Source organism: Ostrinia nubilalis, chromosome 10 (genome assembly GCF_963855985.1).
Source record: "Ostrinia nubilalis chromosome 10, ilOstNubi1.1, whole genome shotgun sequence".
Classification (NCBI taxonomy): Eukaryota; Metazoa; Arthropoda; class Insecta; order Lepidoptera; family Crambidae; genus Ostrinia; species Ostrinia nubilalis.
Genome location: NC_087097.1, coordinates 11608308 through 11728076, shown reverse-complemented (window position 1 = coordinate 11728076; position 119769 = coordinate 11608308). Strand labels below are relative to the sequence as shown.

General features: G+C 36.9%; 5 protein-coding genes and 2 long non-coding RNA genes across 10 annotated transcripts; 3 read left to right on the top strand and 4 right to left on the bottom strand.

Moving 5' to 3' along the window:
- Positions 1 to 15772: 15772 nt before the first annotated feature.
- On the bottom strand, positions 15773 to 17231 carry LOC135075591 (uncharacterized). Its single transcript, XR_010258061.1, has 3 exons — positions 17210 to 17231; positions 16366 to 16678; positions 15773 to 15887 (listed from the first exon to the last, which is right to left on the bottom strand). It is a non-coding gene; the product is annotated as an uncharacterized LOC135075591 (long non-coding RNA).
- Positions 17232 to 38576: 21345 nt separating this feature from the next.
- LOC135075590 (uncharacterized) lies at positions 38577 to 43571 on the bottom strand. The gene is made up of 5 exons (XR_010258060.1): positions 43427 to 43571; positions 43007 to 43182; positions 42550 to 42620; positions 42192 to 42313; positions 38577 to 38737 (listed from the first exon to the last, which is right to left on the bottom strand). It is a non-coding gene; the product is annotated as an uncharacterized LOC135075590 (long non-coding RNA).
- A 473-nt stretch (positions 43572 to 44044) lies between these two features.
- LOC135075589 (uncharacterized) lies at positions 44045 to 46541 on the bottom strand. The gene is made up of 3 exons (XM_063970010.1): positions 46401 to 46541; positions 44814 to 44944; positions 44045 to 44520 (listed from the first exon to the last, which is right to left on the bottom strand). The coding sequence occupies exons 1-3, from the start codon at positions 46448 to 46450 to the stop codon at positions 44123 to 44125; spliced, it is 579 nt and encodes a 192-aa protein (XP_063826080.1). The 5' UTR covers positions 46451 to 46541; the 3' UTR covers positions 44045 to 44122.
- A 390-nt stretch (positions 46542 to 46931) lies between these two features.
- Positions 46932 to 48766, bottom strand: LOC135075588 (uncharacterized). The gene is made up of 3 exons (XM_063970009.1): positions 48578 to 48766; positions 47746 to 48500; positions 46932 to 47201 (listed from the first exon to the last, which is right to left on the bottom strand). The coding sequence occupies exons 1-3, from the start codon at positions 48637 to 48639 to the stop codon at positions 46975 to 46977; spliced, it is 1044 nt and encodes a 347-aa protein (XP_063826079.1). The 5' UTR covers positions 48640 to 48766; the 3' UTR covers positions 46932 to 46974.
- Positions 48767 to 49132: 366 nt separating this feature from the next.
- LOC135075587 (uncharacterized) lies at positions 49133 to 50962 on the top strand. Its single transcript, XM_063970007.1, has 3 exons — positions 49133 to 49300; positions 49523 to 49659; positions 50759 to 50962. Exons 1-3 carry the CDS (start codon positions 49248 to 49250, stop codon positions 50944 to 50946), a joined length of 378 nt encoding a protein of 125 aa, XP_063826077.1. The 5' UTR covers positions 49133 to 49247; the 3' UTR covers positions 50947 to 50962.
- A 7928-nt stretch (positions 50963 to 58890) lies between these two features.
- Positions 58891 to 119348, top strand: LOC135075235 (glutathione hydrolase 1 proenzyme-like). 4 transcript variants are annotated; one of them, XM_063969608.1, is made up of 11 exons: positions 58891 to 59231; positions 63711 to 63782; positions 94361 to 94582; positions 102566 to 102786; positions 108524 to 108713; positions 109432 to 109644; positions 113539 to 113788; positions 114560 to 114750; positions 116384 to 116624; positions 117060 to 117173; positions 117717 to 119348. In XM_063969608.1, exons 2-11 carry the CDS (start codon positions 63718 to 63720, stop codon positions 117864 to 117866), a joined length of 1857 nt encoding a protein of 618 aa, XP_063825678.1. In that variant the 5' UTR covers positions 58891 to 59231; positions 63711 to 63717; the 3' UTR covers positions 117867 to 119348. The 4 variants fall into 4 exon arrangements, with proteins under 4 accessions (XP_063825678.1, XP_063825677.1, XP_063825676.1 ...); XM_063969607.1 differs by lacking the exons at positions 58891 to 59231; positions 63711 to 63782 and adding exons at positions 79948 to 80057; positions 84799 to 85053; XM_063969606.1 differs by lacking the exons at positions 58891 to 59231; positions 63711 to 63782 and adding exons at positions 79948 to 80086; positions 84799 to 85053.
- On the top strand, positions 96939 to 97666 carry LOC135075236 (nuclear protein 1). The gene has a single exon (XM_063969609.1). It carries the CDS (start codon positions 97031 to 97033, stop codon positions 97229 to 97231), a length of 201 nt encoding a protein of 66 aa, XP_063825679.1. The 5' UTR covers positions 96939 to 97030; the 3' UTR covers positions 97232 to 97666.
- Positions 119349 to 119769: the final 421 nt, after the last annotated feature.

The following is a 119769-nucleotide window of genomic DNA, read 5'->3' as shown; positions in this document are numbered from 1 at the left end:
GACTGCATGCTGACCGCACTGCTACCATCGCAGCGCCGCTGCATTATGCTGCTATTGTCTCCGCCAAGAAGGTGGGCCCCCTAGAAATCTTACCAGCGTCATCAGTCCAAGAGCGGCGCGCTACTGCACGCGCTACACCCGCTGCAGTTTTGAACTGTGTGCGGACTGCATGCTAACCACGCTGCTAAGCATCGCAGCGCCGCTGCGTTATGCTGCCACTGTATCTGCCAAGAAGCTGCGTCTTAAGCAACGTTAAATCTGGAGCATATAAGGCGCGCAACTACATGCGCTACACTCACTGCGCCGCTCTGCCAAGAAATATGCTATGGGGTATGGACTATGTGTGCTGTGTTCAGCGCCGAGTAAGTGAAGTAATTTACAATAGATAATTAATACCATTTAGCAATGGTGTGAGAAAGCCACACTGAACTAATGGCGAATTCCGATGCTCAGAAAGAAGTTTGATTTTAAACAGTTCGACAACAAAGTTTAAATGCATTTTAAATATCTCGCGAGGAACGAATAAAAGAAAGCGATGAGCTTTTGAAGTGCATTTAGCCTTTGTGTTTACTTACGCTCCAAATGAAAACATAGCGTCGTGAGCTACAAAGGATCTTGTTGATTAACATAGCGAAATAATGAAAACGGTGCCAACCTACATCTCTAATTCTAGGACTTTGTGAAGAAAATTTATACAGCCCAAGCCTAACAAAGAAGTTCCTTGAATGGCTGCATTGTACTAGCTAAATCATATTTTAATATTTTGTGCCTTTCTCCATAGGTGATGATCTGTGTGGTGAGCGGTTGGGTGGCGACAGCAGCGCTGCTCGCGCCCCTGGCCGCTGCACAGCCACCTCTGGCCTACAGCGTGGGCATCGGCAGCTGCGCCCCCGACTGCGGCGCCGGCCCGGCCGCCCTCGGGTTCTGTCTTCTCTACGCGGTACTCACTCTACTCCTCCCAGTCACCCTCGTCCTCCTCTGCAGCCTCAAAATCCTCCGCATCGCTCGATACCACCGACACCGGATCGCAGCTGCCATATACGAGGTTACCCTATCGGCTCAAGTGACTGTGACACATCAACGTAACCCATTCTCCCCGCCCCCACCACCGAGACGGCGCGCCCTGTCCGCTGTGCTCCAACCCCTCGGCTCTCTGGCAATACTGTACTTTCCTTACTACTGCGTATTAATATGGCCCGCAATCGCCGTCCCTCCACAACCAATAGCTGCCCTCTCAGCGGCATTGCTAGCAGCTGCTCCGCCAGTAAACGGTATTTTGTATGGAATCCGAAGTCGTGCGCTGAAAGATTCACTTCGCAATTACCGAAGGAAACGCATGACTAAGAGTGAGGTCACCCAGGAGATTCAGGCGCGAACTCCGAGCGCTTGCGGGTCACGGCGGCCGTCTCTATCGGCAGGCTCTGGCTGCATTCGTCCACCAACGACAAGAAGACTATCAGACGCAGCAGCCATGGGCTCCCGTGGATCAGAACGGCCAGCGCAAAGAGCCGCGTCGTGTAATATGCTGCAAGATTCTCACGAAGAGGAGCCTCATAGACCTCGGACGTCAGCTATACCGTTGATTCGCGCTCCACCGCATGTGGTATTGGGTAGGGCTCTGGGACTTGAGGAAACTGGTGTTAGGGGACGAAGGCGACAGTCACCTAGGATTACGGTCACTAGGGCCATGTCTGATGAAAGCGAGTCACCGACACGGCGGCCGCTCTGCCGTCAGCACTCGCGCTCCAGCGGCGCTCTCCTCGGGGGGCTGACGTATTCCCCCGCTTTATCAGAGAACGTCCACCTCGACCACCCCGACGAACCGCTCCTCCTCTCGTGGCCGCAGCATCAGATCAAGAGTGAAGTTTTATAAAACGGGTATCTTTAGTGTAGTTCGCTGATAGATGTGCATAAAGACAATAAGTGTGTGTGCGGTTCGAAGTCGAGTCAGCCTCGGTGTTAAGAGAATATTATTTTTTGTCGCTTTGTACCAACCCGTCTACTCGAACTTCCTGACCAAGCCGTGACCAAATATAAAATGTTTCCTACTCTATTTACTACTGTACCTCTTAGTCGTAATAATTTCTCCTACAGGGTTCCTCCATATCGTTAGCTTTACCTACTGAAGAAGTATTACTTTAGTTAGTGTATTTCTGTAAAGATAACTTCTGAAATATTCCATAGGTATTTAGGTATGTTGAGATTATTGACCTTTATTTATTTTACTTAAAACAATAGTCACAAAATCAAAGAAAGTTTTAGCATATTATAGTTTATTTAAATTATGTGCAATATAAATAAAATAAGTCAGTCTAATAGGTGTCCAACGCAGGAATTGCACTTTAGTTTGCAGGATATTCTTTGTACAGAATAGAATACAGGGTGTCAAAACAAATGTTTATGCTCACACAATTTGCAACGCCCTGTATACAAACCTTTAGGAAAGTAATATAACTTATTGCAATGCTTTTAGACATCGCCGCCGTCCAACTTTCGGAAGTCTTTAGAGTTTGAAGAAAACAACACTAGGATTTGCCACACTGTATGCGTTCTGCGGTCTGCGGTCAGGTCAAAGAGAACGCAGATCATGTTTAAACAACTTTGTCATAGATTTTGTTGATGTGATCTGACAGTGCGGGCACGATCAAAGAACAGCTGACAGGTGCGGGCTGCATTCATTTGACCTGACCGCAGACCGCATTCAGTGTGACAGACAAATCCTTCTGTGTAAATAGCTATTGCGGTGCTATTTGGATACCATTCGAAAATAAGGATAAATGGGCTTGTAAAAAAAACAAAAGGATCTCTTCAAATGCTAGATTTCAAGATGGCTTCCTAGTTCAAAATACACAAACGATATGATATTTTTCTGATTATTTCTTGTCTGTATAAAACTGTACTCGTAGCTATTTATAAAATGGTCTATTTTACATTGGATGGTGACATTTAAAATTATTTTGCATCGTTATAAAGATAGTGAAATAAATATAAAGTAGCAGTTAATAGAGTAAACTTGTTTTATGAAATATTTAATGTCGTTAATGAATGATAAATGTTTAAGCAGATAAATACGAATTGTTATTCTAGTCAATGAGCTGTTGTTTTATTGTATCCGTGTTAATTTAATTTAAAAGTATAAGTGAACAATTAAACACATAAAAAGATGCACTTTTTCATTTTCATTTATCGTCCTAGATAGAGATTTCAGCCAAAACAATAAGGTCTTCATTTTTATCAACTAAGATCCAAATCAAGAAACTACATAGCTTTGAACTGCTAATAACAAGATTTCACTTTACTCAACATTTTCATTCTGATTACATTCATATTTTTCTTTTCTATTCCCCTAGGCACTGCCTAGGGGAACAGAAAAGAAAAATATGTAATAATTACTGCTTTGCTTACAAGAAATGCCGCCCCGATCAAGTATGGGTACTGAAATCCTGTAATTTCAACACGAGTTACTAATGTAGGTGATCGAGTAATTTGCAGTCCAAGAATAATTTCTATTTACCACGAATTCCCGTACAAATTATCTCCTCATAAACCCGATAGTTTGCAAAACAATTTATCCCTATTTCTGAGATCTAGTTTAACTTGGCCAAGTTCCTACAATAAGCCCATAAAACCACCGTTTATTACCACCACTACCTGCCTAGATTAGAATATTTGATGCACGATATCAAAGAATTTTCAGTGTTCATTGCTGGTTTACAGCTGCAAGCCCACACGCCGCTTTGTGTGCATCAATCAATGGATGTTGTGAAACAACGATTGTGGTTTGAATGAGAATGTTGCAAAATATAGGAGCATGGCCGATATTTAATGAGGTCCGATGTTTATAAGCCGAAGCGGATCAAAGGCAGCATGCTGTATCAAATTGCAAACAATTTGTTGGGTATTAAGGTCATAGCACACTTATCAACTCGGAAAGGGATCAAAACCGTATCGCCTTTTGCGAGCTGTCATCGCCTTTCGCGTGATTTCAATCGCGAGACGAGACGTTTATATTACGGTGTGGATAAGTGTGCTTTGCATTGCAGTATAGAGTTTCATACAAAGAATACTGACCGCCTTGAGTTGATACGGCTACGATCCCTTTCCGGGTTGATAAGTGTGCTACATCCTTTACCTGGTAGTAACTACCTTACATGGTTCAAAAGAATTTGAAGCTGTCAAACAGGTTGGTGATTGGTGAGTACATAATGTTATTTATTCATGTATTATCATAGGAAGTTGCAGGAAGGCTGCTGGTTGAAATCCGTTTCCAATCAGCCAATCTGAAAGTCACTGAAGAAAGCCTATGTTTAGCGGTGGCGTCTTGTGGCGGTAATGATGATGATGATCTGTCTACAAATTTTGATTTCGTTCAGCATTCTTTTTGTGTTTTTGGAGTTTCTATTACACTGTGATAAAAATAGACAAAAGGTTTTTTTCAATAATTACTTTTTATGAGAGTGAAAAAGTTAAACGACCAAATTGTACTACAATTAACCGTCTCCTGCTCTTTAATTTGACTGAATAAATGTCTTCCCACTCTTCTAAAAATCTCATCAAGCAAGAGCAAATAATTATTATTTTCAGGTGCACTAATTATGTCACCCACACAGGCTCGCCTTACTCAGATTAATTCTGACATTTCGCCAAAGGGTGAAACCTTATTTGCAACTGGTAGAATTTTCGACAAAAAGTAGGTGCTATAAGTACTGCGTGGAAAAGATAAGTGATCTCAGTCGATTATTTCTCAACTATACAAGATATCAAAAAACTTACTTACTGATCATGAAAGTGCTTCACGAGCTCTATCAAACAGTATCAATTAGGTTTACAGAATAAACTGGATCTATAAAAAAGGTTTCCAGCTTGCATACATTTAGTACCATAGTTGATCCACAAGTTTTAGCCATATCTTATATAGTTTAGAAATTATCGTTTCCACCCTGTATAAGTAAGTGTATCTATATTTACAATACAAATCCGTTATTGTCTTTGTAAGAAGTGGTTAGGGGTATATAAGGTGTAAGAAGTGGTAAGAGTAACAAAGGGGGTGCAGAACATAGCGGCCGTATTTCATATTTCACGTAGGTAAGTATGTACTTAGGTATATTATTCTGTTTATCCGACTCGTGCAACAAACCTATACAGTGTAAGCCCAAAAAAATTCATAGTCTTGTAGAAGAAACAAATGAATGTTGTAGATAAGCTCATTTGTTCAGAATAATTTCGATTGGTAGTAAGTATTTACCCTCTATCAGTTTGAAAGTCGCAAGTGTGTAACAGGCCTAAACCAAGTCCTTCCTGTTCAAATTACTTTTAGTCGGAACTCTAATATTAAAGTTTAAAGGCTCGTTAACTCGTTTACGCCACCGATGTATAATCACAGGTTTTAATTTTGGTTAATTAATTCATTGGCTCTGATCTGAAATCTTTGAAATATGACGATTCTTCTTAGAATAGGAAGATTTCTCAGTAATGGTGTACAAAAAAGACCTGAAAGTCAAATAAGTAAGTAGCAGTATAAGTAATGACAGGATTAAATTTTGGTCAATTAATTAATTGACTCTGACTATGGCTCTGATCTGAAATCTTTGAAATATGACGATTCTTCTTAGAATTTTATTTTATTTTATTTTATTTTTCTTGATTCAGAAAACCACAGCTCTTTATAATAATAATACAAACAGGTATTTTTGTTCTTACAGCCAATAATGGATTCTATATATTATTACAATCTCGTAAAAAACAGTCAAAGGGGCAAAAAAATAGAATAAGAATATTTCTTAGTAATGGTGTACAAAGGAGACACCATAGTCAAATAGCAGTGTACAACAACGTGCCATACAAAAAAGTTGAAAGAACTAGTGCCACCTGCATTCACTCGAGGGAATAGAATAAAGTAAAAATTGTTTGATATAAAAAGCTACACCCTGCTTTGCTTACTGACTTGAAATACTTCGTAGCCTGTGAGCATTCGAATCTTAACATAGTCTGCTTTAGTATTTAGGTTTCCTTTCTGTAGGTGCTATGCTATGTTTGGAGGCCATGTTCAGCAGTGGGCGTTCTGTGGCTGACCTACGTTCATTATTATTAGGTATAAATTAATATCACATTTGGTTTTCTTTAGCAGACTTTCGGGTTTTATCTAATTTCCTACAGGACCCTAATATAAATATATCTTTGGACAATTTCACACAGGACCCTAAAAGGTAGACAATATAAGACAACGTTGTAAAAAACAATGGAGGTGCACTCACCTCCTGCAGACGACAAATTTCATGAATTTAACATGAACTCCGCCAAGCTCTTCGTCTGTAACTCGTTTGTAACCAGCAATTTCGGATAGGCAATAATAGACACATAGATACTGGGTGTGATGAAAACGGATATCCTTTGTTTGCTGTCTATTTTTTCGCCGGACCTCTGTCCGATGCATGTGCACACGTTTATTATAAACGCATACACCACCGCTAAATCTTGCAAAAAATCGGGCCGTTGTCCGGTCAAAAAAAATTGGATGTTTACAAGCGGCCTTAAAACATAAGAAAATGAAATGAATTTTAATAATTTGAATTTAATTAGGGACTACGGCTAGGTCAAGTCAAATGTCAGAGGTTTTTCTCCAACTCAAAGTCAATATTGTTTTTAGCCTTGGTCCATTTAGATTAAGCTTTTGTAGGTACTGCTAGTGATTTCATGGAAGTATATTTTGAAATCATGGCCTGTTTAGAGGATGTCTTTTAAACAAATGCAGATGTGCAGAGTTAGCACGAATGCGTGTAACTGTAGAGATCTTTTTAAAAACTATGGCTAACCGATGAAGGATAAGACATCTCAAATATAGACCTAGTGTGACTGAAGAATAGCGATAGTAGCGTATACTTTCCTTAGAATAATAATATCGATCGGTGAAGGTCACGGGAGGAGTTGCCCGAATGCGAGCGCGCAGGACCGGTCTTTTTGAAAATCCTTGGGGGAGGCCTTTGTCCAGCAGTGGATGTCATTCGGCTGAAACGATGACGATGAACAGTATCTTAAGATACCGATAGGGTACGTTTAAGTATATAAAAAAAAAATAGCTTCAAGCAAATTTATGCAGGAACGACTATTTTAGCTACTATAAACCAGGATATTGCAGATAATCTTCTACAACGGGCCTTTATGCATTTCAAGGGATTTTAACGGGCTCTATAAAAATCTATTTCATCGACACTTTATAATTTTATGAATCTTGGTTTGTTTAAATAACGTCAGTTTATGTACTCGTATTCTTTATTCGTCGTTGCATCGGAACATAAAAATCAAACTAAAGGAAAAAGCATAGACCGGGCAATACATAACAGTCAACTTGTGACCACAGCTAGTACCTACATGTACAACTTTTTTTTTATGTGACAGGAGGCAAACGAGCAGACGGATCACCTAATGGTAAGTGATTACCGTCGCCCATAGACACCCGCAGACCCAGGGGCGTTACAGGTGCGTTGCCGGCCTTTAAGGTGAAGATACGCTCTCCTCTTGAAAGCTTGCAGGTCGTATCCGTCCGGAAACACCGCAGACGACAGTCCATTCCACAGTTTGGTTGTACGGGGCAGGAAGTCTCTAGAGAAACGTAGATACTGTTGTGGACAGCCAACCATCTAAGTGATGGGGGTGGAAGTGCTGTCGGGTAGATCGGTGGCGAAAAGTACAACTGGTTGATACATCAGACAAAACCAGGTAATATTTACTTGTACCTGTAAGTTAGGTACAATTTAAATTATGCATCACGAAAGTTTACATAGAACCTCCTCCTTTTTTTTAAGTCGGTAAAAAATAAAGAATAGGTACTCGTACAATCAAGAGCACATCAGACTATCTATTATTTACTCGTTTATTTAATTAGGATACGACAGTGTGGATCTTGATCTGCTGTTGTATTTGTTGTACGTACAGCGTCAAATAGTTGATGACACCCAATGTGGCCAATAATTTAAAACACAACCTTATTCCAACTGTGATAAAGACGTGTTGCGAACTTTTCGGCTACTTTGGATGTCACGAACTATTTGACGCTGACTGTACAACAATGCATTAATTATCTTCAGATAAACATTTACGAACAAATTTTGAATATCCAGTTTGTATCTACACTTTTACCATATACCTTTATAACCCTAACAGGTGGCGGGGCCGTAACTCTTACCTGCTCGTAATCTAATTCGAATGATGCTTTCAGGAAATATATTTGGTTTGGCATAATTGAGAATTCAGTGAGTGAATCGCCGAAAATCAAATAAATTCAGTATTATTGTTTTTGAATTAATCACCTATTAACTTTCTTATGATAAGAGCGTGTTACCCTTCAACTGCCAGCGAATCGAGATAAAGGTAATAGAAATCAATTTTATTGTTATCGCAGTCTCATGCGACCACTTAAGAGTTCCACGAGGGTGAAAGGACCATTTAAGTACGTACCTAAGTACCTGAAATTAAGCACATAAGAGATCTTGATTTGAAAACACTTGTTACTGTAGAAGAATCTCAGCTTCTCAGTCATTCTAAGATGTTGATTCTAATTCCACTGCCGATGAAAGATTAGTAGCTATACATAATTCTAATAAACGTACTAAGTACGAAAATCCTTTCCACACAACTCTACTTGTAGCGTATTTTAATACCAAACATTTTCCATTTGTACTCGTATATGTAGTCAATTTGCTAAAGCAATTTAGACCGCGATGGCTAACGAAATTGAAACTCGCACGATTGAGTTAGAAACACATTGTGTGGGCACAACTGCTCCCAATGTTGACCGTAATATGGTTTTAGTTTTACTTAGAAACTCTTTATTTAGTGGGACTTGGAATTAGTCCTAAATCAAGGTTGAAACGAAACTAATGGGTTTGCTTCTACTTTGCTTGCCCGAGTAATAAGCGAATAAGATATTAAAGTAAAGAGTAATTTGGTTCCAATTGCCATAGCACATGAGTTTTTATCGCAGGTTTGAAGCCCGTCGTAGGTAAATGTTATTTATGACAAGAAGAAGAGTAAAGAAAATCAAATGAAGCACATGAATGCTCGTGGCTAGGGTTACCAGGTCCAAAAACACAATTAGTGAGCTCACGAGTAAGTACTATCATCATCGGTTGCCTAACGTCCTGATGCGTGCGTGCCTTATTCTATGGCTCGACTTTCGCCTGGCGCGGCAGCCAAATAAAAAGCCTAACAAATACCGGACAGGCCGGACATCGGTTATTTTCGCCGGACACGCAATCAAAAAGCCTATGTCCGGCTTTATCCGGACGCCTGGAAACACTATCATGGCTATTATTTCTTCGTCATTACAGTCGGCTGTTCCTTCAATTCCGAAGAAAAAATTTTATAAAGATTTATTCATGAATTGGAATTTAGAATGACTATGGATAAGAAGAGCCTCAGGTATAGTCATTATCTTTGACCAGTGACACTCAAACTGGTCTCCAAGGGGCCAGCAGAGTGGAAAATTAGGGGTCCTTAGGATGAAAAGGGCTTCACGACAGTGAATAAGTGTGCTTTGTCCGCCCTCTCTCAGACCAAATAGTCCTGAACCCAGTGGCATTTCAAATGTAGCAAGAGGTCGATGTGACAAGAGTTTGAGGATCATTGCCTCAAACCATACTCAAATCTAAAGTAAGGTGATAAATCTAACGAGAATCGTCGCTTAAGCACTCCCGGGAATGGCTTTTTGATTTACCGAAGGGTCCGCGTTATGGTTACCTTGGGCCTGGATCATTTGTCTTAAATCGATAATAGACTGCATTGTGTAGAATAGGTAAGTCTTTAAGAGTCCCCACACAAAATATACTGTACCTAGTGGGTACAGTATATTTTGTCGGCTGATTTGGTATCGGTCGATTCTGGGGCTGTAAGTTTTAATAAAAATCATGGAGATGTTGATCTTCAATCAGTCACAGGCTTAGATATTTGCCTCAGTTTGAATCATTCTGAGCTGAATCCCTAAGTAAGATTGGTAATCTGAATGATAAGAAATGGAAAGATGTTTTAATTTCTTCCCTATATTAGGTAACACTATTTCGTGAAAAAGGTTACATTTCTAAGTAGGTATGCCTTTTCACGCTAATATCACCTCTCGTTCCCACCTCTGCAACTCCTATTTAGTCAGGATTTAACGATGCTTTTTCATAATAATAATAATAATGTAAATTGATGTATTTTTTCATAGCTCATATTATATTTTTTATTTCTTGTTAGTTATTTACATTACATTGTTATAATAAACATTAGTATAAACGCAAACTTTTCGCTACCACAGTCATAATAATAGTTGCCTTCAGCTAATACATTTGTCGGAACCGAGCCGTTAACCTGAATACTGCGTGCCTATCAGGAGGGTGGGTGATAAAAATGGCCAAGAGCGAGAGCTATTATTTAGTAAGGGTTCGAAAATAGAAGATATTTTCATAGAGGCCCTCGAAAAAAGAATAAGAAGACTTGGAATGAGGAATCATGAATGAATTATTAACTTGTCAAACAGTAAGGCTGAGTTGCACCACCTAACTTTGACAGTAATTATATCGATAACCGGTGGTTTTTGTATGGAGTTTGACAGATTTTTGACGTTTGTCAAAGTTAAAGTAAGATGGTGCAACCCAGCCTTAATGTATCATGTTAGCTGTATGATGTGTATAATTAGTAGGTAATTTTGTGAAAACTAATGTTTGAGTACCCATTTCAAAGTTATTAAGCAGATATTTTTCTTGCAGATTTTCGACAGAAAAACTAAATAAATATATCTACTTATCAATGCCTTTATTTTTAATTCAGCACGCTTTTTCGGGAAGTAGATACATCGTATATCCTTGTAAATATTTATAAAAGCTCTCTTAACAGAATTTCGTTGATAACGAATCTTAAGGTAGAAGGTTTTCACCTCAATACAGCAGAACCCTAAAAAGATAATGAAAATGAGTTTCTTGAGTCTCATGTGCGTAGTAACTACCCATTAGTTGGGATATAGTGAGGTGTAAAAGTATGTGAAAACGTACAGAAATAGGAGCAACACGTTACTATATAAATTACCAACTAATTAACACACGACACTTACTTAAATAGGTTGCTAAAATAACACGGTTGAATTAAAAAAACATTCAGAAATACCTAGCTAGTCGTATATTACAAGATGAAAAGCTCCAAACAGGGCGATGTGGAAATCATTCGGGGCCATTAATCAGCATTGGACGTCCTGTGACTGAAATGATGAAGGTGAAAAAGTGTGTTTGCTATCAAATGGTGGACGGTGGTAGAAGGTTGTAGGTGAAAAAGTGTGTTTGCTATCAAATGGTGGACGGTGGTAGAAGGTTGTAATATTCGTCATAGAGTAGACCTTTCGTTAGTTTCCAAGTGGTAAAAAAAAAGCGTTGCGGTCATGCAATAAAATCTGCAATAAGTACACGTAGATAAAAGTATTTGTCTAAAAGTTGTGACTTTATTAACCGCGTTCGCAAAGGAAGTAGGCTATTTAGGACACTACATTAATCTCTCAAGTTGTTACAGTCTTCAGTTTCAGGACTTGGAGGTAATATAATAATCTATACTATCTATACTAGGTAATATTATAAATTATGCGAATGTAACTCTGTCTGTCTTGCTTTCACGCCTAAACCAGTGAACCGATTTTGATGAAATTTGGCATAGAGATAGTTTGGGTCCCGGTTTTTGGAACAGGGACGCGCGCGATAAAGTTTTTCTGTGACAGACAAAATTCCACGCGGGCGAAGCCGCGGGCGGAAAGCTAGTATGGAAATATAAATACGAGTGTATGTTCTGGATTTGAACGGCATTGGAAGCAAACTGTATTATAAATTGAATGAAATACTACATCCTAACTACCTCGATCCAATAAATTATCGATAGCCGTCTCTCTGGAGAAATTAGCCCTGTATTTTTGAACTTCTGTACTTCGCGAGTCTCGTCTCTATTTCCTGTAGTGTAAGACCTAAAATTCATGTTAAACGTTCTTTCTGTAGCAAGTAGGTACACCGGCACAATTGATTGGGACTTGTTCAACTCAAAGGCTGCAAATTCAAATGTTTGTATTAGCCGTTTTCGCGAATTGGGCCGCTCATGTGAAACAGCGCTCGGTGCAGTTTGAAACGTAAGTAGTTATTTATTCACGGAATTGAATTACCTACTTACCTATTATGTTAAGTATTGAGAGCATTGTAAAAAACTCATTGCTTTAATGAAATGTTTAATAACCCTTACTATCATTTCCTAGTATCCTAGTACAGATTTTGGTCTAGGAAAGTCGATTTCATTCTCATTATTGCAACTATGCCTTCTGAAATAAGTCTTGTATGCTGAACATTTTCTTCCTGCCTTTTACAGGCGTTGTTCATTTTCTATTCATTTGTTTAAAAATAAATAATAAGTTTGACCGCAGTGCCGTGTCATCATAAAAGGCTGTTGACACCGGTACCTACTTAATCTTCAAAATACTCGCTTTTGCGCACGAGTAGCTAGCTATTATAACTAGCATTATCATAATAGTCCTAGCTGCTCATCCGGGGGCATCCTCGCGTATCAAACGGTCCGAATAGGCAATAGCACTGCGAATGTGCCCGCGGCTCATTGTCGCAGCGTCCGAGCCGTTCGCAACAAGAAAATCCAATTTTCCGCTTTCCTTCCTATCAGGCGGCCCTTACCAAGGGCACTCGAACGAGTGGACTTTCTAGAAGACATGAGATTAACACTACTGGAAGAAAATATACCTACGTTTTTAGAAGTAATGACATTTATTAATGAGATAAGCTTCATTCACAAATATACGGACATCAGGCGGGCTAGGAATTTAAACGACAAATGTATGGGCTTATCGCGTACAATCGATAAAATGGCGTGATAAACGCTTATAGCTGTTTTAAAAGCGCTTTTTAAGCGACAATAGCTGAATAGTGTAATCCGCTCGTAGCACAAGCATAATAAAGCATACCACGAGGGGTTAACGGGACTTCATAAAAAGCGTTCATTAGTTTGTTGAATACGTTTTTGGTTAAGAAATTGAGGAATCTGTACCTAAGGAGTTGCAATGATGAAAACGAAAGGTGGAACAAATTTTTCTATTATTTGTGCCAGGAAATGACGTAGATTCCATAGTAAGGGCTATTATACTACTTACGAGTGACTCTTCGAATGGAACAGCCCAAACCCGCTCAATTGGCCGACAACATTAGTGACCAGATTATCGAAATACCCTCACTAACTCGGGTTTCCGTAATCTATATCTATCTTGGATTTCGTTTCCTACTTTACATTAGATACAAATGATTAAGGAATGGATTAAGAACGCTTTTGGATTACGTATTGTGCTTTAAAAAAAGATAGATTGATAGCATATGCAACTATAACAATCACAGGAAACAACATATCAGATGAATTATGTTTTTTTGTAAAATAGCACCTACACCAAACATAAGATGATATAGTGCTTAATCTTGATACATTTCCTACTTTGCCAAGTGTTTTAATAAAATTACAATTGGCACATGTTCATTCGAACATGTAAATCGGAAAGAATCCTAAAAATGAATTATGCTCGTTTTCACCAACAATCCTAATTTTTAAGTGACCGCTGGAACAGGAATTTTGTTTTCTTATGAAAAATGACCTTAAATGGGTCACTTAAAAATTAGAGATTGATGGTGAAAACGGGCATTAGTCGCCCATAAATAGATGCAAGATGACGTGTATTCCCAGAGTCCCATGGTGGGACTACTCCACTGGGACTATGGGGAATACAAGCAAAATGAAATTTTCCCACTCACACCTACGAGCGCGATACAAAACTTAAAGGGCATATTATTATAGGATCCAATTCAAATTGTCTTCAACGAATAAATCTCCACAGACCAAAAGGTTAATTGAAAAACTTCAAATTTCTTATTCAAGGAAAATAAGTTCAAATACGGCTTTGCGTTATTAGTATTTCCAGATCGGGAGTTTTTAAGGTTTCATCTCATGGGTCTTATGGGTCTAAGGTCGAAATTTAAATGTTAATTAACTTGTCTACCTACAAACAAGATTTAATGGTGTGGAAATCTGACTGAAGTGGGTCAAACAAGATAAATGAATGAATGCCACGTTTTGACTGAAGTATAGAGTTAGACACGGTTAGAGCCAGTGATGATGGTGCGCAAAGCATTTCCTCCGCGACAAAAAAACGGCTTTTACCCCGTGGTCCCCCCAACATGTCCCCCTGGTGGGTCCACGGGTAATTTTTTTTACCCGTTGTCCCACCGTTTGCCATTTAGTGCGGTGGGACCATGGTTAAAATAAATTACCCGTAGACCCACTGGCAAACACTGTTCAGAACGGTGGGACAACGGGTAAAAAAATTACCCGTGGACCCACCAGGGGGACATGTTGGGGGGACCACGGGTAAAAGCCGCAAAACAAAAAAAAGTGTAGAGTTGAGGACCATATAGAATAGAAGCTTGGCTCTACATGAGATCTGATAACTTTTTCACATTTTTTTTTATAATACAATAGCTATTTGAAGCGAGTACACTGCCTGAAATACAGTGTGGTACCTTAAGTTTAGGCTCCAGATCGCACACAATTACTATTTTTATTACTTTATTATGTTTGACCAATACCTTTTTTTTATGTGACAGGAGGCAAACGAGCAGACGGATCACCTGATGGTAAGTGATTACCTGAATGAGTGTCTGATAAATAAACAAATATTTATTATTATTTATTACGGCTCGTCATGGCAACATTTTATATGAAAATATTTTAGGATTATTAACAAAACAATTTTTTTTTCGACTAATCTGATTACGATTAAGTTGTTGTCAACCTGTTTCTTGAACACCTTAATGAATATGAAAAGGTCATAGGAACTTTCCGTTACAATTTCCTGGAAAGTCGTTGGGTGTTTCTTTCCACGAATCTTAGTAATATTATGAGGATCGCGACTAAGAAGATACTACGTAGGTACGTCTGAGCACGTATAACGTAACAATATTAATACGTGCCTTGGTAACTAAGGAGAAGCAAATAAAAAACTATAGTGTGAAAACATGTGAAGTTTGGTGGATAGAAACAACGAAGACAACTATGTATTAGCTATCGTAAATTATCAAATACCTAATATTATATACGTTCTAATAAGTAAGTACTCTCACTCCTTGTGGTGCATTAGCGGGAATGATAAAAAACACAAAATTAAAATTAATAAATTAGTTTAATTAGTATAATAACTACATCAATAAAAATACTTTTACGTTTACAAACAATAAATTAATGCTTCTTTTATCTAAATTGCTTAAATTTACTGAGCGCTATAAAACTCATTGAAATTGCTTTTGTTTTATGGTCCATTTTACCTGAAAGTAAATTTCGCATTAGGATATCAAACCATTACTATAATTATAATATTAAAGATCCCGCGTAGGGGCAGAAAAGTTCTACGGGCCGAAAAACGTAGTGTGGGCAGGCCCCCCACTAAGTGGACCGACGATCTGGTGAAGGTCGCGGGTAGCACCTAGAAGCGGGCAGCGCAGGACCGGTGGTCATGGAAATCCTTGGGAGAGTCCTTTGTCCAGCAGTGGACGTCATTTGGCTGAAATTAACAAGATCCTGCGAAAAAAATTATGAGGAAATCTTTAGAAGTGTGTACGCTAGAGTATTCTAGAGCATAACAGCGTAGACTTTAAATCGGAAGTAAAACACGCAGATTATTTTCCAAAGAAGGACTAAATAATTTCTTACCCACTTTGTATAACCTCTATGGTACTTCAGGAAATTGAGATTTGATGTAATTGTACAGTATCATTCCTAACACCACAGCTGCGACGAGCGGTATCAGGAAACAGAGGTACTTGCTGCAATTGTACCAGCAGATGCTGAAAATTAATGATGCAGTCATTTCGGAAATTGCATAAATATTATCATTTGTATATTATGATTATCTTCTACTATTACTATAATCTACTACTTGTTACAAGTGACTAGTACATGCTACAAAGGTTAGGTACCACATGAGAAAATATATTCTGTTACCAAAATTGAAATCAACTAAAAATGTTCCAGAAAATTTTTAATCACAATGTTTCAATTTCTAAATCAAAGAATTCGAGACAACCAATCTCAGTATACAAAGTTTTTGCATTGTCTGATATGCTACCGACTGTATTGGACTCTACATAAGATATGTGAATAAAAAGTATCATTAGTGTGTGCTCACACCGAGTCCGAATGAAGTACCTACATTAGTAAAAGTTACAGCTGTCATACTTAAAGCTTTTCTTTTCACTCATAATTTGGTGTGAACACGCACTTCGCATCAAAATGGCAAACGCAAAATTCATTTGTATTACGAACCATGACCGTGAAGGAGAGTGTACATTATCTTGGTCCGATGGTTAAGACTTGTAATCATGGTAGCCCAGCCCAACCAAAGCTGCTCATAATTGAGGCATATAAGGAAAAATGCGGCCAAAAGGTGATGATATATCAAACCAACGGGCACTAAAAACCTCGCGTTGTGTAAGTTCTAGTAGAACTTTTATTTTGCGATTCGAAAACTCTTCTCGTGGCAGGGAGATGTGGCTTCAAGTAATGGTACGCTACGAATCCAATAAACACTGCGATCGCCAAAGGTATTATAAGAAGTAGCGCTTTGCTCAAGTTTACACTGAAAAATAGTTGCATTTTAATTACAGAAGTGCGTGTTCACTGTTTAAATTACGACAAGATTGATAGATATATGTAGGTATTTTAAATGCTAAATTATGTAAGATTTGGCGAACACCTAAGGTGAATACATTTTAATGATAAATTACAACCCTTAGATACGCTATCGTGAATGTTTATGTATGAAGTTTGAGCTATATAATGTAACTATTATTGTATTTTGAATGCGAGTAAAAGTATTTACCACATATTATACTAAAAATACACTCCGTAAAAACCTTCATCTAAATAAATCTGACTAAAGGAAAAGCCATTTGACATGCCTCAGTCAAATCTATCAGTGTCAGAACTAATATTTTGTCAAACACCAAGAAGATTTATTCGAAATAAGTATGTATTTAACATTACAAATTCGTTAATACATAAAAAAAACAAAGTACCTACCTATTCATTATTCGGCGCTTTATTAATGGGCATCTATTTAATGAAATGAGATATCTACCTATCTGTATGTATTAAGAATTTGATATACCTTAATTCTTCCTTTTAGAAGTGTACGAAGTACAGTGCATTCAACTCGCCCGTAAGCGCGCGGTCAGCATTTACCAATCTGACCCAATTTCAACCTTTTCATTATTTTAATATCTTTAAGTTAGTTCGCGTTCGGTTACCATCGCCGCGTGTACTCAGCATACCATTTAACCATTTTTAACCATTTTACGAATATACCAAGTTTAACCAATTTTGACGTTTTATATTATTTCATACTTATTAATTTGTTGGATTTACACCCGACAAATTTGGTCCTTCGAGCCTTCGGAAAGGTGGGACCTGCCGCGTTGTGAACTTTGTACGTGACGTGTCAGTGACTATCTTTCTGTGTAACCAGCCCTTTGGGGTACTTTACCATTTATCGAACCATTTGACTACGAACCAATCAGTGCAAACCAATTGTAACCATTTTGTGTGACCTGTGACCAATATTTGGATTCCCGGCCACCAACACCACTACTATCAACGACCAGTAAGCAGAACCACCAAGTAAGATCTTTCCATTTTTATACTAATCAACCACTGCACCAACCAACTACCAAAATGTCGTCTATCGCCGATCTTATTGCCGCACAAAAGGAGATTATGGAGAATATGAACAAACTTTACATGAATTTCAAAAAAGAAGGGAAAGAAAGGAAAACCTCTGATAGCATTAAACGTCGTTTGCAGTCGTTAGAAGCTTTCTGGAGAGAATTTTCGCAAAACCATGAAAAATTAGTTAATATTTGTGATGAAACTGAAGACGATATGTATTTTGAGGATGATTCCTATTTCAAAACCAAGAAATTTTATGACGATGTTAGAGTCCATTTACTCAAAAGTTATGATGAAGTAACCAATCGGTCCCAATCCCCTTCGGGTCCGAAAACCAGTGAAACTCAAAAACCATCAACACCTACCGCACAACCGAGTACGTCAACAGCGGGAACCTCAACATCAGAAACCATGCCTAAAAAAGTTCTACCATTACCAAGATTTGTTTTCCATGACGTTGACAAACCAAGTAAAATCGATGAGATGATGAGAAAACAACAAAGCAATTTCAAAGCACTAGCTCGAACCATTTCTCATATTAATTTGAACGTTTTATCTGAAAAGTGGGAATTTCAAGATGTTTTGAAGATTATTGAATCACGTTGGGCTGCAATAGATTCGTTACATTGGGAAATTGACAGTAACTTAGAATTTGAAGACAAGACATATGATGAACTATTTAATCGCTATGAAAATGAGTATTACGACATTAAGAAGTCTATTAACAACAGGATGTGGGACACCAACCATAGAGAGAAGTCTACACCAAACATAGATATACCAATATTCAGTGGCAACTACCAACAATGGATATCCTTCAAAGATTTATTCATAGAAGCTATTCATAAAAATAAATCTATGTCTAGAGCTCAAAAGATGCAGTTTTTGAAGAGCAAGCTACGTGGAGAGGCTGAAAAGCTCATTCAACATCTTCACATTAGTTCAGAGAATTACCAGACTTGTTGGGACATATTGAACCAGAGATATAATAATAAGAAATTAATTTTCAACTCACATATGAACACGCTCATGTCATTACCAATTATACATCAACAGACCGCATTTAACATAAAAAGGCTCCACGATACAACCAATGAATGCCTCAACGCTATAAAAAACCTAGGTGTAGATATAACGACCTGGGACCCCATGATTGTATACTGCATGGCACAGAAACTTGACGCCGAGACCTACAACGATTATATTGACTCGCTACCAGAACCAAGAGATCTTCCATATTTAAAAGATTTCCTATCATTTTTAGAAGGGAAATTTATTGCACTAGAGACTGCTCGCCGAAAAAGTGAGACAAACAAATACTCACAATCTACATCTAATGAAAGAAACCACTATAACCAAAATAATTATACCAGCAACAATCAATATAGGACACCAAAAGAAGGAATTTATAGACATCCAAATGCTTGGAGACAGATTGACAATAAACCCTTTATTAACCACTCCACCACCAATACATCCCAAAAATGTTTCATCTGTAATGAGGATCATGTATTGTATATGTGTACCAAATTCCGAGAATTAACCAACCAAGAAAAACGGAAAGCGATTTCTCAATTGAATATATGCAAAAATTGCCTAATCAATCATAATGGCAGAGATTGCAATTCACAAAAAACATGTCGCATTTGCAACGAAAAGCATAACACGCTATTGCACAATGCTTACACGTATAATCGTCCAGTTGCCAACCCAAGTTTTAACAATCAGCGTCATCAACCAAATTATGTGTCACACGTGTCGAACGATCACCAGTCAATGACCGACGTTTTATTAGCAACCGCCCAAGTTAATGTCTTAGCAGCTGATGGAACTTACAAGACTATGAGAGCCCTCATTGACCAAGGATCTCAAACATCAATAATATCTGAAAATGCAGCACAACAACTTGGAATACCACGCCAAAGATGTAAAGGCGTTATCTTTGGCATTGGAGCGAAAGAAAACACTTGCAAGGGCGTTATTACCATTACCGTAGCATCATTACATAATGACTTCACCATGAACACTGATGTCTTCATAATGCGAAACCTCATCAAAAAGTTACCAAATCAATCCTTCAACAAGCCCTCATGGCAATATCTCGACAACATACAACTTGCAGACCCCGATTTTAACCGAAGCCGTCCGGTTGACCTATTACTTGGTGCCGATGTATATTCTCAAATTATGTTACACGGGATTATAAGACAAGACCAATCCCAACCTATTGCACAACAAACGCAATTAGGGTGGATACTGTGTGGAAATATCAAATCTTATTACTGTAATGTTATTCTGAACAACTATGACGACATACAAAAATTTTGGGAGATAGAAGATTTGACAGACAAGCAAGATAACCAATCAACTGAAGACTTATATTGCATACAACAATACCAAACAGAAACAAAACGCCAACCAGATGGTCGTTATGTCGTCAGATTACCTATGAAACCAGATGCAGATGAAAAACTAGGAGAATCTAAATCTAAAGCCATCGCTCAATTTTACCAATTAGAAAAGAAATTATGTAAAAATAACCAAATAGCAATTGGATACAAACAGTTCATGAATGAATATTTTAATCTCGGCCACATGAAAATAAGCCATAATAACCAAGAAATAGAATGTTTTTTACCACACCACTGTGTCGTACGTTCTGAGTCAACCACGACTGCAATCCGAGTCGTATTCAACGGATCAGCAAAAACGGCCACTGGACTAAGTGTGAATGACCTTATGTACAGCGGACCGAACTTACAACATGACCTCCTTTCAGTAATAATTAAATGGAGACAATATAAAATAGGATATGTAGCGGACGCAGAAAAAATGTACCGACAAATTCTCATAAATGAAGATGATCAGCGATACCAGAAAATCATATGGAGAGATTCGCCAAATAAACCACTTCAAGAGTTTCAATTAACCACGGTTACCTATGGAACAAAAGCCGCTCCATTTCTAGCCCTCATGACCATGCAACAGTTAGCGAAAGATGAAGCTCAAAGATATCCAGAGGCAGCCAAAGCATTACAGAACAACCTTTATATGGATGACTTATTACACGGTCAACATAACCTTGAAGATGCTGAAAATCTAAAAACCCAATTAATAGAGTTGTGCAAAGCAGGGGGATTCAATTTACGGAAGTGGAAATCAAACGAACCAAAATTAATAGAAAGAGATGTGAATGATAAACAACAACCATTTGAATTTAAACAACAGGAGTCAACCAAAACCTTGGGACTGAAATGGACACCATCAACAGACCAATTTAGTTTCGATATAAAAATCTCATTATTACCAACTTTACAGATAACCAAACGGGAGCTTCTCTCTGAAATATCGAAAGTTTTTGACCCTCTGGGATGGCTGTCCCCTGTGACCACCAAGTTGAAACTGCTATTTCAGTCAATATGGCAATTAGACCTTAACTGGGATGATAACATTTACCAAAGTCTAGCAGAAATGCAAATAGAATGGCATTTTAATACACCATCCTGGCCAAGTGCAGGAGGTATCTGGGAGGCTGCCGTCAAGAGCCTCAAATACCATCTACGTAGAGTACTTGGAGACCAAAAACTTATCTACGAAGAATTTTCAACTCTATTAACACAGTTAGAAGGCTGTTTAAACACACGACCATTATGTACTATTTCAGAAGATCCAGATGATTTGGATTTCTTGACACCATCTCATTTCCTCAGCAGTGGATCAGTATTAACTCTAATCGAAACTGAAAAAGACCAACGTACCAGATGGCAACTAACCCAAAAGATTTACCATGACATTTGGAAAAGGTGGCAATCAGAATATTTGACGCAATTAAATGCAAGATCAAAGTGGCATCATACCCAAAACAATATTAAAGTGAACGATGTTGTAATCATCCAAGATGTACACGTGTTGCCCGGAAAGTGGGCACTCGGACGAGTGTTAGAGACTCACCCTGGTAGTGACGGTCTAGTCAGAGTAGTCACATTGAAAACCAAGGGAGGTATATTGAAAAGACCAATAACCAAATTGTCAATTCTACCAATTAACCCTAAAGAAAACCAAAACGCATCGCAAAAACCACCCCAACCAAAACCAGAGATGACATCAAATGTTAATGAAACCAAACCAAGTAAGCCAACCATGAACCTGAGAAATAAAACAAAGACTGTTAGTTTTCTATCCATGGTACTTATTTTTCTTATGCTATTAGCCACACCAGCACAATGCGAGTCGTACCATACGACCAACCTGAAAGAAAATCAAACCATATATTTTGACAAAATCAGTAATATGAGACAAATAAGAGACGAATGGAAGTTGGTAGTATTTTATGATATGAACGCATACTGGGACGGGACATCTTTAGTCACAAAATACATAGATTATTTAGAAAAACTCTGCCAAAAAATACCATCGCACTGCCAACTAGTATTGCTACATCTTCGCCATAGTTTAGCAGATTTCGAACACTATAATGAGATTTTAATCAACCATGGACAACTGCCAGAAAACCACCACCGTCGTCGCCGTGGCCTCGTGAATGCCATAGGTTCCATCGCCCATACTCTGTTCGGAGTACTCGACGATGACTTCGCACAACAATACCAGAAAGACCTAACCAAGCTTCGACATGACCAAAAATATCTACACCAGCTACTGAAAAACCACACATCGATAATAGAATCTGAATACAACGTTATAAAACGAATGGAGAAAACTATCGACCAGCAACATAAAGCATTTAACCAGCATTTGAACCGCCTAGACCAACTTGCCAACACCATGCAAAAGCAAATACAAGAAAACTCAGATGCCAATGAGTTCGCATTATCATCAATCACAGCAAACGGAATACTTATGAACCTCAAAGATATACAGCAAATGTTATTGACCACCATCACTGATATCTTTCATGGAAAGTTTAATATACATCTGTTACAACCCCAACAACTGACTACAGAACTTCATATGATCTCGGGACAAATTTCCAAAGAACTATCATTACCAATCGACAACATTCAAACCGACCTAATGAAAATCTACCATTTATTAACTGTCAAGGCCCGATTTACACAAGAATTTCTGATCTTCGAGATTAAAATACCATTAGTAGGCAGAGATAACTTTGAAATCTATAAATTAATACCAATTCCTATGAAAAGCGAAAATCAAATGCACAAAGTCATTGCTGGGGCAGACCTGTTAGCAATTAATATACAAAAAGATCTACAAATACCATTTTCCGATTTGCAATTACAACAATGCAGTAACTATGACTCTGAAACATTACTGTGTGCCCATCAAATACCAATAGCTATGACTAAAACCGATCAAAGTTACTGTGTTAAAGTAAATGAGTCACTAAGTTGTAAAACAGAGAGCACAAAATGCAAAAACACTTGGATGCAACTACACAAAGTAAACAATTACTTGTACTCATGTTGCATCGAATGCACCATTCAAATCATATGTGACTATCAAGTTACCATCGAGCGACTCAGCAAGGTCGGGATACTCGCCTTGGAAAGTGGATGCGTCATCAAGGACGACGGGATCACCTTGCTGTCACACAACAAACAATCGACCAATGATATTAAAATGAAACCAGATATTCTTAATATTGAAATTCCATCAATAAATAACATTGTGAACGTTACCATGAATATAACACCTCTAACCAGCACAAACCAAGAAACTGATATTGACAAGGAATTAGAGATTATTGGAAAGAAAATAGAACAAATAAAGAATAATACCAAGGAAGACTTAGACGACACATCCTTCGACAACCATGATTTGCACCACTACATAGCCATCTACATCCTGACGGGTGCCGGCCTCGTGACTGCTGTGGCCTACGGCGTGCGGAGGATCCGCGCGCGCGCCCAGTGGCCGGCAGCTGAGCAGGCGCCGCCGCAGCCGCAGCCCCGCGCCCGCGCTGCTGCCCTGCAGCGCAGTGCTAGTGCAAGTGACCAGTGTGATAGTGCGAGTGTCCAGTGTACTAGTGCAAGTGACCATGTGTATGCTAAAGTGAAAAAAGTGAAACTGCCAAATTCTTTTAATTTTAGTGTTGTTGAATAGAGACTATAAGAATTGAATTTTTAAGTTTACCATGTTATTATTATCACCTTGTAAATTGCACCAATTTATTGTTTTATCATCTTGTATCACCTTGCACCCTCATTTGCTTATTCTTACTCCCTCGGGAATATGTACGAAGTACAGTGCATTCAACTCGCCCGTAAGCGCGCGGTCAGCATTTACCAATCTGACCCAATTTCAACCTTTTCATTATTTTAATATCTTTAAGTTAGTTCGCGTTCGGTTACCATCGCCGCGTGTACTCAGCATACCATTTAACCATTTTTAACCATTTTACGAATATACCAAGTTTAACCAATTTTGACGTTTTATATTATTTCATACTTATTAATTTGTTGGATTTACACCCGACGAGAATTTCTAAATCAAAGAATTCGAGACAACCAATCTCAGTATACAAAGTTTTTGCATTGTCTGATATGCTACCGACTGTATTGGACTCTACATAAGATATGTGAATAAAAAGTATCATTAGTGTGTGCTCACACCGAGTCCGAATGAAGTACCTACATTAGTAAAAGTTACAGCTGTCATACTTAAAGCTTTTCTTTTCACTCATAATTTGGTGTGAACACGCACTTCGCATCAAAATGGCAAACGCAAAATTCATTTGTATTACGAACCATGACCGTGAAGGAGAGTGTACATTATCTTGGTCCGATGGTTAAGACTTGTAATCATGGTAGCCCAGCCCAACCAAAGCTGCTCATAATTGAGGCATATAAGGAAAAATGCGGCCAAAAGGTGATGATATATCAAACCAACGGGCACTAAAAACCTCGCGTTGTGTAAGTTCTAGTAGAACTTTTATTTTGCGATTCGAAAACTCTTCTCGTGGCAGGGAGATGTGGCTTCAAGTAATGGTACGCTACGAATCCAATAAACACTGCGATCGCCAAAGGTATTATAAGAAGTAGCGCTTTGCTCAAGTTTACACTGAAAAATAGTTGCATTTTAATTACAGAAGTGCGTGTTCACTGTTTAAATTACGACAAGATTGATAGATATATGTAGGTATTTTAAATGCTAAATTATGTAAGATTTGGCGAACACCTAAGGTGAATACATTTTAATGATAAATTACAACCCTTAGATACGCTATCGTGAATGTTTATGTATGAAGTTTGAGCTATATAATGTAACTATTATTGTATTTTGAATGCGAGTAAAAGTATTTACCACATATTATACTAAAAATAAATACACTCCGTAAAAACCTTCATCTAAATAAATCTGACTAAAGGAAAAGCCATTTGACATGCCTCAGTCAAATCTATCAGTGTCAGAACTAATATTTTGTCAAACACCAAGAAGATTTATTCGAAATAAGTATGTATTTTAACATTACAAATTCGTTAATACATAAAAAAAACAAAGTACCTACCTATTCATTATTCGGCGCTTTATTAATGGGCATCTATTTAATGAAATGAGATATCTACCTATCTGTATGTATTAAGAATTTGATATACCTTAATTCTTCCTTTTATAAGTATGGAATCCTTTCCTTATAATAAAATTCAAAGCTAGAAGAAGTTTAGTGTTATTAAACATTAGTTCATTTACAAAAAAATACACATATTAAAAAGGGTGGGTGATTAAGATATAGAAACGTTATAAATGACTTTAACGGCCGCCCGCGACTTTGTACGCATGGATCCCGTTTTACCCCCATAAGGGTGGAGTTTCGTAAAATCCGAACTTAGTGAGCACCTACATTATAAAAGGAACCCCATGAAAAATTTGAGACTCCTAGCACATGTAGTTTCTGAGATTTCGTGACGAGTGAGTGAGTCAGTCAGTGACCTTTCGCTTTCATATAGATAGATCTGGTAGAGAGGATTTAAAAATAAACACTTACATGTCCTGCCAGCCATAGGTACAAAAATACGACTGCTACTACCACTATAAATAATGGTAAACATATAATAAGTAGTTTCCAGATATTTAGAAGGCAGCAACTGTAAAAATCATGTAAATAGGTATGTAAAAGAAATCGTCTAAATAACCTACAAAACAAATAATTTTCTCTGAGCTCGTTTAAAAAACTTACCACATGTTAATTAAATAATTTCGTTTAGATTAAAGCCCTACGAACACTTTTTTCTTAAAATTTCATTCATTTCAAGATAATATTTTATCAACCTACGATCTACGATGATGTCTTTCTTGTTGTCAATCAAAGTCAATCATTGATGATGAATGAGGGTTTTGTTTTTAATAAACGGCTTCGGATCTCGTCCATAGAGCCAATCGATGAGACATAGATATTTTTCTACTTTTCCTTTTTAGGACTCCCATGTTTAGCCACGATGTATTGTATAGCCTGACCAGGAACATAAAAACCCTCGCCATGTTGCGCAAAACTAATGGTAGGTACTAATTTCTTTTAATGGCAACAGTAACAGAAAACTTCATTGACATGTCACCTTGCACGTCAGTCTATTGTTGTCAAAGTGTAAACAAACTTTATTTTAAATGTGTGCAATTGATTTTGTGAATTAAATTGCTAAAATATTTTTATAGTCTTGAAAGAAAAGTCGTTCTGTAGTCTGTTTCAACTACCTATTTTAAAGTTTTTTGTCACTTTCTTAGTTTTGAATTTTATGGAATTGGGAAAGAAGTACTGAGTTTGAAGCGTTAATGAGCAGACATTGCAGTTGAATATTCAAGTTCTGAATTTGATTATTGATGAATAATAAAATAAATCCTACTAGCTCGATTGATGGTTTCATTAAATTTATTTAAACCAGGTTACCTTTAATGTGCGTTCCCTTCGAGAGGCCACTGTGGAAAACGAAGGTTTCGTATACATAAATATTTAGCAGAACCTCTAAAACAAATGTAGCCAGAATGATAAATTTGTAGGTGTTGTAAGTTGGACGCTACAACCCGCCGAATGTGGTCCCTCAGATGAACTATGTCAAATACCAAATTACTGAAGCTGACCAAATAAGATGATTTTCATGAATGGTAATATTTAGGAGGTAAATCGTAGGGCTACATACGAAAATAAGAGCTCTGGATAGTTACTGCAAATAAAGAAAATCCAATCAGACGATGGGCCCTCAGTTCACCAGTGCACAAAATTTACTTTAATGCTACAAATTGGAACTTGAGACTAAGTTCCTTTGGTAAGGTTTTAATTTTAGCAGAAGTAGCCACAATGCTACCCTGAGAGTACAGGGTTTATATATTCTACTAGTACAGAATAAAAGCTCTAGTAAAGTGAGCCCTCGGGCCACACGTTTCAGAAAATAGTTATCATATTTAGAGACAAGGTGGAAGGTGTATTAATTTACACATAATAATATAAAAACGTAGTCATTTCGTAGTACAAACTTGAGTATCTGTGTGGTGTGTAAATATTTCCTTTCTTGAAATAAAACGGACTCATTTATGTGTGAACAAAATATTCGTATTAGGGTAACCACACATCAGAAAATTAATGGATAGCTAGAAAAAGTGTCCCTACACAACCTATACCATGATTAAAAAAATTCAAGATAAAGTTGTACTGTTAAACATTTCTATAGATAGAACATAATAAAAAAAAGTATACTGATAACAAAATCACCATGTATACAGGGCGATTTTTACTCAATCGTCGAATTCAACTCGGCTGGGCAGCATCCGCCGGGAAGCTTCGCGATATTCTCACGTCCGAAATACCGCAGTGTCTTAAGAACTGTGCCACAGCGTACTGAAGGAGATAGCCGAAAGTGGGGATTGTCCACTGATCGGCCACATGCTCAGCAGGACGAGGTCGGTTTTAGAAATAAGATACTAACATTAGCCTAATTTTTTACTAACATTTATGGATCTCTGTTATCTGAATTACCTAAATACTTTTATTTTATTTTATTTATTTAAGACTGACCAGTGTGTGTTGCCAGTGATGGTATACGGATCTGAGACGTGGTCGTTTACTATGGGCCTTATGAAGGCTCAAGGTCACCCAAAGGGCCATGGAGCGAGCTATGCTCGGAGTTTCCCTACGTGATCGAATCAGAAATGAGGAGATTCGTAGGAGAACCAAAGTGACTGACATAGCCCGCAGAATAGCTAAAATCAAGTGGCAGCTTGGGCTAGGCACATAGCTCGTAGAGCTGATGGCCGCTGGGGCAGGAAAGTTCTTGAGTGGCGACGACGAGCCGGAAGACGTGGCGTGGACCGACGTTTTGGTGAAGGTCGCGGGAGGTACCTGGATGCGAGCGGCACAGGACCGGCCATTGTGGAAATCTTTGGGGGAGGCCTTTGACCAGCAGTGGACGTCTTTTGGCTGAAACGAACGAACGATTCACTGCTATTGATTAATGAACCGCGGCATTAATCGATTTTGTTGTATCACAGCTCTAAATCTATTCCGTATCTCACAATGCGTAGGTACTTTAAATAAAATTATTGTTACGTCGTACTTACCTATTTAATTAAAATAAAATCAATAGACTCGGATTTATCTCAAAATACCTCTTAGGCAATAGTACAGGATACCTACTTATACTTTAGTTTTGAGTTTCCTAAAAAAATCGACAATGTGGTTAACATACACAAAATCATTACGGAGAATTTAAGAAGCAAGATATTTCTTTAAATACTTTATACAGCAATCATATTTGAATACAATTTTAAACTGCAAATTTTGTACATAAAATGGTGTAAACTATTTTTATCAAACAATGAGTTGGGCGAGATATTTATCATGGAATTGGTTTTTAGCGTGTGTTCCGAGGGCTCACTTTACTAGAGCTTTTATTCTGTACTAGTAGAATATATAAACCCTGTACTCTCAGGGTAGCATTGTGGCTACTTCTGCTAAAATTAAAACCTTACCAAAGGAACTTAGTCTCAAGTTCCAATTTGTAGCATTAAAGTAAATTTTGTGCACTGGTGAACTGAGGGCCCATCGTCTGATTGGATTTTCTTTATTTGCAGTAACTATCCAGAGCTCTTATTTTCGTATGTAGCCCTACGATTTACCTCCTAAATATTACCATTCATGAAAATCATCTTATTTGGTCAGATTCAGTAATTTGGTATTTGACATAGTTCATCTGAGGGACCACATTCGGCGGGTTGTAGCGTCCAACTTACAACACCTACAAATTTATCATTCTGGCTACATTTGTTTTAGAGGTTCTGCTAAATATTTATGTATACGAAACCTTCGTTTTCCACAGTGGCCTCTCGAAGGGAACGCACATTACCTTTAGTATAGGAATAAGTAGCTACTTTAAAGCAAACACGAAACTTTCCGACATAACAAAACTGTGTATTCATTCACTTTTTTATATCTAAAGTCAACAAGACGTATCAAAAACAATAGCAAAAGAAAAAAGTATAAAAAGTAAAAAATACATGTAAAAAAGGTTTGATGTCGCCAACATCGTCCCCCCGGTGTGGCAAGTGTGGCAACACCAAACAAATAATGGCGACAAAATACATTAAGATGGGAGTGAAATCAAGGGAACTACTTTGCGCACCGGCCTACGCAATAAACCACCCCTAATGGCGACCTCTACGACCCTGACAACCCCGTCGTGTCCCGGAAAGGTCCTCGTTACACGGCCTCTGGGCCAGGAACCGCGTGGAAGGTTCCCATCGGCCACAAGAACTGGATCTCCGGGCTTCAGGTTTTTCGCAGGGTGAACCTCGGAGCGAGGTACCAGGTTCGGCAGATACTCGCGGACCCAACGCGTCCAAAAATGGTCCGCGAGCCGCTGTGACTTCTTCCATTGCACTCTGCGCATTAAATCCGCGTCGGTACATTCAGCCAATGGAGTGTGAGGGGAAGACGAGCCGATGAGAAAGTGGAATGGTGTGAGCGCTTCACTAGCATCGGGATCCACGGAGACGTGCGTTAGAGGACGCGAGTTCACTATGCCCTCCGCTTCCGACAGTAGTGTATGGAGAACCTCCTCTCGTGGCGCTCGTTCCTTCAGCGTCGCCTTCAAAGCGGTCTTTATGGACCGCACCATCCGCTCCCAACAGCCACCCATAAACGGCGCAGATGGCGGGATGAATTTCCAGTTTATCCGCTGGTTTAATACGTAGTCCTGCACCGGCGCTGCGTAGAGCGCGGACAGTTCCTTGTTAGCCCCAACAAATGCGGTCCCGTTGTCGGAGATAATAGTTGATGGGCTTCCGCGTCTGGAAATGAAACGACGCAGCGCCATAATAGCCGAATCTGCAGACAAACTCCCGACGACTTCAATGTGGACAGCGCGCACCGTGAGACAAGTGAACAATGCTACCCAACGCTTCTCTGTACGTCTGCCCACCGTTATAGTGACTGGTCCGAAGTAGTCCAAACCGACACAGCTGAAGGGCCTGGTATGGTGAGCCAGTCTTTCGGGCGGCAAGTCTCCGATGGGTGGAATAGTGGGAACAGCTTTCTGGACTCGGCATGTGAGGCAGGACTTCGCAACTTTCTTCACCGCTGGGCGCAGACCGACGACGTAAAATGCCTGGCGAAGTTCATTGATAACCAGCTCGTTGTTCGCATGGGCGGCGCTCTGGTGATAGTGGCCGATGAGAAGCCTAACAATGGGATGTTTCCCATCAAGCACGACAGGGTTGTTAGAAACTTCCGTTCCCTGAGCAGCGCCAATTCTACCCGAGAGGCGGAGCAACCCAAAATCATCTAGCATCAGAGACAAATTGTGTAGACGACTTTGCTTTGGAAGTGGTTTGCAACTGCGTAAACAAGAGCGTTCAAGTTCAAAAGCATCTATTTGTGACTGAAGAAAAAGATGACGCTCAGCAAGACTAAGGTCGTCCACGAGCAACGGCCTCAGACAAAGTGTTGGTTGCTCCGACTCCCTTTGACCCATAGCCTTTGCGCTTTTGGTTCGATCCAAAAGTGAGCGAAAAGCTCTGGCACAACAAACAACGCGAGCAGTAGCGCGCAATAGCCTGAGCCATTTACTAAAGCGCGTGAAATTTGCAACTACCGGAAGAAATGAATCGCGCACGTTGGTTACTGCTACGGTTTCCGAAATAGGCGTCGAGCGTTTCATCTCTTCCGGAGTTGATGACAAATTGACCGGTTCAATCGGCCAATCAGTGGCAGGCAAAGTCAAAAAATGGGGGCCAGAAAACCATCTTGAATTAATTTGGAATTTGTGTTTGACACGCGTAGCATCATCTGCGACGTTCAATTCAGAGGGCACATACCTCCAGTCGGCTACGCTCGTGGTCTCTAAAATCTCACCAACACGATGAGCAACAAAAGTTTTGAAAGAGCGAGCATCGCTTCTCAGCCATTTCAAGACTGTGAGGCTATCTGACCAGTAGCGTACTGAGGAAGGTTTGCGCCGGTGGGCCTGAATAATGTAGGAGGCAAAGCGAGCTGCAATAAGACCCGCCTGTAACTCCAATCTCGGTATGGAGACCGGCTTTAGTGGAGCTAGGCGAGCTTTGCCTCCGATCAAAGCCAGCTGCACAGTTCCGTCGACGCACACGAAACGCCAGTAAGCGACACAGCCGTAGGCGAGTTCGCTCGCGTCTGCAAAAATGTGCAACTGACAATCGATGATTGCGTTATGAGAGAAATAATGTCGTGGAATGGAGCATGACAATAATTTTGAAAGTTCGCCAAACCATGACTCCCATCGGGAAATGAGATGAAGTGGAAGGTTATCGTCCCAGCCAATACCAAGTCTCCAGGTTTGCTGGAAAATAACACGTCCTTGCAACACAATAGGCGTCAAAAACCCCAAAGGGTCATACACCCGCATCAGGTGAGCAAGGACAGTGCGTTTCGTGAGTTTTGTTGGAAACTTGGCAATATCGGGTCGTGAGAAGCAAAGAGTGTCATCGGTGACGTTCCAGGCCAGCCCTAAAATGCGTACACTCACTGCAGTCGCAGGCGTACGAATATCCGCGGGAAGAGCTGATAGGGCTTCCACCGAGTTCGATACCCAGGCTCTCATGTCAAGACCAGCTTGGGCGTGGACGTGCACTATATCGGATGCTAAACGAGCAGCTACCTCCGGAGAGTCCACACTCCCAAGATAATCATCCATGTAATGGTCTTGTAAAATAGCATCAGCGGCAGCTGGATATTGCTCTCGGTGTTCCTCAGCATTACGGTCTTTGAGGTACAAAGCCGTGAATGGACTAGAAGTGGCCCCGAACATCATCGACGACATTCGATATACCCTGAGGGGGTGTGCGGGGCTCTCGCGCCATAAAAACCTTTGAGCGTCGCGATCTTCAAGTCTTATTTTAGTTTGAGGAAACATTTCACGAATATCCGCATTCAAAGCGATACGTCCCTCCCTAAAGCGCATTAGAATTGCGAGCAGCGGTTGCAATATGTCGGGTCCCGATAGCAACAAAGAGTTAAGGCTAACCCCGGAATAAGTAGCTGCTGCATCATGGACGACACGCAGTTTCTTTTTTTGTGGGTGCATCACACCAAAGTGGGGAAGATACCACGTAATTTTGCCCTGAGGTTCCTTATCGCACGGCTCAGCGTAACCCTTCTGAATCATCGCGTTAATATTCGTTCGATAAGCATCTGCATACGACTCATCCTTGAGCATCTTATGCTCCAGAGAAAGAAAGCGTTTACGAGCCAACTGGTAGCTGTCAGGCACGGATTCAATATTTCGTTTCCACAACAAACCGGTTTCAAACCTACCAGACGGTAAACGACATGTGGTTTCCTCTAAAATTTCAAATGCTCTCTCGTCCTCTTTATTCAAATACCTTTTCGCGCTAATTCCGATAGAGTCAATACTGAAATACTCCTTGAGTTGAACGTCAAGCGAGTCTGTAACTTCTGAAACAGCACAGTGGTTCACGAACTCCACAGGCCAGCACGCGTTTTTCATAGAACCAAACAACACCCAGCCAAACGCAGTTAAAGCCGCCACTGGTTGGTTCCGAGCACCTTTCCGAATAGAACGTGGCGTGGACAGCTGCCAGTTGTCTATACCTATGAGCAACGTAGGTTCAGCTTCATCATACGTAAGGATGTCAACTAAATCAGATAAATACTCATAATCTACATCAGTACTTTTGACAGACTGAGAAGCCACAGGAAGTAGGAAAATTACTCCAAAGGAACCTTATAGAGGAATCGTACAGTCCATTTGCAGCACCAGTGACTTTAGCTTTCAAAAAAGAAGACAATAGGAAGACCAGATTGTGTATTGATTTCAGAGATTTAAACAAAATAGTAGTTCCTCAGGCTCAGCCATTTCCGCTAATTGAAGACCTAGTAACAAAGACAAGAAACTGCAAGTATTTTTCATCATTAGATATAAATTCTGCATTCTGGTCTATTCCCCTGCGAATTGAAGATAGAAAAAAGACTGCGTTTGTGACACAAGAAGGTCATTACCAGTGGACATGCTTACCTTTTGGTTTGAAGACATCCTCAGCGATATTTCAAAGGGTATTAAGTAATATACTAAGGAAGTATAAATTGACAGATTTTACTGTCAATTTCATAGATGACATCTTGGTTTATTCAAAATCCTATTCTGAACATATAAAACATTTATCACAGTTGTTAGATGCGATTAAAAAAGAAGGTTTCAGACTTAAATTTACGAAATGTAAGTTTGCTACAAATTCCGTAAAGTATCTGGGGCATATAATACAAAATAACACAGTTCGACCAGTAAGAGACAATCTAGCATCATTAAGGGATTTCCCAACTCCGAAGACCCAGAAAAATGTCAGGCAACTTCTAGGAAAAGTAAATTTTTATCGAGAATATATACCGAACAGCTCGATCATTTTAGAACCACTTCATAATTTACTGAGGAAAAATCAGAAGTTCATCTGGACAGCAGACTGTCAAAGTGCTTTTGAGAAGATAAAAAAATTGTTGTGCTCACAACCAATCTTAGAAATCTATGATAAGGACTTGCCGATAAACATATATACAGATGCATCACTGGAAGGAATCGGAGCGGTGTTAAAGCAAATACAGCCAGACGGGAAAGAAAAGCCTGTTGCATACTTCTCGAAGAAACTAAATGAGGCACAAAAGAAAAAAAAGGCTGTATACTTAGAATGTTTGGCCATTAAAGAAGCAATAAGATACTGGCAGTACTGGCTAATAGGTAAATCGTTCATAGTGTATTCAGATCACAAACCGTTAGAGAATCTGAATATTAAATCCAGAACAGATGAAGAATTGGGGGACTTAGTTTACTATCTGTCACAATATGATTTTAAGATAAGATATGCTCCTGGAAAAGAAAATTTAGAGGCAGATTGTTTAAGCAGAAACCCAGTTTTAGAAGCAAATAAAGATTTAGATGAACAATTAAAAGTCATAAATATAATAACATTAGATGACATAATAATAGATCAAGAAGAGAATGAAGATATACAAAAATATAAGGACTCATTATTACACAAACATAACGTATATTTTAAGAAAGTAAAGAAACAAGAGAAGATTATACTATCAGAAGAATTCAGTATGAAGTTAATAAAACAAATTCATGAAGATATGTGTCATATAGGTATTAAACAAATGCAAAAGAAGATAGGAAAGTTTTATACAGCGAGGAATTTAACAAAGAATATTAGCGATTTATGCAAAAAGTGTGAAATATGTATAAAAAATAAGACAAGAGGACAAGTTAAGTATGGTTTAATGTCGCACTTAGGTCCTGCTTCTAAACCATTTGAAATTGTGTCAATAGACACGATAGGAGGATTTGGAGGGTCTCGATCAACGAAAAGATACTTACACCTGTTAGTGGATCACTTTACTAGATACGCGTATATAGTGACATCAAAGACACAGAGCGCAAGAGACTTTATAAAGCTAATAAATAACGTTCCTTATTGTAATGAAATTGGCATGGTTCTTACAGACCAATATCCTGGAATCAACTCGAAGGAATTTAAGGATTTTTTAAGTGGAAAGTCAATTACGCTGCTTTTCACCGCAGTTAATTCGCCTTTTTCAAATGGACTTAACGAAAGGCTGAACCAAACACTAGTAAATAAAATAAGATGCAAGATTAATGAGAAACCATATACAACAGCATGGACAACAATTGCTCATAACTGTGTGAGTAAATATAATGATACTGAACATACAGTTACTGGCTTTGCGCCGAGATACCTGCTGGATGGTACAAATGTCTCGTTCCTACCAAATGAACTGAAATCAGAAAAAAAGACAGATGATTGGGTAAAGGACAGAAAAATTGCATTTGAAAGATCTATTTTATCACATGAATATAATAAGAGAGTGATGGACAGAGATAGAAAACATTTTAATTTTAATAAAGGTGATATGGTATATGTTGAAAATGGACATAAATTAAACAGGAAAAAATTGGATGAGCTAAGGATTGGACCGTTTAAAATTGAGGAAAAAATATCACAATCAATATACAAGATTAATACAGGTCATAAGAAGTTGGAGTCAAATCTTTTCCATATCACAAAGCTCATTCCTATTGCTACACAGGACGATGATGTGAATTGTTTATCCCTAACGTGAATGTGTGGTTACTTAGTAAAAATTTTCATGGGAAAATTATCCTACCTAGGGGGGGGAGATATAAGAGAATAAATCCTCTTTAGTTGTTTTTTTAATTAGGCAGAGAGCAGAGCTACTTTTCTTTTTCATGTTGACATGTGACATGTGACATCTGACATGGTGTTATTAAAGTGAAAATTTTATTATTTTAGAAGATGAAAATGTATAATAATTTTAAAGGAATCGACAGGCTGATGAATTAACTTTAAATGTCGTTTCTCTGTTGTGATTCGTAAACAATTTCTGTGTGAATAGAGGATAGAATATTGTTGAAAATATCACTACTTTACAAGAGCAACACATTGTTTCATTTTGCCGATCCTAGATAATGAATGAATAGACTAATAGTCTTATATATTTTTTCGTTAATTTATGAAAATATCAAATTAGCCCGTAATCCTGAATCCTGATACATAAATTTAGCCTATTAATTTAACACATGTACGACTGTACTCAGTGTTGCACTATCAAATGCAATTGACGCGCCTCTATGCCAGGGTTTTTATGTTCCTGGTCAGGCTATAAACCACTTATAGCCTGACCAGGAACATAAAAACCCTCGCCATGTTGCGGAAAACTAATGGCCTACTAATTTCTTTTAATGGCAACAGTAACTGAAAACTTCATTCTCATGTCACCTTCCATGTCAGTCTATTGCTGTCAAAGTGTAAACAAACTTTATTTTAAATGTGCGCAATTGAGTTTGTGAATTAAATTGCTAAAATCTTTTTATAGTCGTGAAAGAAAAGTGGTTTACAATGTGTTAAAGTATTTGTCGAAGAGAAATACTAAGGGTTCGGACAATATTTTCATTGAATAATGTTTCCGACAAAGGTTGTCAAATTGACTGACATGTTTATCGCATAGTACAGTCCACTATAAAAATTAGCTGTGGTTTGTTTCAACTACCTATTTTAAAAATTTTTTTCACTTTCTCGGTACTCGGTACTTCTTTTCTAAGTGTTGAATTCAACACTAAGTGTTGAATTTTATGGAATTGGAAAAGAAGTACCGAGTTTGAAGCGTTCATAAGCAAACATTGCAATTGAATATTCAAGTTCTGAATTTGATTATTGATGAATAATAAAATAAATCCTACTAGCTCGATTGATGGTTTCATTTAATTTATTTAAACCAGGTTACCTATAATAATATTTTTTCGTTAATTTATGAAAATATCAAATTAGCCCGTAATCCTGAATCCTGATACATAAAGTTAGCCTATTAATTTAACACAGGTACGACCACAGATATGGATAGATGCAGCATGTGAAAAAAGTTGTATGAAGCCGAGCGTGCCACTTTTTAAACGTCATTAGTGTCATTTTAGCAAATTTTAGTGATTGCCGCAACGTAAAAATAATCGTATCATCGTACTGCATTCGCAAAGTCATCGAAAGATATCGTGTGACTCGATTCGAAAATTAATTAATTCCGATAAAACTGATAATTTGTTAAATACAAAACCAAAAACATCTTTATTTACCTTTTTAAATAAATTAATTCTTACAAATCGTCAAATCTCGTTAATTTTTTTTACCCTACCTGCGTTTCAAGATAAAAATTTGTCAAGTGCATGAATACATGGATCAGTGTGTGTCTTATTGTTATAAGTAAGTACGGTTCCTTGGCATCGGTATGAGTGCTGCACCACATACAGGGACCATGGTTTTAACTCTTAAGAGTACATCGCAGGATATGTATTAAAAACAATGCAACTTTATACTTCTTCTACTGCTACTTTATTCTAATTAATTATTTGTTACTTGTGCTGTTAATTACAATTCTCAATCCGTAAATAATTTCTTCTTTCTACCGTGTTCGTACTACTGTCCTCGTAAAATCATCGTAACCGATTGTTGTAATCGGATTACATGAACATCACTCGACCATGTATGTCCATTTGGACATATCGGAATGGCACGCTTTGACGATCAACTTGCTGTATCTACTCTAATCCATATCTGTGGGTACGACTGTACTCAGTGTTGCACTATCAAATGCAATTGACGCGCCTCTATGCCAGGGTTTTTATGTTCCTGGTCAGGCTATATTCTTTTCAGTAGTTAGTTCAACCACAGAATATTATGTACTGTTCAACCTATGAGTTCATCTCGTCGCGTCCAAGACGCGACGAGGTTATAATAAATGTAGAGTTTCATAATAAATATGTACTAATTTACTATAAAGCATTTCTTTACTGAATTAGTTTCACGAGTATGGGTGCCTATCCTTGTGAGTCGACCACTATCTAGTACTTTTTCGCTTGTGTCGTTATCATCACGAATTACTATTACCACAGAATAATAATAAGTACTACGTACAGAAGTTTTACTTCGCGAAGGTATTTAAAAAAATGTATGCCCAATGTCATTAACAATATGGTGTAATTTAGCCTGTCTCAAGAGTCAAGCACCATTTTGTTGACAAACGTCAGTGATCGGCACTGCGCCGAAGCTATAGGGCTGACTTCGGTAAAATGATGTGACGTGAGGTGCCAAACTGCGGAAAATGGCGGAGGAAATACATGATTTAGCATGAATTATCATGAATAATATTAACTACTTATTTACCTCTCAGTGTCTTGAGGCAACTTAAAAAAGTACATTCTGTGTTTTTATTATTATTTAGGCAGTTAAATACTGCACAGTATTTAGTACACCATTTTCTTTATTTTCTTTCATCATACACAAGAATACGCGTGCGTGAGTCAATGTTCGCTCGTATGTGAGGCCTTGTCGAATAGTATCCTGTAGGTGGGCCATCGTGCGTGTTTTGTTTTCGATGTAAACTCGCGGAGATGAACAGGCCTGCTATTACTATTATTACTTGGAATATGATCATGAAAATTTTCCTCAAAATAATGAAAACGAGTTTGTACGTTTCAACTTTCAACTCAATAATAACTTATCGAAATATATTGCTGGAAGTTTATAATAATATTTTCCCTGGATCATATTAGAATGCTGATAAGTATAATCATTTTCCATCAGGTGACACACAGGCTAAGAGCTTCCCAGATAAGGAAAACATTTATTTTCAATGTAGTCCAAATTCCGAGTTTGGCTAAAACAAGATTCACTGGAAAATAACCCTAAAATACCCAGACGTGTTTTTCGTTGTGTAAAATAAAAAGTGCTTCGTGAACTCTGTTGCAAAATTAATTTTAATAATCCAACTCGGCAGTAGAACGTTATGACAACATTTTGCACGATTTCACAAACATCCCCTAGATAATATATTCCAGTGACGACCCCGCATTGCGAACAAACAGAATTTTTGATCGGCGATTTCCTTTTCACGTCGCCCGTGTGAAGTGTTACCTTGTCCATTGTCGCTTCAATTCTGAAAATAATAAAATATTTAAAGACTTTACTGCATGTGATTTTAACACGCACGGTGTGAACGACGTGAGTGATTAATTTTACATGTCGTCACAGCCCTTTGGGATATGATTGCAGCAAACGGTGTTACGGCACGGTAACTATCTATACAGTATTCCAACTCGGCCATATTTTTTAAATAAATGTCAACAGCCGCGCGGTACGTCACCGCATGACAACATGCGATAGGGCTGCCCACCTGCAGACCCTATTTTCATTACATCTGCCTACTTAGAATTTCTATCTAGTTTGGTGAATGTATTTTGTGATTGTAATTTTTATTTTATTTTGACAAACAAAATACTTTGTGAATGAAATAGGATAAAAATGCATGTTGTTTTGTGATTAGTAGATTTAATCCCACCAAAAACATTCTGTAAAAAACTAGCCAAGTCTCGATGGAGCTGCTTGCTTATCTCTAAAAAGTAATGAAATCTAGACAAAGTCGTGCCAAGTCTATGGTTCCTTACTGCGATTTCTTAATTATTATATTTAATGTTGTGTGACTTGGCCGTTGAAGGGTACAAAACGAGGTGCTCCATGACACCATTGCACCAATCTGTCGCTATAACCGCTACCCATTGACGATGGAAAATGGCCACTTGGAAAACGTTGATTCAACAATAACCAGTCAATTGTAGGTTTAATAAAGCTGCGTATTTCAATAATACTTATGTATGATTATCTTAATAAAGTTTGTTCAACGGCCAAGTCACACAACATTAACTATAATAATAAAGAAATCGCAGTAAGGAACCATAGACTTGGCACGACTTTGTCTAGATTTCATTACTTTTTAGAGATAAGCAAGCAGCTCCATCGAGACTTGGCTAGTTTTTTACAGAATGTTTTTGGTGGGATTTCACTGCTTTTTGTAGAAAGTGGCAAAATTATTTAACGTCGTCGTTTCATTTACGATATTAAACACAAATAAACTCAATGACCTTTAAAATGGACAACGAACAACGAATGAACAATTATTTAAATAACATAACCTTAGCGAACCTTATAATATAATAAACGAAATTAACGAAATGCAAATTACACAACATTCAACTTAATCGACGGGGGACTCTAGAAAGGAAAAAAATCTGGACACCGCTTGCTAGTGCTAGCGCCATCTAGCGGTGAGCGATAGGGGAGCGGAACCGAATATTGGATACGTGCGCAATACTGGATACTCCAATTACTGAAAAAGTAACAACGCTATCTTCATGAAATATTTAAAACCAGTTGGTCAATGCAATGTTAGGGATAGTTTCCTAAACGGCATCGCCATATTTCTCTTCACTTGGCAATCAAATTTTAAAGTCCGTTTTTCGTTCGTCATTTTATTTTTGATATTGACTTCAGGAGGCAATAAAACTATGATAAGTGATGTTTTTATTTATAGTGATAGTACATAATAGCCAGGGATAAAGTTATTAAAGCATATTAAATGCATTTTCTCGATAATTGGAATAGGTTAAAAAATTCATAACGGTTTTCGTAAAAATAGGTTGTTACCTCAATATTGGATACCTAGCTATTCCCAATACTGGGTATCCAGTATAAGGATACCTAAATAAAATGTAGCATTTATTATTCTTCTGACAGTGTGACATGCACACAATGCTATTATTAATAATGAAATGAGATATTTAAAAGCATCCAAAGCTTTTCGCGTGGCTCGATCAACATTGGAAGCTGTGAAAAATCGATCTAAAGCAATAGATCAGTTAATTAAAACGAAGCAAGGACAAAAAGCTACTTTTAATCCCGAAATAGAAAAAGAGCTTATTGACTACTGTTTACTGATGGTCAACAGTTGTTATGGCTTGAGAGCTTTCGACATTCGCAAATTAGCTTTTCAACTAGCAATGAATAACAAAATAGTTCAGTTCCCTAATAACCTAGCTACCGAGACCATTATTATCATCATCATTTATAGCCATAGGACGTCTACTGCTGAACATATAGGCCTCCATATTAAATTGTTATCCTAATATGGGATATCCGATATTAGGAACATACAATATCCAGTATTAGGGTACACAAAATTGCATGGTTGATTTTTGCCATTTTGGATAAATATTTATTTATAAAAATAAATAAAAGAGTTAAGATTTAATTTGGTTCACTAATTTAAAGTTTAATGATACGCAATAATTTTAAGTGCAATTAATGAATATATTTTTGAATTTGTATGAGGTTTTTTACAAGTTTTCAAAAAGTATCCAGTATTTGGTACTTCTCCCCTACATGCGAACACCACGGTGCCGGAGTAGTATTGATTATGAATGTGGTGTTACTCCAGATCTTCGATTTTCCTAGTTTTTATAGTTTTCCCTTTATGTGGCCATTAAACCCTAACTCTGTACCAAATTTCAGCTCTCTGAGTTTATGGGAAGTACTAGTTCTATTTTGATGATCATCAGTGAGTGAGTGAGTGAGTGTCGTAAATGTGAAACTTTGCTTTCGCTTAACTTCGGAACTAAATGACCTACAGACTTGAAATTTTGGATTTTAAGTATGTGATTATAGCTTACTAGATGACGAAAATTTCTGCGTTCTGGTCTTATCCAGAGGTTCTCAAATAGGGGCCTGAAAATGCGGCGAAATGGTTCCAGTAAAGGATGGTACGGCAGTGTTTGCTTCGCGCTCGACTTGGCGGGGGCACTGCCGTGCCCCCAGATTAAAAAAAAACATTTGTGTTAACATTTACCGTAAAATGTAATTTAGTATGCGCCTCGACTGAGGCGTAAAAAATGCTTGATTATTATACAGGGTGTTAGGTAAATGGGTTTATAAGGCGAAACTAGCCCATATTAACATGTGCATAATATAAAATGGTATGGTGAAGTCAGAAAATTGATATCATAATTTTAATAATTTTCATTTTCATACAAATCTGATTTTATAGATTTTATTTTCAATACTCAATTCTTTATTGCATTTTACAGTGTATTTGTATGAAAATTAAAAAATCACTGACTTCACCATACCATTTATATGCTTGTTAACATGGGCTAGTGTCGGCTTATAAACCCATTTACCTAACACCCTGTATAAATAGGTACTTGTAATTATTTTGATATAAAAAAGAGCGCTTACCTACTGTTTAAAAAACAACACATCGTCCGTTTATTACTGTGGCACATTTGCGACACCCCCGACTTTTGCATGTCGAGCGCATACCGAGATTTGAATTTCGAAGGAAAGCTCATGTTTCGTCGGTTTATATGAAGTTACAATACTGTATGATAGTATTACCGTGGTTACGGACTCCAAAAAACCTGAAACCTGATACTAGTCCTAGATCTCTGCATACTTATTACAATCTCAATTTTGTCGAGCAGGATTTAGGCGTTGTAGGTTGGTTTGTGAACCATCAGACTAATGAAGAGATTCTTAACTACAAAATTTTAACAACTTACATATAGTATCAGTTGCTAACAGGAAAATCAGCACAACTACTGTGATAACCAAGAGCAGCACACAACAAATGAGTTGGCAACCGAGATTCAAAGCATCCGAACCTATGTAGATATTTCCCCAACTGAAATCAAATCAAAAATTATAAAACAGGTTCTATGAGAGTTTATGTTAGGCGTATTTCACAACTATGAGTTACTAGTTATGTACGTTTACTTCTTACCACATCACCGCTTTAAATTAGTAATTTTCATTGTTACTATCCTAAAATACTGAAAGAACAATGCAGAGAACAAGACTGATGTCTGACATATTTTGGCATGGAGATGCTATTTTGACACATGTCTGTCACTTACGAACCTTTTCTGAGAATTTATTCAAATTCCTCGACCATAAATCCTATATCACAGAAGTATACAATTTTGTTCAACCTGAAATAAAACATTATTATTAAAATGAAATGTATCGCAAGACCCATCCATAAAGACATTTAGGCTGTATACTGGTTTCCTACTTTACAGAATGAAATCGGATGTTATTTCGATAACGCCTATGATTTTTGGAACTGCAAAAAAGCTTTACGATGTTGATGCCATGCAAGTAAAGCACCAGTAATGCGAAACTAAAGTAAATCACCAAATGAGTGATAGTCTAAAAGAAAATGAAACAAAGCTCGTAAATTAGAAATAAGAAACTTTTGTTAATATAGATGATAGTTAATGTTTTATTGAGTACTTCATTCAATTAAAAATAAACTACTCAAAAAAATCTGAGTACAAAGACGAAGTCCAATAAAAGATACACACAAGTTACTTACAAAGAGCAGCTTCAGCAAGGAAGAACAACCCTCCAATCACAACCGCCACAATGAGCAAGCAGCATATAAGCCTAAAGATGATTTGAGCACAGCACTTGAAGCAGCAAGCACAAGGGTTGGGGATAGGTAAGCAGCAGCATCCATCACCGCCTCCGCCTATGATGACGTTGCGACCACTGCAAAATGTATGCCTGTTTTCACCATCAATCCCAAATTTTTAAGTGACCCATTTGAAAACAAAATTCCTGTTGTGTTACCATAGGAGGTCACTTAGGGGGACAATTAGGGATTGATGGTGACAACGGGCATTAGATTCTCATATCTCCAAAACAGAGGATAATTTTTTTGTGTTGTAGGTATGAGGTCTTCGTGATCTTCATCATAAACAAACTACAAAAGTACTGAATCCTAAGTACTTACCACATAATTTAAAAGCAGACATTGAAACGACAAGCCTGAGTTAACGTTTTTGTTCATCCATTAGGAAACTTAGTTTCAAAAATATCGCAGCATTTTAATTTTACCAAGTTAAAATATAATTCGAATAACTGCAGAGAAATAAATTACAGTTAAGTTACAGACTCGGAAAAGTGAAAATAACAATTGACAGGTGTCAACCATTATGGATACAGATTAGAAAACTTTTTAGCCATAGTCACTATCATCTATCTTCTGTCTGCAGGTCTGGAAGAAAAGGTTTTTATGAGCCAAAAGCTTTTAAAACAGCGTTATATAAAAAGTTAAGTCAAGTTTATTACTTTACAGAAACCAAAGAGTTAAAACTGAAACTAGAGTCAGGTGTCATACTCACATTCACATTCAAACACATCTTTTTTTTTCCTCAAGAAAAATGTAAGAAAGAAAACCGTGACTTTTTAGGAAATAACTGAACTGAAGATGCTATATGGCTAAATATGGCTTGCTTGCGATGTTTTAGTATTGGATTTAATAAGAATAGCATTAAATAAAACTATTCACAATTATTTCAACGATATATTTAAAACTATATAAAATAAGATTACAAAGTAATAAGTCCTTACCAAAATAAAATTATACAAAACTAAATAAACGATAAAAATATTCTAAACTGCTACATTGCTAAAATTGTTAAATTGATTAAGTTGTCACAATTTGTAAGCTGTAATTTCTGTTTTCTGATTTGAGTTTAGACAGCAGAGCGATCAGGTCTAACCCTTGTATTTGAATTACTGTTTTAGTTGTAGTTGAAGGCATTTTATTTGTATTCTCAGATTCATAAGTAGCAGTTTCTGTAACATCAACCGCCATTTCGTTTGTTGTCTCAGTATTGATTTCGGCAGTTGAATTAGTTTCTGTTTGTGTTTCTTTAGACGTTTCATTGGCTATGTGGTCAAATTCAGGTGGTTTGTAGTCAATCAGTTGTTCGCTGGTGTCAGGATCACGCAACGCGTAGCGGCGAGTGGTGAGCCGTCTCCAAGGCGGAGTGCGGCGCATCGTCGTTGCCTCCTTCACTTTGTAACGGTAGTAGCCGGGAACTGTGAATTTTTATACAAAAGTGTATTAGATATACATACCTAGTTAGTATGAAACAAAAGTTGTCAAGCAGAACATCTTAAAAAGGAGCCACTAAAAATTGTCTTGAGGTATCTATATGACTTTTAAACAACCTGATTCTCGGTTATAAAAGATGGTGTTGTTAATTATGACGACATTTTACAGCCACCAACGAAAACAGTAACGACAATTTATTAATACGAAAGCGCAGTAAAAGTTACTTAACTTCAAATGATTTTAAAATGTCTAATACTAAAGACAAAATAATATTTACTGTATCTGTGTTTTGTCTTGATTTCAACAAAGCAGTAGTTGTATCCAAGGCCAACGCCCAAGCCCAGCATCATAACCAAAGTGACCACCAGACAAGACACAACTGTGACTGCTGCCAGACACATTGTGAACCTGGAAATTTAAAGTATGATATTTTTTGGCTAGTAAAAACAAAACAGATTGCTAGAACATTTTTCAATACAAAGATAACAGAGGACAATTAGAGTTAGAGTTAGAATTATACCCAGATAAGTGCCACTTGTGGTCTAAACTGAATAAATATGTTTGATTTTGATTTTAGTGTGGTTCCTGGCCAAATTTATTACTGAGGAGATCTTTCAATTATGAAGATTTAATAAAATAAATTAGGCTGGATGCACTAGCCCTTTCGGACCCGCGCTTAAACTAGAAATAAATTTGTAATTTTGAAGATGAATTTTAGGTAATTTGGTGCCGCAGATTACGAATCTGCTATAATTTTCCAGATTTTCCGCCGCCATCTTGGAAAATTCATATACCAACAATTGTATCAAACTGGGCCCTTCACTTCCCACGTACAATTGTGAGGGTCAAAATTGTAAGGGTTTTGGAAATTTTATCAATGGCATGAATTCCGAAAAACGTATTTATAACCAGTAAGGAATAAAGAGGTTTCATTTTTATACCAGTATTTGCCATTTAATATTGATTTGTGGGCAAAACCATCTGTTCCATGAGCTCAACAGTAAATATAGCGCTCGAAATATTCCTATGAAGTTTTAATATCTCCTGGATCATGAACAGCATCTCCTGGAAGATGTTGACGATTGAAGGGCTTCGTCTGCTATGCCGCTTGCATACTCAGAGGTATGTATCGTCATGAATGTCTGAGCCTTCATCAGAAGAAGAGGAGTAGTTCATCTGAAGTAGCCGAAACTAGCTTTTGTCATTGTCATCGCTCTCATCCCCAAATGTATTGAGCATCTCTGCGATAGTAGCGTCGTTTAAAATCGGAAACATGGTGCGGAAACCATGAAAAATTAATAATATGCGAAACTTAAAATACGCATAAGGTATTGTAGGGCCCACGTCGATACAATTGTGTCAGTAAAGTTCGTTAAGCCATTATGCCAAAGTCTTTGCTAACAATTAGTCACTGTTATCACAAAAAGATGCTATTTTTATCTATTTGTTTAATCAATAACTTGTATATTACTACAATTACAAAATAAAACCATAGTAGGTACTTTCTTTCGCCAAGTCGGGGAGCGCAATCAGTCATGAACTGTACAGGTTGTAACCTGCTCACCAACTGCGCTTCGGACAAAATTTGCACGGGAGGTGAAAGAACGCATCCCGCACAATCGTACGATACTCAGCCCATCCACTTCCGATGTAAAACTAATGAGATAATCTCGATTTTGTAACCCGCACAATTGTATTGGAGCGGTCCGAAAGGGCTAGTGTGAAAAATGTAAGGTAATGTAACGTAGTATATAAAAGAAATTATTCGAGATTTGAACTCAATAACAGGTCTAAATCCAGTAGGGGGGGGACTCGCAATGATGAGGGTAGCTCAAAATTTACAAATCCTGGTAGCTTTACTTACTTTTCGGAGAGATACATTATATTCGAGAGAACACTTAATATAATCCCCATTTTTGTAGTTATTTAAGCAGTCTAGAGTCCAAGAATATCAGATGTGTTTTACAAAAAGCAGTTAGAGGTATTTTGATTTGTAATTGAAAATAAACAGCGATCTTTTTTTGACAAATCAGTTCTTGAGTACAATGTCAATCAATTGTCAAACTATTATTAAAACTTGACACAAAAAGTAGAGCAACTGAAAAGTTTTCATTCTCAAGTTTTACCCGTTGATTTACCCGCGTGAAATTGTATGAGATCGCGATCGTTATAAATTATAGCCTATTTAATTGTTTTTCTGTTGTATAAATTTGAATTAATCAGTTATTTTTATCAAAATCTATTCTGTAGTTTTACGTATAAGTTTTACATTAATTCATATAAACTTTCGCGTTTTTAATAAAGTAGGATAGCAGAATTTCCATAACTTTAGATGTCTTATGATGATCCAGGGTCCAGGAAATATTCCCAGGAATAAAATATCTGAATGCAAGAAGGGTAGTTAGATAAAAACACCTTTTATTTGTTTTATTTATTACTCAAACTGTTATGAACTGCAAAGTAACGTTTTTGTTTTGTGCTAAAATCTTGGATATCAATGGAGACATGTTTGCATGTTTCTTCAACGGTACTACAATCGTGGGCATCCATTTTGTGGTTTCTGTAAGTTTTTTATGTTTTTTCCTGTATAGTATCTTTAGTTTTGGAGTAGTAGTATACTTCACTTCTTTGTATACTTCATCATATTCCGCTTCATCGTTGTGCTCTGAAATTGATGATAATGCAACTTAAAATACAAGAATGAAATCACAACAAAAACGGTTCCTGATATTTTACCAATATCAGGTCAGTTTCACATCTGCTGAAACATTTCCTGATAGCCAGAAATTATCTGTAAGATAATCCAAAATATTGGATGATGTCTCGGATAGAGATATTTATATTTGGTAAATCCTGCTAATATTATAAATGAGAAAGATTGTGTGGATGTTTGTTACTCTTTCACGCAAAAACTACTGAACGGATTTTGATGAAACTTTTCAGTATTATTGTTTATAACCCAGAATAACATAATTAGGCTATAATTTATGACGATCTGTGATAAACTAAATTTCACGCGGGTAAAACTGCGGGCAAAAGCTAGTTATGTATAAATATCTCAATGATGATTACCGATCATCAATCAGCAACTTCATTTGTTAGATAGCTATAAAATTACCAAGAGTCAGTAGAACTCGCCCCTCATAATATGAAAAATAACCCCTTCTATTAAAAATAAAAATAGGTATAGAACTATGGTAGGTATCTACCTTTTTCAAAAGCTGTTTTTTTCCCATGTTTCATTCCGCGAAGATCTTTATCCATGTCTTCTGCATTGGCTTTTATCCCTTCTCTTATTTTATCAAAGTCCTCATTTCTTTCATCTTCAAATAATTTGGATTTCGGACGTTTCTTTTTGCCAACCTGACGTTGTCCAGATTCCACTGGCTTGACTCTACTGTGAATGACTGGGATTCTACGAAGAGATCCAGGGAAATTGGGTGAATGGGGTATGTCAGAAACTAACTCTGGGATAATATTCAAACTAGGGATGTTAGGAAAGGAGGGGATCTCTTGATCATCTGATAATTCTGCCAAATCACTACCAACTGTATTTGAAAGTACTTTTTGGTCTGTGTCGTCTAAAAATTTATTGCCACTGCGTGTAGCACTTCCATTCAAAGCATTAGAAGTTAGTTCTGTACTAGGAGTTAGTCCATTACTTGAGGATTCCATGCTCATTTCTGTTGTTGAAAGCTCTGTAGTTGTTGTGGTAGTAGAAGGAGGATGGGTTATAAGGGTGTCAGTATTAAGAGTAGTTTCAGTCGTTTTTTCATCCCCAGACAAAGCAATAGCACCTGGGCGACCCTCGGTTTTTTGGTATTTGTTGACCGCATCAAGCCTCGTGTGCTTCATATCGACAAAACAATAATTATAGCCAATACCCACTCCCAGACCTATACTGACCAATACAGTGACCACGATGCATGATATAATAGCAGACATAGCACAAAATGCTGCTATCCTGAAATAGTATGAAACATTATTAACTATCAGTACATACCGACTTTAGATTAATTATATTAGTAAAACGATACCCACTTCTCCAATATGTACATAAGATGCCCAAATACAAAGCCATTCCCGCAACAACCGCAAGGCATTTTCAAACTTTAATTATATTCAGCAGAACAATAAAAATAAATAAAGAATATATCAGAAAACAGGTAAATAATAAGAAAAATATGTACAAAATAAAGTATCAAAATCTGAAATCAAACAAACACCTGCATGATGTTGTCAGATGTTATTTGTCAATGTTACAGTCCAAAATAGTTGAGATTTTGAGCACCGAAAATTATTTTTACATCGAGCAGAAACAAAGGGAGATGCTTATGAGATGTATAAAGTTATTGCATTCTTGCATACGTGAGTAGTACAGACGGTAGAGCTAAAAAGGCTCTCTCATAGGTTAACTCTCTCATTTTCTTGGTCCATTTTAGTAATACAAATGTGTTTTATTTCCTGAGAATCGTAGCTAAGAATGGCAATGGTGATAATTATCCTCTGACTCTGGTTGATTTTAATAAAAACTTTGCAACCAATTTACTTCATTAGTCGACCACGTCATTTTGTCACTCGTTTGTGTTGAGTTGGTGTTGATTTGTCAATTCATGTCAATTCTCAGTATTCTTTTCTAAATAATCTCGATTAGGTTCAAATATTTTATTATTATTATTTGATAATACACAACGCACCATTTTCTAAAATAATGACGGGTTACACACTTTTGAAAATGGAGAAAATTTCTGATGTTCTCAAAAGGTAATTAAAAGTAACAGAGCTTTTAGAAGCAGTTCATTTAATTTCTTAGTGCTCAAACATTGTACTCGTATACGCCCTCATAAAAGTAGCAGGAAGGCGCTGGATGCAGGCCGCTACTAACCGGGCAATGTGGAAACATTGTAGGAGGCTTACTCGTATATTCAGCAGTGGACATCCTGTAGCTGTAATGATGATGATTGCGATAATTTGAAAATTTTCCAGGAAGCCTCGGCTTTCAACCTGCATTTCGTTCACGCTTGGCATGTTGGCTGTGACCATGTCGGCCATAGCTATGGGCGTCTTCATCGGGTACACGTACTGCTACCTCGAGCATCACTCTGGGTTTAAACCAGTTAAAGGTATATGTGCATTCTTCTTAGAATATACTCTTTTGTTGAAAAATAGCCCCGCGAATTAGCCGCCTAAGCCACGCGGCCAGGTCACTACAGCCAACTTTTTCTTCCGTGTTAAAAAATCTATACTAATATTTTAAATCTGAAGAGTTTCGTTTGTTAGAACGCACTAATAACAGGACTATAGGTAAGTGGTCCGATTTGAAAAAATATTTTAGTATTGGATAGCCCATTTATCGGGGAAGGCTTTAGGCTATAATTATAAGATCACACTACAGCTAATAGGATCGGAAAAGTAAAGAAAAATATTGCAAAAACTGGAAACATTGAACTATTTTCACGCGTACGAAGTCGTGGGCACGGCTAGTTTCATACCTAATATAATTTCATAGTCTGCAGTGGCCTGGCCGCCTAATATCCGCGTATTTATGGCATTTATGATCCTTATGATGCCTCCCTATCTACCCAGAAGTTTGTAATTGCGTAGGTGCGCCACTTTATACTGAAAGACAAAAATAAACTTCTTGGAACAGCTGATCAAATTCCTTGCGAACCCTAATTCCCAATACCTTAATTTCCCTCAGGAGTACCTTACCTTTACCTTTTCCGTTTGGATTTAATGGCGGTCAAACTAATAAATAAATCTAAAGTTAAGAAATAATAAAACCAATTCGTAGCTATGTTTTCGTTTCAAAATTGTGTCGCAGCATCAGATATTGCGATCGTTAATGAGGTCAGATAAGATTTCATTATAATATTAATAAGTTTACGTGCTTTTCGTAGTAGGGGAGACCGAGGAGAGTTGTGACATTATCAAACCTATTAAATATCAGCGAGCTCGCAACAGAGCGTATTTGTTAGATCGAGACTTGAACTTAAAACGCGCACTGTTACGAGCTCGCTTTTAGTTAATAAGTTCCAAAAAATAGACAATGTCACAACTCTCCTCAGTCTCCCCTACATATTTCTTTACTAGCTATACATGCCCAGGGAGTTCATAATATAAACTATTGAGAATTGGCGAAAAGTACCTACAGAAAGAGGGTACCAACTCCTTAACCTGGATTTTGAAGGCTAACCAGATGTTAATTTTATCACCCTCCAGGAAACTTTACCCAATCATCGGACTACCACATCCTGCATATGCCATACCCAGAGTCTCACGAGGTGAAAAAGAACAGGACCATCAACGGGGCTCTGCTGTCCAGTGTCCTCGTGTCCAGGATCCTGCGGCTGGGACAAGCATTGGTCCAGGATGACCAGCACGGAAACATGATGTTGCATTTCACTTGAAATAGATGATACATTTGCTACCTTAAATTTCTTTTTCTTCCTTTCAAACAGTCATCATCATCATCTTTGCATGGAACGTCCACTGCTGAACATAGGCCTCCCCCAATGACTTCCATGATGACCGGTTGGTAGAGGGTTGCATCCAGCGCCTTCCTGCTACCTTCATGAGATCTAATCAGAAATGAGGAGATCAGTAAACGAACCAAAGTCGCAGACATATCCCGACGGATTAGCAAGCTAAAGTGGCAATGGACAGGGCCACATACATAGTACGCAGAACTGACGGCCGATGGGGCACCAAAGCTCTGGAATGAGACTATCATAAACCTTCAATAGTCCATAGAATTTTAAAATTTGTCCTCACCGGCATCACCTCTTGTCTAGGGGAAAAATTATAACCTTCCTAAAATTATGGCTTTCCTACTATTTTGGAACTCTTAAGCAAATAATTAGCAGCGTTAATCACTAACATGTGTCTTTTAAACGCGTAGAATACAGCACAAATCATTCCACAGAAATCCATAGCAAATGAACGTGTTGGTATTAATTAAAAAACACACTGGGTATTCCGCCAATACATCAAATACAAGCAATAATCGTTGAAAGCTCCTGAGTCATATCTAGTTTTAATTTGAGAAAATTGATTAAAGGCTGGACCGCTTCGACCAATTATTATTGGTTAAGCGACGACGAAGAATCGGGTATGTTTAATTGATTACGTAACTTCAAATTCCTACAGAATGTACTTCAAATTTTTTGTCAGCTTCCATAATACAGTGCCAGTACAGTGAGCTCTATTAGTAGGTACTTACTGCCTACTTTTCTTTTTACTCGACTGCGCCAGAAGGAGGGTTATTGCTTGCTTATCTTCGTTTGAAACTTAGGCAACAATTAGAGCGCAACATGCCACGCTCAACATGTCACGATCATCATCATCATCATCATCTGCCAAAGGGAGTCTATTGGTGGACATAGCCTCCTACAAGAATGCGATCACTACTATAATAGTGCCACTAACAACCGAAGGGGGTTGTTAGTTTAAGGTCATCAATACATCTTGATGTATTAATACATATCCCTACTTGTAGGTGGGCATCCTACGCTACATTTACCATTACTCACAACATCGCTTTTACCTACTTACCTTAGGTATACCTACCTACTCGTAGTCATATTTTCATTCAAATTCAAAGTATTTATTACATGTCACATGGATAAGGGTTCATATCATAATAGTATGTTACTCTTTCTAACAAAAACTACTGAACCAATTTTGCACATAAATATCACTAAACGTCTCCAGAAAACTACTAATTTTAAGTAGCACAATTATTACTGTTATCAATTAATTCCAATTCATAATTGTTATTGATGCTAGTCATTGTTGGCCCAGCAACAAAAAGCACAGCCATAATGATTACCATCATCGGACCTTGAACTTGGTTTACGCGTATTGACTAAATACAGTCGTCGACAAAAGAATAACGCTAAAACTTCAGTTAAGTTTAATGAGCGTGGCCCACTGTGCTATAAATGCTACTACTAAATACCTACTTAACTTACTTATTTAATAGTCAGCAATGTATTAAGTAACTTGAACAATTATATCCAACAATGGGAAAGCTAAATAAATAAAAATTAAAAATTCATTTATTTCCAAACATACTTGTATGTATACAGAATTATTACCGAGTTTTCCCGGTAATTAGTCAGAGACACTTGTATTGGGAATAACTCGCTACTTCCCATTTGGATAGCTAAATAAGTAAAGTATTAGCTGAAACAAATCTCCTTAATTTAAATTAAATAATAAGTATGATGATGATTTATCATATTGCATCTCTAGTTCACCATTATGCAATTTAACTCTTTGTTTAAGACTACGAATTTTGTGATTAATTTATCTACATTTTAATTTTAAAATGTCTGATAGGTATGACATTTTCACAAAAATTAAATTTGGATAAGTTAGTTAATATTGCTTTTTTAGTTCCGCCATTAAATAAAAACTAAATACTTATTTTAGCACTTTATCCGATTCTGAACTGTATTCGGAAACACATTCGGAAATTCTGTAACTGACTGTACGATTATACTATTGGCCATAAAAACTGGCCAAACCGGTATGTAGTTAATGTGTAACTTTAGGAAACGTGAAGGATTTTTTAATATGATACTGTCACAGAGATTTTTGGAAAAAAATCGAACAATGGTTATATGTTCATCCTTGGCTAACTTACAAATTAAATTAAGAATTTGTAAGAGTGATGTAGAGGTACGCTACTGTGCTTTTTGAAATCATTTACATCCTGTAATTTTATCTCCTTATTCGTTTTTAAAAAAGTATTAGCATCTAATCTTAGCTTCATCACATCAAAATCAAAATCAAAATCAAAATCAAAAATATTTATTCAGTTTAGACCACAAGTGGCACTTATGAACGTCAATAGAAAATAATAAAAAAAGAAAAGGTAGCCCTTATGGGGCACTTTACATGTCTCCTTATCTTTTGGGCCCTACCAGCGCTTCGAGACAAACATATGGCAAGTGCTGAGAAGAAACGCCGGAACAAACTCAGTCACCACTTATTGCCAGGAATTATCTAACGGTAAGAATAGTCAAATTTAAGTACATCAAATATGTGCAGACTGAACTGACCACGCATCCTTGTCATCAATATAGTCTCGAACCTTGTAGTACCCTTTGGACATAAGGGTATTTTTTATATGTATCTTAAATTTGTTTATTGGCAATTCGACAAGGTTGTGTGGTATTTTGTTAAATATGGTAATACATTTCCCCAAGAATGAATTACCTATCTTATGCAACCTAAATGATGGAACAGCAAGTTTATTTTTATGTCTCGTGTTAAATGAGTGGACGTCACTTTTCTTAGTAAATAAATGTATATGTTTACGGACATACATAATGTTATCAAATATGTATTGCGAAGCCACAGTCAATATATTGATTTCTTTAAAAACTTCTCTAAGCGAGTCACGTGGTTTAAGACCGTATATTGCCCGGACAGCTCTTTTCTGTAAAATGAAAATTGATTCTATGTCTGCTGCTGAGCCCCACAGTAAAAGACCATAAGACATAATACTATGAAAATAACTAAAATATACAAGCCTTGCTGTTTCAACATCAGTCAAGTTTCTGATCTTTCTCACCGCAAAGGCAGCTGAACTAAGTCTTCCCGCCAAGGCAGCAATATGGAGGCCCCATTGTAATTTACAGTCTAGGGTAATACCTATAGTCTTTTTCACGTAAGATGATCCGTATGACACTTCAAGGTTATCCATATTACGCATACTACATATGCAGAATATATTTGAAAAAAATTTTGTATTTTATTAGCAATATAATAAAAAAAAATTAACTACTTGTCTTGAAATATATAGTAAAATCTGAGTCTATTGATTATATTTTAATTAAATACGATGTAAAAATATTTTTTATTTAATGTACGCAATGTGTGAAACGGAATAGATTTAGTGCTGGGGTATTTCTTGTATAATAAAATCGATTATTTCCGCAGTTCATTAATCGATTGCAGTGAATACTTAGTTTTTAAAAACATCACAAAAACCAACTATATTTTTCGATTATTGACTTTAATAAACGCATTGAAAATAAATTAATAGTTTTTAATTTAAAGAAACAGAACCAGTACTTTTTAGGAATCGTTTTTTTGAACACGAACCATGAAATTTCAATAAAAAATTGTTACAATAATATTTGTAATTAAAAAAAAACATGTTTTTTGTTAAATAACACCTATACAAAATATTTCTCTAAAAGTAGGTTTTACTAACTCTTCGAAAAAAATCGATAGATAAATCGCTATGGTTTAGTTATGTGACATCTCTAAATCTTTCAAACTCGAAACGTCATACGGATCATCTTAGGTGAAAAAGACTATAGAAAGACAGTAGAGTTTATCAGTTCAATGCGTTCATTATTTACTGTAATATTAGTATTAACTTGTTTGACATTAGGCATAGTGAATTTTAAACATTTAGTTTTTTTTGCGTTTAATAGCAAATTATTAGTTGTAAACCAGTCTAATACTTTGGAAAGAGCATTATTCACGTCGTCAAATATTTCCTGACGCCTGTCAGTTTTAAAAATTAAAGAAGTGTCATCAGCAAATAATACTATCTCACAAAGGTCCTTTGAATAAAAAGGTAGATCATTTATATAAATCAGAAAGAGCAATGGTCCCAGTATTGAGCCTTGGGGCACTCCCATTTTTAGGGGGGCGCCCGAAGAGTTAGTTCCGTGAATATTTACTTTTTGTAATCTGTCTGAGAGGTAAGAGTGTAATAGGCTTAAGGCCTTGCCTGATACGCCATAATGTTCTAGCTTAAATAACAGAGTTTGATGATCAACACAGTCAAACGCCTTCGATAAGTCACAAAATACACCAATAGCATCTTTTTTCTCCTGCCAAGCATCGAAAATGTGTTTGATAAGAGCAACCCCTGCATCGGTCGTACTTTTCCCTTTTGTGAACCCATATTGTTTTTCATGAAACAGTTTATTTAAGTTAAAATGAGACAGTAGTTGATTGAAAATAATTTTTTCAAATATTTTACTGAGCGCAGGTAGTATCGATATAGGTCTAAAGTTGGATGGGTCACTTTTGTCTCCTGCTTTAAATAATGGTATGATTTTACTATGTTTCATCAGGGTAGGGAACTGACCTTCGTTAATACATTCATTAAAGATATGAGCTAAATGGGGAGCTATAAGAGGAATGATGGGTATTATTATGTCTGTTGATATGCCCCATATATCCTCTGTCTTTTTTATATTTAGTTCTTTGAAAGTTTTTATAATAACTATGGGGTCTATTTGTCTAAATTTTAATGGGCTATTGCAAACATCAACACAACCCTCGAGAAGAGACATTGCCTGATATGAACATGAATTAAGATGGCTTGTTGTTATGATTGGTACATTTGAGAAGTAACCTTCGAATGCGTTTGCTACCTTATCATTGCATTTAATATACTTATTATCAATTTTTAATGCGAATGTGTCATCCCGAGATATAATTCTACAAGTTTCTTTATTAATACAATTCCAAGTAGCTTTAATTTTGTTGCCAGAGTTTTATTTAAGTTGGCCCATATTTTTGCCATCATTATTGTTGTTCAATCAGGTGTGGGAACAATGGACCTTCTCCTAACCATAATGCAATTCGCAATGGCATAACAGCTAACGGTTACATACAGTCCATCTAGGTCCAAGTTTTGTGGTGTTTTTTCATCCGCAGCCCCGGGGGAGATACACGTGCGTTGCCGGCCTTTAGGTATTAGTACGCTCTCTGCTAGTGTTCTAGGTTATGGCTGGGTTTTGGCTGGGTTATGGCTGGTTTATGGCTAGGTTATGGCTAGGCTATGGCTAGATTATGGCTAGGCTATGGCTAGGTGATAAGTAGCCATGACGTTGTTGTTGTTGTTGTTTAAGAACTGTTTCTGTTTGTTTTGTCTGGCGCAGTGTCTAGCAGCAGTTAATTGAAAAAGTAATCTTTTGATGTCCAATTCATGCAGTAGTTGCAGAATTTCCTCGAATTGATAACAATGCCGCCGGCTTCTCACAATAACCCCGAACAATAGATGTGGTGAATCAAACGGGTTTAGCCAAGCGTGAACCAGCTAACTGACCAGTGGTTTTAATATAATTAAATTGAAACTTTTTATATTTGTTTTTCCTCCTGTGTATTGTTTCCCTCTGATAAAAACAGACTGCCTGAGCCAGACTTGCTAGCATTTGAACATGAAATTTTCTTTGAAAAGTCGAATAACATTTACCTATACTATTAATTAATTAATTGATTAACATACTTAGCATTTAATTGTAAGCTTATTATAAATATTAAAGGACCATATTACACAGGAAAAGCTAGTTGCCTGTGTTATTCTTATGCCATAATCTATCTGTATTAGTTTACGGAATCCTAAATCATAAACTTGCCATCGTTATTGTAAATAGGTCCATGTTACTTCCATAGAGTTAAATACATATGCTTTATTGAGCTAATAGTGCCTGTCAACGTGAACATTAAATAAAATACTAGTTTCTGCCCGTGGCTTCGACGATTCGGTTTGCCATAGAAAGTTTTGTCATCCTTAATCTTAGCGACGGATTAGCAAGCTCAAGTGGCAATGGACAGGGCACATAGTACGCAGAACTGACGGCAAGGTTCTGGAGTGGAGGCCGTTTATCGGAAAACGCAGCGTGGGACGTCCACCCACAAGGTGGTCCGACGACATCGTAAAAGTACCAAGAAGGCGCTGGATGCAGGCCACTACCAACCGGGCAACATGGAAAGCAATGGGTGAGGCCTATGTACAGCAGTGGGGACGTATTATGGCTGAGATGATGATGGTGAGATGAGATGCGATCTGGTGTGAGAAATTGCACGCCATTACGGATTGGTGCAGAGGATGTGGCACGAGTCCACAATTTCACCTACCTCGGGAGCGTCGTGTCAGAAACTGGAGGTACTGAAGAGGATATCACTTCGCGCATTGCCAAGGCCAGAGCTACCTTCGCACAACTTCGCCCCATATGGCAGTCACGGAAATTGACCCGAAGGGTCAAGATCAAAATATTCGGGTCCAACGTTAAATCCGTTCTGCTCTATGGGTGTGAAACGTGGAAGGTCACCAAGGTTATCTCGCACCAGCTGCAGGTCTTCATCAACCACTGCCTTCGCCGAATTCTCGGCATATACTGGCCCGAGAAAATCTCCAACGTCGAGCTATTGGAACGCTGCCACGAAATTCCGATCGACCAGCAGATCAAGCGCCGCAAGTGGAACTGGATCGGCCACACTCTCCGAAGGGACCCCGATCACATCCCTAAGCAGGCTCTGGATTGGAATCCCCAAGGAAAACGCAAACGTGGTCAACCCAGGCAAACTTGGCGGCGCACTGTAGCGGACGAGGCGAGGAAGATCGGCAAAACCTGGAGCGAGATCAAGCGAGAAGCTCAAGACCGAACGAGATGGAGGACTGTTGTGGACGCCCTCTGCCCCATCTAGGGGTCATAGGACCATAAGTCAAGATGATGATGAGCCAGCAGCGTGGGGAGTGTAGGCCAAATCCTCCATTCGCTGGTAAATTAGAGATGGTCGTACTCCTGAGTGGAGACTAAGAATCTTATAATAATTTCTAAACAAAAACCATAATATTCTGTGAAATTAATTCACCATACAAACTTATTACAAAACACAACAAGGAAACAAAAAGTTTCTTTTGCATTTACAATTTAGTAATACTTAATGTGTTAGTAATGAGTAGGTTAGTTATGCTTCTTAGGAATCAATAATGGATTTGTCCCTGCAACAAGTAATCTTTTCAATTTCATAGTACAACTAGTGACTAATGAGGAAACTAAGATGAAGATTGTGTAAGGTATTGAAGATAACGAGATAGTGTGATACATGCATGTTAATTTAAATTAAGTACTTATTAGCATTAGAAATATTTGTTTAGTTACATTTTAATCCTTTGAAGCGATACGACATAATTTTACGCTCCATATTTGGATAAGTACTCCTTATCTGCAGAAAAATGAGATTAAAATTTTCATTTTTCCTTGTTTACTAATATGAGGTTATTTTATGTGCCTTGTTTGGAATTGTTTTAATGCAACAAAGTTTGAAGTGACTAGGACTTTGGGCCCAAGTTAAAGACATCACTCGAGTATTTTTTCATTTTCATTAAATATTCAGTTAATTCTAATAATATTGGCACTGATCAAATCCGATTTCCGTGCTCGCAAGTGTACGTCCAAAATTACTATTAAACTTCAAATGGCTTCGAATTAGTGTTTATTAGAACATGAAGTTTAATCTAACAGAGTTGAGTTGATGAACCATCAAAATAGATTAATCAGAAGTTGGGCTCGTTTGGAACCAGTTGCTATCCCGTTACTCCTGCTGATCCCTAAAAGGATGTAGTAAAAAAGTTTGCCAACTAACTTGGTAGTCGTAACTCGTGCGTCGTTCCGACTCATCGCATCTCGCGGCGCGCGCGCCGGCCGCTTGATCATTGCAATTTTAATCTTTAATCAATCAAAAATCACAAATCTACTCTCAAATTAACCAATAAGGCATTCTTTTAGAACATCCGCGTGCATTTTCATAGCTTTTTCTTAAGAAACAGTGCTAAAATCAGTGTTGTATGTCAAGGTTACTCTCAGTGAAAGTTGCATGTCGTAAATAAATTGCAGTGTTTTCTGATAAGCAGCCGTGTGTGATCGAAGTTGTGAGTATAATCGATTGCATTCACTTGAAAAATCTAAATGATGCAATATGTTTAAGAGATGCATAGGTATAGAGGATATTTTCGTTTGCTATATTAGTAGTGTATGTAATTGCATAAGTAAACTTTAATCTTGAGATTTCTCAGTGAGTCATCAAGGAAAATCAAATAGTAATGTTCTGAAGTAGGAATTTACCAGTGACTATAGGTTTCATGGATCCTAGCTAAATAAACAAACCATACTTACAATTTAGGTGGTAAAAGGCAAATGTATGGAGAAAAACTAGGCTTCTCGAATGTGCAATGACAATCCGAAAATTCGTGAAATGCATTTTAGTATGTTGTTGCAAACAATAATAAAATTGTGTGACGTGAACTAATTGCCACACGGCGATGTTAATGCCGGTGTTTGAACGAATCGTCAAGACTTTTTCTCCATAATAACCACCCAAGAAAAACACTATGATTTAGTAATAATTGAGCGAGGAAAAGCAACATTTTTGTATACATTTATTTATTTAAGCAATAACCGCGTCTCATAGGTAGGTATGCTATGCATATCCAAATTGGTGTGTGGATGAATATTATTTAAATAGTTGGGATATTTTTCCACATCAGTAGCATCGTAATGTCATATGAATGACATCTTTTGATCAGTAGAAAGATAATCTTGATCTTATTTAATGAATTCGCGGTATACTTATTTTTATCAAGAAAATAAAGAAAAGTTAACTTAGAAGAAAACCCCTACTTAACTAAATAAAAAAACAATAGGTATTTTTTCAAAATATGAATGATTAAGTATACGAAGCGACACTTGTAATCTTACCTAATTTAATAAATTAGGTAAGATTACAAGTGTCGCTTCTTGAATTTTATCTGATCCCCTGGTATATGGGTCACGATAAATATTCAATAGCTTCTACAATGTTAACGTCGTGAATACGTTTACTATGTTAACTCGGAAAATCCAAACGTTTAGTTTTTAATCTGTGGTTCCTGGCCAAAGAGCTTCGCTTCATGGCTGTCATATTCTATACGAAATGTCAAAAATGGCGCGCACGCCGTTTTGTGCCAAAATAATTGTTTTAGTGATATTTATTTTAAACCAGAATTGTATGTACTCGTATTAAAGGGGATAAAACCTTTGTGGCAATGTCCAGCTTCCATACAAAAATTTTTGAACCCATGGTGAAGTGATAGGGTAGGTATTGCAGTTAAGTCTGTACTTCTTTTCTTTTTATTCAGAGGGCCTAATGCGAGTTTACATGATTTAATGAAAATGACATTAAAATGACGGATTTTACAGCGCCCCTAGCGGGAAACGTAATTTTTCATACATTTTTTAAACGGCCCACAGTTGTTGATCATTGAAGTAAATTCCAGCAGTTCGATTTTTTCAAGTTACCTATTTATAATTTTCAAATTGGTTTGAGATGCAACTCTTAACTCTAAAAATTAAATAACATTGATGTAACTTTATAATAAATCAATTTCCCTGTTTCTATAACATTATTCTAGTTAACTAGGTATAATGATGCCGGGAATCTTGATATTTCAAATATGTCGCACTGATTGCCGGTATTAATACTTCCTTCAAGAAAAACGTCTAAGGAAATACCGATAAATGTGATATCATGTGTATTTCCTTTTTGTAAGTAAACACATACTATAGTACATACAACCGAAACAACATTACGATAAAAATATTTGCCTTTAGAACATAATATTATCATTATGTCAATTTTTCTACTATTACGAGGTTTTAAATTTTTTTATGATTGACACTACATTAATATCAGGTTCTCTTCTCGTAATCCTCTTAGGTTAGTTAGGACCTTTCTACTTACCAATTTAACTAATTTCCACATTTAATTTCAAGCATCTTGTTACTAAAGTACCTACTAAAGTGATTAGTCTCATTATAAGTAAATAGAGATACCTACAAAGCAAAGATTTTAACTTTAACGAATGTGGAAAAACTTGACCTTTCATGCATACTAAAAGGTTATGTGGTACTTATATTAGTTAAAATTATGACGCATTTGTTGAAAAACCAGTTATTTAAAAGCCTCTCAAAATAATCCTCTATCATGCTAGGTACTCGTACCTACAAATATATTTTATCACATAAAAATTATTTACTTATAACACATTCATGTTAAAACAGCTAATATTGATACAGAAATCTATGTTTTCCTTGTTAGCACATGGGGCCAGTATAGGGTTTCCCTGGTCAAGAAGAGGCCCTAAAATGTACCTAACGCCGTTTTTCAGTCTTATACAAGGCTTTAAGATAATATGCCAGTGGAATATGCCAATGTAACCCTCCAAAATACGTATTTTATTTAGAATCTATTAGTTCTATAGATTATTTTGTTTACTAACATGATCCAAAACTTTTTGTGCTCAAGCGATACAATGTGTGTGTTTTTCTTTAAAATTATAGCGTAAAAATTGTTAATGTGCAGTTAACTCTATAATACCTACTTATCTACATTTCATTGTTTGTGGTAGCAAAAATTTTCAATTTAATAAAATGATAGATTTGCCTAGATGACACAATAATAACGCCGTAGCGTCAACAATGGAGGAATACCAAAGTACCAAGAACAACAAAGTTAAAGTTACTTTGAAAGTTGAGAAGTTACATTGACACAAACATTCCTTTATTGCCGAAGTGTGGTGTAGATAGATACCCTCAGATACCTAAGCCATAAACCAATTTGAAGTCATGGAAAAGTTTTATAAAGTTAGCCAACTTAAATATAGCTGTAATGTTAGTAATTTTAGTAAACTACCAACATTATTCTACTAATATTATAAATGCGAAAGTTTAGATGTCTGGATGGATATTTGTTACTCTTTCACGCAAAAACTACTGAACGGATTTTGATGAAACTTTACAGTATTATTTTTTATAACCCAGAATAACATATAGGCTATAATTTATGACGATCTGTGACAAAATAAATTTTACGCGGGTGAAGCCGCAGGAAAAGTACACACTATTTAACCAGTAGATCAGCATTAAAATACCCATGAGCATTATTATTAAGATCAGTCAGGCCCCGTAAAAGTTTTTTTATTTTTTTATAGCCTGGATCAAGATGAAAGTAGGTACCTAATGTTAACTCTCAAAGAAAAATAATAAAAGTTTTTTCTTCATAGATTAGTTAGAAATGTGAGTACGTAATGGTCAGAATTGACCATTTCCTTTGACGACGACTCAGTCTCAATTTGCGTCTTGAGGTGCCACGAACGTTTAAACGCATTAGTATTGACCCACATGACTAAACTGTTTTTAAGTTAACCTTCATGTCATCCAAATGTCCTTTAGGTTGTCTGGAAGAGGTCGCTTCACAACGATAAGGCGGCCTTAATTGTGCCGTCTCTATTGTGTATTTTCTTCTTTTCTATTTTTCAATAAATTGTTGTTAATCTGTAACTATAGTTTTCTGCACGATTTTCACTAAATACTTATCGCGTCACACATAGTACCATTTTTTAAAAGCGTAAACAATTTTTCACATTCCTTGCATAGGAAAAATGCAATAATGATGTGCCTTTTCAATTTTCACAGGCCATATGAAAATTCATCATACTGGTTTCAGTGCGAAAACGTAATTAGCGGCTACAGTTAGTTAGTTACAGTATTGTTAGTTAAAAAGTAATTTGATAATAGTGATGTGTTTATTTATTTAGCTTTATTACCCGACTGCGCCAGGAGGAGGGTTATTAAAGAAACATACACCCTTAAAATTAAATGTAACTCAAAATGTGTCCTTTTCCGAATTGATGATTTTATTATTCAAATAAGATTTAATCTGATGCACGATTTGAATTAGTTTCGCGTATCATGTCTAATTTTATTCATCTTAAATAGGTACCTGTACAAATAACATTTAATTTGGATTAGACCATCAACTAACTTTTTATTTAACCGTAATGTAGAACAAGGTGAGGAGCGGCGTAGCACGTAGCAACTGATGCTGATTGCACGCGGTCCCCACTATCCAACGGAATTAAACAGATTTGCATACTGGTTTCATATTATTAACAGTAACTGACAACTCGAAATACCTAATATTAGTATGATGTAATAAAAATATACGAAACTCCCTGCCCGAAAATTAAGAACAGTGAAGAACAGACTTGGCCAGTTTTCATTTAAAACCCTCTTTCAGCATTCTTTGAAAAAAATAAGCATTTCAGGATTTACACACAAAGCACACTCACAAAACATCATTCCATTTTTCGTATTTTGGTCATAAGTGTAGCTGGCTGGTTTTAAAACCACAAGTGACAGTAAAAAAACCTATTAAAATAATTTCCAGATAATTTTCTTTTGTTTTTCAATTCACCAAAGATTTTCTAGTCCGGCTCTATCAGCTATCAGAGTGGAAGATTTTTAAAGTATAGGTAGGCACTTAGTTTTTACTTTCTTGAATATATAAGATTATAATATTTTATTATTTTCAGACAAAAGATGACCATCCAAAGCATGACTGTCACCGACGCAAGGGATGCTACAGCGAGAAAATGTTGCAAAAAGTAAGTAAAGGCTACGGCATATGAAACTAAATTACTTTACTGTTATTGTAATAGATGCGATTTTGTAACAAAATTGTGTAGATTAGTGATAAGTCAATTACTAAATTATTTCCTAGTGTCTTTACTATCCTGAAAATCTAAAAACACGGTCGCACAATGACAATTCATTCACTGAATAGGTGAAATCAAATAGACATTGTCTTGAAGTAAAACATTTTGTCATTTGCTACCAGTAGCAATGTATGTAATGAAACTGGTTTCATTACATACTACGTGACTTTCTACGAATGTTTTGATCTAAATCGTTGGTACTAACACCTAAAGAAATTATGAGAGTTTACAGAACAGAGGGACAATTCCCGTAAAATGCGTGTTCTTTAAGATTTGTTTTAGAGTCCGAGCTGGTTCATGAGCTACACATACTGAAACGTATAACAGTACTACTCGTATATGTCTAGCGAGAGGTCAGTATACTTATCTAGAAATAGATTTTTAGTTAACTGAGTTTTGGACCTCAGCCAACTTGCATCTTTCAAGCACCGAATAACTTATCATAAATACCATCCTAACTTATTTACTGAATCGTAGCGCCATCTTCAAATACCTACCAGTATTGCGAGGAAAACTTGTTTTTCATAGGTTCACATCTGAACAGTTAGTCTGCGTCGTTCGATATAGATGTCGTTACTAACGCAAACTGATGACTTTCATATACAGTGTGTCCGGGCATGTAGTGATCAAACTTTAAGGGCGTAATCTATGGACAATTTTATCGGTGAAAATACTTTAAATTTGGGGCTTGACCCATTTCTCGCATATTTACAAGGATTTAAGTTTTTAATTTTAAGTTTTCACCTCTTCCTTCAAAAACAAGTGATAGCGTGGGTAGTTTAACATTAATAAGCAAACATTTTATATCATGCGATAGCCAATAAAATTATCTATTAGTAGAAGTAGAAAACAGATGAAGTTTCATACATTTTAAGGGTGTAAGAATGGATTTAATTAGAAATAAACATGATTTTTTTCACATATTTTTCAGTTATTTCCCAACACAAGAAAAACCAGGTCGTAAAGGTATGTTTTATTTGCATTGTATTATTAGTATTTGAGCTATTCTACAAAACGAATGTAAATTTATTAGTCTACGTCTATTAGTTTCGACGTAATTGTTGAACAAAGATACCCCTTCCCAGCGGTTTCCATAGCGCACGCGACATGCGAAAATGCACTGCCTGAAAGAATCACACAACCTATTCCGATTACTATGGAAACCGCTGGGAATGGGTATCTCTGTTCAACAATTACGTCGAAACTAATAGACGTAGACTAATAAATTTACATTCGTTTTGTAGAATGGCTCAAATACTAATAATACAATGCAAATAAAACATACCTTAACGACCTGGTTTTTCTTGTGTTGGGAAATAACTGAAAAAGATGTGAAAAAAATCATGTTTATTTCAAATTAAATCCATTCTTACACCCTTAAAATGTATGAAACTTCATCTGTTTTCTACTTCTACTAATAGATAATTTTATTGGCTATCGCATGATATAAAATTTTTGCTTATTAATGTTAAACTACCCACGCTATCACTTGTTTTTGAAGGAAGAGGTGAAAACTTAAAATTAAAAACTTAAATCCTTGTAAATATGCGAGAAATGGGTCAAGCCCCAAATTTAAAGTATTTTCACCGATAAAATTGTCCATAGATTACGCCCTTAAAGTTTGATCACTACATGCCCGGACACACTGTAGACATGTAGAGCTAACTAAACCCTTCACATAAGTTAAGTTTCTCTGAATTGATATCGATGGTCAATAATACAATCAAAATACGAGTATTGCCATTTGCAATCTTACTAGTATTATTTTTTCAGGTACAGACATCGTTTTATAGCTCATAATAATACCTACATACGTCGATATCATTTTATTTGCAATCACTTTATGACACTGACCTTACTTATGTCTTGGTGTTGTTGGATGGTTAGGAGTTACACACAAGCAAAAGTTCTGCCTTTAACCCATTAACGCCCGCCGTACAATAATTTGTACACAACTTTAAGTTACGATAAATCTGATTTAGAGGGTATTTTAACTCTGGAAATAATTCCAATCGGTAAACGAAGGTCTATGCATTACATCCTAAGATGAAACAGAACATAATTATAAAATCTTAAGGGGGTATTTTACGATTACGTTTCAGTGATTTTTTCGTATCTCCTAGTGGATAGTTGACAATTTTTTATACAAGGTTTAAGTTACACAAAATACCGAATAAGTTGTTAGTGTATTAGCTAACAACATATCCTAATAAAAAATACATAAAAATGTTCATTTCATGGAAAGTTTTTTATGCTATAACTCCCAAAGTGATGCTGTACTAACTTTAGTACAATGGGCGCTTGACATGTTACGTAAAATAGTAAAATAATGACGTCATTATTATTAGAGTGTTTACTTATTTCTTCATAGTTCTTGTATGTAATCATTGTTTTCTTTTTCCAATAACATGGCTCTTAATGTATAGGGTTACAGACAACAAAAAGAAACATTTTGTTTTTCCAATTACGACCTGTTTGTCGACCTAAAGAGACTTAGTTACATAGTTTTTGGAACCATACGTGACAGCAGAACCAAACGGTATCCTTTGATTACTTATAAAGATTTTCACAAAAAGCCTAGTGACAGATTCGACAAAGCAAACATAATTTTATTAGTATTGATTGAAAGATAATAATGTGGGTACTATTGGAACAAATTTTGATGCTTTAGAACCGTTGGGAAAGGTCATTATATGGGGTCTCTTGATAAAAAAAAGTAGAGTTAGGCACCACTGGGTGTCCAGCTCCAGTATAATAAAAAGATTAGTGGGTTAGATCAGATGGATAGTCTATAGAACTTTACCAAACTGAGGTAAAAGGAAAAAAGCGGTGGATGGGTCTTGTTCGCTTATATGGCGGACATGACAATTTCAAATGCATGCAGACTGCACTGCATAGTAAACTCATATAGTCGCTTAGATCAGCTAGCATTCCGCAAATATTATAGTAGCGCACATATTTGACCTATAAAAGATAAATAATAGTAGGTAATCTTGCTCTAGTTGATGGAGAAGAAATATGAAATAATGGTTATAATCAAAATAAACCAGCAAACAAGCCGATTTGACCGCTTAAAATTACTGTGTGTTTCAATAGAGTCAAAACAGCCTATGGCAAGTGCCTGAAAACACTGTGCTAAGATGGAGAAGACTTTGCTCAATATGACTCATAAGCGCCCATTGTACAAAACTTAGTACACCCCTGAAAACCTAACTTCTGATTTTGTTTTTGGTTTTCTTTCTGTTTAGTATTATTTCTGAAGTATTTTTATAAAGAAAATAAACATTGGCTATGTGAAATTGACCGTAGTTTTCATTTGGGCGTTAATGGGTTAACTATCTAATAGGTATACGATGGTACGAGAATGCAATACTGAGTCATGCACTCGTAAACTAATTATGCAACAAACGTACGGCTTTTCGGATTTATCAAAACACTCTTTCATAGCTATCAATGCTTTTGAATTATGAACTAAGCATTCATTTAATAATTATGATGTCCATTCATATCAGCACCACTGTTTATTGTCTGTTGGTGTAACGAAGCGCGGATCCTGTGAGGGTTTTATATAGCCTATCAGATTTTTTATTAAATGCCTATTTTGATTAATTTCTTTTAAAGATTCATAATATTAATAAATGGAATCATTGTTGCCAGTCATCAACCAACTAAGTAATAATAATTAGAAGCATTTGATCCTTATTGGGTTTCTGTTGACAAAACTGAGACAATGAAATATACAGTCGGTCCGGGGAAGTGATCAAACTTTAAAGGCGTATTCTATGGACAATTTTTTCGATGGAAATACTTAAAATCTAGGGCTTGACCCACCTCTCGCTAAATTAAAAGGTCAAGGTGCTGTATTTCTTGTTTTTGAAGGAAGAGGGGAATACTAAAAATAAAAAACTTAAATCCTTGTAATATCTTTTTTAAAGCTTAAATTCCATTATCCATCACTTAAGATCCTTGGAAGCGACATCTACTAGATATGATGATAATGTAGATTTTCATGATCTCTCATGAATCATCAAACAATAGGTACTTCAAATCAGAGTTGAAGATCATGACGTAGGTATTACTTACGCTACTACACTTTTTCTCCTATTATGTAATTAAAATTAAATTAAGTTTGTAAAAAACACTTCCTGGGTACTGAAAAAAGTCCTATCGACTGAAATGTGATTTTGATTGTAATTCATTTTTAATAACTATAAATATAATTAGAATGATTCAATTAAAGACAAGGATGTCGAGTCATTGTTTTGCCTTATCATCATGATTACAGTAATATTGCAACTATTAGCAATTACTGCCGACTTGTAGGTAGTTGCAAAATTTGATTAGGCCTTCCGCAAAGTCAGTGAGTACCTGCTACCTGTAAGTACAGACAGGTAGGTTCTGCACCTTATTCAGGTGTAATAGATGCTGTCCTATCCCATCTTATTAATAAATATGAAAGTGTGTAAGGGATGGATTGTTACTCGTACTCTTTCATGCAAAAAACACTGTGGTGAAACTTTACAGTGCCTATTGTTAAAACACCAGAATAACATATAGGAGGCTATAATTTATAATGATCTATGACAAACTGAATGTCGCGGGTGAAGCTAGTTTTAAACTAAATTAATTAGTTTTAAAGTGGGAATCGAAGAAAGGGAAGAGCAGTCGCCCGGCAAGCAAAAGGTCGTGGGTTCGATTCCCACCTTAGGTAGTTCGATTATTTCAAATTATTTTTAAAATGTAAGTAGGTACGTAGATACATACAAACTGATATGTTGTGGTTGTACCTACTTGGATTAACACATTCATAATGATGATGATGGTAATCTTCATTAAATTAACAAAAAATCTAAACAATGTATTAACTTCTAATGAATAGATAAAAATGAGTAAATAATTGTTGGGTTATAATAACACCTAGCATAGGTATTTTAATAGTTTAGTGTCAGCAATGATAAAATAAATATTTACTACTTACATAATAAAATAATAAAAACAATTTGACACATGAATTTCTTTTCAATGCCATCCGGTATGAATACCGGTATTACCAAAAATACCGGACCTTTAAAAATACAGCCTTGTTCCTATTTCCGGAAGATCATTCTGTGTGTCCTCAGTGTTAACTCACTTGCAAAGGACAATGTTCGTTCTCCATACATTGTTCGCCTAAAGAACCAACAATTTTGACATATTACTACCCGAAAGCGAAATAATACGATTCTGTGTGTAAGAACAATGATTCCTGATGGACACTTGCCATAAAATTAATGATTAAGAATATTAAATCACAGCGATTTTATAATATGTCGTTTATGACAACATGGCGTCTAATGTATTGTGTGAATGTATGAACACCGATTCGCGAAAAATGTTTTGTATTGTCGTCACGCCGAGTCGCAGCCAAATAGTATAAAATAATAGAACAAGTTTTAGAAATACAACTCGGCATTCCACTTTTACAATATGCCCACATATTGCACGTAAATAAACAACATGAATCGTAGGTTGTTTCCACCCTTGTCATCTGACACATGAAATAAACTCCTATTGTATTATAGATATCGAAGCCGAATCGTATATAATAATAGAATGGGTTTTGGAGATCACTCGGGGTTCCACTTTTATAAAATACCTACATATTACATAAAAATACCACGAATCATGAGTTTTCTTTTCACCATTTACATCTGACACGAGATAACAAACTCCTATCTCCATGACTACCATCGTAGTCTATGCCAAAGACTACAATATTTTAAGCAAGAAGTTTCAAACCTTAGCGGCTACGGTAACCCCTGGGCCACATACATCATGATAACATTCGGTCGACACCGGAACGAAGTCTTGCGATTATGCAAAAAAGCATCGTATTCTAGTGCGGCTATATCACGTTCAACCGGGGTTTTAATTCGACTAAAGTCCTGACTAAAGACTGGAAGAAAATACGCCGCATTGTATGAGCACTTCGTGTTCGTTAAAGCGGCTTCAGATCTAGAGCCCACATAGTTTTCTTTCCAATAATATCCGCAAGTAGCGCTGCATGATCTTTACAACAAAAACGGCAATAGTTATTAAGGTGCCAAAATTATATGATTACTTTGGCACGGTATTATACACGTTCGAAGATTTGTCATTTTCATTCATTTCTTCATCATCATCATCATTTCAGCCACAGGACGTCCACTACTGAACATAGGCCTCCCCCAATGACTTCCACATCGCACGGTTGGTAGCGGCCTGCATCCAGCGCCTTCCCGCTACCTTTATCAGGTCGTCGGTCCACCTTGTGGTGGGTTGACATTGCAGAATATGACTTTTGATAGGTTCATCATAGAATTCGGCGGGAATATCCTCACGGAGGAAGTTCGTAAAAAGGCGGAACAAGATCTTATAATAATGCAAGGCCGAAGCTGTTACGCGCGTGCTCCTACGTGTAATCCGGCGAGTATGCAATAAATAGTAATGTCTGGTAAATAGTGGTAATACGTATAGTTCGTTCGTTCGTTTCAGCCGAAAAGACGTCCACTGCTGGACAAAGGCCTCCCCCAAGGATTTCCACGAAGACCGATCCTGCACCGCTCGCATACAGGCACCTCCCGCGACCTTCACCAGATCGTCGGTCCACCTAGTGGGAGGCCTGCCCACGCTACGTCTTTCGGCTCGTGGTCGCCACTCAAGAACTTTCCTGCCCCAGCGGCCATCAGCTCTACGAGCTATGTGCCCCGCCCCGTCTATGTCTGTATGCGCTACGATTACAGGGTATCATTTTGCATAGTCGCAAGACTTCACTCCGCTGCTGTCAAATCAATGTCGCATAATGTTATCGCAATGTGTGTGGCCCTTGGCCAAATCACAGAAGCCTATGCGAAGAAAGAGCACTTGAATGACAATAAAAATCAGGGTTACCATTTTATAAGATTTCCTCACTATTGAGGGTAACAAAGTAACATTAATAATCTAGCCATTAATTACATTTATTACCTATACTAGAAAGTAAAGCAACATGCGGTTTTATTTTAATTTGTAAAATATTAAACCCCTCATATTTGTAACAGTTTGTTCCAAGTTTAGTTTTACTGTTTTGTTAACAGTATTGCTGTTTCAGCTGTCACTGTGAAGCTTTGGGAAAATAAATAAATAGAAAAAATATTAACATAAATATTTATTTAAGTTTTTATGTTCATTATCATAATATGCCAATTTAAGTTACACTGTGTGACAGTCTTTGACACTAAACAAACTCTTCAGCTTAATAATACCTACCTACAGGGCGTTTTTATAGTTACTCTTGCTGATGAAACAAGAAGGGTTGATTCTACTACTGAAATACAACTACTTTTCTTACAGGACCAATATCAAATTCTCAAAAAAATTCACATCCTCGTGATGGTGATAATTTCTATGGAGAGGTTTTTTTTATATTCGGTCTCTTGGGATAAGTTATTCCATTTGAGCAGTAGAATTAATCCTTTTTATTCGATCACATATAAAAACAACACAAGTGTTTAGGAAAACTTCTTCTTTGGTATGGTATCACTACGGAGTTATAATGTCGGCAACTCTGTATCACTGACTTGTAACTTTCAAACAGCATGAATAATAAGGGCACCACATTGGTTTTCTTTCTGAAAAAAGGCTTTCAGTTTTAGTACTAACCCTTTAGCACTATTTCATTGAAATAAAAATATAAACGCACAGAAGACTGAAATTGAGTCAACTGACGTGACATTTATAATTTGTTGACATTATGACAGTTTGACAAGACTAGGGATTGAAAAAGTTTTAATTGAAAAAGTAAAATGACAATTTATTAAAACGATTCACATGGATATAATCGATTAAAAATATTTATAAAATGTTCTGATACTTGCCTGTAGCGATTATCCAATCCTGGTTTCTACTGAAAAACTACCTCGTGGCAAGATTTTAATAAAATAATAAAATCTTTATCTTCTCTTTCACAATCTATAAAAGTTCATTTGGTCTATTATTATACATGTGCTATGAATGAGGGTTTTCGCGATTGAAAAATCCGCGAGATGGCAATACGTAGACGCGAGGTCCAAATGCTGCATGATTGGTGGATATCTGTCAATGTCATGTCAAAAATAACCAATCATGCAGCATTTGGACCTCACGTCTACGTATTGCCATCTCGCGGATTTTTCAATCGCGAAAACCCTCATTGGCATAGATTATGAGAGACTGGCAACTATACTAGGTTGATATCAGGTGATCCGTCTGCTCATTTGCCTCCTGTCACAAAAAAAAAATATATATGTTTCTCACACTTCAACTGGCATTGGATTCAACATGGGATTCTGACACTTTTACAGTTATGATACCATGAATATCAGTTTATGGTCCTAATTATTTTTATTTTATTTACGACCTTCGACCAGTTGGACACTTTAGATATCTTCTTGTAATAGTGTCAAACTGTCAATATCTTTTTAGCTTTTAACGCAAATCTAGTCTTCAAAGCAGTTTAATCGATTTATTTTATTTTCAAAATCGATATTTTATTGTCTATGATGGCCGCAGGAACATCACTATACATGGACTCCCAGCAATAAAGTACGGTAATGCCTCGTACAGATTTTATCGGCAAAAATTATGGAACTTGATAGGTTTTAGACCATGCCACGCACCAAAACGTCCGGAAGTTGTAATAGTATTATAGAATAAACGTTAAAAGACTTATTTATTTAATTTTTCAATGCTTAAGTGTCCATTAGAATGAAAGGGTGCTTAATGTATTAAAAAAAATAGAAAATAATTATGATGGGTTAATGTTTTTGGGCGGTTTTTTAGGCGGTTTCTGACAATGTCCTTTTAAAAGAGATTTAAGAAAGTCTCAAATATATTATACTTTTAAAGATCCTTACCGGTCCATACGTATTTCATTAAATTAAACGAACAAGTTTAACAAAAACATTTTATACAAAAACGCCACAATGTCAGTCCGCCTCCAGGATCGGGACTCGAAACCTATCCAGTTGCAGCGAGGGGTAAGACAGGGAGACGTCATATCTCCAAAACTGTTTACCACCGCCCTGGAAGATGTCTTCAAGCTCTTGGACTGGAGCGGATTTGGCATAAATATCAACGGTGAGTACATCACCCACCTTCGATTCGCGGACGATATCGTAGTCATGGCTGAAACCTTGGAAGATCTAGGCACAATGCTCGATGGCCTCAGTAGAGCCTCTCAACAAGTGGGTCTCAAAATGAACATGGACAAGACAAAAATCATGTCTAATGTCCGTGTCGCACCCACTCCTTTGAAGGTTGGAGACTCTACACTCGAAGTTGTTGACAATTATGTATACCTGAGACAAACAGTCCAGTTAGGTAGGGCCAACTTCGAGAAAGAGGTCAATCGTCGAATCCAACTCGGCTGGGCAGCGTTCGGGAAGCTACGCAATATACTCACGTCCGAAATACCGCAGTGTCTCATAACAAAAGTCTTCGAGCAGTGTGTGCTGCCAGTGTTGATTTATGGATCTGAAACGTGGTCGCTTACTATGGGCCTCATGAGAAGGCTCAAGGTCACCCAAAGGGCGATGGAGCGGGCCATGCTTGGAGTTTCCCTGCGTGATCGAATCAGAAATGAGGAGATCCGCAGGAGAACCAAAGTGACCGACATAGCTCGCAGAATTGCTAAAACCAAGTGGCAGTGGGCGGGGCACATAGCTCGTAGAGACGATGGCCGTTGGGGCAGAAAAGTTCTCGAGTGGCGACCACGGGCTGGAAGACGTAGCGTGGGCAGGCCTCCTACTAGGTGGACCGACGATCTCGTAAAGGTCGCGGGAAGAGCCTGGATGCGGGCAGCGCAGGACCGTGCATTGTGGAAAACCTTGGAGGAGGCCTTTGTCCAGCAGTGGACGTCATTTGGCTGAAACGAACGAACGAACGAACGAAACTAACAAGTGTTTCGAGAAATCCAAAGTAGCCAGAAAGTTCGCAACACGTCTTTGTCAACCGACTTCAAAAAAAGGAGGAGGTTCTCAATTCGACCCGTATGTTTTTTTTTCTATGTTTGTTACGCGATAACTCCGCCAATTATGAACCGATTTGAACAAATCTTTTTTCGGCGTATAGGTAATAACCTCAAGGGTGGTCCCATTTAAATTTAATAATAAAAAAACAACCCCCAAGGGTGGAAAATTGGGGGTGAACTTTTTTATACGCAATATCTCCGCCGATTATAAACCAATTTGAACGATTATTTTTTTGTTGAATAGGTATTATCAAAAGGGTGGTTTCATGCGAATTTGAAAAAAATATTTCACCCCCAAGGGTGGAAAATTGGGGATGAACTTTTTTATACGCAATATCTCCGCCGATTATGAACCAATTTGAACGATTATTTTTTTGTTGAATAGGTATTATTTGTGTTCACGCATTTGAAGTCGGTTTTATTTTTTTTTTAAAGTTATTACATTACAATTGGAATAAAGTTGTGTTGAATAAACTTTTTGGCTGATTTGGATGTCACGAACTTTTAACGCTGACTGTTCCCAAACCGTGCAACTGGCACCTAGAGTTTGACTTGGTCAAAAACGATTCCACACGCACCTAGTCAAACATTTATTGAAGTTAATTAAATATGAGTAAACACTCCAATTTCTTTACAATGTCACGTGACTACCAGAACATGCAGCCTCAAAAATAGACCTTGTTCCCATTTGCGGAAGAGCATGTGACCGTGTGACCACATTTCCTCAGCCTTCCGTGACGCGGTGGTTCAACCACATATCTGGCACGTCACACATGCAAAATTGTTGTAATGCCTTGTTTTATGGATACCTAATATTTAGAGATCTGCAGGTTCGTTAATTAAACTGGTTATAAAAACACTACTACTTGTAATTGGTACTGGCCACAAAGAGACGCTACATAAAATTATTATATGTAGTTCTTTTTATTAACCCATTTAGACCGATAATTATTTTTGTAAATAAAATTTGATTTTTCAGCAAAGACTTACAAAGGGAAGCATAAAAATCATGAAAAAAATATTTAAAAAAATAATTCATAAATAGGGGGCCGTGGGAAGCCCGTACCATATAGGGTACAGTAGGTCTATAAGCATGCAAAACATACTCGTTGTTCAAAGAAGGTTTTTATTTATTTTTGTATGATAAAAAATAAAAATAAAATCACATTATCACCAGTATCATACTTGGCATATCTTGTAAGACGTTTTCTGTGATACTAACCACTTTTGGTTCTCTTATCTACCTTCTCCGAAGTTAGTGAGGATAGCTGAAGAAGACCTGGCTTCTTCTAACTTGTTACATTTAGTGCTATCCATAATCGCATTTAGCAACACGATGATGGAAATTCAGCAAATCCATCAAAGAAAACTCTGAGGGTAATTATTTACATCGACACTATCTTTATCGCCTGAATTTTCGTCAGTCTGATCATCATTAGCGGTCATCTGACAAGACTGCAGTAGAAAATTACCTAAATTGCTTTATGTTTGCTGAAATTATCAATTTTTTCATAAGTTGTGGCAATATAGTGAAGCATCAATAGCCTAAAACAAATAAAAATAATAAAAAATAAATTATATTTTCTCGCATGATTTGCTCATGCATAGACCTACTGTACCTTATACTTACACCTATTTTAGACTACAATAAACCGCATAAAAATAATCTCAATAATACTTTTTTTGTAGTCATGATTATCTATTGTACTCTATTTTTGAAATAAAATTGATAAATAACATAATTTACCATTAATAATAAGAAATATACCTTTTTGAATACATTGTAATTTTTTTTTTTGTTTTTTGTCGTGGAATTTCATAAATATTTCCGAAACCACTTGTTAAAACATATTTCTAAATATTTTAATGTAAAATAATCACTTTAAGCTTACTGTCACAATAATTTTTAAAAATTAACGACAGTTTGGTACTTCAAAATATTTTCATAAAGATACCGTACCACATAGGGTACGGTAGGTCTAAATGGGTTAAGTAGCACAGAGATAACAAAATATGAATCTATAGATTTGAGACTCTTCTGCGAATTCATTTTGTCAACTAAAGTGCACTTTTCAGCATTATATTACAAGTTGCATTGATATTGTTAGACTCTGCATGGTATCAAATTAGTTTATGTAAGTTACCTACTATTTTAGGTAAAAATAAAACTTTAAATAATACACCTGAGTAATCGATCTTTGCATTTCAATATTTAATTCAAAAACAAGCATCGCGTCAATTTTATGAATAAGCCATTAATGTACTTTAACTCGAGTTTCCTAGATATTAAAACTAATTAAATACATGGAGTATTTAATTAGTTTTAATATCTAGGAAACCTACTGAACAGAAACATCGATAAAATTGTAGAATCATCGTGGCAATGAAAAATAATTCGCACCTAGGATCAACACCATAAAGTTGTGGAAAAACACAACCGAGTGACTATGTGGTGGTCATACTATGATATTTCATCATATGAGAAACATTATTATGACTATTAATCTTTCCTAATAAGAACGTGTGATTCCAAAAACACCTTTTCGCCAAAATCAATGTAAACAATAGGTAGGCAAGTACCTACGTGTGAAATTTGTTCAAGACTAGTTAAAAGACACTTACTAGACCAAAAATTGGGCATAATGTCTCTCATTAATACTCCTTAGGTATACTTATGTTATAGATCGGAACATCATGTTTCGATTCACTGTCTACGAAAAATCTGCGTTATAAGAAAGTAGGTATAGCCTGACCAGGAACATAAAAACCCTCGCCATGTTGCGGAAAATTAATGGTACTAATTTCTTTTAATGGCAACAGTAACTGAAAACTTCATTGACATGTCACCTTGCATGTCAGTCTGTTGTTGTCAAAGTGTAAACAAACTTTATTTTAAATGTGCGCAATTGATTTTGTGAATTAAATTGCTAAAATCTTTTTATAGTAGTGAAAGAAAAGTGGTTTACAATGTGTTAAAGTATTTGTCGAAGAGAAATACTAAGGGTTCGGACAATATTTTCATTGAATAATGTTTCCGACAAAGGTTGTCAAATTGACTGACATGTTTATCGTATAGTACAGTCAACTATGAAAATTAGCTGTGGTTTGTTTCAACTACCTATTCTAAAGTTTTTTGTCACTTTGTAAGTGTTGAATTTTATGGAATTGGGAAAGAAGTACCGACTTTGAAACGTTCATGAGCAGACATTGTAGTTGAATATTCAAGTTCAGAATTTGATTATTGATGAATAATAATAAAATCCTACTTGCTCGATTGATGGTTTCATTTAATTTATTTAAACCAGTTTACCTATAATATAATATTTTATTGTTAATTTATGAAAATATTAAATTAGCCCATAATCCTGAATCCTGATTAGAGGTTGCAATCGAATATTCGAATATTCGAATATTCGAATTTAGATTCCAAATTTAATATTCGAATAGTAAATTAACATGTATTCGAATATTCGAATATTACAAAAATAAACAGAAAAGATAGAACGAAGACAACTTAGTGTTTGCAAATGTGGTCGGAGGCATCAAATACATATCACCAATTAAAAGAACTAGTCATTGATGCTTCCGACTTCATTGGTGAACAATAAGTTGTCTTGCGAAACCAAGGTTCCAAATTACCTGAAAGAGACAACTTTATTGAGCAAAGTCAGCTAACGATGCTGAAGACGGCGGACGGTAATGTCAACAAAAGCCGAGGTTCTGGGTGAGATCGAAAAGATTTATGGACAGCTACATACCTCCAAACCTGTTAATAACTCAGCAACAGATGCAAGTGCTAGGTTAACGCGACACTATACCAAAGACATCCTGTATATCAGCCTATACGAGATTAGGAAGGCTCTCAAACAGCTAAAGAACAACAAGGCACCGGGTGATGACGGAATAACCTGGGAACTTCTGAACGCGGGTGTAACACCGAAACTCGTCCCGTCTTACTCTAAGGATCAGAGGCATGGGATAGAAGCGTGGTGATTCTTTTCTTGCACTATGAGAAGGCCTTTGATTCGATCGATACTTATGCAGTGCTGCAGTCTCTTCAGCGGTGCCGTATTTACTATCGGTATATCGAGATGCTGAAATGCCTGTATGTACAAAAACGCTACCATGTCGAGCCGAGTACAGGAGCAGAGCACGAGAGCGATTCCTCTGCAGCGAGGCGTGAGGCAGAGAGATGTTATATCTCCGAAACCGTTGACCGCTGCATTGGCAGACGCTTTCAAGCTCCTTGAATGGAAAGGATTAGGCATAATTACCTTTCAATAGCGAATACATCACTCAGCTTCGGTTTGCTGACGATATTGTGATCATGGCAGAATCGCTTGAAGACCTCGGCACAATGCTCGAAGACCTTAATCGAGTCTCTCAACAGGCAGGCCTTCGGATGTACGTGGACAAAACGAAGCTTAGGTCCAACGTCCATGTTTCGGTTAGAGCTCGATTCTCGAGACTGTTGACAAGTATGTCTTCCTCTGACAAACGATTCGGCTAGGTAGATTAAATTTCGAGAAAAGGGTACATCGTCCAATCCAACTCGGCTAGGCAGCGTTCGGGAAACTATACAACATCTTTTCGTCCAAAATACCTCAGTGCCTAAAGACGAAATTCTTCAATCAGTGTGTTACCTCTACCAGTGATGGCACACGGCTCGGAAACATGGCCTCTTACAACAGGTCTTATAAATAAATTCAAAATTGCACAGCGTGCTATGGGGAGGGCTATTCTCAGGGTTTCTTTACGAGACAGAATCAGAAATGAGGAGATCCGTAAACGAACTAAAGTCGCTGACATAGCCCGACGGATTAGCAAGCTGAAATGGCAATGGGCAGATTACATAATACGCTGAAATGATGGCCGATGGGGCAGCAAGGTTCTGGAGTGGAGGCCACGTACCAAAAAGCGCAGCGTGAGACGTCCACCCACAAAGGTGGACCGAATACCTCATATAGGTAGCGGGAAGGCGCTGGATACAGGCCGCTGCCAAGCAGTCATTGTGGAAGTCATTGGGAGAGGCCTATATTCAGCAGTGGGCGTTCTATGGCTGAAATTATGATGATGATGAGAATTTTATAACTGTTTTAAAAACTATATTGTTAAATAGTTAAAATATAGTTCCTAAAGCAATAAAACCAGCAATAAAACATTGATAATTTAAGTACTTTTTATTTTTTTTGAAAGTATTCGAATATTCGAATAATATTCGAATATCACTGAAAAAATATTCGAATATTCGAAATAGAAATCTATCGAATATTTGCAATCCCTAATCCTGATACATAAAGTTATCCTATTAATTTAACACAGGTACGACTGTACTCAGTGTTGCACTATCAAATGCAATTGACGCGCCTCTATGCCAGGGTTTTTATGTTCCTGGTCAGGCTATATATCGATATAACTTTAATTTTGTATGCTAAAGGTTATGGGTTCAGCAAATATTAACGTAATCTAATAAGATTAAAATACTATTTAATATATACCTACAGTTCCTACTTTTTTACGTAACACAAATAGGAATTTTGTTAAAATATTTTCACCTACCTCTTTCTATTCAGCGAATTACCCGTAACTGAAACCAATCGGTTTCGACTAGGTTCTGAAATAATCTGAAGAGCAATATTATTATGCGATAAGTACTTAGTACAAACTCTAAATAACTTTTTATAAATACCTACTGTGTCAATGTGTCATCTTTCAGTTTTATTAGTTGCTAGTTTAGAATTTAAAAAGTGATGACGTCGACTCTACATAAACAAACAGTCCTGAAAAATTCAATATAATATTCTACAACTACTTTTACAACAATTTCAAAGTCGCTGCCCTAAAAAAATGATCATATGATTGTAAAAAAAATACTTAAAATTCACGTGCAAATCCTGTACAATATTATACCTATTTAAAAAAATACGGAACCACCGCATCGATTTCTAATTGTGTGCTACCTTTTTTGCGTACCTCGTGACACCGTGGTCATTCGAAATATACGTCACTCCGGCATCACCACAGAGTCAGTATCAAACTGACTATTCTGGCGCCAACTCGCCAACCACAGACTATATCCAACCTATTTTGACGTGTGCTGTGAAAAAAGTGCTAAGTTAAACAGTGGCGAATCGAATAGTGTGGCTAATTCAAAACGTGTATGAAATGGACTGAGAAAGCAAAACAAGTTACATAACATTAGATTAATATATTTACTTATCAAAGTGATCGTGATTTTATGAAACAATCCTTATTCAGAGTAGAAAATAATACATTAATTAAGTTATAGCAAATGCCTTCCGGAAGCACTTCAAAGTGGAGTCCCCTCTCCTTCAGGAGTCTAGGGTGTTCGATGCTGGATGTCGTGTCGAGGATTTGTCTGTCAGGTTTTCAGCGCGAGAGGTCGCCTCCATAATTAAAAACATGGTCAGAGGTAAGTCTCCTGGTCACGATGATCTCAGCATCGAGCATCTAAAGTATGCGGGAGTCCATTTGCCGCGAGTTCTGTCTATGTTCTTTAATCTTTGCATAAGTCACTGTTACTTGCCGGAAGAGTTGATGTTCACAGTTGTAGTGCCTATTATAAAAAAATAAAACTGGGGATGCCTCAGATTTGTCCAATTATAGGCCTATATCTTTAGCCACGGTTATAGCTAAAGTGCTGGATAGTCTGCTTGATAGAAGATTAGGTGAGCACATTGAGCTTCACGATGCACAGTTTGGTTTCAAACCAGGTCTGTCCACAGAGAGTGCCATCTTCTGTCTCAAGCAGACTGTGCAGTACTATACAGCTAGAAAAACCCCGGTTTATGCTTGTTTTTTGGACTTATCGAAGGCATTCGATTTGGTGTCGTACAATTTATTATGGAATAAGCTGCATTGTGAAACTAATGTGCCCACTGAAATCATATCCATATTTAAATATTGGTATGATAATCAGAATAATTGTGTAAAGTGGGCTGGCTCGCGGTCCGACATGTATGGGTTGCAGTGTGGGGTGAGACAGGGAGGGTTGAGCTCGCCCAAGCTCTTCAACCTATACATGAACGGGCTGATCGGGGAGCTCAGCAGCACATATATAGGATGCCATGTAGGTGGCGTGTGTGTAAACAACATTAGTTATGCTGACGATATGGTGCTGCTGAGCCCGTCGATTGGAGCATTAAGAAGACTTCTACACATGTGTGAAGAGTATGCGGTGGCTCATGGGCTTAGATACAACTCGCTTAAAAGTGAGTTTATGTTGTTTCAAGCTGGTGCGGCCGGGAGTCAGCGGAATGTACCATCTGTTACTCTCGGAGGCTCACAACTAAAAAGAGTTCACCAATTTAAGTATCTGGGTCACTGGGTCACTGACAGCCTGTCAGACTCTGTGGATATTGAGAGGGAGCGTAGGGCTCTGTGTGTTCGCTGTAATATGTTGGCTCGTAGATTCGCACGTTGTAGTAAACCAGTCAAGCTGACGCTTTATAAAGCATATTGTCAATCGTTCTACACGTGCGGCCTATGGGCTAGCTTTACGCAGCGGGCTTATAGTGCACTACGCGTCCAATACAATAACGCGTTCAGGATGTTGTTCGGCCTGCCGCGACACTGTAGTGCATCAGCCATGTTTGCTGAGGCGCAGACTGATTGTTTCTACACTATCATCAGAAAGCGCTGCGCCTCGCTGTGGGCGCGGGTGCGCGGCAGCTCGAACAGCATTCTGCGCGCGCTGGCTGACCGGTGGGACTCCCCGCTGATGCGCCGCTGGCTGCAGCTTCATGCTCCGGTCACTCGCTATGAATACCTATAGCGCAGGAGTCACACTGGAAGCCATATTATATAAATAATTATCTACCTACTTGTCATTAGCTTATTACTAACACTAGATTAAGATTATCATGTTACTAACACATATGGATGTAATGTCTGAAATAAACATTTTATTATTATTATGTTTGTACGCTTTGGAGCTCACGGGTCAAAAGTGGCCCGGTCCTTTATAAGGCTTGCGTGGGGATACAGATCCAACACGTAGAGGCCGTTTTAAGCGCAAAATAATCGACAAAAGTGAAAGTGGTGCACATGCTGGATCTAGTCTCTGACTATATCATGGGATGTAGCCAGAGACCATCCCCAGCCTGTGCACAGGAGCTATTGCAGTTATTGGAAAATGGACTAGGGTTATGGATGAAGGATAGATGGACTGGTTACTGGGCTATGGATGGAGACTACGGGACACCTGCCTGGTTCATAGTCTCGGACTGAAAAAATGGCAGGCGGTGACTAGCCAGCGACTAAATGGGCCCCCCCTGGCGTCATGGGTCGTATAGACCGGACTGAGGGGCAACATTGGCGTCTGCCAGCTCAGGGGTGTAGAGAGGTGTGCTGCGCTTTCTCCGGAGTTACTCGCGGCGTTATGCCCTTTAACACTTCCACCCCTGGAGCATATAGCTCTAGCGACTCCACTCTGGCCGGCCGGTTAAGGCAAGCCAGAGGTGAAAGTCCTGCAGACCCTCTCGGATTCCACTTCGGCAAGCCGAAGACGAGGGTCTTGACCGACTCTCGGGAGCACTCGGATTAACAACTGGCCCCGTGGTGTCGCTACTCACCAACAGCTCGCCACAAAGCTGCCCTGCGGGGCTTATTATTATTATTATTATAGGATAATATTAGAAATCAATCCACCTGTATACTTATTTTATGGATGAAAAAGCTTCTCTTCTCATTTTAAATGGTAAATCATCTGACATTGTGGAACAAAATCTTCTAAAGTAAAGTTTTCACCCTTTCCACAATAACATGTGAAGATCGCTCGTTCAAAAAGTAAAATCCTTCGTAACTTCAATATACTTGTACCTCACCCTTACAAGTACGTCCTACAAAGTCTTTCCACTGTTTACTTATGGAAACAAACATTGAATGTACATACCTAATCTGCTGCTCGAATATGAAATTACCATAAAATACCTATCCTTTTTTTTTTGCGGAGGAAATTCGTTGCGCATAAATGCAACTGTATTGGGTTGTAGCAGTTTTATTTGGGGACTCCCTGATAATCATTCTTAAACTTTTTTCTCACAGAACACTTTCAAAATTTGACTGGTTTCGGGCGAAGCCATTGCACGAACGAAAGTTATTAACTCAAATTACATCTAGAAAACGTTCTTAAAGTTTGACAGCTCGGTTCCCTACAAATTATACAGACTCCGTGTTTAATACTTATGCTCAGTTCTTTAGCAGAAATGTTTAAATAGTTTATATTTAGTTGAAAGCATGTCCTACTTAAAAGCTTCATAATATTCCATTGTATTTTCAACCCTCCTCAATTACTGCAAAGAACTTTTACATAAGTGTGTATCCCGAGGCGCACTGAAACAATCAGAACCGCTTTTGTTGTAAGATGAAGTGAAATGAATGAAACCTTTTCGTTCTTAATCAACACCATTTTTCAACTCAGAAAAAGCTTTTCTATTTTGAAGATTTTCATTCAGAAAGTAGAAGATTTATTTTTTAGATTTTTTTTGCAGCTGAGATTTCAACCTCTTATTAGCAGCGAATGGAAACTTCAGTTTTTATACCATAAATCCAAAATCTATCGTTATACTTATAATGTTTAATAAGTTGTAGAATTAATTGTCTAATGAAAATGGTATCCACTAATTTTCCATTTAAGTCGTGGAAAATACCTACTTTTTGCTGAAGTCCCACTCAATGTTTTATAAAATTGTTTTCAAAGTTGGTTAGATACTCATTTTCCATTTAAATCATGAAACATTTTTTTTTGCTGAAAATCCTACGAATTCAATAATTTTCTTTAATAATTTAAGCGAATACCACCTCTAAGGATTTTCAATCTAAGGGTTTGATACTTCTTGTTGGTACAATTTATAATAGACACAAATATACATGTACCTAAGTATATACTATTCAGTTCCATAACAAGTCACTACAAATTAGCAACTTTATGTTGTTCAACTTACGTAAGTACTCACTTGAACATAATGATCTACCAAAATCTACGCCAAACCTACCTAATCAATAATAAATCATTATTACATCAATAGTATCATTATGTAGTATTATGTATTTGTTTTATCTAACTGAATATAATGTATAAAATACATGAGTACATTATGTAAGATAACGTAAATAAAATCTGACTTTATTGGTTATTGTGTTTCAACTTTAATTTACCGTACATTGTTTTGCGGTAAAATGTAATTTTCAATGACAATTGTCAATTTTCACAAACATACAATTAACAATTATCTACATGTAGTTACATTTTGTGAAGAGCTCTTTATAACTACTATCCTCTCCATCAGGGATGGCGAACCAATAGCACGCGTGCCAAAATTCACTTTGAAATTAAATGCTAAATAATGTGCTTTTTTTAATTAGGGCATCAGCTGGTGCCACTGTAGAGTAAGGTCTGTCACTTTTACGATACACTCATTGATAGATGGCAAGTCTATGGTGATAACTATAAGATTTTAAACTTTCGCGTTCCATTTCAACTAAAATAGAGAAACACGGGTCTCAATGTCTATGACTACACAACGTCTATGAAAGATATCAAACATTTTTTTTAGAAAAGTGGCACGTTAATACATAAAGATTGCTCCCTGCCACCCCTGCTCTACATTTATTGTTTATTGACGTTTTGTAAAACAGTTGATTTATTTGAAGAGCCTTGATTATTTTATCTAATTATTCTAAGTAAATTATTTACCTCTGTCGTAAATTGCGTATATGTATATGCTTGTTATGGTAGGACCGGAGTTTGTCATACGAAAATACTCGTAATATTAGGTTACCTACTTACAATTGATTATTTTATAAGGAATAAGGTTTGTTTCATAAATTACATCAGGGCTTCCTTATAAATTGAATTTCGTTAATCTGTGATTATAGTGAGTGAGCGTAAAGGCAATTCATGAAGATAATGCTACAGACGAAAGTTTATGAAAATTGGTATTTTCACCACAAGTATAGGAACAGAACAGTAAACACAGAGCTACATTGTTTGTAAATACTAAAGCATAAACAACAGTGAATAGACATGAGTGACAAGAAGCTGATTAGGACTAGCTCATTAAAACAACCTGGAAGTGTGAGAAAGAGAAATCGACATGTGTTCATTAGGGTGCCTGATGCAGACAGGGATAGGTAAGTTAACATGAATAAATACCTACTTGATTATGACCAATAAGAAAAGAAATCCACCCACAAGGTGGACCGACGACCTCATAAAGGTAGCGGGAAGGCGCTGGATGCAGGCCGCCACCAACCGGTCATTGTGGAAATAAATCATTGGGGGAGGCCTATGTTCAGCAATGGACGTCCTATGGCGAATTATTTAATAAGAAATAATAAGTGTTATACACATAATTTTTGATCCTCTACCGTATCAAACATATTTTTGGTACTCGACCACCGATAAAAATGAGGGGTGTAAGTAGGCTATCTATGGCATCGAAAATACGGCAGTATAGATGAAATGATTTTTGTACATTATCAATTATTTTAATTCTTTCAACTTAATCGTTGAATAATTTCAGCAGCTAATAGATCACTGAAAAGTTTGAAACAGAAAATCGTTATACCTAAAATAAAATTTATTGTTCGGGGCCTCTGATGGCACTTGAGTTCGGAATAGAAAAACATGTACTTTAACTATGAGATTTGAAACACATACACGGCCTCGACCGATTAGAATGTGTAGTAACAGAACCAGTTTAGTTTTTGCAAATTGTTTGGAAACAAACATTGTCCGTTTTACCGGTTGTCAGGCTGCTCAATGAATAAAATATACTTCGGCTTTTAAACCTCACATGCTTGTAACAAAGTTGTTTTGACAAGCTTAAGATTTTGAATGGACTCCTCATAAACATTTTAAAAGAGTGCTAGTTGGAGAATACTTTAGATACTTTTGTTCTTCAGGAACTTGGTACTACGAGACTGCTACCGGCTTAAAGTGCTTGTTATGAATGAATATTTTTTGTTTAGCTGTTTATCAGTAAGTAGTACCTATTTATTGATCTCAATATTAAGAGTGTATATCATAGTTGCGACAAACAAAGGTGCTACAAACGTAGTGGCGACAGTACGTTATGCCGACAATCAATGGCGCGACTGCACATTAGCTCGACGAACGATAGCGCGACAGAACGATGGGGCGACAAACGAAAGCACGACAGTACTTTGGAGCGACAAACCCTAGCGCGACATTACTTAGGCTCGACAAACGATTGCACGACAGAACCTCCGATCGACAAACTACACTGTGACACAACGTTTTACTCAACTACTTAAAGCATGACAAACATAGTAACAAGTTATTTTAAAAAATATGTATGTGGAGTGGATATATTAGGTTTATTTTTAATCTTACATTTTCAACTTAATGTTAATTATTTCAACTTAATGTGCTAAAAGTATGTATCACTTAACTTTAAACTATCATGTTTACTTAAATTATACACAAATATAGAATAAAATAAATAATAAAATAGAAATAATAAACGTTAATGTTATCGCTATTAGAATAAAACAATATATTAATACCAAGATTATATTCAAACTCATTACATTTGCTATCAACACCAAATTATAGTAATATTATTAATTAAATACCAAGTCTAGATATAATTCATTGTACAAGTCTAAATTAAATTCATTGTAAAACTTACAATAGTTACCAATCCTTTATTTCGACACTGAACATAAAAATAACACTTACTTGAATATCAGCATACACACTTTACCAACTGACGCTTATTTGGAGGAGATGTTACTCGTAGCAGGCACTGACGACCAACTAACTCAATCTCCGAGCGCTAGGTTCCCACCTCGACGCCGCCCCACCACCGATACCGGACCGGATCGGTGGCGTGACGACATCGAACCACAAACCAGTGTTGCCAGTAAATTTAATGCTATTTTAACAATTTATTAATGACTATAAAACTATTTATTTAAATTATAATACATATTAATTAATTTAATTGTTACAAGACAATAATCATATTTTTTTATAACTAATTTACACTATTTATGACCGCAGCGACAACATTCGGCCTTCCTGCGCACGCATCCGTCCCCGGATCGCGTTCTAGTCTGGTGCGATTGCTGAGAACAAAACATAACATATTACTATTTAATCATAAAAATATAACGAGGTCATATGGATGTATCATTGAGTGTCCTCTACTCGGCTGTTCCATCAACGGTCAGCCGATAGCGAACTACTCTATTCGAAGACAAAACAGGGGACTTTGTATATCGTTGATACCCAGACTCGTATGTCGCAACTGTTCCATCAGCGGTCAGTCACTAATGCGTGTTAGAACCTGCGGTATACTCTAGGCGATGCCACTGGCCAACCCTAGTTGTATAATACCACAAATTAAAACACTAAATGTAACAAATTTATTTTACACGAATAAATCTTGTTACAACTATGCATTTATCTAGGTACCAAAAATAGCAAGGTTCGAAGCAAAAGCATTAGACTATTAAATAAAATAAAAATAAACAACTTAACAAATGAAATCAAATCTGAAAAGTTTTGATCAAAGGTGTCACATAAATACCTGACAACATCTTAGGCCATCTCCAGGTTCTCGTCCAGGTCATCTAGTCTAATCCATGGTTTCATATTTTCTGCACATGTGGTTCCTTCATACCGTTTACTCGTCCGCTCTGATCCCCTCATATCTTTAACCACATATCTATCGTGACCTAAAACTTCTGTCACCTGGAACGGTCCTTTGAATAACGGAAGCAATTTAGTACTCTGGCCATCATTTGATTGACTGGGAATTTTAATGACCACCAGATCATTAACATTATATATTCGGGCAGGTTTTCGTTTAGAGTCGAAAATCTGCTTCTGTTTGTCTGCATTCACCTGGATTCGATTAGTTACATTGTTCCTCAACAAAGTCATGTCGATTGGTAATTGTTCATTTTCATTAACCAGCATGTCAGAATCTGTTTGAAGTCGATAGCCAAAGAACACTTCGCTAGGAACCGCAGATGTAGTTTTATTAATGGTACTGTTGATTCCTTGTTGAATACTTGGAATGTGCGTATCCCATTTGTTATAATTAGTATTTGCACCCATTGTTCTAAGCGCATCCAGGATGGTGCGGTTATAACGTTCCACCTGTCCGTTCGAACGTGGCACGGCGGTCGCAATAGTGTGTTGTCTTATATTTTTATCTTTACAGTATTTAACAAATAACTTGGATGTAAAAGAACTACCTGCATCACATACAATACGTTTAGGATTTCCGAATACATTGAATATTTTATTTAATTCATTAATCACAACCTTACTCTTGGTATTACGAACAGGAGCAATAAATACAAATTTTGTAAACGAATCCACTGTTACTAACAAGTAAGTATTTTTTTGTGTAGTCTTTACAAAAGGTCCGAGATGATCAATGTGTAGCGTGTGGAAGGGCCTTGCATATTTAGGTATAGAAAATAATTGCCCTTCCTTTTTGCCGTGGACAGCTTTTGAGTAGATACAGTTAAGACAATTTTTAATATATTTAGATACGACTTTTTTCATTTTTGGGAACCAATATAGTGATTTTATTCTTTCAAGAGATTTGTCCACGGCAAAATGGCCTATTTCATCGTGATTTGCTCTAATTACCTGCCAAATACATTTTTTTGGAACAACCCACCTTCTACCGTACTCTGTCCTACGATATACTTTATTACCCAATAATTCGTAATCTTTAAATATCTTTTTGTTAAGTTCGGCCTCTCCTGATTCTAATATTTCCCTTATTTCACAAATATGAGGGTCTTGCAACTGTATAGATAGCAACCAGTCACCTTCTGTTATAGCCAACACGCTTTCATTGCACATGGGGGTAGAATTACTGTTACTAATCGGATTCCTACTTAATGCATCAACATGTTGCATTTGTGGTCCTGGTTTATGAATAATTTCGAAAGTGAATTCTTGTGTCAATAATACCCATCTACCTATTCTAGAGTTAACTTCTTGCTTATTTATCGTGTATTTGACAGCGTTACAATCCGTATAAATTTTGAAATTAGAGCCCAATAAGTAGTGCCGAAATTTTTGTAAACCGACCACAATTGCTAAAAACTCCAACTCAAACGAATGATATTTTTTTTCTTCGTTGGTTGTCTGTCTACTATAGAAATGAATTGGCTTTTCCCCGTTTTCAGTGACTTGTGTTAGAATGCAGCCTACGCCGTCACGACTAGCATCAGTGTATAAAATTGTTGGGAGTTTAGGGTCAAAAATTGTTAATAAAGCATTATCTAATAATTCGCGTTTTAATTTATTAACCGCTTGGATTTGATCTGTACCCCATTCCCATATAGCGTCTTTTTTCAAGAGCTTTACCAATGGTTTTGATATGAGAGCGCAACTTTTAATGAATTTGCGGAAATAATTTATGAGGCCCAAAAATTGTCTCACTTGGTGGACATTTGAGGGTTCAGGATATTCCTCCACAGCTTTAAGTTTCTTTTTACCAGGTCGTATGCCTTCTTCATCAATATCGTACCCTAGAAAGTTGACCGAGCTTTGAAAAAAGTGGCATTTGTCTAAATTTATTGTCAGACCATTATCTTGCAAAACTTTTAGTACTTCCTCTAGTTGTTTAGCATTTTCATTAATAGAATCTGTGGCAATTAATAAATCATCCATATAACAGATAACTTTCATATTCGGATCAAAACGCAACTTGCCTAAAACAGTATTCATAAGTCTCTGGAAGACTGAAGGTCCATTACAAAGTCCAAATGGCATCCTTTTGAACTCGTAATGGCCATCAGGGGTTATAAATGCTGTTTTAGGTATGGAAGACTCGTTAACATTAATTTGGTAATATCCACTTTTTAAATCCAGGGATGTATAACATTTACAGCCTTTTAACTTGTCAATTAGATCTTCAACTATAGGCATTGGGTATTTTTCTTTAACTGTTATTTTATTAAGGGATCTATAATCAACGCACATACGTTTCTCTCCGGATGGCTTGTCAACCAACAAAACCGGACTCGCATAAGCAGAATTACTTTCTTGTATAATGCCATTTTTTAAAAGCTCATCAACTATTTCGCGGGTAGCCGATTTTTCAGCTTCCGACATACGATAAGGTCGGTGGCAAACAGGTTTATTAGTTGTCAGCTCAATATCTAACTCCACACAAGATGTCTGTCCTAAGCTTTGTAAATTTTCCGATACCACATGCGGGTACTTAGCTAATATTTTACTTAAAAGTGAGTTGTGATCAGTTAAAGAGTCAGATGACTCTATTAACGACATTTGTTCATTATTTATTGGAGAAAAGGATAAGTTGTTACCTATCCGTGAATACATGATCCTTTTGTCCTCCGTGAAATTTCGTCCTATTAATATAGAACTCCCAGATAGTTCATCAAAAATATAAAAAGTAACATTTAGTTTTGTGGTATCAACTTTAAGATCAACCTGTACACTCTGGGTTACATGAGAACAAGAATCAACTTTGAAACCAGTCAGTAAAATAGGTGCATCCAACATAACCGGCGTAAGATTCAATTTACTTGCCAAAGTACTAGTTATCAGCGAACAACTACTACCCATATCAATGAAAGCACGTTGTTTACACCCATTTAATTCAACGTCCTTATAAAACTTGTCCTTTGAATTTGACTCAACTATTAACTTTACTTCGCTATCCTTTTCTACCTTCATCTTAGATTTCATTCGACACGCAAGCTCCAGATGGCCAAATCTATTACATGTGTTGCACTTAACATTGTCTTTATGATTACAGTTATTCTTTTTGTGCCCCGGTTCACCACATCGAAAACACGTTATATTTGGATTAGTGAACGTATTATTGCCAGATCCGGATGCACTCGCCGGATTTTCTGGCTTTTTGTCGATGTAATTAGTGTTATAATGTAAACGAGACTTATTTTGGGAATTGTTCTGCCTCGAAAAGGGTTTTTGTTCGGGTTCGCAATAAATTTTCCCATGTAAAAACGAAGCCAAGTCATCACAATATTTAAAATTACCGGCTTCTGCGGCAGTGCTAATATTTTTATCGCCAATAGAACCGACAATTATTGAAATAATGTCTTGATCCGAAAAACATAACCGCATTTTATCAATTTTACCTCTTTGTTGAAAATAGAACTCATATAATGATTGGCCATCTGTAGGTTTCGTTTGTACTAAATCCTTTAGCAAACTATACATATTGCGCTTAATTTGAAACGTTTCCAAAAGAGTATTCCGCCAATCCTTCCACTTCCAGGTGGTCCAACGTGTTTTGTTTTTCTGAAGCGAATCGTACCATGTTTTTGCGGTATTACGCAATTTTTGCAAAGCTTGATATTGCAAAACACGATCAGACCAACCAAAAGCGCGAGCATTAGCTTCCACAACATTAATCCACATTTGAATATCGTCCACTAAAGGATCAAACTCGGGTATTACCGATGATAAAACAACATTTTGGCTTACTGTGGGAGACGCAGCCCTTGTGCGTCTCAATTTCCGTTGCCTGCGGCCATCGGAGCTACTGCTGCTCGATGACGAAGATGATCGTGAGCGCGACCTTGATGAAGAGTCGGAAGAATACTCTCTACGCTTGCCCTTCTTTCCTCTGGTCCTTTTACGGCTTCGCGGCATCTTGGTGTGGGGTTACGAAACACTTCTGATGTTATCGCTATTAGAATAAAACAATATATTAATACCAAGATTATATTCAAACTCATTACATTTGCTATCAACACCAAATTATAGTAATATTATTAATTAAATACCAAGTCTAGATATAATTCATTGTACAAGTCTAAATTAAATTCATTATAAAACTTACAATAGTTACCAATCCTTTATTTCGACACTGAACATAAAAATAACACTTACTTGAATATCAGCATACACACTTTACCAACTGACGCTTATTTGGAGGAGATGTTACTCGTAGCAGGCACTGACGACCAACTAACTCAATCTCCGAGCGCTAGGTTCCCACCTCGACGCCGCCCCACCACCGATACCGGACCGGATCGGTGGCGTGACGACATCGAACCACAAACCAGTGTTGCCAGTAAATTTAATGCTATTTTAACAATTTATTAATGACTATAAAACTATTTATTTAAATTATAATACATATTAATTAATTTAATTGTTACAAGACAATAATCATATTTTTTTATAACTAATTTACACTATTTATGACCGCAGCGACAACATTAACAAAAATGTACTCTCTGTATTTTTAATATTTTTTTAAATCACATTAATGTTATACGACACATTACTAATACATCCACATAAATATTTTTTAAAATAACTTATTACTATGTTTGTCATGCTTTAGGTCGTTGAGTAAAACGTTGTGTCACAGTGTAGTTTGTCGATCGGAGGTTCTGTCGTGCAATCGTTTGTCGAGCCTAAGTAATGTCGCGCTAGGGTTTGTCGCGCCAAAGTACTGTCGTGCTTTCGTTTGTCGCCCCATCGTTCTGTCGCGCTAACGTTCGTCGAGCTAATGTGCAGTCGCGCCATTGATTGCCGGCATAACGTACTGTCGCCACTACGTTTGTAGCACCTTTGTTTGTCGCAACTATGATATACACTCGAAATAGCTAGGTTTATCATGTCAAATATTATTATACTAAAATGTTTGCTTATTTGAAGTGATAACGTGTGACAACTACTAAATTGTATCTAAGTACTATTTACAGTTATTCTTGCAAGATACTAGCTGAAATCCTACCATATTTATCACGGCAACAGTATTGCACCGTACTTGCGAAACATTACACTTTTGTAGGCGTTACAATCTAACATTGAATTTTTATTCCATTGAAAAGGCGGGAAAAACTAACAAAACAACAATACCAACTCTCATTCTACGAGTAGCATTAAATCCCATCGCGCCATCTATACTTTGCCCTTGTAAACCCTGGGAGGCGTGGACAGCTGTTCCCTGTATCGATTTTGCCGGCACCTACCCGCAAACAAGTTCACTGCTATCGCATCCCTAAAACGTCATTGACACACTAAATCAAAAGTGCAATAGTGTCTGTGTCACCATGCAGGAGAAAACGTATTGACACATAAAAGAAAAGTGCTAGCGAATCTAGAACTAAAATGCGGCGCGCGTAAAAGAATTAACTGCGAGAATCCCGTAAGGTTATATTGTTGTAACGCACAAGTGCAGTGTCATAGTGAATTAATGTACTGAAATCTAAATATGGAACAACACGGTGGTCTGCATCGGAGGAACTTCATCAGCACCCGTATGGATGATATTCCTATGGACACGATCCGTCTTGTGTCGCCAATAAATAGGTTCGCCATATTTCAAGGGAATTTCAGTAACGATGATTACTATCCGTCAAAGTAAGTAATTGATTGTAGCGATAACGCACAAAATGTCCGCCTATGCACTAGAATCTAGGTCACGAAGATAAATTATTTTGGCTATAACTTTAGACTATAAGCATATCCATGATGATAAATACACATAAATCGTGGCTTATCTTAAGGAACAAGGCTTTTATTTAAGTTTTTTCCCCTAACTCTATGATAAAATATGATAAGCAAATGCGAAAGTTTTTTTTTTTAATTCAAGCCATGTTAATTTTAGCATGTAGTGTCTGTTTTTAAAATTAGTGGCTGTAGCCGGTATCCTAATACCGGCATCCTAGAGACCAGCGCATACACGATGATTACCAAATAAATCAGTTACAATTTCCTTATTCTAAAACACTAGAACACCTACCACTACATCTACTCCCGACACATTTATACTCAGTCCTTTTTAGATCTCATTTCTCAACGAATTTTGAGACTCTACGCTGTATTCAAGACATTTCATCTACTAGCAAGTCAACGAGTCAACTATGCAGCTGATATACGACTTTGCAAAAACATATAACTATCGCATACAATATTATACATACTAACTAGCTCTTGCCCGCGGAATCGCTGTCTCATAAAGATAAGCTTTACGTTACTTGGAATAATAGCTATCTACTGGTGAAAGAATTTTCCGAATACTTCAGTCGCTCCAGAGATTTTTCCTACAAAACTTTATTCATCTCTTTATCATAATAGTGTAAATTGCTATATCGTCTTACACAGGCGCATTGTGTTCGACATACGAGTACACCATATAGGTTTATCAGTAAATCACTTAGGCATTGATGCCTCCGTCTGCATTTGTGAACACCAAGTTGTCTTTTTAACACGCTTTTATTAGGTTGTCGTGTATGTAACTAACTATGTAATGGAATCTAAGAATCTAAATTACACGCACTTCTAATTGTTGTATCATTATGAAACTTGGCAATTTTATGTAGATTGGATGACAATACAATATTATGGTACCATCGAGATAATTTGATGATGGGACTGGAAGGTGGTCATAGGTGTTAATTTTGTACTAAATTGAAATTTATCTTCCAGACCCTACAAGCTTCGCACGAAGCTGGTCATCACGGGGCTGACTGTCCTGGTCTTGCTGTCAGCCTTGAGTGGATACCTCATCGGCAGCAACGACTACCACAACTGGAAGAACTCTGAGCCACCAGACCCAGTGGAGCCTCTTCTACCTTCGGCTTCCTGGCTGCACACCTTCCAGAAGGCAGCTGTCTGCACTGACGCACCGCACTGCTCCCAGATTGGCAGGTCAGTAGCTAAAGATTTTGGCCCTAATCTGTTTTGTAAACGCTAGAAAGCAGTGCCTTTTTCTATATGAACCACCAGCTACTTGCAAGACTGAAAATTAGATGATGCTGCTGGTTATAAAGTACATTGTGCACTTGTGCAGTCAGCGTCAAATAGTTCGTGACACCCAAAGTAGCCGATAACTTCGCAACACGTCGGAGGTAATCTTTATGTAGTTATAAGAGAAGACTTTTATAAAAGGGGTATAGGTATAGTACCTAGTCGATAAATGGAAAACTTCTAGCCTCGGGCCCGGGGATGTACAAATCATAGGGGGGGGCTTATGTTCAGCAGTGGAACGTCCTGTGCATACAAATCAGCTGCTGCAGCTGTGTGCACCAGTTGAATAACGTTGCTATGCATCTCGTTTACAATTCATTGAAAGATGTTTTAAAAATTTACACATTCTCGTTCATTTAAAAAAGTTCAGAAATACAGAACAAATCATAGCCTAGCGCTGATGATTTACAAGACTTTCACGATATATTTGAGTAACTTTTTACCGTAATTTCATTGCCCATAATTAAATAATAAAATATAACTAAACCCTGTCTAAGTCCCATAGTAAGGATTCAAGACAATATAGGTCAGGTTGTTGTAGGTCAGTTGCATCGGCGCACACGTCGCCTTTAGTTCGACCACCCATACAAAGCCAGCGGTCTCTGGTTCAAATCCCACTTACACTTAGAATTTTATTTCCATATACCTAACAAGCCTTTGGGTTTGTCCTAACCTAGGCCTACTCTTCAACCTTCCACCGACTTCTATCCCCGGCCACTTGCATCCAGTTTTTTAAATATGTATTGGTAATTATTATTGTGTAATATATTATTTTGTCAGTGCGTGCTCGTTGGAATTAATTAATTATCATTATCGTTGAGTAACCATATCCTTTTGACGCAGTTGTTGGTTTAATGTTTAAATTATTATCAAATATAATAGTTATAATGCTAGAGATTTCTAGAGTTCTCATGAAATTATATCGTAATATTAGTATAAGATTGCATCATTTAAAATCAATACGTGCAAAAATTACCGTGGTACATATTTCTCAACTTTTTCTCTTTACAATAAGATTCGTCATTGTTTTTCCGCCTAATTTAGAATCATTGGAAATACCTATAATACTTTGGCTTATCTAGCTAGATTAATCGAAATTATTGTACGTGACTCACAGTATTGTGAAATAGAGGATATCTATGATTTTCATTTTTATCGTGATAAAGATTGATTTTATTTTTATTGTTTTAAGCATATTCTAAATTAAGCTTAGAAGAAACCTACAACACTCAGGAACAATATTAGTTTTCGTTTTTTAATTTTATTTGGTCGAATCTTAGCTGAAATTCTAAAAGTTAATACAGTAAATTATAGAAACAAAATAGTAGTTTATTCAGTTGTTTCATGAGCACAAGAACTTCAGCAGTTTTTAGTTACATGAAATTTCGACAGATGGCGGCACTAGTAACAAAAACAATAGCACGCAAACAAATTTTTATAATTCTGCATTTTATCGAGGAACTATACGTAAATCGCACGTGATAATTCACCGATTATGGAAACAATGAAGTGCCTACTTATTACACAAAGAACATAATTGTTTTCAAGTCACACAATCATCGATACAAATGTTACAAGGCGAATTAAAGTTGCGCTCCATTTGGGAGAATCTACAGTCTTACACTTACACAGTCACGTGGTTTGATATCTATCTTAAAGAAACACAACACATAAGTTATCAACAAAAAATATTGCGATCTATTCTTTATTAGGTATACTTCTTATTTCAGTAAAACGTAGGGTTACAGGAAAAATTACCTTGCTACGAGCATTTGACTACGAATGCTACGATTTCGCTACGTTATAAAATACGTGTGTACTAATATTAAAGATTTTTCTCGTGTTTATTAAGCAAGAAAACTACTAGTTCGTCTATTTTTAGTCTGGGCACGTTCATAACCTGCAGACATCTTTGCGCATTCACCGACTAGTTTTTACTGCGCATCGTGAACGCAAGCATCGATCTGAAACCATGTTTTCTAGTCTGTTAATGCTATTAAAACGCCCATGCATGAAAATGCAATTTCCTTTGATTTCACGCCGAATTCTAGCGTGCCCGTTCAAAATTGTGGTATTTTAAATTATAACAATGGCAGCCCCAGCCGGCACACTCACACTAGCGCACTGTATAAATAAACAAACATCCTTCATAACCGGGTCGCGGCTGAGAGCTCTCGACCAATCGCGTTTCGAGAACCTTATCGACGCGCATGCGGTCACTGACGTGCCCCACAACGCTATATAAACGCCGCGCAACTAACACACCCAACATTCAGTTAAAAGCATCCACCAAGTGACGTTGTCACCGTAAATTTCTCGTGTCTCACAATTTCACAAGCAAAAGTAAATATGTCCGAGGCTTTCTTCGACGAGTACGACTACTACAACTTTGACTACGACAAGCACATCTTCTCGGGACACAGCGGCAAGCAGCGCACGAAGAAGGAGGTGAGCGAGCACACCAACCACTTCGACCCGTCCGGCCATTCCAGAAAGATCGTTACGAAGCTAGTCAACACAGAGAACAACAAGAAAGGGAATAAGCATTAAATGAGCGGATAGAATACTGCGACATGGCGAGCAAAAGGACCGTTGATATGCCTAACGAAAGGAGGTTGTTATGGCGCATCCCTGAGGAGAGCTCGGGACGCGAATCATCTCAGAGATCATTGGAACACCCGAGGCGGTTTCTGTTGACGCAGAGCTTCTACCAGGCCCACCACATCTACAAGACAAGGAGCAGAGCGAGGCCCCGGCCGCGTTGAAGTTTCTCTCTCACTGTGAAAGGCCAGTGAATCTATTTTGGACCTAACACCGTTCCGTGAACTGATCTCATCTCATCTGAGCTTGTTGTAGAGCTCATAATTGCTGTGTTACTAATTCCTAATTAGATTATTATGAGTTTATTTTGTATCTTTCCTGAGGTACTAGACGACTGTAATAATTAATTTAAGGTAATAAAAATTATAGTATGATTTAACTTTACTCCTTTGTTTCATTTGTGTTGCACTAGTGGCCATCTTATTGTGTTGTGTGCTAACAATGTGTTTATACACAAAAATAACCTTGAAGCAAGCCGAGGTGGCTGGCCTTGCCGGCTATTTATCGGTCGAAGCGATTCTACCCACGTAGACAGCTGCTTTTTGCGTCGTAGCAAAACAAAACACAACACGGTAGGATTGTTAAAGGTTGTGACATTTCGTATTGATCACAGACCCGGCAATTACGTAACTTGGCTGAAGTTCAGGTTATCTCTCTTACCTTATGTTTATTGAAAATGTTTACAAACAAACACAGATGAATCATTCATACACTGAATTCATTTTAGGAACACACAGTTAGATAACGACCACAATAATGATCTAAATATACAAAAACACATTTTAATAGACAGGTGATGATAACACACACAATTAACCTAATATAAAATTAGTAGCCGGGATATTCTTCAATTAATTTTAGCTTCCTATTTCCTTATAATAAAATACATCTACTTTATTACTTTGACCGGTATTGAAATACAATTTACATACAAGTAGGTACGCACGTAAGAAATAACGAACTTAATGCCTAGGGGCATTCTTTTCAGTCAACCATTGGAATTTGAAGGCGGTTACCTGAAAGTTTTTGCATCTCCGAGTAAGAACTGTCTATTTTTTTATCACTGAATATTTCATAATTTTTCTTAGTTATTAAAGAAGCACAGGAACACGGATTGCCGTAAATTAGATGCTGTTAAAATGGATAACTATTCCTTTTATGTAGAGCTCATTTTCTACCACTTCATTACAACATAATATCGGCTGATTCATACTGGGAAGTAGTCTTGTTTATTACAGGAAATACAATTTACAAGATACCTATACATATATTTGTATATGTACATAATATGTACTAGTTGAAGGTGACTGAGTTTATTTCACCACATCTCAGCACCAGACGATATTTGGGACGTGTTTGTTAACGTGCCCTGAAAAGGCCCTTCGTTTCAGCCGAAAGAGGTCCACTGCTGGACAAAGGCCTCCCCCAAGGATTTCCACAAAGACCGGTCCTTATGAATAAAGAATTTGAATTTGCATTTACTTTGCCTGCTTGATACTTAAGTAGGTACTCTAACCAAAATGTATAATGAAGGTTTATGTCTGGCCCAAAATGTAGTACATTGTAGGTACATTTCTCTACATTCTAACATGGTTATACCTACCTAAAGTAAAACGATGTGTAGTCAAAGTACAAAGTAAACGGTAAGTAGTTTAACTGTACGGTTTCCAATTACCTACCTGCCTGCCTAAGCTTATTGTGTATGTATGTGTGAACACGTTTTTTGCATCGTGCGTTCATAAACTGCCTACCTATTATCGCGAACAGTTTTTGCTTATCTACCCATTCCAGTCAGTCCTAACGTTTTTGATATTATTTTTATTTTATTAGTAACTTTCCGCCCGCGGCTTCGTCCGCGTGGAATTTTTCGGTTTTTTATATAACCTGTTGTGGCACTCAGCAATAATGTGGCTTTCTATTTAAAATCGGTTCAGTAGATCCCGAGATTATCCCTTACAATTTAACAATTATACAAACACACAAACTTTACCTCTTTATAATATTAGTATAGATAAATATAATTATACATACTAGCGGCCACCCGCGACTTCGTACGCGTGGAGCCCGTTTTACCCCCTTAGGGATGGAGTTTCGTAAAATCCATTGTTAGCGGACGCCTGCAGCCCTGCACCCTATAAATAAAGAATCTATCTGCCAAATTCCAAGTTTGTAGGTGTTACAGTTTCTTTATACTTCATACTCGCACGGTATGCCGATACAATCCTTAATAACTTGATTTAATAAAAAAGATAACAAATGAATAATACACCAATAAAAAAAGTTTATTTTCTGAAATGTGAGTCATTCATAAAATTACTTTAAATAAAAGCAATAACGTTGAAATTTTGCAAAATATTGCATCACTATAAACAACGCACTTCGTTTATATCTCGTGCTGGTGATTCAATCTGTAAAACTTATCGCAATTATTAATCAGCTTCTTACGTAACGTAACGGGATTTTTATGGTACCGTGACTTGCTGTCAGACGCCTGAGGAAGTTCATTTATGTCTGACACTAGGGATGTGAAGTCTTGTGGACGATAGAAGAAGAAGAAAAGATTGTATCTTTTATTTTTAAAAAATGTATAACATGTGTAATAGTGGTGGCCCTACAATTCATGAAAGGAACTCTATCCATCCTGAAAGTCATGAAATCCACAAGACAAAAGAAAAAGAAAGAAACATTGTATTTTTTATTCAAAAGAAACAGACTATTAATTATAACATGTGTAGGTAATAGCGGTGGCTCTACAATTCATGAAAGGAACTCTATCCATCCTGAAAGTCATGAAATCCACAAGACAAAAGAAGAAGAAAATATTGTAACTTTTTATTCAAAAGACACTTGCTATTTATAAATGCTATAGGTAGTAGTGGTAGCTCTACAATTCATGAAAGAAAGTATCCATGCCGAATTTCATGAATTTACTCGGCAAGGGAAATGTTTATGGAGTTACAGTTCACTCAAGTGATAGTTTAGGAGCGCAAACAAGATGCTAAGATATAAATAACTAAACAGAAGACTGTCAAAATTCTAACACAAGTGTGTACATTTAGTTTAAAATTACCTACCTCTAAACTCTATAGAACACACTCTTTCATAGGCCTTCAGTACATTCACTGTTAACAATTTATTTGCTAATAAATTACATACAGGTCAACGCACGAAGTGCGTGTGGTCGTTAAAAATATCTACAGATACATCAAATAAGATAGGTAGGGTAGGTATAATTAGAATGTAAGACAGATTGGCAAAAAGTAAAACCAAAAAAATGTTATAACTTTTCTCTCACAGCTCTTTTTATAGTCAGAGATGCCAGAAATGAACATTTAACATAAGGAGAAATGAAAAATAAATAATGCAGTTTATTTTTTCAGGAAAACTTAATCACAATAAATTCAGAACAGTGACTTGATATCATCATTAACCTTTACATCCTGTATAAGACAGATCTTCATCACCTCTACCTCTAATATAACGATAATAACGCATCTAAGCCTGAGTTGCACCACCTAACTTTAACAGTAACTATAGCGATAACCGGTGTGTTTTGTATGGAGTTTGACAGATTTCCGACGTTTGTTAAAGTCAAAGTAAGATGGTGCAACCCAGCCTAAGTAAATACGAGTTAATTGCAAGCATGTCTGTAGGTGATAGGAGTTAATTACCAAACGATAAATATTAATACCACACTTTGTCATTGGAACGTCTGAAGGAGAACCCACTAATCCACTTTACAATTAAATTATACCTACAATAACCAAGTTATCGTTTACTAGCTGTGTGACTTCACGACTCGTGAAAATAGTTCGATATTTCCCCGTTTGTGCAACATTTTTCTTTATTGCTCCGCCCCTATTGGCTGCAGGGTAATGTTTTAATATAGCTTCAAGCCTTCCTCATCGACCATCACAAAAAAAAATCATATCGGACCAGTAGTTTCTGAGATTAGAGCGTTAAAGCAAACAACTCTTCACCTTTATAATATCTACTATACAAAAATAAGTCGGGTTTTCCTCCCTGACGCTATAACTCCAGAACGCACGAACCGATTTCCACGGTTTTGCATTCGTTGGAAAGGTCTCGGGCTCCGTGAGGTTTATAGCAAAGAAAATTCGGGAAAAGGGGGTAAAACGGGATCCACGCGTACGAAGTCGCGGGCGGCCGCTAGTTAGTTATAGATTTATACCTACAATAAAACCGAGTTATGTGGGGCAGACTGAAACTAACAATTAATTCACACTGTTGCCAAGTTTTGTGTAGTTTTTCTAGATGAAAATTTGGGCACGAACTCAATAGTTTTTGTGAAGTCACATTACATCGTAGGGGCACGTGCTCTTTTCAAAGACTTCTCAAAAGCTGAAAGATGCAACTGATGGCCAAAAAGCAATTGGCAAAAGCCACTCTGGAGGTAAAAATAATACAAATACTAGACTTTTAGAATAGTAGAGCATTCCAAAATAGACCTCTAAAAGTCCTATGTCATGCCCTTGACCACCTTCAGGGTCACGACAAGGGCAAGAGCTAAAATAATACCAGCACAAATAGGAAGTTTTTCATGACATTTTCAGTAAAGAAAATAACATGATGTAATACTCATGTGATTCAATGAATGAATAAAAGATTGTAAGTAGTATATAATGAAAATAGACATTAAATAAGTAGGTAAATGAAGTACTTAGTACCTAACTTCTTACAAATTATAGTTCTAATGCCTGTACGTTATGTAAGTTCTCGACTGTCCTTGTGTGGAGAGATAAACCTGTTTGTTGATTTGTTTATAAATATCAGTAATCAGCCGCTATCAAACTGATTATGCTTATCCGTCTTTGTTTATTTGGGTTTATTATTAAACAATCTACTTAGCCTTGAGTTACGTAACCAGTATCAAAATGTCACACAGACAAGTTTTTACTCACGTGTAAATAAACTGCGTCTTAATCTTACACTTTGTTCGAAAATTATTAAAAAACTCGTAAAGTTTTAAAACTAGACAATAGTTTTAGCTAAGGTTAGAAGAAAAAAAACAGTGATTTAGCTAAAGATCTGTTATTTATGAGCTTAGTCTATTTTGACTATTAAACTCTAGAAAGTGTGACATTGGTTATAAGAGAAAATATGTGTCAGGGTTTCTTAAATGATCAGCAGAGTACAAAATTATTACAAAAAATCGTGTAGGTTTTATAAGAAGCCGATTTATATCTACTATACCGCATAGTGTTTTATCTGTTAATTTATGTAATTTTAGACAAATCCTCACTAAGAAATTCGTGATTCCAGACAAATCCTCACGAAAAATGGTTCGGCAGTGGACGCGGCGATCGCTGCTATGTTCTGCAACAGCCTGCTCAACCAGCAGAGCATGGGCATCGGCGGGGGGTTCTTCATGACGGTCTACATCAAGCAGGAGGAGAAGGCATACACCGTCAACGCCAGGGAGACCGCACCAGCCGCCGCTACGCCTGACATGTACCATGGGGATTCGGATAAAGCCAAAAAAGGTAAAACTCTTAGTAATATTGTTTACAACAATGTTAACAGCATTGTTGTGTTCCGACAATTAAAGATAACCAGTTCCTCTGTGGTTGAGGATTCCGGGTGAAGATCATCACTTTCCACCAGGTGAGAAGCAAGCCAAGAGCTTTATGTGGATTGAAAAATATTCCACTCATAGGTAGGTTTATGGTTAGTGTACTCTGCAAGGGTATGCATAACACGTAGGTACATAAGCTGAACTACCAATCGATAGATATCAAATATGTACCTAAGTTCTTACGTAATGCAGTGACCTCAATGTACTACCCACATCCACACATTAGGAGATGTGACCTACCTAAACAATATTAATTGCAAATTAAGAATTAGAATATGAATTTTTTTTCTCTCCAGATGATCATGGGTATACGATCGTATAGATTCTTACTCTTATACAGATTTCTTGGTGTAATAGTCATCATCAATCAATATAATCGAAGGTAAATACACGTAATGGGCAAAATATCGGTTTTTATTGTTGCTTTATCTATCCCAATACAAAAACAAAGCATCCAGCAAGGTTATCGTAACCAGCCGACCGGAAAACTGACGTAGACACGGTATGATTAAATGGGTTCATTTTTTTCCACGTAAAATAATTAATGATATCATTTTATTACAATAAATAAAATGATTAACGATATTGTAGTCTTCAATGCGTCACTGACTATCACTCAGATGACGAGTTTCACAATTATTTTCATTCGATTTCATAATTTGTAAATTATGAAATCGAATGAAAATTTAATTAAAAAATCTCATTTCTCAATTTAGTAGTTTCAGTAAGTACCTACCTATATTTATAAGTAACGTTTATATCTACTGAACTCTGGATAAGTAGGTAGTATTCTGTAGGTCACTAAAGTTGTTCTAGTTATAAAAACGATATGTGTATCACGCACGATTTAATTTCCGTATTGCTCTTTAACAATGGTGACCGAAATTAATATGACGGGCGCTGACTTTGCTTGCTAGTACAAAATGGTTTGGGAAACATAAAATCGTGCTTCTGTGTTATCTCAAAATTAAATGAAACTATGTATTACCTGACACTGACCTCTAAAGGCATAAAATGAAATGGTTCCATCTAAATGATAATATATTGTGCTCTACATAAAGCAATTTGTGACTAAAATAATATTAACTTAGTTCGCCGAAAGGTCACAATAATGGTAGTATAGGAAAACAATCAAATGATAGTAGTTCTCATTAGACTATTATCTCTATTGTTGAATAGTCACGTAGATGAATACACAAATGATTTTAAAATGTGCCTGGAATCAGTGGCGTAGCTTGGGGGGGGCAGGGGGGGCCATGGCCCCGGGCGGCATATGAAAGGGGGCGGCGGATAAGAAAAAAAACATTGCATGAACAAGAAAAAAAAAAGGAGACTAACAAATCTAGCTATACTGGCAATTGAAAATGAGATACAAATTGATATCGACGATTGTGTAAAAGATTTTGCTTTGAAAAAAGCACGAAGAGTACATTTTAATCTATTTTTTTAAGTAATAGTAACAAAAATATTTAAGGTGCTTACTTACCCCTCTAAAACTTGCGCCACAGATAATCTTTCGTGATTTCTCTTGTTACTAACCGAAATAAAAAAGTGGTTTGTAAATAGTTAAAGCCATATCTAAGCTACTTTTAAAACCGTGTATTTATTATATTCTGCAAGTTCGAAATTCAAAATTAGCTAAAATGGTAACTTTTAGCAGTAATTAAATCTGTAACTTGCTGCAAATATCTAATGAATTCAAACAAAATATTTTAAAAAATAGCTTCGATACATATTATACATTTTTCAAACCACTTTTTTAATTTCGGTCTATAACAAAAGTTATCAAGAAAAAATTACTTTTTGTAAAGAAAACGTAATAACTTTTAAACTAAGCGGTATATCCTGATAAAGTAATAATGCTAAATAACAGGCGATACTACAAAAACACATAAAATACACAAAAAAAGCCAACAAATAATAAAAAATGATACTTTTTGAAAAAAATTTGCTTTTAAATTCGTGTTTTTTTGGTTATTTGATAAATTTCTCCAAAAAATGCCCCTATATCCGGTGGTTTTTATTACTTTGTATTATTCTCCATCGTATTACCTTCGTAAAACCAAAAATCGCATGTCTCTATCCCTATCACAATGTTTGCAATGATCGTTTGAACTAAGCCTCTCCGGGCGCGCCATTCAACGCTTCGTTAACAACGAAACTGAAAATGGCTCTAGATTTGTAATATCGATAAAAACAAGTTAGATTTCAAATAAAAACAAAAGATTTCGAAGTAAAATAAGCATTTTAGTTAAAATTAAAATTGTCTCTACCTGTAGCGGAGAATAATGTTGTGGCAGGCCTTTGTTCAAACGATCATAGCAAATGTTGTGATAGGGATAGAGACATGCGATTTTTGGTTTTACAAAGATAGTACGATAGAGAATAATACAAAGTAATAAAAACCACCTATTATAGGGGCATTTTTTGGAGAAATTTATCAAATAACCAAAAAAACACGAATTTAAAAGCATTTTTTTTTCAAAAAGTATCATTTTTTATTATTTGTTGGCCTTTTTTGTGTATTTTATGTATTTTTTTAGTATCGCCTGTTATTTAGCATTATTACTGTTTTTATTTTATCAGGATATACCGCTTAGTTTAAAAGTTATTACGTATTCTTTACAATAAGTAATTGAAAGAAAAAAAATTCTATAAAAAATTAAAAAAAAATCTCAAAAAATTTTTGACCACTTTTTTGTCGATAAAAATAGGTATAGTTTCATCTATTTTCATAATGTACACTTTAACGTGACTCACACTGTATATAATTTAAGATAATATTTACTCTCAATTGACAAATAAATACTTTATAGCCTGACCAGGAACATAAAAACCCTCGCCATGTTGCGGAAAACTAATGGTACTAATTTCTTTTAATGGCAACAGTAACTGAAAACTTCATTGACATGTCACCTTGCATGTCAGTCTATTGCTGTCAAAGTGTAAACAAACTTTATTTTAAATGTGCGCAATTGGTTTTATGAATTAAATTGCTAAAATATTTATATGGTCGTGAAAGAAAAGTGGTTCACAATGTGTTAAAGTATTTGTCGAAGAGAAATAGTAAGGGTTCGGACAATATTTTCATTGAATAATGTTTCCGACAAAGGTTGTCAAATTGACTGACATGTTTATCGTATAGTACAGTCCACTATGAAAATTAGCTGTGGTTTGTTTCAACTACCTATTTTAAAAATTTTGTCACTTTCTAAGTGTTGAATTTTATGGGATTGGGAAAGAAGTACCGAGTTTGAAGGGTGCATGAGCAGACATTGCAGTTGAATATTCAAGTTCTGAATTTGATTATATTGATGAATAATAAAATAAATCTACTAGCTCGATTGATGGTTTCATTTAATTTATTTAAATCAGGTTACCTATACTAATATTTTTTCGTTAATTTATGAAAATATCAAATTAGCCCGTAATCCTGAATCCTGATACATAAATTTAGCCTATTAATTTAACACAGGTACGACTGTACTCAGTGTTGCACTATCAAATGCAATTGACGCGCCTCTATGCCAGGGTTTTTATGTTCCTGGTCAGGCAATAATACTTGTTATTATTGTTTATTGTTATACACCTAGTGTGCCTAGTGTTACATAATAAAGCTGAGCTATTTAAGAAAATCAAACTTCCTGTGGGTTTCAAGCAATTGCTTCTCTTTAATGTATTTTCCTGCTGAAGCAGTGCGTGGTAGTTTATTTTGACTTTCAACAAATAAGGTGAATAGTGTACCTGAAGTCCATTCAATATAATATTTAAACTTTAAAATATTTATAATTAAAATAAAGGGCGGCGGATTTCCGGACGGCCCCGGGCGGCGAAAAGCCACGCTACGCCACTGCCTGGAATGTTTGTTATTATCATCGTTCTAGTCTAGGCGTTTCGTATTACTTTCTGTAATTAATTTCACATTGTTCTCTGCAACAATTGTCCAAACAGTCGACAAACGTGCTGTTAAAATAAAGAGTGAATAATATGCGACTGAAAAACATAATATATTATTTCTGAAATATATGTAGAACGATGAACCGACATGATACCATTGTTACGGCGACTTTATGGTGCTAATGAATATGGCGATTTTAATAATAAATAAATTAATATTTTTGCCACATTATGTCATTTACACCTTCACCTCTACAGTCAGACAGTCCTATTTGCATCCTTTAGTAGGTACAAAATTCGCTGTGGGCCACGTGCCCCTCTCTCATGGTTTCTGCAGAATACCAGTGGCCGTAACGTGCTCCCGAGTACGTTATGGCCTCATACTGAGCAGAGACCAATTTGGTACAACAATTTTATTATTTTTGCTTTTATCAATTTGTATCATTCTATTTTTTAGTACCAAATAAATATTTTTTTTCTTTCTTTCTTTCAAAATCTTTAAAAAAAGTCATGTAACCGGTACGCAAAATGTTTTCATGTAAATTATAACATGTGTGCACTTACATAAAGTGCTCTCTCCCGCGTTGTTGAAAGTCATCAAGCGATTATGTTACACAATATCACGGTATACCTAATTGTTACGAGTACCACTGCGGAGTTTATTTGCGTGTGTTTTATGTGAATATATTGTCTATCCAATTTCATAGATAAGTAGGTACTACCACAGAATTATAATATGTGGTACTACATGCAGGTCAATTTTGATAGAAGAATCATAGAACAGAGCTAGCTGTTGAAAATCTAATTTTACAGGTCACTAACTCGGGTTTTCAAAGCTAAAATAAATAAAATGTGTTTTAAAATTAACTAACAAGTAATTGACATAATATTAGTATGAAAATGGTGTGATCCAACAGACATTTGTTACTACCATTTACATAAATTTAACATACTAATCAAATAAACAATGTACATGAAATCTGGGGTGAAAATTGGTGTGCCAAAATCCTACATTTCCCGATCATTATTGATGAATTGCCAATACATATTCGGCGCTTACGCAACGAGCAGTGCATAGCAACTGCCACAATTAATACCATGACACCCAATAGAGAACGTCTCGGGCTAACTCGTGCGAATTTCACCCGAGCTTTCTCTTGCATCTGGTTCGGAAGGCTGTCTGCGCCCGCGCCCGCGGCTTCATGCGTGCGACTTTTAAAATAATCAGATTTTGGTTTGGTTTGGTAGATCAGGAATCAAAGTCGTCTATTAAATTATACTTCTTCGTCCTTCTACTGTCAGGTGTAACAACCGAGTTTCCTTCTGACATTGTATAGGTACTTATCGGTCATAGCTGTATCGTAACCTCTGATCTGAAGCACAGAATCCTATTTTTTTTATAAGGGTTGATAAGTCAGCAATGTACCAATTAGATACACTTTACTTATTTCCAAATTGTACATTAATTATATCCCACCGCATAATTCAAAAAGTTAGACAAAACTTGATGAACTTTACACTGCTCCTATTTTCTTCTGAATACCTAACTTCGCTGCGGGTAAGTATGGTGGAGATCGTAGTCATTGGTGACAGTTCAGCTTTCCAATTCGAACCATCTTACCCTTTTGGCCTTTAATGGTTTAGTCTTTAATAACAGTTAAACTACGGATGACTACATACACACTAGTAGCAGCCATGGTAACAAGACGCAAAAATAGTCCCAATAATAAGAACGCTTTTCCTCCCAGGTCCATTAGCAGTGGGAGTCCCAGGAGAACTCCGGGGCATGTGGGCAGCGCACCAGCGCTGGGGTCGCCTCCCGTGGGAAAGCCTGGTCGCCCCAACGCTGGACTTTTGCAAGAACGGCTACCAGATCTCCAAGGCGCTCTATGATGGCATCAACACCGCCTCCTGGATCAAGAATGACCCTAACCTCAGGTGGGTTCATTTAAATGTTCAGTTAACTTTTAATTATTTAGCAGCAATAGTTAAAGACTATCTTTTATTCATAAATGAGTAGAAAGGTAGTTTAACAGTTTTAGTTGAAAGGTTTTTATTGTGTTTGTATTGATGTATCATTTCTCTATTAAGCCTAGAAGAGAAAATTTGAGTTTTTGTTAAAACGAAGTTACATTGTTGTTAGGCTAAGAATTCAGATCTTTCACATTCTTCAGCAAACTTACCTAATTAATTAGTTTCAGATTATATTATCACTCGTAACCTACAATATAAATCAACTAGGTACCTATCTACTCATAATCTACTTTAGGGATTAGGCTACTTTCTTTTCTTTCGTAAACGATTTCAGTAATTAAATTACGTTTCTAATTTCTGCGTTAACAGCAATATCGAATGAGAATTTTCGTTACTTAACTTGAATAACTTTAAAAATACATTTGTTCCGGGAATGACGTAAAAACTGAAGTCACTATATGAAATAATAAAATCACGATTTTAGATTCTCGTAAAATTCGAAAGCTCCATTCACATTTGGATACCATTTCGATTGTGAAACTTACAACTCTCTTAAAATAAATTATTAATTTTATTTCGGCAATTTGAAGCTGTAGATTCTACTATACCTAAACTGGTGTTAAGTAAAGCGAGGGGAATGAGAGGTGGGAATAGTCTCATAATTTCCCTTTATGTCTTCCAGCAAAGTGTACGTCACACAAGACAAGTTCAGGAAAGAGGAGTTCCAGAAGCCTGGAGTGATCGTGAAGCCGGCAGAGGCTTATTGCAACACCCTCCGAAGGATCGCCGAGAAGGGAGGAGACGAGCTCTACAACGGCAGTCTGGCGAACGGCTTCTTGGATGACTTGAAAAGAGCTGGGAGCATTATCACTGCTGAGGATCTGAGGAACTACGAGTAAGTACCAACCTACAAAACAAATCCAATCTCATTTCATTAATCCCAAACTTTGAACCTCAATTCTTCTGATAATAATGTCCGTCTATACCTCATGTCCCCCAAAATTTGTTCACTGGTGGACATAGATAAAATCTCTATTATCCACCAATGGGGAACAAAACTATTGAAATCTTCCCGTTGGACCGAATTGGATGACGCTGGGAAGAAATGAGTCGCGCGTCCGATGAAAGCTTAACTTTCAAACGTATGTACATAAATAGCTTTTACTGCTTTTCAAATAATCTATTCATGTTGTCTTATCATAAATTGAAAGATTGGAGCAGCAGCAGTAAGTAGGTACCATATCTACTATCAATAACCTGGTTAACCGCATGATATAAAGTTTCTAATATCATCAAACCTATTTATAAGCCGATATCTGCTGTAGTGGGGAAGATTCCTATCAAAATGATTCCGCTGATGTACCTACTACTCGGACTTACCTAATTAACACCTTCGGGATATAAGTACCTGTCTACAGCTTCCAGGTCTGACAAATTGCAAGACACCATTTCAGCATGAAAGTCCGAAAGTTTCTCAACTCCGTCATGATTTGATCCAATCGGGTTTAAAAACTTTTCTATTGCAGCCGTGTAACTCTTGACTCCGATTAATAGGTCAGGAACGTTTTTATTGGTCCGTAATGTTTATTAATTATTGTGGATAATAAAAAAAAAATTAAACACTGCACTCAACGCCAAAACATTTTTATCATTTCAAGATACGAATGTAAGTCGTACCTAGGTAGGTATTAAGTATGTTATTAAACAAAATTCGAAGCAATTACTGATAAAGAGGTTGTAAATAAACATTGAGGACATGATTAATTTCAGCACATTAATTTCCTACCTACGGCTTTTTATTATCGCATATTAATCTCCCACTCACCACTAAGTAAGTTAGTAAAATGTGTGACCCATTTGGGAATCGAATCCAGAAGCTGTAATTTGAGAAAAACTAACTCTCTAACCAAATGGAGTTGCAGGAAGTAGTAGTAGGTAATAACTGACGATAATGTCTACGACTTTGTTGTTACTCGATATCTGTAATTAATACAATTAGTTTTTAATTGATAACATTGTTAACATCATCAAATCTCGATTAAAACTAGAACATACCTAGATTCAAGCCTGCCAACAATTATAAGAGCTTCTTAAGTGTAGGTAGAGTCAGCCTAGCTAAGTACCTTATTATAAGCCTACTAACTAAGTCCAGCAGGTACGAGTTTGGGTCAATCTCGTTACACATCAAATTATAATTCTATATTAAGTAGTATAGATCCTTTTAAGGGAAAGCACGTCTCAAATATATACAAGTCCAATACCAACTTCGGCATATACGCTGAGAAGTGGCGTAAGAAACATACCTATTTTCACTAAAGATAATTTATAGAGATTGCCTTAAATTAATTAAGTATTTTACACTTAAATACAGCAGGTATTTGGGAGTCGCCAAAGAAAGACAAAATCACGTTTCACCGACCAAAATGTCACCTTTGCCAGTCATATCTATATCGAAATTGTACCTACCCTGTATGAATTGTAATTTAGGTACATAGTCCAGTAGAATTAGCTTTTAAATCGGAAATAATTCCTACAAAAGATTTTATTGTTTTAATGGCTTCTTTGTTTGCCCATTAAGACTCTCCTAAGTTTTCGACTTCGACGGAGTTGTGCTTAAGTGGTGGGGGCCCCCGAAAGAGGCATTTTTTCGGTTTTCCGGTTATACCGCGTAAAGGACTTACCCTATCAAAAAGTGGTCTTCATGACGGTTGAAGGGCACTTAATCCTGCATTGAATAAGACCAAATTCATATGTTTTGGACAAACCGTTCTCGCGCTAAAGTTCGGCAAAGTAGAAAATATACGTATAATTAATGACCCTCTCCACGTCCAATGGTTTGTTACCCACAGGCTTCCAAGTCTTGAAAAGGGCCACCTCAACCAGTGTAACCCTATCAAGGCTTACGAGCTTGATGCGCCTATCCTTGTTCGTCCCAGACGTTCCTTAACTGCGGTTGCTGCACCTCTTCCTGGCACTCACCTGAACGACTCTGTGTTACCTACTGTGGCTGCCCCTCTTCCTTGTATCCTCTTGCATGACTACGTTGCCTAGCCGTATGCCTGGTCTAAGGTTCGACGCCAAAAATCAACAACAACAAGTTCATATTAAAACGCTGAAGAGTTTTTTGTTTGTTTGTTTGAACGCGCTAATCTTAAGAATTACTAGTTTGATTGAAATCATTATTTTTGTGTTGAATAGCTCATACATTGAGGAAGGCTATAGGATATATACAATCACTCTACGACTAATAGAGGCGAAGCAGTAAAGAAAAATGTTGCAAGCACGGGAAATAGTATTTAAACTATTTTCACTCGTACGAAGTTGATTTTGTGGCGTCGAACCTTGGACCAGGCATATGGCTAAGCAATTAAATCGTACAGGAGGGTACAAGGAATAGGGGCAGCCACATTAGGTAACACAGAGTCGTTCAGGAGAGTGCCAGGAAGAGGTGCAGCAACCGCAGTTAAGGAACGGCTGGGACGAACAAGGATAAGCGAATCAAACTCGTGAGCCTTGTTAGGGTTACACTGGTTAAGGCGACCCTTTACAAGGCTTGGAAGCATGTGGGTAACAAGTCATTGGACGTGGAGAGGGTCATTAATTATACGTATATTTTCTACTTTGCCGAACTTTAGCGCGAGAACGGTTTGTCCAAAACATATGAATTTGGTCTTATTCAATGCAGGATTAAGTGCCTTTTAACCGTCATGAAGACCACTTTTCGATAGGGTAAGTCCTTTACGCGGTTTAACCGCAAAACCGAAAAAACGCCCCTTTCGGGGGCCCCCACCACTTAAGCACAACTCCGTCGAAGTCGAAAACTTAGGAGAGTCTTAATGGGCAATCAATGAAGCCATTAAAGCAAAAAAATCTTTTGTAGGAATTATTTCCGATTTAATCAATTTTTGTGTTTAATTCTACTGGCCTAACATTTAATTAAACGAAATGTAACAAGCCAAGTTTTCGAAGTTTACTGCGTTTCACTTGATTAACATTCCATGTATAATAGCGATAATGCTATCGTAAATTCATGTCTTAATGACTCATAAAAAATTCTTACCCGGTTTATGTGTGGTATCGCAAATATAGCGCACTAAGTATTGTTGAAATGTGAAAAATACTCCAGCACCTGTACAAATATTCTAGAAAATGTATCATAATACCCAACTATAAGTAAATGACTCACTTTATATGCATTGTTATAATAGTACGTAATATTCAAAAATATCTTCAAATTGTTCATTTAATTAATGATGAGCTACTAGCAAAATGATCTAAATGGTCGCTGAAAATAATTGCATTTCTTGAAATTCAGCTAAATCTTTCAAGAGAAAATTGTAAGTAAATTGTACCTACTTAAATTAAAATTGCACTCGCAAATGTTCTAAAAAGAAAGTAAGAATTGTGTGGACAAATATTGTGCTGCTGTTTTCATTTCACTATCAACTGTTTATAAATGGTCTATCAAGACGAACTAAGTTCGTTATTGCATAAAATAATATCTAAGAAGACTGGAACTTTCCATTCTCACAAAACACCAATACCTAACGCAAATGTTCTTTTGTTTATCACCCTGAGTATAGTTGTTGCAATTCACGAAGGCGAGTGAGCTATACACGTGTGGTGGCTCGCTACTGTTAGTTTTTCAAAAGTTTTGAAAGACATTACACTATCGTTATGTGCATGTACACGTACACACACAAATAAGCTCACTCGCCTTCGTGAGTACATTATACGATATCATGGACTAGCGTGCTAACCTGACTCACACTTGCCCGCTTTTCACCAGGGCCACGATCAGCGAGCCGATTTCCTTCTCGATCGGCGGCGGGGACACCCTTTACGCCCCTCCCCCTCCTAGCAGCGGGCTCATCCTGGGTTACATCCTTAATGTGCTTAAAGGATACAAGTTCACCAGGGACAGTATCAACAGCACGCAGGACAAGGTGCTGTCGTACCACCGGATTATTGAAGCGTTCAAGTACGCGTACGCAACGAGGACTAAGCTGGGAGATGCGGCCTTTTTGGATCTGAACGAGGTAAGAAAGAGGCTGTGGTTGATGACTCTAAAGGGATTAAAAGGAATTCTAAATGTAGAACTGATGTCGATTTTTAGTTTCAATAAGGACTTAATTAAGACGGTTCCCATAGTTATGTTTCACAAAAACTGATGATCATTAAAAATATTATTATGAAAATTCCACCAGGAAACGACTTTTTATTTGTAAATTTTAATTTGTCCCACAAAATATCTTCATTTTTCATTGACTCATTAACATATTTTTCTGTTGAATTGAAATCAGCAGAATACTTTAGCTATTCAGCATAAATTACGTTCGCTGATTCAAAATATTTTGTCAGTGGGTGTAACTTTTACTTGGCTTGCATATTGTGAATTTGTGAGTCACGTAGGTAAACACAATAACTCAAATCATTATTTAATTTTATATGTGATAAAGATGTAAAAATAAAAATGAGTCTTATCTTATAGACTTGGTAGTTAGGTAATATCTGGAATTGCTGTCGATATTTATTTATTTATTATTTATTTATTTACTTTGTTTATCTACATTGCAAAGTTTTTGGAAGTTTCTACCTCCTACCGAAACATGTCATTTGTTGATGTTTCTCTCAACCCATTACCACTTTATCCCAAAACAATGGAAAATCCCAAAGTTGAATAGCTGTGTCTGTTAAAGGACAAACCTCTAGCAAATAACGGGCCTGGCGTGGCTCTTTCAAAATCATAAGCACACCGTTCAAGTTCACGCCATATCCTCCGTAACGCCAAAAAACTTGTATTTTTTCAGCTGATAGCCGACGTGTCAAGACCAGAGTTCGGCGATTCCATCCGTGAGAAGATCAACGATGCGCACACCAGCAATGACTCCAGCGTGTATGGGGCCGTGCGCTACACCAAGGAGGATGCCGGCACCGCCCACATCTCCATCATAGCTGGCAACGGAGACGCTGTGTCTGTCACCAGCTCCATCAACTTCTAGTAAGAATACTTGGAATTTAGTTGGAATTTCTGCATTTGTAATGCCAAATAGGTATGGGACTATTGGGATCCTCTCATTCCCACCGCTGCAACTCCTGTGTAGCGATCTACAGCTTGACCGCTAACAAAAACCCTTAGGGCAGAAACTGCGTTAAGTGGGCCACGGCGCGGTTTCATACAAAGTGCTCCGTCGCGGGCACCCGCGCGGGGGACTTTCGTATGAAACGGCGCCGGGGCCCGCTTAACGCAGTTTCGGGCCTTAAACTGGCATTAGACCCGCAACGAACTTAATCAGAAGAACATAGGAGTTCGAAGTTAAGCATTATACCTATCATGTTTCCAAAGATCACCAAATAGGTATATCTGAAGCATGATTCACCAAAATAACTGCCTCAGGAATATCTGAAGCAAGATGATTCACCAAAATAAACTGCCTTACGTAGGACTGTAATCCACGACCTTCAGCTTGCCGGGACTGCTCTGAACAATGAGCTACATCACATTTGGAAACGACAGGTTTACCAATTTCTCCGTATAGTGGTACGGAGGCAGTATTTTTTTCAAGTGAAAATTTTTTATGAATACTTACTTGAATATCTTCACCAATGAGGGTTTTCGCGTATGAAAGATCCACTAGATGGCGGGACGTGGATGTGGGGTCTGACTGCTGCGTGATTGGTGGATTTTGACATATCTGTCAATGTCATGTCAAAAATAACCAATCATGCAGCATTTGGACCTCGCGTCTACATATTGCCATCTGGCGGATTTTTTATACGCGAAAACCCTCATTTTAGAAGTATGTAGTCAAACAAACTTATGCGGGTGCAGTAACCTACTCGCGGAATCATAGAATTGACGACGCAGCAAAAGTAGCCTGTTTGTAGAGTTAGCAATAAAAGTAGGTAGAAGCGTACAAGTAGAGTTAGCAATAAAAGTAGGTAGAAGCGTACAAGTAGAGCAATACATAACAAATATTGTCTCCGCTAGTCTCACTCCCAGAAATACATAATTTTAATAAGTGACGTCAAAATGTTGATGTTTATACTTATAATATAATACATATATACAAATATCTCTCAAGAGGTTATCGAATGTTGCGTCTGTTTTCCATAATGGTCTCGATGTAGACGCAGATTGCATGACCAATGTGACCTTAGCCTAAAGATGGAATGACAATGTTGCAGCCGTTGAAAACTGGATATTCAAAACATAAGCAAGATGTTTGAGTCAGATGTCTTGGACAGTAATGCAGCTGCTCTTTTCTCAGTATTTTGTTGAAATAATAAGCTTGAATAAGGCCCGATTCGATCAAACTTTTATCCGAGAATAACTCCTGGTATAACTGGCACATTGACAGTTTCAGTATGGGAAATATATGAAAATTATTGACGATTTATTCTGAGATCAATAATTTACCGTTGTTTGGTCGAATCGAATCCACTCTAAATCGTACAGAAATACTTAATGGCGTCTCGAAAACAGCAGAGATGTTAACCAAATGTGACCCAAAAACTATTTTCGTATTTTGGAATCTTACGATTTTTTAAAGATCTGGACCTCTGGACCATACATCAATATGGTTCAAATTATTTCGACCACTACCAAGACCTAAAAGTTCAACCTTTTGCAGCTTCGGCGCCGGTTTCACAACCCTCAACACGGGTATAGTGATGAACAACGTCATGGACGACTTCTCATCAGCTGGTTTCAAGAACTCCTTCGGTCTGGACCCTTCTCCTGCCAACTTCATCGCGCCTGGCAAACGCCCTCTGTCGTCTATGAGCCCGAGCATCATTGTGGATAACATGGGGAACGCTAAGATGGTGATCGGAGCCTCTGGGGGCACGAAGATCACGACTGCTGTTGCTATGGTAAGTCCTGGTAGAAAGTGGAGCGTAATAATAGTATAGTATGAGGAAATTTTAGACAAAGTCCGAATCTTTGGATCAACTTTTTTATTACAGTAAATACTTGGACTACTAAAATTGAAAGAAGACGTAACTGACTGGCAAATTGTTTAAAGTTAGATGAAGGGTATAGTATTGTGGTTTTACAAGAAGAACGGGCTTAGTATCCTCGGTATTCTATACAAGTGGTATATGAAGGGAAAGAAGTTGTAAACCTTAGTTCTTTACCCATCTGGATCTTAATAAATAACAATTTACAAAAGCATGTGGACATCGCACAAATAAAATCGATCATATCGAAAAGCAAACAATGAAAGATGATGAAACATACATTAATATTCAGCAATACCAGTATTGTTATGAACTTTCCGCGCAATAACAAACCCAATGTTTTAACAGGTGATAATACGCAAGCTGTGGTTCGACCAGACCATCAAAGAGGCGGTGGATGAGGCCCGCATCCACCACCAGATCTTCCCAATGACGGTGGAGTACGAGTTTGGAGTTGTAGAGGTTAGTATACAATAACTACTACTTCCATCGTCAACAAAGTTATGCCCGTATTCGCAAACGAATCTTGCTTAAGTGAAGCAGAAAATCGAACGCACAGCGTTGAATAGAGCTGTGATTAGTTTGTGTGTCACCGTGTGACCCTGTACGTCCACACGCACTGTGAGACCTAATAGTAATGTTTGTGAATACGGGCGTTAAACTTCGAATGGCTGAAGAACAACCTAAACTCTGGCATATGATTTCGCAACAAAAGTATTCTGATGTACAACTGTACGATATATCATATAACTTATGTACTTATTGATAAAAGAATTTACAGTAGAACCTGTATAAGTTATTTTAAATCAACAGTAAAATAACTGCCATTTAAAAGTGTTATGTAGGTATTCAAATCAAAAGTACGTACCGTCCGATTAAGGCAGTGGGACATACAGAACCTTTAAGACTATAATCATATATATATATTTTTTTAAGTACTTCTGTCTAAGTAGGTACTTCTATCTAAAGTTTTTTATCCTAATCACTATACACCTCTTTTTTCAGGATATCGTGAGGGGCCTTCGCGAGAAAGGCCACGGCATGGTTCGCTACAGAGGCAGGGGTTCCATAGTCTGCGCCCTTTACCGAAACAGGACTGGCATCTTCGCCAATGCTGACTTCAGAAAAGGCGGGGACGTGGCTGGTATGGACTAGATAGTCCAGGGAAACTGTCAAGGGTGGCTCTATGATTACCTAAAAATTAACGGCCCTATATGTTTGCTCGAAGATTGATTTTGATAGTCATTTCAACATTAAAAGTAGCATGCTTAAAACGAGCGTGCTCGAACAATTCGAAATGAGCATGCTTATTATTACCAATGTTTCGACACACATGCTACTATGTAGCAATCGCTTAACAGTGGTATGCTTTCGTGCTTGTAATGAGCATATGTAACTGTACGTTAACTTGGCCTACAGATTTGATCGAACAGTCTTCAAGAACAATAATAATTGAAAATCGTGTATTGTATTAGAACGCTCAATAAAAGTACGATAGGTCCTTTTGTGATGAAGCAACAAAGGTATATTTAATGTATAATATCTCAAATTTTATAGAGCCTACCCTTGGGACAGAGTTAGTAATACTACAGAGACAGGAACAAGTAAATCAGTAGAGAGTAATCTTAAAACCAGTCCTTTTGGAAATAAGTAGAGATGTCTTGATATCAGTGTTGTCGGTATAAGAATCTTGTCTCAGTCTCAATCCTAACATGCAACTTGTTTTATCCTGATACAAAATGCGACAATATTACATTCTTTAAGTGAAAGTATAATTAAATTAAACTTATAGTCTGAAATGTGCTCGGCAATTTATGAATGGTAAAATGGTGCGGTTGTTCGGAAACATAAGGAATGTGATAGATAGAGTATCTTTAGAATAGGATTCTAAAATTATCTATATCACAAGTCTGAATCTCGTTTAGGTGATATTTGATATTCGACCTTATGGTCATCTAAAACACTTTTCCCAGTATCTAACCCATTTTTTAATCTGAGACCGAATAAGTTTTTGAAAGAAGGAACAGAAATACATTTTGTACATAATATTTCATTGAATGTCCATTTTTAATACTAAATTAAGATGCCAAGAATGCGTTCTTACAAACCTAGCATTTACTTTATAAATAATTCTGACTTATTGTTAGATTAGATGATCAATAGTTGTAAGCTAAGTTTGGACGAGCAATTCTACAAGCTAATTACAATTACGCCCGTATTTACAAACATTACTATGAGGTCTCACAGTGCGCGTGAACGCACTGTGTGACACACGAACCAATAACAGAGCTCTACTCAAAGCTGTGCGTTTGATTTGCTGCTTTACTTAAGCAAGCATTGTTTGTGAATACGGGCGTTAATCACAAACATACGCACAAAAGATTGTGGTCCTTCGAGTGAAAAAAGCCACAGTAACATTTCTTACATAAATATTAGCTTGTAAATCGTTCGTCTAAACCTAGCTGTAATAGAATGAGTGTCTATTATGTATATGAAAGTGTCACAATGTATGTCCGAATGCTTCAAGTGTGCCCGCCGCTCCCAGTACTACTGCAGTATTAAGTAATTTATCGGTATCCAATACCACGTATGACTATACTAGGTATGCAGTCGTTATTAATAAATTTTACATGTTAATATGTTTCATTTATTCCTCCTTTTTCACAAACTTACTTAACTAAAGATTCAGAGTTCCTGGGTATGTATTCAATTGAATTATTCGAAAAATGGCAATGCCAGATTTTGTATGGAAAGTGGCGTCTTTTTTTTTCGCGCGGCCATCGACCAAACTTTGTTTTTTGATTACAAAATAGTGTAATAAACCAAACTTACTATGGCATGTATGTATACCTCTAAACTCAGTCTAAACTGAGTTACGAGCATTAGAAGTTTGATTATTTTCATACTAGATTTGCTTTTTGTGCGCAAGTTTTGTAAGAAATTGCAACAAAATATTGCGCTATTTTTTTATTGCGCTGATTCTGCTCCATACTGATGTCTGGAGCCTTTAATGGATGATATTGTTTGTTTGTGTAAACAAAAACAACAACAACAAAAT

Coding starts and splice junctions, on each gene's coding strand:
- LOC135075589 (XM_063970010.1), bottom strand. CDS start 46,450: ATGGGGATTATATTAAGTGTTCTCTCGAATATAATGTATCTCTCCGAA. Junction 44,945..46,400: donor ATAATGTATCTCTCCGAAAA/GTAAGTAAAGCT, acceptor TTAAATTTCCAG/GTTCACAATGTGTCTGGCAG. Junction 44,521..44,813: donor CAAGACAAAACACAGATACA/GTAAATATTATT, acceptor AAAAATTCACAG/TTCCCGGCTACTACCGTTAC.
- LOC135075236 (XM_063969609.1), top strand. CDS start 97,031: ATGTCCGAGGCTTTCTTCGACGAGTACGACTACTACAACTTTGACTAC.
- LOC135075587 (XM_063970007.1), top strand. CDS start 49,248: ATGACGGGTTACACACTTTTGAAAATGGAGAAAATTTCTGATGTTCTC. Junction 49,301..49,522: donor ATTTCTGATGTTCTCAAAAG/GTAATTAAAAGT, acceptor AAAATTTTCCAG/GAAGCCTCGGCTTTCAACCT. Junction 49,660..50,758: donor TGGGTTTAAACCAGTTAAAG/GTATATGTGCAT, acceptor ATCACCCTCCAG/GAAACTTTACCCAATCATCG.
- LOC135075235 (XM_063969605.1), top strand. CDS start 93,144: ATGGAACAACACGGTGGTCTGCATCGGAGGAACTTCATCAGCACCCGT. Junction 102,787..108,523: donor TTCGGATAAAGCCAAAAAAG/GTAAAACTCTTA, acceptor TTTTCCTCCCAG/GTCCATTAGCAGTGGGAGTC. Junction 114,751..116,383: donor ACCAGCTCCATCAACTTCTA/GTAAGAATACTT, acceptor AACCTTTTGCAG/CTTCGGCGCCGGTTTCACAA.
- LOC135075588 (XM_063970009.1), bottom strand. CDS start 48,639: ATGCCTTGCGGTTGTTGCGGGAATGGCTTTGTATTTGGGCATCTTATG. Junction 48,501..48,577: donor CTTATGTACATATTGGAGAA/GTGGGTATCGTT, acceptor ATACTATTTCAG/GATAGCAGCATTTTGTGCTA. Junction 47,202..47,745: donor AAAAACAGCTTTTGAAAAAG/GTAGATACCTAC, acceptor CATCAATTTCAG/AGCACAACGATGAAGCGGAA.